Genomic DNA, 144179 nt, shown 5'->3' on the forward strand with positions numbered 1-144179 from the left:
GGGCTGTTTAATATTCTCAGAATGAAATCCCTGAAGCCATAAACAAATGATAAAACAGTAGGACTGACTAGGTAAAAACTGAATATGTCTGTATAGCAAAATTGTTTAAAAACAAAGTCAAAGGGCAACAGACAAACTAGGAAAATAATTTGTAATGTATTTTGAGGACAAAAGGCTCATATTCTGAAAAGACAGCAAAAGAGACACTGATGTATAGATCAGTCTTATGGACTCTGTGGGAGAGGGACAGGGTGGGGAGATTTGGGAGAATGGCATTGAAACATGTATAATATCACGTATGAAACGAGTCGCCAGTCCAGGTTCGATGCACGATACTGATACTGGATGCTTGGGGCTGGTGCACTGGGACGACCCAGAGGGAGGGTATGGGGAGGGAGGAGGGAGGGTATGGGGAGGGAGGAGGGAGGAGGGTTCAGGATGGGGAGCATGGGTATACCTGTGGCAGATTCAATTCAATATTTGGCAAAACTAATACAATATTGTAAAGTTTAAAAATAAAATTAAATTTTAAAAAAAGAAATACCTTTCATTATTTAACACATAGCTTCCTTGCCAACATCAGTTTCTAACACACTTGCCCTTACTCGCTCCTTTTCAGTCACACTGCTCCTATTTTCCTTAAATATTCCAAACACTGTCCCTATCTCAAGGCATTTGATATACAGTCATGCAAATGAGTTGGCATCTTATATCTCCAGAGAAACAGTTCCAGGACTCCCCCTCAGATACCAAAATCTACAGTGATGTTCAAGTCCCTACATAAAATGGCAGAGTACAAAGGATACAGTTGCCCCTCCCTAACCACAGATGCCCAACCTGTGCACTGGGGGGTCAACTATACTGCTGCCTCCAACTAGAATGCTCTTCTTTCAGATATCCACATAGCACATACTCTCACACCTTTTAGTTTGTGTCTGTATATCCTCTTCCCAGATGCTTTCCTGAGTAGTATAGCCATATGATCACCTTTGCCACTCTTAATTTCTGTTATTTCTTTTCCAGCATCATTAATTCTTGACATGATTTTATGTATGTATGTTCTCAAATTTCTTGCAAATAGAAACATCATGTTGGAAAAAATTAAAATTCTGGTGACACAGAATTTTAGAAGATATGAAAAAACACAGCATCTTTGGGAATGATTTAAAACACTCTATCAAGATGCATTCTTTTACATTTCACTAAGAAATTACAGATCTAAGAATACAAACAACTAATAGAAGCATATATATGTGAGTGTATAAATAAATATATATATATATATATATATATATTGAACTTATTAGTAGTAGTAGGGCAATGGCACCCCACTCCAGTACTCTTGCCTGGAAAATCCCATGGATGGAGGAGCCTGGAAGGCTGCAGTCCATGGGGTCGCTGAGGGTCGGACACGACTGAGCGACTTCACTTTCCTTTCACTTTCATGCATTGGAGAAGGCAATGGCAACCCACTGCAGTACTCTTGCCTGGAGAATCCCATGGATGGAGGGGCCTGGAAGGCTGCAGTCCATGGGGTCGCACAGAGTCGGACACGACTGAGTGACTTCACTTTCACTTTTCACTTTCATGCATTGGAGAAGGAAATGGCAAGCCACTCCAGTGTTCTTGCCTGGAGAATCCCAGGGATGGGGGAGCCTGGTGGGCTGCCATCTATGGGGTCGCACAGAGTCGGACACGACTGAAGTGACTTAGCAGTAGCAGCAGTAACAATAAAAATAGAAACAATCAAAATCCCCTTTTGGGGCCAAGTGAATGAATGAATAAGCGTCAAAAATGTTGTCACATAGCATTTACAAAGAACAAAGCAGATTCACATTTATGTTACAAAAAAACAACAGGTGAAGCAAGGAAAGTAATACAAAATACAGTGTGTAGAATTTGGTTCCATTTATGTAAGAAACAAACAAATGAACTTGATAATTACGATATTGCAGGGAGTAGAACAAGGTCCTGAGGTAGGAGCAAAAGACAATTTTGTATTATTTAACATTTTATGCATCACTGAAACAACAACAGCCACAATAAGAGAGACGGAAAGATGAGGGCTGGGGGCAAGTGGAATTTGTGCAGTGACCAGGCTGGTGAAGAGGCAGAAGTCTGACAGTTAAAAACCTTAGAGATCATAATAAGATGTCTATGTGGAGGGATGGGAAACCATGAAGGGACTGATTTGACACAAACTGCCTAACCAAATTTGGCAGAGCCTGGATTTGAAACAGGCTTTGTCTAACTCTTCTCTACACTCCCAAATAAGATTATTTAAAGGAGTTGAACAATATGATTTGAAAACTTTGTAAATAAGTTTAAGTTACCTAACTTTACATGGGCATGCTATGTTGGATTTACCTGGTAGTATCATATGTACATCAGAGAACAGATTTTCTGACAAGTAAACAAATCCTTTACATGGAAATGTATAAAACACAGATGAGGCATCTAAGTTACAGATACCTTTCAAAGAGAGATACACTATGTAACTCTTTTCTCAGATGGGGAATTATATTTGCAACCTCTCCTACACAAACACCTAGAAGGTATATATTTATATAATGTATTCATATTTATTTTGAAGTTTGACATGTTTGGAATCATCAACATTAAAATGAAGCACTAATATCAACATTATACCATTATACCAACATTAAGATCAACATTATCACTGAAAGATGAACTCCCCAGGTCAGGAGGTACTCAATATGCTACTGGAGAAGAGTGGAGAAATAGTTCCAAAAAGAAAGAAGAGGCTGAACCAAAGTGAAAATAATGCTCAGTTGTAGATGAGACTGGTGATGGAAGTACAGTCTGATAATGCAAAGAACAATATTGCATAGGAACCTGGAATGCTAGGTCCATGAATTTAGGTAAAATGGAAGTGGTTGAACAGGAGATGGCAAGAGTTTTAGGAATCAGTGAACTAAAATGGACTAGAATGGGTGAATTTAATTCAGATGACCATTATATCTACTACTGTGGGCAAGAATCTCTTAGGAAAAATGGAGTAGCCCTCATAGTCAACAAAAGAGTCCAAAATGCAGCGCTTGGGTGCAGTTCCAAAAACAACAGAGTGATCTCTGTCCTTTTCCAAGGCAAACCATTCAGTATCACAGTAATCCAAGTCTATGCCCCAACCACTAATGACGAAGAAGCTGAACAGTTCTATGAAGACCAATAATACCTCCTAGAACTAACACCAAAAAAAGATGTCCTTTTCATCATACAGGACTCAAATGCAAAAATAGGAAGTCAAGAGATACCTGGAGTAATAGGCAAGTTTGGCTGTAGAGTACAAAATGAAGCAGGGCAAAGGCTAAAAGAGTTTTGCCAAAAGGATGCACTGATCATAGCAAACACACCCTTCCAACAACACAAGAGACAACTCTACACATGGACATCACCAGATAGTCAATATCGAAATGATTGATTCTATTTTTTGCAGCTGAAGATGGAGACACTCTATACAGTCTATAAAAACAAGACCGGGAACTGAGTGTGGCTCAGATCATGAATTCCTTACTGCAAAATTCAGACTTGAATTGAAGAAAGTAGGGAAAACCACTAGACCTTCAGGTATGACTTAAATCGCTTATGGTTATACAATGGAAGTGACAAATAGATTCAAAGGATTAGATCTGATGGAGTGCTTGAAGAACTGTGGACAGAGGTTTGTAACACTGTACAGGAAACTGTGATCAAAACCATCCCCAAGAAGAAGAAATGAAAAAAGCAAGACAGTTGTCTGAAGAGACTTTACAAATAGCTAAGAAAAGAAGAGAAGTGAACAGCAAGAAGGAAATGGAAAGATATATCCATCTGAATGCAGAGGTCCAAGAATAGCAAGGAGAGACATAAGAAAACCTTCCTCAGTGATCAATGAAAAGAAATAGAGAAAAAACAATAGAATGGGAAATACTAGAGATCTCTTCAAGAATATTAGCGATACCAAGGGGACATTTCATGCAAAGATAGACAAAATAAAGGACATAAATGGTAAGGACCAACAGAAGCAGAAGATATTAAGAAGAGGTGGCAAGAATACACAGAAGAATATACAAAAAACATCTTCATGACCCAGATAAACATGACGGTGTGATCATTCACCTAGAGCCAGACATCCTGGAGTACAAAGTCAAGTGGGCCTTAGGAAGCATCATTGCAAACAAAGTGGAGGTGATGGAAATTCAGGTAAGCTATTTTAAATCCTAAAAGATGATGCTGTGAAAGTGCTGCACTCAATATGCCAGCAAATTTGGAAAACTCAGCAATGGCCACAGGACTGATAAAGGTCAATTTTTATTCCAATCCCAAAGAAAGGCAATGCCAAATAATGTTCAAACTACCACACAATTGCACTCATCTCACACTCTAGCAAAGTAATGCTCAAAATTCTCCACACCAGGCTTCAACAGTATATGAACCATGAATTTCCAGATGTTCAAGTTGGATTTGGAAAAGGCAGAGGAACCAGATATTAAATTGTGAACATCTGATGGATCATAGAAAAAGCAAGAAAATTCTAGAAACATACCTACTTCTGCTTCACTGACTATGCTAAAGCCTTTGACTGTGTGGATTACAACAAACTGTGGAAAATTCTTAAAGAGATGGGAGTACCTTACCTGCCTCCTGAGGAATCTGTATGCAGGTCAAGAAGCAATAGATAGAACTGGACAAGAAACAACAGACTGGTTCCAAATTGGGAAAAGAGTTCATCAAGGTTGTATATAGTTACCCTGCTTATTTAACTTCTATGCAGAGTACATCATGAAACATGCCGGACTGGATGAAGCACAAGCTGAAATCAAGATTGCTAGGAGAAATATCAATGACCTCAGATATGCAGATGACACCACCCTTATGGCAGAAAGCAAAGAGGAACTAAAAAGCCTCTTGATGAAAGTGAAAGAGGAGAGTTAAAAAGCTGGCTTGAAACTCAACCATTCAAAAAACTCAGATCATGGCATCCAGTCCCATCACTTCATGATGAATAGATGGGGAAACAATGGAAACAGTGACAGATTTTATTTTGGGAGGCTCCAAAATCACTGAAGATGGTGACTGCAGCCATGAATTTAAAAGACACTTGTTCCTTGGAAGAAAAGCGATGACCAACCTAGTTCAGTTCAGTTCAGTCACTCAGTTGTGTCCAACTCTTTGCGACCCCATGAACCGCAGCATGCCAGGCCTCCCTGTCCATCACCAACTTCCGGAGTCCACCCAAACCCATGTCCATTGTGTTGGTGATGCCATCCAACCATCTCATCCTCTGTCATCCCCTTCTCCTCCTGCCCTCAATCTTTCCTAGCATCAGGGTCTTTTCAAATGAGTCAGCTCTCCACATCAGGTGGCCAAAGTATTGGAGTTTCAGCCTCAACATCAGTCCCTCCAATGAACACCCAGGACTGATTTCCTTTAGGATGGACTGGTTGGATTTCCTTGCAGTCCAAGGGAATCTTAGACAGCATATTAAAAAGCAGAGACATTACTTTGCTGACAAAGGTTCATCTAGTCAGAGCTATGGTTTTTCCAGTAGTCAGGTATGGATGTGAGAGTTGGACTTTAAAGAAGGTTGAGCATCGAAGAACTTATGATTTTGAACTGTAATACTGGAGAAGACTCTTTGAGAGTGTCTTGGACTGCAAGGAGATCCAACCAGTCCATCCTAAAGGAAATCAGTCCTGCATATTCATTGGAAGGACTGATGCTAAAGCTGAAGCTTCAATACTTTGGCCATCTGATGCAAAGAACTGATTCATTTGAAAAGACCCTGATGCTGGAAAGATTGAAGGCAGGAGGAGAAAGGGATGACAGCAGATAAGATGATTGGATGGCATCACTGACTCAATGGACATGAGTTTGAGTAGGGGAGTTGGTGATGGATAGGGAAGCCTGGTATGCTGCAGTCCATGGGGTCGCAAAGAGTCTGATGTGAATGAGCAACTGAAGTGATCTGAACTGATTTTTGGTATTTTTTTTTAAGTGAATTGTAACAGGGAATGCTTAAACTAACGTCCAGGCTCTAATTTTTCTCTGTACTCTGATAATATATGAACATAAATGAAAAAATGTAAGTTATCAGAATAAAATTTAAAGATGAATGAATGATTATATAAATAAATAGTTCTGTTATAGCTGCTATGTGCAATTTTAACATTTGTTTTGGGAAACTCTAATTGTTTCCTTTATAAAAATTAAGAAAGTAGTAGATAAAGCTCCAAAGAAAACCATTAACTCTGTCTTTTTCGAAGTAACTTTATTCTATAACTACATATCATTATGCTATACCTTTACTGACTATTAAGTAAATAAGATGTTAGAAGATATTTTTTTCCAAAATTATTTCTCCAAAAGATAGTTTGAAATTCTCTTGATGTTCATATCCTTTTCATTTCTATTTGTCATCTTTTTAAGGTTATACTTATATTATTAAAACAGCTTTCTAATGGGGAGCCTTGCTTTTAGTCCATTCCACTCATTCAAGTCTGCTAAACTTCTGTTTTATTTCTGTGCTAAAGCATGAAATGATGCCTTACTGTTCAAAGGGTAGAGTTTCAAATCATTTGTTTGACAGAGAAAACCTTTAGGACTGAGTATGAATATAACTGGATTTCCATATATACAGATAATTAGAGGAAAACGGTCTTAATTTGTGGGATCTGAGTTCTGGAATTAGAATCTGCATTGGGAACGGAGCAAAAGCTGAAGGAATTGAACTACAAGCAGACATGTAAGAAATTTAGACTAAAAGGCCAAACTTGTTATTCCTTCTCCTCCTAATAAATCAACAGACACCACGTCAAAGTGGAAACATGGAGGGAAATGACTAGGGATAGTTAATTAATATACACTGTTTGTTCTGAAGTGGCAGTAGGGACTGAGGCAACTTTCAATATATTGAGAGTGTTCCAATAGGTTAGTGGAGAATTCCAACGGGAAATCCATAAATCTTAGCAGATGGTCAGAAACAAAACCATTTTTAGAAATAAATATTATATTTGAGTAGCACTTCAAGATCTGTTATTTTATTTATCTTTCTTTATTTATATGTAATAAAATAGTAAGTATTTATTTAAAAGAAAAAAAAAACTCATTGGAAAAGACCCTGATACTGGGAAATATTAAAGGCAAAAGGAGTAGGGGATGGCAGGGGATGAGATGGTTAGATAGCATCATTGACTCAATGGACATGAGTTTAAGCAAACTCCAGGAGATAGTAGAGGACAGAGGAGGCTGGCATGCTACAGTCCATAGGATCACAAAGAGTTGGATGCAGTTAAGTGACTGGATAACAATGTGTAAAATTAGTAAAAATACATAAGATGCTTTCCATGCTTTTATTTAACTTATCCTCAAAATAATCAATCGTTTGTTGCTGCTGCTCTAAGTTGCTTCAGTTGTGCCTGATTCTTTGCAACCCCATGGCTCCTCTGTCCATGGAATTCTCCAGGCAAGAACACTGGACTGGGTTGCCATTTCCGTCTCCAAGGGATTGTCCCAACCCAAGGATGGAATCCACATCTCTCTTGTCACCTGCATTGGCAGGCAGGTTCTTTACCACTAGGACCATCTGGGAATCTCAGTGCTATGAGGTAAGAACTATTATTATTATAACATGGATTACAGAACAGAAAAAGTGAATGACATATTGAAGATAACATTGTTAGTAAGTGACACTGTTGGGATTGGAAGCCAAGTTTTGCGGACACCAGAGTGTATGCTGTGAGCTCCTACACTGCTTCTCCCACCAATAACTGTTGCACATTCCCGATGCTATACAGCTACAAGTATGTTGACAAAAGAAGAGAAACCTGAAAGCCAATATTTATATTTATTATCTATAGAGCTGTATAGGAATAGGAACTGAGACCAGATATGTATTCTTCAGAAAATGACCCACTCTCTTTAAGGAAATGTTTGTTTCATGAACTCTCCTTTATTCTCAGTTCAGTTGGTGCCCTAAGCTAGACACTTTCCTTTGGGGTATGCTATTTGACTGGCTAGATCACACCCACCTAGGTCATTTCTTTGTGACTGGTCTACTTAACACCTGCTAATGTTTTAACAAATGATTAATTTTTGTCATTTGAGACATTTTAGCTATCTTACAGAGCAAACCATTTTAGGTAATGAACAATATAGATGCTTACAAAGTAACTTTTTCTCTGGCTCTTAACCAAAGGAATCTGAGACAGTAATTTTTCTTTGTTTGTGATGGCAAAACATTTAGAAAAAAAAGGGAAGTTTAGTAATACTCATTTAATTTGCTCTTATTTAATACTCTAATAAGAAAGGAACTATTCTTTCCCCTATAGTGTTTCGGTCTCTATACTTTAAAATTGTTTTCATTTCTTTCCTTATATAGGGGGGAATATTTTAGCTATAATTTATACTGCTTACAATTAGAATCTATTAAGACCTCAGCCTAATCATTTCATTGTACTGGATTATTTGGTTTTAGTCTACTAAGCATTAATGCAGCTTTTAATGTCATTGGTTTTTATATGCTTATAAAGAGCTCATTTGTTTTACTATACAAAATTATCTTTTTATTGATGTGCTGAGGTAGATACCTACAATAGAAGATCATCAAAATAAAATGTGATTTTTGTGATTCAACTCTCATGTTTTGATTTCTTCAGTGATTTTGTTATCTTACTCTCTGGCTGCAGGTGTTTTTATAGATAAACAATTGGATTAATTCAGAAGCCTTAGAGCTGCTCACCCATTACATATTCACAAGTCAATAATATCAACAAGGTATATTGTAAGGACTCATTCTCTTACAGGTAGAAAAGTCTAATGTAACAATAAACTAAATTAACCAAGAGATTCTGTTTCACAGATCAAAAAGACAATCAAATGAGAAAAGATATGTGAGTGGGGAAATATATTAGGGACTAAGAGCTGTGTAGAATTAATTCCTCAAATGAAAAGTTTGAAATTGGTCTAATGGGCTTTGAGATGCTTTGGAGAAGAAATGGAGATTTTTGAGAGAGGAAAAAAGAGATAACTTGAGTGACAGCACACTGTTTTACATATTACCAAATCGTCTCCCAAAAACAAAACCAAAAATGGACTGTTAGCATAAATGCTGATGCGCTCCCTCTATCCTGTCGCCATATTCAGCCAAACATATGCAGACATGGAGGCCAGCCAGGGTCACTGTCAGGCTCATTCTTCAAACCAAAAGTTTTGTTTCTAATCAGTTTACCGCAGACTTTCTGTGTCCTTTTTCTACCTGCTTTTGGGACAGAAGACACTGAGATTTAGAACACACAAAAGGGAATTAACAAAAAGATGAGTTTACAGTTTGTTTGTAGAATGAAGCAACATAGATGATATGTAGGTGGTGGAATAGACTAAGAAGAGTGGCAAAAAACGGGAAAATCTAAGACAAAGTGATTAGAGGAAGAAGGAATAAAGCTAAGATAAACAGATTTTCTTGCTGACCTGAGGACTCATTGAAGTCTGTAATTATATCTATATGGTGACAATAAAATTTAGGTTTTACTGGTTTTCCATAGCAGTGATCTGGAATGGGGAGGCAGAAAATGTAGATTAACAAAGAGATATAAGAATGAATATTGTTGGATATAATCTGGCTGAATGATGAAACATAATTTTAGGATGAAATGGAGGTACAGAGGGAGTAAAATGGGGAGTGTAGGTGAGGAAGAGAAGAAAGACAATGAAATACTAAGGGAAAATGTGTGGTCAAAACGAGACCTCTAAAAATCCTTTATTCCGTAAAAGCAAGGAGAAACCTGGCCAAAAAGCCAGAATCAACCATTTCAGAACTTTACAAATTAACCAAAGGCTTGTAGCAACCAAGGGAATATTATACAAAAAAAATCGCTCTATAAGAGTGCCAGCTTTGTGGCCTTTTAGCTTCCCCTATTCCCATCTTCTGCTCTCCTAACATTTGCTATGGAAAATCAACAGGGCAATGACTGGAGGAAGCAGAAGAGGGCTAGATCTCTGTCAATGTCTCATTCTAAAAGAACTGTCACTATTTGATTTGCCTGGTGGTTTCCCAGAAGTTCTCACTTGCAAAACTACTTACACTGATATGACTTATATAGCATTATAAGCTATATATAGCTTTTATAGCATTGAACAACTGTTCTTCTGGGAGAATATTGGGAGAGGGTATTTGTCATAAGAAATTACAGGTAATTGTTTAACTTCGTGGTCCCTTGGGGCACCAGGGGCAACCAACAGTAAAAATAAAAAAATTTAAAGGGAAAAACTCGAAATGAGAGGGCTTTGAAAATCTCTGAAGTATTATTGGGAATCTAGAAGACCATATGCATGCATAGAGCCCAAGTCCCAGGCAGCGTTCTCAGGAGAGTCATATGAAGGCCCTAAGTTCTCATCCTGCCTGAGTGTTTGGCTCTGTACAAGCAGGTAGTGAAAGTAGAGTTGATAAATACCTGTCTGAGTGTTGAAGGTATGCCACTTGGCAAATACTTAGTGCATTTTGCCAAAAATGAGTTATTCACATACAGTGGGGACCTACTTCTGAACTCTGCCATTTTCCATTGATCTGTGAATAAAGAACAAACATCATTGCTCACCACCCTGTCTTATAAGAGTTTAATCTTAACTTACCATGGTCTCTGACCAGAAGTGCACCCTGATTGGAAATTAAAACAATAACTAAATAAGGCATTCTGTGCTTTGGACAAGCAGGTCCCTTAAATAGTCAGATGCATACTTCAGGAAGAATTTTAATGAACCCAGATTCTTACATCTTCCCGTACAAAGAAAAGTAGTGAAACCATTGACTTCAGATAACCATTCTTTGTGATTAGCAGTAATATTTTACCAAGATGTATGCTTGTCTGCACGTATTCCCTAGTTTAAAAAAAAAATCTTATATAACTGGTTTCTATCCACCTCTTTGGACCATTTTTCTCAAAGCCAGCTAGGTGTCTGGCTTCTGGCCTACAGTCATCAGCAAAACCCTGAATAAAAGTTAAACTCACAACTCTTATGTCAACAGATCAATACGTCTATCTTTTCAGTGAAACAACACTATTCTGATTACTATAGATTTATAAATTTTTCTTCTTTCTCAATTTGTTTTTCTGGTATTATATTTGGGTATCTTTCATTTTCATATTAATTTAGAATCAGCTTTATTCTATAATGCAATACTTTTCTTTTTTAAAGGAATTGCATTGAAAATAGTTCTATAGATAGTTTTATCTGTAAAAAATTGGTGTCTTCAACACTTAAGTGTTGAAGATTCCAATCAATGAACAAGGGATATGTCTTCACTTATTTAGGTTTTAAAATTTTTCTTAGACATGTTTTGCATTTTCAGTATGTAAATAATTCACACATTTTATCAGATTTATCTTTAATATTTTAAATTTTATGCTAATTTAAATGGTCTATTAAAATTTTAAACTCAAATTGTTTGAAAATACAATTGATTTGTACAAAGTGGTTTTTCTGCTTTGCACCCTGCATGCATGCATTCTAAATTCATATATTGGTTCTAGTAATTTTTTGTACATTCCATTGGATTTTCTATCTAGATGATCATGCCATTAGTGAATCAAACCAGTTTTAATTCTGCCTTTCCAATCTGGATTTCTTTTAATTCTTTATTTTCCTTCCCTGTTTGCATAGCAAGAATATCCACAATGTTTAATAGCAGTAGTAAGGTTGAATATCCTTGGCTTTTACTGTATTAGGGAAAAAACTTTCAATCTTCCCCCAATATGAATCATGTTAGCTTTTATAAAACATTTTTTTTTATTTTAGATTGAGGATGTACCCCTCTAATTTTAGTTGGCTGTGGGTTTTTTTGTTTTGTTTTGTTGCTTATTTATTTAATCTGGGATGACTATTGATTTCATCAAATATTTTTCAGTGTCTATTGATAACGTACACATTTTTATTTTTTAGCCTTTAATATGGTAAATTGATATTGATTGATTTTTGAATACTGAAACAACCTTGAATTCTTGGGATAAACATCACTTTGTCACAAGATATTATCTTTTTTTAATTTTTTATTTTTTTTATCTTTTAACTTTACAATATTGTATTGGTTTTGCCATATATCAAAATGAATCCGCCACAGGTATACATGTGTTCCCCATCCTGAACCCTCCTCCCTCTTCCCTCCCCGTACCATACCTCTGGGTCGTCCCAGTGCACCAGCCCCAAGCATTCAGTATCGTGCATCGAACCTGGACTGGTGACTCGTTTCATATATGATATTATACATGTTTCAATCTTTTTATGTATATCTGGATTTGATTTACTAACATTTAGATGAGGATTTTATTGTTTATGTCCAAGGGATAATGGTCTGTGTATACATAATTTTTCTTGTAATCTCTTGCTGGTTTTGGTACTGTGTAATGCTGACTTTAAAAAACAAGTTGGGAAGTATTCTAATATTTTCAGATTCTGGATGAGTGTATAGAAGCAGTATAATTTCTTCCCTAAATATTTACTGATAGTGGTGTACTCATTAAGTTGTGCCTAACTCTTGGAACCTCATGAATTGTAGCTGTGTAAAGTCACTTGGACCTGAAGTATTCCTTTTAGGAAGATTTTTACTTACAAATACCATATATTTCATTGACATAACTCTCAATTCAGTTCAGTTCAGTCATTCAAGCGTGTCTGACTCTTTGCAACCCCATGGACTACAGCATGCCAGGCTTCTCTGTCCATCATCAACACCCACAGTTTATTCAAACTCCCATCCATCAAGTCAGTGATGCCATCCAACCATTTCATCCTCTGTCATCCCCTTCCCTCCTGCCTTCAATCTTTCCCACCATCAGGGTCTTTTCCAATGAGTCAGTTCTTTGCATCAGGTGGCCAAAGTATTGGAGTTTCCACTTCAGCATCAGTCCTTCCAATGAATATTCAGGACTAACTTCTTTTAGAATTGACTTGGATCTCCTTGCTATCCAATGGATTCTCAGGAGTCTTCAACACCACAGTTCAAAAGCATCAATTCTTCAGTGCTCACATCCATACATGACTACTGGAAAAATGACAGCTTTGACTAGACAGACATTTGTTAGCAAAGTAATGTCTCTGCTGTTTAATATGCTGTCAAGGTTGGTCATAACTTTTCTTCCAAGTAGCAAAGTGTCTTTTAATTTCATGGCTACAGTCACCATCTGCAGTGATTTTGGAGCCCCCAAAAATAAAGTCTGTGACTGTTTCCATTGTTTCCGATCTATTTGCCATGAAGTGATGAGACCGGATGCTATGATCTTCCTTTTTTTTGAATGTTGAGCTTTAAGCCAACTTTTTCACTCTCCTCTTTCACTTTCCTCAAGAGGCTCTTTAGTTCTTCTTTGCTTTCTGCCATAAGGGTTGTGTCATCTGCATATCTGAGGTTATTGATATTTCTCCCAGCAATCTTGATTCCAGTTTGTGCTTTATCTATCCCAGCATTTCTCATGATGTACTCTACATATTAGTTAAATAAGCAGGGTTTCAATATACAGCCTTGATGTACTCCTTTCCTGATGTGGAAGCAGACTGTTGTTCCATGTCCAGTTCTAACTACTGCTTCTTGACCTGCACACAGATTTTTCAGGAGGCAGGTCAGGTGGTCTGGTATTCCCATTTCTTTGAGGCAGGAGGGTTCAGGATGGGGAACACATGTATACCTGTGGTGGATTCATTTTGATATTTGGCAAAACTAATACAATTATGTAAAGTTTAAAAATTAAATAAAATAAAATAAAAAAAAGAATTTTCCACAGTTTGTTGTGATCCACAGAGTCAAAGGCTATGGTGTAGTCAATAAAGCAGAAGTAGATGTTTTTCTGGAACTCTCTTGCTTTTTCAATGATCCAATGGATATTTGCAATGTGATCTCTGGTTCCTCTGCCTTTTCTAATCTAGCTTGAACATCTGGAACTTCACAGTAAATATACTGTTGAAGCCTGGCTTGGAGAATTTCTAGCATTACTTAGCTAGCGTGTGAGATGAGTGCAATTGTGAGGTAGTTTGAACATTCTTTGGCATTGCCTTCCTTTGGGATTGGAATGAAAACTGACCTTTTCCAATCCTGTGGTGACTGCTGAGTTTTCCAAATTTGCTGGCATATTGAGTGCAGCACTTTCACAGTATCATCTTTTAGGATTTGAAATAGGTCAACTGGAATTCCATCACCTCCACTAGCTTTATTCATAGTGATGCTTCCTACAGCCCACTTGACTTTGCATTCCAGGATGTCTGGATCTAGGTGAGTGATCACACCATTGTGGTTATCTGGGTCATGAAGATGTTTTTTGTATAGTTCTGTGTATTCTTGCCACCTCTTCATAATATCTTCTGCTTCTGTTAGGTCCACACTATTTCTGTCCTTTATTGTGCCCATCTTCACATGAAATGTTCCTTTGGTGTCTTTTTCTTGAAGAGATCTCTAGTCTTTCTCATTTTATTGCTTCCCTCTATTTCTTTGCATTGATCACTGAGAAAGGCTTTCTTATCTCTCCTTGTTATTCTTTGGAACTCTGCATCCAAAGGGGTATATTTTTCTTTTATTCCTTTGCCTTTCACATCTTTTCTTTTCTCAGCTATTTTTAAGGCCTCTTCAGACAACCACTTTCCCTTTTTACACTTGTTTTTCTTGGGGGTGGTCTTGATCACTGCCTCCTGTACAATGTCACAAACCTCCATCCATATTTCTTCAGGCACTCTGTCTATTAGATCTAATCCCTTGAATCTATTTGTCACTTCCTTGTATAACTGTAATGGATAGAATGATTTCTGTTCATTTCCAGGGCAAACCATTAAGTATCACAGTAATCCAAGTATATGTCCCAACCAGTAATACTGAAGAAGCTGGAGTTGAACAAGTTCTTCTATGAAGACCTACAAGACCTTCTGGAACTAACACCTAAAACATATGTCCTTTTCATTATTGGGAATTGGAATGCAAAAGTAGGAAGTCAAGAGATACCTGGAGTAACATGCAAGTTTGGCCTTGGATTTCAAAATGAAGCAGGTCAAAGGCTAACAGAGTTTTGCCAAGAGAAAGCACTGGTCATAACAAACACCCTCTTTCAACAACATATGAGAAGACTCTACACATGGACATCACCAGATGGTCAATACAGAAATCAGATTGATTATTATTTGTAGCCAAAGATGGAGAAGCTCTATACAGTCAGCAAAAATAAGACTGGGAGCTGACTGTGGCTCAGATCATGAACTCCTTATTGCCAAATTCAGACATAACTTTAGTCTTGTTATTTATTTGTCTTGAGTAAGCCTTGGTAGTTCAGATATTTTAAGGAGTTTGTCTGCTTCATCTAGGTTGTTAAATTTATTTCTATAATTTTTTTAATAATATTCAATTATCATCCTTTTAACATCTGTAGAACAATGCTCCTCAACTTTAATTATTATCTTAAGATTTAAAGGAAAAAGAAATGAAGAAAAGAGCAAGATTTAAAGGAGCCCTTTTAGATTTTTAGTTAATTGGCTCTCTCATAAAATTTTAATCCACAGATATACCATATGTCTTTTTATATACTGTAGTTAATATGTGCTTTGTACATAAAAAGAGTAAAATTTTTTTGCTTAGTCAGATCGATTTTATCACCCCCATTGAAAATACATACTACAGAATCTGCAGTGATTTCAACTCTCATATTTGATGTTAATTCTTTGCATCTCTTTCTCTATCTCTCTTTCCTGATTAGTCTCTCTAGAGATTTAATATAATTTCTCTTTGCCATTGGCAGATAATTTTTCTTAAGTTTGAAACTTGGGGAAATTTCTGCTGCTGCTGCTGCTGCTAAGTCGCTTCAGTTGTGTCCGACTCTGTGCAACCCCATAGATGGCAGCCCACCAGGATCCCCCATCCCTGGGATTCTCCAGGCAAGAACACTGGAGTGGGTTGCCATTTCCTCCTCCAATGCATGAAAGTGAAAAGTGAAAGTCAAGTTGCTCATTTGTGTCCGACTCTTCACTACTCCATGGACTACAGCCTACCAGGCTCCTCCAGCCATGGGATTTTCCAGGCAAGAGTACTGGAGTGGGGTGCCATTGCCTTCTCCATGGGGAAATTTCTAGTCACAAGCAAATTATTTTGGTTTATCAAGAATAACAATAGTAATGTAAATTTGCTCTCTTTATTAGCTTTACATTTAATTTTTCATTTTTTCTCAGATCTTAATTTTACTTTACATATTATCTTATTTACAGAATTACCTATGTTGCTTCTATAGTTTTTCTCATGTTTACTGTTTTTAATTGCTTCAGATTCTTATCACTCATTAAATATTGCTGAAAAACCACCCTCATTTATATTCAGCTAAGAAACAAACTGTTTAAATGTCTTATTGAATGGAATATATATTAAAGAGTAAATAGTTTCTATAAGATATAAAGGTATTTTTATACAAGGAACAGTAGTAGTCTCTTTCCTCCAAGAACCCTATTATCACCCTATTTTCATTAATAATAGTTTACAAAAACATGATGCCCATCAGGGATCATAGAAAATAATACAATAATTAAAAATAGTAACAACCATTACTTTCACACTGTGCTTTAGAACGTATACAGTTGTTAATAACTTCTCCTTTAATTGTCACTAGGCATTCTAGGTTAGTGTGATAATATCATTCTGCCAAAATACACACAAGGACTCACAAGTTTGACCGTGTATGTCTCTAAAGCCTTTTTTGGTAAGCTTAGCACACACATGAATATAAATACACAAAGCTTAGCACCTGTAATCCGAAATGCCTAGGTTTGCATATAGACTTTCTTTGTAACTAAGGATTGGTTTTTGTGCTTAGCCTAAAAGATATTTGTAGCTATTTCAGCAAAAGATAAATACTGAATATTTCTACTCTTAAAAGTTTTACAAGCATTGCTATAAAGGAGGAAATAATACAAAACTCTCCCTGCTGTCTAAAGTCCAACTAAAAGCTGATATTATCATGTCCTTCCTCTTGGTTAGAAATTGAAGAAGACTTGCATAACGTATCAGATTAAATGGTGAAAAAGTGGCTGAAGCTTGTTTTGACAGGTAGCTCTAAATTTTGCAGAAAATATAAATCTGATCTAAATAAAGACTCTATTGGAATTTTAGGCCTCCCGGACTAAAGATCTTTATGTCATATCACCATCACAGCACTCCTAAATTTTGAATTTCTTTTTCTTGGTAGCATGTCAAATATGGAAGCCAGATCCCTGGAATTATACAGTATAAAAAATAAAAAGTAGAGTATAAGAGGAGGCTCTGAAAATCAGTAGTCACTGAAATGAGTATCATTTGTTAAAAATTTTCATGTACTTATGTGAGAAGATATTGGTGTCATTACAGGATATGATTTTGGTAAGGGAGGGACAGTGAATAGTCACAGTAGGAAATTTGCTGGTTGGGAAACTCTGGGCAAGTTATGTAGCCTCTGTACCCAAATTTCACCACCTGCAAAATATAAGGATTAGATAAATTAAAACTAATAATTTGCTAAGAACAGTACCTGGCATATAGTGTTTAAGTAAATCAATCAATCAATAGTTCTTAAAGCTTAGCATTCTCCTAATTTATATATAACCTAGAAACCAAGGATTAAGTATTTATTTTAAACAATTTACAAAAATCATAAGCCAGCAGGGGAATAATATTTATTTGTATTTCTCTCTCTGAGAAATAGTTTTGATGAAGATTTCCCCAAACATATTAAATAGGCTATAATGCCAAACAACTTTCAAATATTGGTGCTAGAAACCTCAAAGACTGATTTCTGAGTTACATTTCATCTCTAGGTTACTAAAAAGAATCTGCCTATCATAATCACTTAGGGACCTCGTCTGAAGAAGCAGGTATCATTTTAAATGATGCTGGTTGCTGTGCTAGAGGTAAAGAAAGCTCTGGAAAGTTTTAAATTGTCACATCATTCAAATCAACTTATTGGCTAAAATTAGAGAATCTGGGAGTTCAGTCATCTATGCTCCCCAAGTCAATGAGAACCCAATATCTGTAAACAGCATTAGTAAATCACAGATGCCTGGTGTTTGGACTGTGGAGCATGAGTGAGAATAAAGGAAGGAAGCAGCCGATATGATTAAGTGGAATGATTGCTTTAGTTCTGGATTTGTACAGCCTTCCTTTTCCCAGTCCTATACTCCCTCTGCCCCCTGCCAGCACACACACTCATGTATACTTGATGCAAGGCAAGCATTCTCATTCAATTATCTGTGTTTCTCAGAGAGACGGAAAAAAAGAAAGGCACCAATTTTCAGCATGTATTCGTGCCCCTTTATAAGCCAAAGTTTGTAGAATCTGTGGACTGGAATTATTGTCACAGCAGTTTACCATACGGTATCATCAGTTATTCCTCGATTTATCTAACTAAATCTATAGTATGCTTATTTGTCTTATGGGCCAAGGTGTGACTACTAGAGTGTCAAATTGCCTTAGCATTAAAAAAGACAAAAGCAAAACAAAACAAAAACTAAGATAAAAGTGGAAAATAAGTAGCTTCATTGAACTGACCTTTTTAAAAAAGGAAGGTTCTATGCATCTGTCAGGCTCATCTCCCATTATGTGTCTTCTCATGAGACCTCATACCTCGTCAGGACCCCTGTCTCTGATTGGGATGTGTGTGGCCCTCTGCTGAAGTTGTGCGTGTTTCAGACAATTCAGGTATTTTATTTTGTTTCAGTTGTATAAAATCTTCATGGAAGAAAGAAGGAATTTCTCACCTGTCTAGAATCCTACATTCACATAGGGCCAGGACCCAATTACGAACACACTTTGGGGACATATAACAATGGATTGGTCACTATCACATAAGCACAGATGTGCTGCTTTATCTGAAACGTTGCCCTTAGTAACAAAGACATTTTTTTCCCAAGCATCTTTCATGAAAACAACTATTGGAGGCAGAATTGGTCCTATTTAATTAACTTTTTACTTCCAACCCTCAGGCACAGAAGAAAATAATGAAAAATCACCATGAAACAGTTGGTGACCACCTACTGATTTTTTTTTTTTCGCAATATTTCTAAATGTTTTGTTTCCATGTAAGAGCATTTTCTCTCGTTAGCATTTTAGCTATCAGAGAAATTCAATTCTATTAAAATAAAGGAAGAAGTAGAAAAAACATACACTGTTTACTTTTTTATTGAAGTGTCTACTTATATTTATTTTTATGCTTCCCATTCACTTTATTTCTGTTTGATTCAGTGTCTATGTTTCCTATTTTTTATAACATTCTGAATTCTGCTCTACCTCATTTAGTTTTCATGAATTTATCTTTCCTCTCTAAATAGTCATAGCGTATCATTAACAAAAGGCAGCAGAATGAAGAAAGTTGGTATTTTTACCTCTTAATATCAGAAAGCTACTTATATTGTTTATTTATATTTGTCCCTTTTTCATATTTATCCAATGGAATTTGAGCAGAAGACTAGTATTTAATGAGACTCAATATTTAATCATGAAAACTGATTTTGAAAATGTTTATATTGGAATAATACATAGTGCTATGGTTTCATGACAATATCGGTATGGCAAAATATAATATCATTATTGTTGTTTTTGTTTGTTGACCACTCTGATAAACTGATAATTGCACAATGACCCTGACAAAATCTGTCTTTTCATCTTCCCTTTCTCTCTTTGCTGCAGAAATTGTGATGAATAACAAGAGATGTGGATCAACACTTTAAATAATTGTAAGCAGTAACCTTCTGTTGGTACTAGTTATTATTTTGAATTTGTAGTTTTTGTAAAATAGAAACATTTCACAATAAATATTTCACAGAAACCTAAAATACTTGAATTTTTTCCCCCACAAATTCTTCTAACTGTTGGTACTTCATGTTGGTATCTAAAAATAATAAACAAACTATACCTTCATGGGTTATATAAAGTCTAAAGACAAAAGTGATATCAAAGTAAACCAACCTTTCAAAGCATGAGAACTGTCATGTATGTGCTATATATGGGGACAGATAGCCACAGTTTTTCATAATGGAAGCTAATTTACTATTTCCTTGTTTTGCAAAACTTGGAGTAAGAAGCAGATCATTTAAGATAATTGTACATGAAGTTCCCCATGAAGTGATATAAAATGAGGGAAGGCTGAGGGAAGGAGAAAGGGAAAAAAATTAAGGTGGCCACACAGAAACCTATCAAAAGAGTCAGTAAAGGTTAATATAGTTAATTTCAAAATATAAATATGATACTGAGAATTAAGGTACCAAGAGGCAGTATCAATAGTTTTGTGAAAAATTCTGTATATGAAAATAATACTATCAACTGTAGATACAGAATACAGTTGTAAGCATGATATTAAAGAAAATTTGTTTTTATTATAGCGACCAAAATTGATTGTGCTGATTCATTAATCTATGGCTTTTTATAATTTATCCCACTGGCTAGATTCTCTACCCTGATTTATGCACAAAAAGAACTTACGTTCAACAGGAACTTGCATTCACCTTCAAAATCAGTTCAAATATGAATCCTTCTTTGGAACTTCCCTGAGCCCAGGTTAGAATTGATTTCTCCCTAAGTTATACTCTCGCTGAATTACACTTACTTGTTTACATTTCTTGCTTGTCAAGCAGTGAACTCGTACTTGAGAGCAAGGACTTTTTCCATTTTCTTTGAATATATATTGCTGGTCCTGGTAATTACTAGTTATGATGTACATGTGCTCTAAATAAATAATTTACATTATTTTAGTCATTATAATTCATTATAACTTCTTTCTAGTAGGAAATAGCAATCAAGACCAATTGTTTCCTTTTAATTCTTCTGATTTTAAGAAGCTAAAAGCAATGTTTTGCATACTATGCTGCCAGGAGGACACACATCCAAGTCATTTAAGACATTGACAGGACATGGAATAAGAGGATTGGTGGTGAACAGATCACATAAAGTTAATGAAAAAAGAAAATGAGGATGAAAACAATAGCACAAGCCTCTACCCAATTGTAGATGTTTAGTTCTATGTGGAAGAAGATAATTAGAATAAGTAAAGGAAATGGCAGACTTGGTTAAAGTTTTGCACAACAAAGAAAAATCTATTGTTTTTGAAAGACAAGAAAGAAATATTATTTGGATTCCTACTCAATCTGCTTCCTACTATAAGTGTGATTGTTGAGAAAACTGGGAAAGTCTGTCTCAGTGACTTTTTCTTGGTGAGCTTTTTATTTTTTTTTTTTTTGGTGAGCTTTTTAGACACTGCTTTTTACCAACTAACCCACTATCATCACTGCTCTATAATTATTTCTCCCAATAGTCTGTGAGTTACTTAAAGTCAGCACCTTGATTTTATCTTTACTTTTGCTTTTCAGGAAATCACAATTTATTTAAATAAGTACATAGACTGTTGATCATTTTTAGATAAATATTATTTTTTTGTATCAGCTAAATGGGGCCTGGCTCTATTTACATGAAAATCTATGTAGAGAATTATAATGCTAAAAAATTCTATTGGTTTCAGTATAAGAGTGTCCAGGGGTAATGCAATAATGAGAAAAACAGAAAACCTACTTGTTAGATACTGGGAAAATTCTGGAAATATTTTTAAAAACTGTTGCAATCTTCTAAGAACTCATCTTCAGGAAATAAGTCAAAATAAGAAATACAGGGAAAAGGCTATGTTCTCAAAGATGTTCATTGAAAAAATTTTAGTAGAAGTTGTAAACAAACTAATTTTCAAAAAGAATGATCAATTATTCCACACTAATGCAATGAGATATTTATACAGTCATTAAAATGATACTTATAAAGATTTCACAGACACATAGGAGTTACCATATAATTTAAAAGAAAAAAAGTAAATTGATAATTGCAAATGCTATCTGATTGCAATTATTATAAATATATATGCACTAAATGGAAAAATGAAATGTTACAGTAATGTTGTTAGGATGGTAGGATTATGATTGTTTTTACTTTAAAAAAAAATCTTTAATGTTATAGTATTAAAAATAAAGTCAAGAGAGAAAAATTGAGGATTTTTTTCCCTTCTTGGGACTTTGATTGATTCGAGATGACTTTAAAGGACAAAAAGAAGTTCTTATAAAAACTCATGAGAGGCTTCCCTGGTGGTTCAGTGGTGAAGAATTCACCTACCGATGCAGAAGAGATGTGGGTTCGATCCCTGAGCCAGGAGGATCCCACATGCCTCGGAGCAACTAAGCCTCTGCACCACAACTATTGAGTCTGAGCTCTAGAGTCCAGAAGCCACAGTTACTGAAGCCCACGTGCTGCAACTCCTGAAGCCCACATGCCCTAGAGTCCATGCTCCATGCGAGAAGTCATGGCAACGAGAAGCCCGTGCACTGCAACTAGAGAGTAGCCCCCACTCGCAGCAACTAGAGGAAAAGCTCAGCCAGCAACAAAGATTCAGCACAGCCAAAACTAAATAAATACATAAAGTTATACTAAAGATAAACTCATGATGTAACTCATGTATTTAACATTTCTTAAATATTTGCTAGAAACTACTGTGTCCCTTGAACATTTCTATTTTTTTGTACAAGTGATGTCCAAATATAACATACATCTAACAGTTTTGTAGGTCAGAAGTTCAATACCTCAATATCTCAATACTTCAGCTCAGCATTATCAGGGCTTCAGAAAAATCAATGATATATGAATATTGTCAATGACCAATTGAAATATGTTGTGGTGGCAGTGACCATAACAGGCAGCTGCTGTCATCATCAATGACATTTTTAATAGAGTTGCCAAGGACTGAAACAGCTTGGAAGATTTAAGTTCATTGGTCTCTGAAAAAAGTGCTTCACAATGAAGGCTTATGGCAAGGTCAGGGTTAAGTAGCAAGTGCTTGGCAGTTATAAATTGTAAATACTGAGGCAGCTCCTAATGGACTGGATTGTAACATTAAAAACCCAATGAAAATGGCAATTTGGGAATTTGGTAGAGCAGAGGCTCTGGCGAACGCAGTTAAAGGACACTCACTCATCTAAAAGCAGCTCTCTGGTGTCAAAGACATGTTTCACCTTCAAGGTCATTCCAACACTAGTAGTTTCCCCTGAAAATACTTTCTATAAATGTTGAGGAATGTGCCATTTCTGTAAGCCAGTCAAAACTCCAAGCAGAAACCAAATTGTTTTCATCTATAAATGATTTTTCATACTCACACAAAAAAATAAATGTTTGGAAAATTCTACAAGGCAAGATGAAAAAATAAACTAAATGTGAAAGATGAGGTTACACTATCTCTAAACTGGACTCCAAAGTATAGGGAATGAATAATTTATTAGTCTCTGTTTTATAAATTTCCTCCACTTAGGCAGAAACAGGGCATGTGGGATGTTCAGTGGTGGTGACTGTGGGTGTCTACATGTGTCTGTTTATACCTGCACATCTCGGCTTTAACAGGCAGCATCTATCTAGACAAAAGAGGGGCCAACATTACTCTTTTTGCGTTTAAAACATCCAGATTCTTTTTCCTAGCTGCCAGGATCACACTGCCTTACATTGACAGCAAATGTTCAACCCTTCACCCCTCATCAAAACAACCCCTCCCTTTGCTTTTCACGTCACCTGCTGTAGTGATTGCTGGCACAGTCATGCTATCATTTATTAGGGAGAAACCTGGAGTTGTGCCCATGGAAAGGAAATTTTAGGTGTGATAAAAGGGAACGATTAGAATCCTCTAAGTATCCTGGAAGGTAAGGCATTTGGAGAAACATTGTACCCAAATCATTGTGGGCATCAACCTAATTATAAAGACATGGAGGGCCTGGGGCAGCAGCAAGCTGCCTTCTGAAGAGCAGCAGGAGCCTTTTGCTGTGAGCAGCCCTGTGTGGTCTCACAGTTCAACAAGGAGGATGAAAAAAATAAACATGGGAATCTGTGGAAAGAGTAAGGTTTGGTACTTTGAACACTAAGAGTAAGGATAAGAACTCACATGGCAACCAAATGCATTTTCTCTGCTTAACTACCTCTTTTCATCCTGACTGGTGCCTACTGTCTTAATTAGGTACCTCACTCCATACAGGAAAGATGGCACAGCAGTGCTGCTTCATGTTTATATATTCTGCTCAGTCCCCTTTGGGTAGTAAGAGCTGTTTTCGATACTAAAACTGATTTGTATCTTTTTTTCCTTAACCTTGGCTTTACAGTCTGCGAGATATCTGCAGTGGTACTCACCTCAGCAGAGGGGCCATACCTCACTAGCCAGACAAGTCTTTACATATGCCGTACCAGGAATAAAAACAATTGGGATTTAGCTCTCTCATAGTAACCCTATAAAACTTGACAGCCAGATGGCCAAGTACAGTCAAATGACTGCAGCGAAACACAACAGGACAAAATGTGTGTGTGTGTGTGAGAGAGAGAGAGAGAGAGAGAGAGACAGAGAGAGAGAGGGAGACTGTTTCATTTAAATTTTAAAATGCAGCTGGAAAACCCCCTGGAAACCTGTGAAAACACTGCATGGCAAAATCTTCCCAACTTGTAATAAGATCAACATTCGCAGACAGTTCTTAGGTAAGAAAAAGAAGGAAATGAACATGTTTTTTGATGCACATTTGTTCTGGCCTGAAATATCTTGAAATACACTTAACAGCTCTGGCTATCTTTGGCTTCGGGTCACTCTTATCTTAATCCCTCATGCCATTCAATGTTTTGCAAGGGAAAACATTCATAATCTCAGGTTGCATTAGAGAATGCCAGGTCTCTAACATGTGTACAATACAACATTTCCCCCTTGACTTTTGCAGATTGCATCACCTTTTAGAGTTGACAGTAATTTGCAGGAAACAGGAGATAGATTGGGCTTAATGCTCATAAGGAATGAATGTGTGCCAATTTAAAGTTATCCAAATACTTTCAAAGTGAGCCACTCTCTTTCTTGACAGTTATAAGACACATTATCATGAGAAAGCTAGAAGGGCTACAAACATCAGTTAAGCCTCAACTAATCATTTTTATAAGAGCTAAAGTGTAATGACAGAAAACAAAAGAGGGGCTAACTGTAACGGCAGACAATATTATGCTGTATCTCTGTGTGTTTCAGAATTTTATTCATCCAAAGTAATTCACGGGTTCCCAAGCTTTTAGTACAATCCACTTTAGGCATTGATAGACAAGGATAAAGCCATCTTTCACAATAAACTTAATAGATGTTTTAAATTAATGCTTTTAAATGTCTTGAATGTTTTAAAGTGCTGCCTAGTGATTAGATGTTGTGTTTATGTGTTTTGAAGGCTATATTTATACATTTTAATCTGGTAGTAGGAGCTAGAAGCAAAAATAAATTGGCCCTGGTGGGAAGGAATAATAAGAGAAAGTTAACTTTCAGTTCTTGTAGGAGAGAGGATACAGAATAGCAAATTGGTCCAATGGGAGTGTCCATGAATGACTTGGTTGGTTATAGTAGAACCTCCTATTACCCTTGGCAAAGACTATCTTAGAATCCCTGTTTTCTCTTTGAATGAATTTGAAGAAAGTTTTCCTTTCATTTGGGTACTTATTTACAATGTATCTGAACAAATTTTTTAAAAACTAGGAGAAGGCAAAATTCTCTGGTTTTGATGGTGGTGACTCACTTATTGTTAAGTCATCCTAGAGCTGCATGGATCTGCCATGGTGTCATGATGGTCAACATTTTATCTACACTCGTGTCACTAGCATGGCTCATATATGTTGACTTCATGAACGCTTACTGTACAAAAAAGATCTTCATGACCAAGATAATCACGATGGTGTGATCACTCACCTAGAGCTAGACATCCTGGAATGGGAAGTCAAGTGGGCCTTAGAAAACATCACTACGAACAAAGCTAGTGGAGGTGATGGAATTCCAGTTGAGCTATTTCAAATCCTGAAAGATGATACTGTGAAAGTGCTGCACTCAATATGCCAACAAATTTGGAAAACTCAGCAGTGGCCACAGGACAGGAAAAAGTCAGTTTTCATTCTAATCCCAAAGAAAGGCAATGCCAAAGAAGGCTCAAACTACTGCACAATTGCACTCATCTCATACGCCAGTAAAGTAATGCTCAAAATTCTCCAAGCTAGGCTTCAGCAATACGTGAACCGTGAACTTCCATATGTTCAAGCTGACTTTAGAAAAGGGAGAGGAACCAGACATCACATTGCCAACATCCACTGGATCATCGAAAAAGCAAGAGAGTTCCAGAAAAACGTCTATTTCTGCTTTATTGACTATGTCAAAGCTTTTGACTGTGTAGATCACAATAAATTGTGGAAAATTCTGAAAGAGATGGGAATACCAAACCACCTGACCTGCCTCTTGAGAAATTTGTATGCAGGTCAGGAAGCAACAGTTAGAACTGGACATGGAACAACAGACTGGTTCCAAATAGGAAAAGGAGTCTGTCAAGGCTGTATGTTGTCACCTTGCTTATTTAATTTATATGCAGAGTACATCATGAGACACACTGGGCTGGAAGAAGCACAAGCTGGAATCAAGATTGCTGGGAGAAATCTCAGTAACCCCAGATGTGCAGATGACACCACCCTTATGGCAGAAAGTGAAGAGGAACTCAAAAGTCTCTTGATGAAAGTGAAAGAGGAGAGTGAAAACGTTGGCTTAAAACTCAACATTCCAAAACTGAAGATCATGGATCTGGTCTCATCATGTGAAATAGATGGGGAAACAGTGGAAACAGTGTCAGACTTTATTTTTCTGGGCTCCAAAATCACTGCAGATGGTGATTGCAGCCATGAAAATAAAAGACGCTTACTCCTTGGAAGGAAAGTTATGACCAACCTAGATAGCATATTGAAAAGCAGAGACATCACTTTGCCAACAAAGGTCCATCTAGACAAGGCTATGGTTTTTCCAGTGGTCGTGTATGGATGTGAGAGTTGAACTGTGAAGAAAGCTGGGCACCGAAGAAGTGATGCTTTTGAACTGTAGTGTTGGAGAAGACTCTTGAGAGTCCCTGGGACTGCAGGAAGATCCAGTCAGTCCATTCTAAAGGAGATCAGTCCTGGATGGTCATTGGAAGGACTGACGCTGAAGCTGAAACTCCAGTACGTTGGCCACCTCATGCGAAGAGTTGACTCATTGGAAGACTCTGATGCTGGGAGGGATTGAGGGCAGGAGGAGAAAGGGATGACAGAGGATGAGATGGCTGGAAGGCATCGTCAATTTGATGGACATGAGTTTGAGTGAACTCCGGGAGTTGGTGATGGACAGGGAGGCCTGGGCTTTTGCAATTCATGGGGTTGGAAAGAGTCGGACAGGACTGAGCAGCTGAACTGAACTGAACTGAACTGAAGGGCAGTAGAGTATAGAGACTATGAGTGCAAATTTAGGGCCAGATTTTTCTGGTTCCATTTCTAACAATTCTGCTAATTACTAGCTGTGTGACCTTGAGACAATTATTTAATCTGTTTGTCTCATGCTTCTTGTCTTAAAAGAACTATGTTAATTGTATCTACTTTAGGATTGTGAGGATTATATTGTAATTTATAAAAACCAGCACCTAATAATAACTATATATCTGTCACTTTTCATTCCTCTTCAAATGGCCTGGTAGATTTTACATACAAATTGCTGGTAGATTTTATTTATTTACAAATAGCATCTATGAAAAAAGCAAAATCTTTAGACAATGATAAAGGAAAGAAGGAAAAATCTGAAGTGGAGCCTGACTCCCTAGGCTCAAGAGTTAATTCCTTTCAGCTTTGTACTGTGCCAATCTCCTCTGCAATACTGTTTAATTTGCCAGATCACAAAAAATATTAATTACTGTTTTTAAAAATGTAGATCCATTTAGGGATTGCTTTTTTCTTAGGAAAAAAGAAGTGAAAATTTTACATAAAAGTTGTATTTCAATTTTAAATACAGTATTACTATGCACACATGTACATCAGAGTTCAGTGAGGTGTTATTTTGCAACTAAACTGGAATTTGACATTGGTGCTAATCTTTGTCCAAAAATGTTACAGGAACCTGGATGAGTATAGATAAGCAGCAAGTATAGTAATATTTGTTTACACCAGAAATCTATTTTTTTTTTGCAGAAAATAACTCAAGATTTTGAAAATATCTCTCAAGTTACACTTATTTCAGAATTCCTTTTAAAATTCAATGTTAGAAGTACATGACCTAGAACCATAACAAATTAGTTTTTCAACCAAAGGAGCATGAGTAGAAATACAGGATCTTTAGAGAAAATAACATGGAATAATTGTAAGGAATAAGATAACCAGTCAAAGCAACTGACCATTTGCTGTTGTATCTGCTAATGCTTATGGTGGAAACTGACTTAAAAATATACAGAGATAGAATAACTAAGATGGTTAGAAGTAGGTTTCTGGGACATGGAAAAGAAAACATAAGGAAATAAAAGAAAAAATGAATAACTAAGACACTCATAATAATCCATGATCACTGCTAATACTTTAATTAGTAGGGGAATAATTCAAGCTTATTAGATATCCCAAGGTGCTGCTGTTATTGATGTTTAGTTGCTCAGTTGTGTCCAACTCTTTGTAACTCAATGGCCTATAGCCTGCCAGGCTCCTTTGTCAATGGAATTTCCCAGAAAGCATATTGGAGTGGGTTTCCATTTCCTTTTTGTCTGAGCCCCCAGGGCCATTTCCTTCTTCATGAGATCTTCCTGATCCAGGGATCAAACTCAAGTCTCCTGTATCTCCTGCATTGCCGGTGGGTCTTTACCACTGAGCCACCAGGGAAGCCAGCAGTGGTAAGGGATCCGCCTACCAATGCAGAGAGGCAAAAGACTCCTGTTCAGTCCTCAGGTGCACACGCACACACATACACACACACACACACTAAAAGGTGTGCAAGCAAAATAAAACATTAAGCTTGTTCATCACTACCTTGCCAGTTAAGGCTCATAAAATGGTGAGATATTGAATAATTGCAAGAAGATCTTGAATTATCCTTAGGAATCATTAACTTTTTCCTGTTTCCCTTTCTCTTTCTTTCCTTTCCTTCCTTCTCTCCCTTCCTTTCTTATCTTCTCCCTTCTTCCCTTCCTCCCTCCATCCCTTCCTCCTTCCTTCCTTACTCCTTTCCTTCATCCCTTACCCTCCCCTTTGCTTTTCCCAAAGAGTAAAGGGAAACATCTTGAGATAATAGGACGTTACTGACTTCACTTTTTTCACTTTCATGCATTGGAGAAGGAAATGGCAACCCACTCCAGTGTTCTTGCCTGGAGAATCCCATTGATGGAGGAGCCTGGTAGGCTGCAGTCCATGGGGTCTCGAGGAGTCGGACACAACTGAGCGACTTCACTTTCACTTTTCACTTTCATGCACTGGAGAAGGAAATGGCAACCCACTCCAGTGTTCTTGCCTGGAGAATCCCAGGGACGGGGGAGCCTGGTGGGCTGCTGTCTCTGGGGTCGCACAGAGTTGGACACGTTAGCAGCAGCAGCAGTAGCAAATACACTATAGATTTCCAGAACCTACAATCATTGAAAGTTTCACAACTTTTGTAGATACTGTCTGCTAAAGACATTTTATCCATGTAAAAGTTGTTAGGAATCTGATGAGACTAGAAAGTTTTTATTTGGAATCATACAGAAAGAAGTGGTCTTTTTTAAACACTGAAAAATAAATATGAAAAAGTGGGAGGAAATCTCAAGGGGGTTTTCTGATTTATAAAGAGGGATGTTGAATTTCAAATGCTTAAAATAATATACAATTCTGCAAGTGTCTCTTAAGTCATTTAAAATTTTTGTTTTAGATATTTTGTACTGTAATTCTCTTCAATCTCAGGCCTTCATAAGGCTGCTTATTCATTTCATTCACATTTAAATCAAATATCATTTCTTCCCATAATCTTTTCTGGCCTTACAACCTCAGGGTGTATAACCCATCTATTTCAAACTCAAAAATAGAGAAATTCTGATTTGCCCTTGATTTTTCTTGTTACTATAACCTCTCAAATAATAGAACTACAAATTTTAAATCAAATTAAAATTAGATTGAACAGGATAATCTGTGTGTTATCTTTCCATATGTTTAAAAAGTGGGCCAATTTTATTTTTTAACTGGTATAAATATTTCAGAAAGAAAAAGGTAAGAGAAAATGAAATAATACTATTAATTTCACATATCCCTAGCTTAAAAATGAGAAATATTCCAATGGGTTTAACCCCATAATATACTGAAAAGCTGCCCCTTCCTAATTTCACATCAATTGAATATAAAAATGAAAGCAGAAACAATGACACTTTTTAAACTTGGGAAGATAACACAATGTCACTTAATTTGGGGTTGGTAGCTGAAATTATTTGTTTTACATTGCATAATAAATGAGAAAAATCACAATAATCCTTATACACGTATGTTTTATAAACATATATATATATATATAGATTCTATTCATCTTACACAAGCAATTCTGTTTTAGTTGTAAAAAGTCTGTTATGTGATTTGAAGATATCGGAGATAATGGTCAGCTTGGAATATAAATTTTGTTATGCTTCTATGCCAAGAGAAAAGAAATGAGGTTTTTAGTTGAGGTTACAATATACTGAAGTCATTTTTTAGTTAAGTGCCAGGAAGCAGTAGAGTTTCCTCTTATGTTTTGAATGTTTTCTTTAACAGGCTGTCCATAATATTAAATCCTGGGTTTGAGGGACCACAATGTTAAGTGCCTAGAATATGCTCAATGATGGAATGAGTTTCCTGCGTGGAATAAATAATGTTTGATTAAATCCATTTTTTTGCTTACAGAATAAAATATTGTGTCTGACAAAATTAAATTTCCTCCATAGCCCATGCATTAGCATAATGTGGATTTTCCAAGCTGCCTTTATACATGATATAATGTAAGCTGTAATGAATGAAAGTAAGTTCAGCTTATTTCAATAGCAATTCTCCAGTGATTTCCAGAAGTTTTGATGGCAGATCAATTCTATGCAGCTGAAAAAAAAATGTTGATGATGACCAAGTTGACTGTTATGATATATTCTATAAGATGAAAAAGTGGCCACAGAAAACTGAAAGATATTCAGAAGATTTTTACTTTACTCCAATTTATCATATCTGTAAGGACACTAAGATATTACGTTAGGTTATTTCCTCTAAGATAGGACCCATGGAGAAAGATGTTATTAATGCAAATCAATCAAGGTCTACATTTTTAGTAAAAAAAAAAAAAAAAAAAGGACAGGTGGATGGATCTCTAGGTAATGTGGGAAATAATCTCATCACAAATTTAGTTTCATAGTAAATTGTAAAGTCAGTGTCACAGAAAACAAAGTGAAATGTCTATGTTTTCACCATATTTTAATCACACTCACTAGTGTATCTATTTCTTGAGAATTTATATTTTAAAATTAGGTTTATTGAAGTTTAATACATAGGGAGTAAAATTCATTGTTGTGTGTTAATTTTGACAAACGATCACAGTAGTGTTATGACTACAGCATTAAAGATGAAGAACATTCTTATCATTCCCAAAATATCGCTTTGAAGTCAATGCCTTCCAGAATGCCACAGAAACATAATTACAGAGTGTTCAGCTTTCTGAGTTTAGCTTCTTACACTTATTACAATGCAGTTGATAGACATCATGTAGTTGCCTGTATCAGTAGTTCATAGCCTTTGGTGCTGAGGTGAGTGGTAGTCCATTGTATGGATACACCACAATTTGTTAATCCATTCACCAGTCAGTAGACAACCATAGTGCTTCAAATTGGGGACAATTATGAAGCTGCTTTGCATGGAGGACTTTTTTTTGACACAATTTTATTTCTCTTGCATAAATACCTAGATATTGAGCTTTGGGGTTGCATAGTGAAAGTGAAAGTCACTCAGTTGTGTTCAACTCTTTGTGACCTCATGGACTATAGCCTGCCAGGCTCCTCTGTCCATGGAATTCTCCAGGCAAGACTACTGGGGTGGGTTGCCGTTCCCTTCTCCAGGAGATCTTCCAGACCCAGGGATCAAATGTGAGTTTCCCACATTGAGGCAAACTGCTTATCATCTGAGCCACCAGCGTTGTATAGTAAGCATATCTTTTACTTTTTAAAATCCATCAAACTATTTTCCAAATTGGCTATATATACCATTTTGTACTCCTACTAACAATACATATGAATTCCAGTTGCTGTATTTTCTCATCACTGATATTTGCAGATTTTATTATTATTATATTAGCCATTCAATAATATCTCATTGTGATTTTAGTTTTCACTTTCCTAATGACAAGTATCTTTTTATATGTTTAGTTATTTTTGTTTATGTTTATTTGAAGCATCTGTTAACATTTTTAAATCTGTTTCTGTTTTGTCGTATGTCTTCTTGTTGAGATGTAGCAATTCTTTATGGAGAGGAAACAGCAATTCACTTCAGTTTTCTTGCCTAGAGAATCATGTGGACAGAGGAGCCTGGTGGGCTGTTGTCCATAGGGTCTCACAGAGTCGGACATGACTGAAGCGACTTAGCATGCATGCATTGGAGAAGGAAATGGCAACCCACTCCAGTATTCTTGCCTGAAGAATCCCAGGGACAGTGGAGCCTAGTGGGCTGCCGTTTCTGGGGTCACACAGAGTTGGACAGGACTGCAGTGACTTAGCAGCAGCAGCAATTCTTTATGCATTGTTGGATATCAATTACATGTTTTGCAAACATTTTTTTTTTCCTGGTCTGGGATTTGTCTCTTCATTTTTTAGCAGTTATCTTTCAAAGATCATAACTATTTATTTTGATGAAGTCCAATTTATCACTCTTTTTTCATAATGTTTCCTGCTTTTTTTCTTACACCTAAGCAATTTTTGTCTAAATGCAGGTGACAAAGATTTTCTATGCTTTCTTCTAGAACTTTTACAGCCTAGTTTTACACTTAGGTCTATAATTCATCTAATTTTTTGCATATGGTACAAGGTATAGATTATGATTCATATGGCCGTAAGTGTTCCAAGATTCTGCCCAGGGATTGTCAATGCCTCAACAAATGAAGAAATCAAAGTATTTTTAAAAGGTGCAAAAATGTTACATGATGTATAAAATTCTCATCAAATGGCTACAAAATGACAAAATTCAGATAGTTGTATAAATGATGCATGAGGAATTAGACATATTCTGTTAACTTAATACTTTATGTTTCTTTTTTTGTTAATTTTATTTTGATTCCTAGTTATATTCACTTGGCAGAAATACTTCAGGTCAAAATTTCAGAACTGAATGTCAAGGAACTGAGTTCACAATTTGCACTGTTATTGACACAAACTGCCAGAGTGGCGATAGAAACTTCAAATCATGGTTCTGCCTGTTGGATTTTCAGTCAAGACATCTCTGAAACACCAAGTGGGCCTAGTATGAAATTTACCTCACTGGATTGTTTGGCTGCTTCAATGAGAGCATGTAAATGAAAGTGCTTGTAAGTTCTTTTAAGGACAATATACATGCTACTTATTTTATATAATTTCTTATATTGTTTTCCTAATTTCAAAGGTAATTCATGTTAATTTTAGAATTAAAAAAAGAAGTACCTTAATGTTTCTTACCCAGAGGTAATTTGTATTTACTTTTTATGTATATGCTTGCAGTATTTTCCTAAGTATTTACATGAATATTCATTTGTTTATGTATGTTCTACAAGTATTTACCAGTGTCTGCATCTGGACCATACATAGGGATGTGTTTAGTGCTAGAAATTCAGAAATAAGTAAAACCCAGGCCAAGACTTCAAGTCTCACAATGTAGTTTGGGATACAATGAGTGCAGCGATAAAAATAAGACAGCTATTATGGTAGCTGCAAGGTGTGAATCTCCATTCATTTGTTCTAAATATCAGACTTCCTAGTTCTAATAGAAAATTACACATATGCATTTGTGTCTATTCTTATAATATGCATGTGTCATTATTACCTATAGCAGAATACTTATTCCTTTAACTATCATATGTTTTTGAATTTTGAGAACGCAAAATTCCAGCTATTTCATTCAATTTGCTTGTAGTTAGACAGAGCCATTCAGGGACAAGGACTCAAGATGGCAAGATTTCACTGGAAAGCCAGTGAAAGAAGGCTTAATAAAAGGTCTTAAATCCAGATTGTATTTAGTAGAAATCATATTATTCTCAATATGGCTTTAACATTAAAGAAAGGAGAAGGTTGTGGTTTTTTATTACCATAATGGTCATGACATTGAAAAAATTAGGAAGAAGTATGAAAGTATAATTTTAACCCTAAAACTATTTCACTTTACCTTTCACCCACTCTTCACACAAACATAATTACCCAAATTGTTCTAAATGTATGAAAAAGTATGAGAGAAAAATACCATTCAGAAATTAATAAATTTAAAATTGAGGTATAGCATAATTTGAGCAAATGTTATTTATGGGGAAAACAATTATGGGAATTCAGAGATATCCAGGGAACAAAAGGAGAAAAAAAGAAGCCTTGGTCAGCCCAGTCCTTAGAGGACGTTTAGTGCAATAAACATATATTTAGTACCTACTCTGAATCTGTCATTTCTTTTTTTTAGATATGAGAGACATAAACATATGTATATAAATCTAGAAACCATAAGGAGATGTCAAAGGAACAGAGAAAATGAGAAGACAGGTATATATATTTGTGAAAAAGTAAAAGGGATAGATGAGATTAAGGATCATAGATCAAGGGAATGGAAAGGGAAATTTATAATTAGTATATAATAATTTAGACAAGGACTAGATAATTTTGCAAAGTTTTATACAGCTTGTTAAGAATAATAGCTATACTGCTTCTAAAATGACACATCAACTATAAAGACTTTGTGAAAGTGAAAGTCACTCAGTTGTGTCTGAATCTTTGTGATCCCATGGACTATACAGTCCATAGAGTTCTCTAGGCCAGAATACTGGAGTGGTTAGCCTTTCCCTTCTCCAGAGGATCTTCCCGACCCAGGGATCAAACCCAGGTCTCCCACATTACAGGCGGATTCTTTACCAGCTGAGCCACAAGGGAAGCCATAAAGGCTTTAAGTAATACTAAAATAAATTTCCAAAATCCCACAACCAATCAAATGTAATATTTAATAATAATCTTCCCAGAAAATTGAGTATTTGTGTGGAAAAATAGTTACAGTTTTAGAAAATAAAATTACACTATTACTGACATTTTTCAAATAAAAATAGATTTCTTTTTTTAGTATTTCAACAAGGAAAAGGAAAAAGTTTACTGGAAAAAATACTGTACTGTGGATTTATTTTCATGAATATAAATACTAAGTACTACCAAATTAGAGAAATTTAAAAGAAAATAGTTTCTTCTCTAAAATGAAGAAAATAATATTTTAAAAATTAATAAATTTCCTCTAAAATTTAAGTATATCTTTCCATACTAGATAGTTTCTATTTTCTGTTCTACATGATTAGGGCATTAGTACACTTAGTTTCTAAATTCCACTTTTTCTAGAATTTCAACATTTATGTTACTGATTTTATAATGCCTGAAATCCCAACATTTGTATTCATGTCTTTTGCCATAATTTGTCTAGTTTTTTTCCTTGTTTTATATTTAAAGAAACCAATACTCACCACAACATTGCTTGTTCATTCTTGAGTTTTTCATTTTTATTAATTATTAACTTGGTTTTTAAGAGTCAGACATGACTGAGAGACTTCACTTTCATGTGTACTTTATATGGTGAATCATTACATGTTTAAGAACATTATCTACCATCTTTGAATATCTTCAATAGGTATAAAATCACAGGATCACTAGCTACATCAAAACACTGCATATTATTTTCTACTAACATTTACTAATGAATGCTATTGCAAAGAAATTTAGAACAATTTTTCTTCTTTTTTATAATTAACATTTTTTTAAATCTGCTTTTTCCCCATTAATGAAGTTTATTTATTATATTAAGATACACTTTATCATAAGCTTTAGTGTTTATTTTCCTTTCTTTATGCCTAGAAGACTTTCTTTCTAAGGGATAATTTACCATTATTTTTTTAAATTCTGTTTCATATTTTCTATTCAGGCACAATTATGTAAATATTGGATTTCCTCTTTTTTGTTTCCCATATTTATCATCTCCTCTATAATATATTACTTTCATTTACTTTTCTATTTGTTTTGCATAATTTTCTTCAACATATTCATCTTTATCTTGGTTTGCATGTGTGTGTATATGTGTCTGTGCTTGTTTATGTGTGGTATTTGGGAAAAATAGTAATGGGTAGAGTGTATTTGAAATACTTGGCTATAAAAGAGGATATTTTAAATTCTTACCCTAAGGATACATCTTTCCTCAGTTGGGATATATTACCAAAAAAAAAAAATCGACAAATTTTTTATATTACGACCTTGTCAACACTTCGCATTATCTGTCTTTCACCCTCTTCACCTCTACATTTCTTCTGGCTGAGAGGTTGGGACAGAAACAATAGAAATGACTTAGTGGCATGACTATTTCCTTACCTTCTTCTTTGCCATTCTGCTGTTAATCTGCCTCTAAAGTCAATCTTTACCTCTCTCAAGGTAAACCTTATCACCTCAACTCACCTCCATTTTTTCCCTCAATTCAAAGCAATCTGACTTTTCTCACCCTTCCATTGAAAGCTTTTTCAGTGAATTATAATTCTAATTCAAAATCTAGTGGGCAGTTTTTAATCTGACACTTATTTGACCTGGTGTACCTCTAAATAAAATAAAAACAGAAGGAAAAAAAATCTCTATCCTATATTTATGATCTTTTTTTGGAGTGGGAGAGGGCAAGGAATAATGATTTTATTCAGAAAACTAGCGAACTGAAAGATGGTGGGCTCAAGCTCCAAAGGACCATCGTGCCTGACTTAGAATTCAGACTCCTTTTCTACTAAAAGTGTAAAGTCAAACACTTCCTGGTCCCCATCAGCCTTTGGAGGGAAATGTGTCAATTTCTTCCTCCCTGCAGTCATTCAGAGGTAGACCAAGTCAGTATGTCACTTTTGTTAGCTCATAGGAATTTTAGCTTAAAATTTTAACTTAAAATTCTGGAAAGAAAAGTTCCCAGAGATGGGCCATTATGTATAATTTAAGTTTACAGGCAGCATCCCTTTAGTGATTAACTTGTAATAGAATACAAAAGCTTCTTCCCTACTGTAGTTCCCCACTTTCAATGTCCATTCCACATTCTTGTGGAAAAAGGAATGAAGACCATTCTGCGGAATCAGTTCAGTTCAGTTCAGTCGTTCAGTCATGTCCGACTCTTTGCGACCCCATGAACCGCAGCACGCCAGGCCTCCCTGTTCATCACCAACTCCCAGAGTTTACCCAAACTCATGTCCATTGAGTCAGTGATGCCATCCAACTATCTCATCCTCTGTCATCCCCTTCTCCTCCCACCCTCAATCTTTCCCAGCATCAGGGTCTTTTCAAATGAGTCAGCTCTTCGCATGAGGTGGCCAAAGTATTGGAGTTTCAGCTTCAACATCAGTCCTTCCAATGAACACCCAGGACTGATCTCCTTCAGGATGGACTGGTTGGATCTCCTTGCAGTCCAAGGGACTCTCAAGAGTCTGCTGAATAGAGGTGATGAATATTTCTTAGACACTTTAGTCAGTCTTTTTATGTACAACTATTTGAACCTAATGAAATATCTTAGCACTCTGTTGTTTAATTTATAATTGACCTTGGGGTTTTGGTTCCAGTTATCAATAGGTATACTGAATTCTTGTGTTATATATTTGGACAAAATTAAACAAATTGGTTGCCCTTTCTCCAGCTACAATGGAATCATCTACTTCAGTTGGACTTCCCTGGTGGCTCAGATGGTAAAGCGCCTGCCTACAGCGCGGGAGACCTGGGTTCAATCCCTGGGTCGGGAAGATGCCCTGGAGAAAGAAATGATAGCCCACTCCAGTACTCTTGCCTGGAAAATCCCATGGACGGAGGAGCCTGGTAGGCTACAGTCCATGGGGTCGCAAAGAGTTGGACACAACTGAGCGACTTCACTTTCTCCAGCTACAATGGAATCATCTACTTCAGTTGGATAGCAGACCTGTTGGCAAACTCATGAATGGTATAGTGCCCAAAGTTTTAATATAATTGGCAACTGCTAGGTCTTTTAGCATTTATAGATTTTCCTACCTGGGCAGATACCTGGAATGGCCTACAATACAGTAATTTAAAGCTACTTAATTTAAACCTGCTTCTGGAAGCCACTGATCCATGGCAGGGCAACTGGCAAAGCCTTGGGATATTTAATTTATCCCAAATTAAATATCTCAACATATTTCAACTGGCATTCCTTTTTAATGTATGGTTCATTTTCTTGGTTTTTCCTGCTGGTTATGGCCTCCAGGACAAAAGTTGCTTTAATGCCTTAATTCAAAATCTGGGGATAATTTCTCTAAAGAAGGCTTTAACCACTTCAGAGATATTCTGTGTTTGGGATATGCTTCCACCCATCCTAAAAAAGTGTCCACACAAACGAGAGCATGTTATCTGATTTTTTTGTAGTTCGAGGCATTTGAGTAAAGTATGTATCAGTCCGCAGTGGGCAGATTCCTCTGTGTTGAGTCCCCATCTGGGGAGGTCTGAGAGCAGTCTGAGTTGCTTTTTAAGACCTTGGGGGAAAGACCTCTGACTCCTTTTCTGGGATTTTCAGGAGCTCTATCAGTAGGACTGAAGCACTCAGGTGGGCTGTTAAACTATTCTGGTGAAAAACTTCAGGGTAAAATCTATCAGAAAATTAATCTGCTCATTCCCTACTGTCAATTTTACCTGGGGCTCCTGTGGGGAATTAGGTGGCACAATCCAAGGACGCCTCTGGGCCTCTTCCTTTAGAGTGTTCCTTTCTGTCTACCACAGGAGAGGCTCTCAGCTTTTATTGTTTTTCTGATTTAGCGTAGGGCAATTGCTTTCCACTGTTCTCCTCCTTACAGTAGCACATTGTTCCTTCCCCAGCAGGGGCTTTTCTCTTCTGGAAATCAAATGCCCCTCCAACAAAAAGTGGAGTTTTGTTTTGCATCTGCATTCTTCTATTGTTTTACTTTGCTGAATACTTTAAAGGCAACATCTACCAACTGAGGAGGGTCCATTCCAAATGTAGGAGGCTTTCCAGGTAGTACTAGTGGTAAATAACCCACCTGCCAATGCAGTAAACAGAGAAACATGGGTTCCATCCCTGGATTGGGAAGATCCCCTGGAGGAGGGCATGACAGCCCACTCCAGTATTCTTGCTGGAGGATCCCATGGGCAGAGAAACCTAGTGGCTACTGTCCAGTTCTGCAAAGAGTAGGACATGACTGAATGACTTTTTACACATGCACACATTCCAAATATACCACCTAATTTTTGCAACTTTCTCTTGATATCTGAGGCACTTTGCCCTAAAACATAAAATTTACCATTCTAATATTTTCACGGGTCTTGGGATCTACATTCATGTGACACAGGTAGGTCTGAAATTCTTTACAAAAATTCAGAAAGGTCTTTGTTTTGCTGAGTTTCTTGAATATTTTTCAAACTCCTTTGCTTTGGTTTCCCTTTTCAAAGCCTGCCAAGAGGCTCTACTGTAGTAAGTAGTGCTCTAATAAAGGCCTTCTTCTCTTACTGGGGTACCAGTTCATCTGGGGGTACTGCCAAGTAGGCTTCAGGTGTAGAGGATCCTCCACATAGGAGGGTTGTAATTTTATAAGAGTTGTCATCTTGCCAGTTAAACAAGTCTGAAAAACTTGTTTCTGTTTGTCTGCATTTAGGGCCCCTACAAGATAATAGCATAAGGGAACTTGCCCTGCTCTGGCAGTGGCTCCTAGCCCAAATTGGGCACCCTGTCAGGTCTCAGATGGTGATGCCAGGCTAAGTACCTGTGTCCCAGAATTAACACAGGGTTTTCTAATTGATCCCTATAAGGAAGGAAGTCATGATCCTCAGTGGCAGGAATCAGGGCTGGATAGGAATGGGAGGTAGTGGAAGGGGTGGGATATATTGACATAATCGCTGAAATGGCTGGGACAGCTGGCTCAGCCAGAGGTGTTAAGGTTTGAAGCAACATATCCTCACTCTCATTCCCTTACTTTCCTTTTTTATTTTCCCTGATAATAGTACAAATGCTTGCACATGAAGGATTTCATCATTCTTCCCTGCTTTTTCACAAAAATAGCTATAGAGTCATTCAAAAATCACTGTGAAACCATAGATAGTAATTGACCATCTAACCGTAAAAAGGATGCCTTTTTGCTTTGGCATCAACCAACTGGGATTAAAATGCTATTGAAGAAAAACTTGATGACTGTTGTGACAAACAACTGAAGATAGTTACTAGAATAATGACTGATATCATTTGCCTGAAACTCAGGAGACCCAGGTTCGATCCCTGGGTTGGGAAGATCCCCTGGAGAAGAGAACAGATACCCACTCCAGTATTCTTGCCTGGAGAATTCCATGGACAGAGGAGCCTGGTCAGCTATAGTCCATGGGGTCACAAAGAGTTGAACAGCACTGAGCGACTAACACCACAACACCAGAATTTTAGGAGTTCAATGTAATTTCTAGAATGTGTATATTAATAATGTTTACCCCTGTGATACAATCTTATACAATCAATAAAGTCTTGTCATCACTCATTTGACAATGCCTCCCATGCAATTCAACACACCAAATAAGCCCAATATATTCCTCTCACTGAGATGGAAAGAAAACAAATAATTTGAGATGTTCTAGGGACCTCTGAAAAACCCTAAAGTTAGCCAGAGGTCAAATGAACTCCACTTACCACTTGATCTTTTGGAAGTTTGCCAAAAATATTTTAAAAATTTGCCACTGTCTTTTATTGTCATATTTGCCATTATGATCTTTTATTGTCACTGTGACATCACAATGGCAAATACAGATCACTTAAAGAGACAATTACCAAAAGCAGTTCAATATTTTAAGAAAACTTTGTACTCTTAGAGTACTGAATTCAAGTTTTGCACCACTTTACCTTTAAGATTTATTTTCTTAATTAAGTTCGACCTTATCTTAGAACTTAGTTCTAAGATGAAAACCTGGAGAAACTATTCTAGATAGACATTCCCAAAACGTTATTCCCAAAATGTTTACCCCCAAAACTCTTTACTTCATTTACCTCTATTTTATATACTTAAAAGTTTTTGTCACATTGCTATTTTTCTTGCAGACAAACTTTGAAACAGGAATAAAAGATATTATTTGATTTCTAGTAAACCTACTTACAATAAAAGTATTATACTTGATGCTGATGCCTCTAAAGATATATCTGTGTCAAAATAAGCTTAAGCTAACTTCAGCATCAGATATTAATTCAATACTGAGTATTTCCTAAATCATGTGAATCTGAAACTCATTCTCTCGTTTCCTTTGTATTTGAGTCTGCTGCTGCTGCTGCTAAGTCACTTCAGTCATGTCCGACTCTGTGTGACCCCATAGACGGCAGCCCACCGGGCTCCCCCGACCCTGGGATTCTCCAGGCAAGAACACTGGACTGGGTTGCCATTTCCTTCTCCAATGCATGAAAGTGAAAAGTGAAAGCGAAGCCACTCAGTCTATAAGAATTTAATTTCCCTTTAAGCCAATTAAATAGAGCTATTTCACAAATTAATTGTGTCAGTGCCACACATGTATAACACATGCACAAACACACAAACACAAGGACCTTAGAGTTCCCATTCCAAAATTTTAGCCATAAATCAGCTATTACAATGTAAAACCCATCAATTATAGAAGAGATTGGATTCAAATTTGGCTTCTGGCACATGAGACAAATCAAAGTCACCTGTCTACAAAGCTAAGCCCTTTTTACTAATATTTATGGAAATGACACTTCTATTTGTAGCTTCTGGTGATTTTAGGAACCAAGAGAGCTATTCTTCCTTGAAATGTCCCACTCTTGGACAAACATAGATTTTTTTTTCCCTGTTCATTTCCCCCATTTGATAGCAGTAAGCATTTTAAATATTACAGAATTGATTTGGCTGTAAATGGAGAAATTGATTTTGGCCACACAAAATGAAACAAAAATCTAAATAACAAACAGGAAATCCTAAATAAGACTGTCAAATTCAGTCTTGGGGTTTTATATATACCAATGATACAGGAGACCATAAACACTTAACACAGCAGGAGTTGAAGTACATGGTGCACAGGGTCCCAAGGTAACCCTTCCTAAACTCCCTAACATGTACTGTTGGCCTCACACTGTTACAGTATCATTTTCCTCTCACACATGGGTTCATAGCTGTAATCAGATCCCTTATCCAAAACGCGCCTCCGAGGACTTTCTTTAGGGATAGTTGAAACATTCCTCCCTTTTCAAGATACCCAAAATACAAACAAATGCTAGCATCCAAAAAAACCAACAAACGTGTGTAAAAATCAGGTAGAAGTCCAACAACTCTTTCCTCTCTCCAACAGGGTATTCCACAAAACAAATTGGCTTATTCCAGAGAGAAAAAAAAAAAACGAAATGGAAAGGAAATAAACTTCCTGGCTGACCACACCAGAGAGACTTACCCTACCATGTAGAGTGTTGAGGGCTCCCAGTTGTCAAATTCCTTGCTCCAACTGCCAAGTGTTGGGCAGCTGATGGTGCTTTGGGAAATTTTGGAGGGCAGATCCTCAGGACAAATGGCTACCCTAATATTCCCCAATCAGGGCCAGCTGGATCCCAAGGATCCCAAACAGCAAGGATCCTGGCTGGAGTCACCAAAATTTGTTACCTAGACTAAACCAATACTGCTCGCCCCATGACAGGCCAATAATCGAGAGGTGAGCTGTTAGGGCAAGGAAAACAATTTTATTCAGAAAGGCAACAAACCAAGAAGATGGAGGGCTAATGCTCCAAAGAATCACCTTATATTTATTATCTTAATAGCACAAATATCCTCTAATCACTTAAAACTTTAACCTAAAATTTATTTTTGATTCCTAGCTTTCCATTAGATCTTCACAATCCAAACCTGTTTTCCCAACTCTGACAATTCTAAATATTTCCTGCTACTTCTTGTCCAATAGGCAGACTATCTTTAAAGCAATGGTTAAAAGCAAATGTATATAAATGTCAAGCATGCATGCTTATATGTGTGAGTATCCGTGAACATACACACACAGAGAGTAAAGTTCATGGTTGACCAATGTGCCCAAAACTTCACAACTAGAAAACCTAGAAAGTTAAAATTCAGCATAAAACTAAGTATTGTATTTTATAACTGAGAACAGGTGGCTTTGTTTTTATGTGTATGGAGAAGGCTGGTGCATCATAATCTTTTCAGTGTCTGGGAAGGTGTAAATGTAACCTGCTTCTCTCAACCTTCTTGAAGGATGTCTTAGATCCTCTACATTTTTCACTTGGAAAGTTCCAGCAGAATTTAATCTATTTCAGTCATTGTCCAGATGGCTTCCAGAGTCCATGATTACAGCACTATGATCCTGTTGTGCTGATGTTTAAAATATTTCAATTCCATCCATTTCTTGATAAAATAAAAGAAAAATGTGTAACACATTATTTACATCTTTCTTAAATTGACCTATGTATACTTTTCCCACCTTATTTGCATGCATACCATGCTACTGCTAATTAAATTATTTCCAATTCTCCAAAAAGAGCCTGGCTTGCTCTCACCATGCTTTCGACTCTATAGATGGCAGCCCACCAAGTTCCTCTGTCCATGGGGATTCTCCAGGCAAGAGTACTGGAGTGGATTGCCATGCCCTCCTCAAGGGGACCGTCTTAACCCAGGGATTGAACCCAGGTCTTGCATTGTGGGTGGATTCTTTACCATCTGAGCCACCGGGGAAGCCCAAGAATACTGGAGTGGTTAGCCTATCTCTTGTCCATGGGAATTTCCTGACCCAGGAATTGAACGGGGGCCTCCTGCATTGCTGGCAGATTCATTACCAGTGGAGCTACCAAGGAAGCCCCTCAGACTGACCTGGGACCCTTCTGATAGGCAGTATTCTTGGGAGTTCCCCATTGGTTTGGCTGAGACTTTGCCAGATCTGAATTGCAGGGTGAGGCTCTTCTTCGCTCAACTTTTGTTTTTCTTCTCTTTCCTTCCACAGGTGTCTAATCTTCATAATCTGAGGAGTTTTCCTGCTCAATCCTGTTTTACCACACTTTATTTTTCACAGGGATTATCTTTGCCCCATCTTTTCTCCCCCAGCCCCCAAAGTCTCACATGCACTTAACTTTGTCTCAGTGTTTGTTTCCTGAAGGATGCAGACTGACATGGTTTCCTACCTGAAATATCCCATTCTATTTTCTACTCTAGCTAATCAAGAACAATCTTAATTTCTGAAGGCTGTGGGATGCTGGGCCTGCTTTGTGTGTGAAATGTACAGTTGGATAGGACCCTGTACTCTGAAGTGCCATGACTGGCTTAATACTTTTTTATTGTGATCTTGAAATTCTGAATATTTCTGAACATGGGATTCCAAATTTCCATTTTGTTTTGGTACCCCAAATGTATGTAGCCAGTCCTGCATCACTTTCTGCATTAAAAACTTATTTTTTAAATAAGATTAAAACCTAGTATATACTATTTTCTCATGAATACCTCAGTTCTTTTGAGTCATTTGCTTCACACTGGTTTCTGATGTTGATGCCTCTTTTGTATTAAAGTTATATCATTCTTTCCTTTTATACTTTACTTTGGTTGGGAAAATGTGTGTTTGTCTTTTTCTCTAACTAGAATGCAACTTCTGAGGTCACATTTGAGTTCACTTGATATTTTGCATAGAATTGTCAAGTAAACATACAGAAATGTCTGTAAATATTTTCTAAATAAATGACACAAAATCCCCTTTATGTGAAAGGAGTGAACATAGATTTAAACAGTGACAAGCTTAGTGTGTGTAATCACACTATAGCCCACCAGGCTCCTCTGTTCATGGGATTATCCCAGGAAGAACACCAAGGTGAATTGCCATTTCCTACTCCAGAGGATCTTCCTGACCCAGGGACTGAACCCTCATCTCTGGCATCTCCTACCTAGGCAGGCAGATTCTTTACCACTGAGCCACCACTCCCACGATTGAGGGAGTAACACACACACATAACTCATTTATTCTTCTCAGCATGGAGTAGTATGAAAACCTAATGAAAACTTGTACAACTAACTAAAACTGTTTCCTTTAATTTAAACACTCATTTCAGTTTAAAATAACTAATTTGAGATAAATTCTCAATCATTGAAAGTTCTGTTTAATCTTTAATGTCTCTGTCTCTCTGGGAGAATTCATTTTGTCCTTCTGGAAGTAAGATAACAGCCCTGATAAACCTAAATAACAACAACAATACAAATTTCTATGGATCAGGTACATCATTTTAGAGTTATAATCTCATTTATTCTTCATAAAATTTCTATGAAGGTGTTACTATTGCTAAGTCTCTCAAGGGAATGAATTACAATTCAGAGTTTAAACAATTAGCAAAAAGAATTAGGAAACTGCAAACCAGGTCTGATCACCCCAAGTCTGCAGTCTAAACTCACATAGTTTTATCGCAGAGATAAATATTTACCTGACACTTGTCTAGCAAAAGGTACCAGTTTCTCCACAGATGTGTTTCTTTTCAAACACAAGTGGGAAAAACATTTTGAATTGCCCATTGGAGTCCACATGTGTGAGAACATGAGACAAATCTCAAATAGGAAATTTAAAAGAAAAGCATTAATTAATTGGGCAAGAGATATTTTGTACTCTCAGACCAACACAAGCACTACATTTTCCCCTTATACTTCAGATTACCTGAGAGACTTATCTACTGAAGACAGCTCTAATCTAAACAAATGGCCATAGCCTTGAGAGCTTCCAGAGTTGATATGCAAAGATGGCTGGGATTCAAGGCAATGCAAAATGTGCTACAGGAAGCTTTCAAAGCACAAATTAACCCATTTATTATGTCTGTGGTAAAGTAGCATGTTTTGCCTTGTATAACATTTCTCATGTTTCCATAAACCATAGTTTAATATCCTTTTGGAAGATTAAAACTAGAAGTCATTCCTAGTGCTAACAAATACTTTGATTGAGAGGTATAACTGTTCTATTGGGCCTCACAACTTGGCAGCTGGTTTCTTCAATTACACTTTTTAAGTAGAACAAAACTCTGAAAGCAAGCAAACCCTTGACCCTGAGTCCTGCAGTGGGATTGGACATGCTGTGCTATCTCCCCAAGGCACATTTCCTTAAGCAAAAGTGTGTCTTTGTAGATGGTTACCAGGTTACTTACAACATCATAAATAATTACATTCTCTTTTCTGGTTCCTATAGGCCAGCTATCTAAAATTAAGTTAAAATATACACATTTTTGTAAAGAAAACAGACTTGATTTAAATAGATCACGACAAGTAATCATTCTTTCTGAAAAACATGCTGCAGTCGGCATAGTTTCAGTGAAACCTCAGCAAGGGTGTTTCAAGTGTCACGATTTTAGTTTTACTGAATTTGAATTGAATTTATATATATATATATAATAGGGGCAAATAGCATCTTACCTCTTCTTGGATTATATATCTTCTCTTCTATTTCAAGCAGGTGTTGGCTGTTTTTTCTCTGCCCTCCCACCCTCTCCAAGCTAGAATCAAAGATACTTTCTATGTGCAGGCTTAACTCTATCTCATATGTGGAAAATGGACCTGACTATTGTGCAGGTCAAAATCTGTCAAGTATTGGCAATGTCACATGGTACAACCTACTGGTATTCAAGACATTCCTAAACAATGCAGGCTGCAGCCAAGTATACTCTTGAATTAGTCGACATGTCAAAGATGCAAATCTGATGTTTCTGGGATGAACTATGTACAGATGTATATCCAACAAGTCAGTTTTAGACACCTTGATGTCATGTTCTTGAGGGATTTTGAATTTCAGTCTTTCCCAAATTCTTTATTTATGCCTTTTAGTTCATTTCTTGGTTATAGCTCTTAAATTTTAAATTATACTTAATACCAGATCTCATGCATTTGCTAGTGATCCAGAGGTGTCCTAGAACATTTTTTTTTTTTTTTTACCAAAATTTCCCTGGTGACTCAGACAGTAAAGAATCTGCCTGCAATGCGGGAGACCTGGGTTCTATCTGGGGGTTGAGAAGATCCTCTGGAGAAGGGAATGGCAACCCAGTCCAGTATTCTGGCCTGGAGAATTCCATAGACAGAGACTGGCAGGTTACAGTCCATGGTGTTGCAAAGAGTCGGACAACTGAGAGACTAACACACAATGAATACGAGTATTTTTATAAAGTGGGTGGCCATTTTTATGGCAATCCCTGAAACTACAAATTGGATCCAAAATGTAGCTTGATATTTTTCACTGATTTATAAAGTTCTAATAAAAACTTAAAAAAAATAAAAACTTAAAAATATATATATATATATTTTTTAAAACTTAAAAATATTTTTAAAAGTTCAATTAAGAAGCAACATTTAGGTTGAAACACGCACTGTATCAATACCTTTGAAAGAATCAATTGATTCTATTTTTCTATAATGTCACACATTTTTTTTTCATATGCATACTTTCATATATTATTGTAAGTATGAGTCCCTGAGCAAGAAATCCACTCTTTAAACTTTCATCAAATTATCAAAACTTCTTAACAATGAGAAATAACGGGAAAATGAGTCTTACATACACTTGTCCCTATTCTTACAACTTCCACAGTCAGACAGTTTTAAAGACTAAAAGAATTATAATCTTCTGAAAAAGAAATCAAAAGAAAAGTAACTTTTTTGCCCCAGCTTCAACTGTTTTGTTCATTTACTTATTTTCTCTTTTTTATTCTTTCATGCATGGTGCATGCTTGGTGGTATCTGACTCTTTGCGACTCCATGGACTGTAGCCTGTCAGGTCCCTCTGTTCATGGAATTTTCCAGGCAAGAATACTGGAGTGGGTTGCCATTTCCTACTACAGGGGATCTTGCTGACCTAGGGACTGAACCTGCTTCTCTTGCATCTCCTGCATTAGCAGGCAGATTCTTAACTCCTGCGCCGTCTGGGAAACACCTATTTTTCTTTACATTTCATCTAATTATTATTATTTTTTTTTCCTTTTCATTCTTACTCTATTCTCTCTACCTCTTCTTCCTGCTGGATGTGCTTCCTTTTAAGTGTCAAACAAAATGACGTAAATGCTGTGAAGTGCTGAGAAACTAAGTCCAAAGAATTTCTGGGTTAGAAGCATACTGACAATTTATAAAATGTTTTAACAAATACATTTTTCTCTTTGAATTTCATTTTGTTTTATTGTTGCTTATGATGTAAAATGAGAAATATCCAACTCCACTAAAAATTGTTTTAGGAAAAAATAGTCAATCCAACTTTAACGGACAAAATTTTGAAAAAATAGTCAATCCAACTTTAATGGGCAAAATTTTGTTTCAGTTTCTTCTTGAAAGCTTTTCCCAAAGTTAGGTTCAACACCATGGTCTTTTCCTAAGTCTGCCCTAGAACTGTGATAGGTTGTAAAAAGAGCATAAATCTTCTCCCTTCCTAGTTAATTAACTTTAGCAAATGATCTTGTCTAGATAAATGGTATAGACCCAGCAACATTCTTATGAGCATCAAGTGATATAACACAAATACACTTCCACAAATCTAGATGCTAAATACATGTTCATTTCCCTCCCCGTTATTTAGTCAACATGTTTGTTTATTACTGATAAGATGACAACAATTAAGGAGGGAAAGAAGGCTTTTTTTTTTTTAATTTACTTACTTATTATCTGAGTTATATAACTGATTTCATGGTTGCAGATACAAAATCCATTATTTGGGTATTGCTTCAAAATTCACAAAATCATTTTACATATCATCTTTCTCATTTTATTTAAATAGAATTATGAGGTTAATTAGGTAAATTGTATTATGTATAAATGAAAAAAGTGGGTCAGAGTGGTTACATTGGCATAGTTAGTAGTTCACAAACTGAATCCAAAAGCTAGAATTTTTTAAATTATTTTTTATTGGACTATAGTTGCCTTACAATTTTGTGTTAGTTTCTGCTGTATAGCAAATGAATCAACTATGTGTGTGTGTGTGTGTGTGTGTGTGTGTATATATATATATATATATATATATATATAGAGAGAGAGAGAGAGAGAGAGAGAGATCTCCCCTCTTTTTTGGATTTCCTTCCCATTTAGGTCACCACAGAGCACTGGGTAGAGTTCCTTGTCCTATTCAGTAGGTTCTTATTAGTTATCCATTTTATACATAGTAGTGCATATATGTCACTCCCGATCTCCCAAGTCATCTGACCCCCTCTTTTCCCCTGGTATCCATATATCCATTCTCTACATTTGTCTCTATTTCTGAAAAAGCTAGGTCTCAACATCTATTCAAACCCTATTTCTAATATAAAGTGTATTATTAAAGTTAAAAGCAATGTTTATCATAATATTTGGTAGATAGCACTGTTTCATGGTTGCTCACATAACATAGTAATTAAGTGCATGGATGCTGGATCCACATTTTGAGCGTGCAAGTCACACCTCTGCCAATTAACTCATTTTTTTTTTTTTGCTCCTGGTTTTCTCATTTGCAAAGTGGGTATAGTAATACTTCTTGATTGGGTTGTTATGAAGGTTAAGTGACTTAATGTATGTAAATTGATTAGCATAGGACTTGGCACATAATAATTGCTTTATGTGTTTGCTGTTATCATCATTGCATAAGCTAGAAAGAATTATAAGAGCACATCTGATGGAGAATAATAGAAATCCATCAGATATGAGATATAAACAGATATTTCATTCTTATTTATATCTCTCAATGAAAGAGGCATATTAACTAAATTTTACAGTTGAGTAAATTTATGGTCATAAAAGAGGTGACACAATGGTAAAGAATCTGCTGCCACTGCAGGAGATGTAGGAGATGCTGGTTCAATCCCTGGGTTGGGAAGATCCCCTGGAATAGGAAAGAGCAACCCACTCTTTGATACTTGCCTTGGAGCATCCCATAGACAGAGGAGCCTGATGGGGTATAGTCCATAGGGTCACAAAGAGTTAGACATGACTGAGCAGCTGAGCAGGCATGCAAAAATGTTCAGAAAAGTAAAATGATCATTCAAATTCATGCAACCAATATTACATGTAAGACACATGTAAAAAAGGGGTTTGAATCCAAATCTCTGTTTAAAGCCCATGTGCCTTCCACTATAACACACAATGTCTCTTAATCTAGTATTTTACTTTTCACATGAGTACAGGAGGGTCAAGAGAGAAAAAATATCTATGAGTCCTAGGAATGATGTCTAGTTAATAACTAGCCTAAGCTAGGACCCAGAACTCCTAAATCAGAGTTCAGTGCCTACATGAAACCAGGCTATGAGCTAAATAGCTGTTTTGTTTTGTTTTAATTGTCCATGATCTCATGTTACTGTCACTGTTTTATATGTTAAAAACTTATTGTAGAGAATAAGGAAAGAGAAGCATTTTTTAAAATTAATGAGACACTTGTTCTCTTTATCTACAAATCCTAATAAAACGACAGGCAGACTGATACATAATTCATAGAAGCTAACAAATTACAGTGCATTTGCAAAAATGACCTGTTCTTTTCTACTTATTTTCTGTGTGGTACATTAATGTCAAAAATAACATACTGATAAATATAGACAGCATAGAACAACAGACAATATTGGAATAAAGTATTGATATAACCCATGCCAGAAATGGTAGCAGAGCAATTAGAGGGCTCACACAGTTTGAAAATGAAGTCAAAAAGTCAACCAAGTTTTTATTTTAGCAAATATTATTTTATGCTTTATATTCTTTTTACAGCAAGGATTCAATTTATTACCAGAAAGAATAATCAAATATTAAATTATTTTCTTAAATCCTAGCAAATGGACATTGTTCAGGCTTTCAAGAATCACATGAAGACATTAAATAGATACACTTATACCACTATGCTATGCCTCTGTAAGAAATGCAAATTATTGTAACCCCAAGTATAACATTCAAAATGGCAGCTTTCCAGATCTGCCCCTGGAAAAGACTGTGTTAGGTGAGAGGGAAAGGATTGTAGGTAAGAAGAAAAGCTTTCTTTTCTGAAGGTTAAAGGGTATAGTTTGACCTTCATCATTGCTTTTCAGTTCTGGGATGAGAACCCACTAATGACGTGGTTAACTAGACAGATTATGGATATCTCAGACAAAATTAGACTCTGAGACATTGAGGGAAAAAACCAAAACAGAAACAAAAAGAATCACATAATAAAAATTAAATAAGATAGTTGGGGTCCTTGGAAGCATATATTAATAAACCTTGTAATAAAGAGAAAATGGGGAAATTTTTATATTTTTCACATAATAATATCCTGTATAACATGTGGTTGTAGAAATCCCAATGGATATTGTAACTGTAAGCTAGGATTCTTCCCTGTGTGTGGTACTAGCATGTATGGATATTCATTTCAGGTTATTCCTCTCCCTAAGTGGTCCTTATCTGACAAGTGTGCTTCCTATTTAACATACTATTCCCCATGCAAATAAAAACTAAGAGCCTCTTGGCATTACAAAGACAGAATGGCCATAGATTAAATCACAATTCAAATATTAAAAAGAGCAGATATCATATATGCATGCATTAAATGCATTAAAAATTTTAGACATATTTTAAAGAATGTTTTAAAAATAACAAAGATATAGATTTCTAAATTCCAGGGTTTGTCCATATCCATGTTCATAAACACACATTGTCTGGGAGTATATGAATATCCTTTTGGTAAAATCACACAAATAGAATAAGTTGATCAATCAATCAACATTAATTAGTGTTTTTGATAATCAAGAGAAAGTGCTACATGGTGTGAGTAAATAATGACAGAAATTTTCTTCCCTCCTCTTGAGGACATCTACCAGTCCTTTGGAAAGATAGAGCATATGCATTAAAAGTGGGGTCTAGTGAAATCAGGATCAGCAACCAAAAATCCTACTGCTAGGTCCTCTATGGTAAAGAGAATACTGCTTTGGAAGTTAGTGTTAGCCAGGCTACAGTCCATGAGGTCACAAAGAGTCGGACATGACTGAGAGACTGAGCAACACTAGAATGTTCAGCTTGGCAGAGCAATTAGAGGGCTCACACAGTTTGAAAATGTTGGGGACATTTCTTTGGGTGAGACAGTGTATTTAATTTCATATTTTGCTATAAAAATTATCACATATTTAGCAGCTTAAAAACAATATAAGTTAATTTTCTTACAGTTTTAAAGATTCTAGAAGACCCAGGGATCGAGCCTGGGTCTCCCACATTGTAGGCAGATGTCTGCTTTACCATCTGAGCCACCAGGGAAGTCATTTTAAAGATCAGATGTTCAAAATGGGTTGTACAGGCTAAAAATTGGTATTTGCACACCTAGTTCCTTCTCAAGGCTTTAGGGGAAAATCCATTCCATCTCTTTTTCCAGTTTCTAAAAGTTGCCTGCCTTCCTTACGCCACAGCCACTTCCTCCAACTCTAAGACACCTCCACTACAGCCTCCGCTTTGTCATCACAGCTCCTCTCTGATTTTGATCCTTTTGCCTCCATGGTGTAAGAACCTTTATGATTATATTGTTTTCACCTGAGAAATGTGGGATACTCTTTCCATCCCAAGATCCTTAAACTTAATCCTATCTGCAAAGTTCCTTTTGCCATGTAAGGTAATATATTTACAGGTTCCAGGGATTCTAATGTAGACACATTTAGGGAACCATTTTTCTGTCTACCACAGATGAAGATGCATCCCAAGTGGTATAAAATTAAGTGCCCAAGTCCTATACTATGATACTACTCAAAAACTCTAGAAGTCATGCTTTCTGAAGGAGTGTCATTTTAGGAAGTTGTGTAAATCCAGCTCCTGTTTTTAAAGAAATGAGTATAGTGTGGGTTTCTAAAACTTTTGACAATGATCCATTGTTAAAAATAAATTCTTTACAATACAGTTCATGTGTATGTGGGTGTGATGTGACAGTTTCATGAAACAATTCACAGTCGAATAAGAATCTAATATTTTCTATACTTATCTCTTTTATTTATAACAATGTGTTGATCATCAGCCTTTATTGTGCTTTTATCAATAAAAGATATAGGTAATTAAAAGTATAAAGTATCTACTGATTTTACAGGTAAAACAGGTACATGTATCAGAGTATAATAAAAGATTCAAATACATTATTTAAGGGGAACCTTAAAATGTTAGTGTACACTGGCACTCAGCAATGGGTAGAGTAGTCCAAGCAAAGGAGGCAAAACCTAAAACTATTACCCAAGGTGGAATAGTCAGGAAACTTCAGTCCTAAGAGTTCAAGATGGGGCTGAAAAATAGAGTATAGTTGGAAGCTATTAAAGAGAAGAGGCAAACAAAGAAGTCAGAAAGATGCACTAATAATCATGGTCTGTTTGAAGGCTTTCTTTTATTCAGGATGTACCAGCTATGAGGTCCAGTTAGATAACATTGGGAATCATTAATGAATGAAAAGACAATGAATTTGCTCTCATGAAGGTCATAACCCAGTAATTGACTTATCCTTTAAACAATGATAAGAAATTTAAACTTTATCATATAGGTAAAGGTTATGTCACTAGAAATTATTATACAGAAAAAAAATAACACACAATGAGTTTTGTGTTTTAAAGAAACCTATAATTCAATATGGATTTAGTGTATACAGGTGAAAACTTTTGTTTAGCAAGAAATAGAACTAAGGCTATATGATGAGGGGTGGCAGAGGATGAGGTGGTTAGATAGCATCACCAACTCAATGGACATGAATTTGAGGAACCTCCAGGAGACAGGGGAGGACAGAGGAGCCTGGTGGCATGCTATAGACCATGGGGTCACAAACAGTTGGACGTGACTTAGTGACTGAACAACAACAACTGTATTAGAGGGGATAGACTTTTAAAATATTAATAAGATACAAGTCATATGATTTGGAGGTTAGATATGAAAGTTATGAGAAAGGAGAAATGGATGTTTATTTCTATATACTTAATGTTAGTAACTGGGTGTAAGGAATCACCAATGAAGAAGGACGCACATATTAAAAGCAATTTTAGGATAATGGATACTAAGTCACTAATTAAAAAAATCAAATGATTACATACAGAAAATGGAAGAATATATAGATCTGGGCTACAGGAAAGAATTGGGACACTGATTATGCATTGTTAATCTGTCAGTGACATTTTAACCAATGAAATTAGGATAATTCACCCAGGAAACTATGCAGAAAAAGGAGAGAAGAAAGGAGATTCATAGATAGCAGCATTTAAAGGATGATCAGAATGGGATATTACACAGAATCTTGTAATGGGAGTAGAGTTTTAGTAAATAACATAGTTGTGTGATTAAAAAAAAAAAGTTTTGAGATTATATGGAGTGGTTGAAAGTGGATCCAATAGGTCCTAGAAGATAAGAAGTGAAGAATGTCAACTCACCTTGGTTATCAGGATATCTCTGGTAGCATTAGTTGAAGTGAAGGCTCAGAATGATGAAGGCAGTGGACAGATTTTAGTGGACTGAGGAACAACAGGGTAAAGGGTGTGAAGATAGTCACTGCAACCTACAGTTTCCATAAGCCTGTTCATGAAGGAAAGAAAAGAGGGCATTGCTCCAAGAAAGCACAGTATAGAAGGTTTTGGGTTTTAAAAGGAGAGCACTTAGAAACATTTTTTATTTTAGGAAGAAAAATGTGAGAGTCAGATTAGAGGTTGTTAATGAAGTGGATAAATGGTACAATGAGAGCAAGAAGGAAAGAATGTATATCGTGGGTAAAATGGCCCCTTGCCCTTCCTATTATAGTGTATTCTATTTGTATAGTAAAAACAAAATATCTTAAATGACCTAACATTTTAAAAACCTGAGTCCAATTGATTGCTCATAGTAGAACTGGAGAGCTTTCCACATTAATTTTTGATTCTCTTCTCCTCACTTGTAAAAACACCAAGGGCAATTAACATAAACAGGCCTGTGATACTCCTGACTTTGCAAGGTAATTAACACAGCAGGAAATGCATTCTGGGGCAGACAGTTCCTAGAAGAGTGGGTGGAATCCTAATGGGAGACTGAGGAAGAGTAAGCAAGTTAATAATTTCAGTCTGTATATAGCTCTCACATCATTAAACTCTCAAAGTTATTTTTAAAAGGCCAACAACCTGAAGAGAAATTTTTACCTTTCCTTCAGTTTCTTCAGGGGCCTGGGCTTTCATTATTACTGTTGTTTTTGTCTGATAGTGGTGTTTATACAGATTTTCTAAAATAGTCTAAAAGCCAACCTAATTACTAGCTTTGCATAACTTACCTAGTTACTATTTAAGCAATAATGACCTTCAGACTGGATATTTTCTTGGCATTAATGACCAATGGAAAGCTTTGGTGGTCTCAGGTAAAGCTAGGGGCCATTAATAGAGACTGTCATTAATAGTGTGAAAATGGCTAACTGAAAGGTCATTAGTGTGATTATAAATCATAACTAAAGAAAAAGGCAAAGAATTCAAAAGTTACAAGTTGAACATCAAGTTGCCATGGATACTGTATTTTCCTAGATACAGAAACCCAGAATACTAACCAAAGGAAGACAATTCTCAATTCTCATTTTCCATTTAGGGCTATACTTGCTGTTTGAATACACATGTTGGTCCATAGAAACTGAAATAACTAACACTCCTGCTGCATGAAGGTAAGAATCGTTGCACTGAAAGGGACATAGGGAGGTTATTCATTCCAGTTTCTACTATTATAATTATGACAAGCTGAACTACCTTAACATCATCTTACTTTACAGGTATCCAAAGAAGGAAAGTATAGACATCTTAAGTAGGGGTGGATCCAGTTTTTGTGGAGCCTAAGGCTCATAGAATATGAAGATTACTTTTAAAACAGAAGAAATCTAAATTACTAATATAAAATATCCATTTTGCCATGTTTCTGACACAAGAAAAAAATGTGACAGAGGCAAGCATTCTACTGATTGCAATTAAAAGGTCTTACTCTTGCAAAATTTTTAAAATCATATGACCGTATAGTATGTTGCAATGTAGAAGATGAAGGGCTTCTTCAGTATAAAATGATTTCCTGTCAAGAAGCCAGAAGTTTAGACAAAGAAAAAAGCCAATAGATCATCCAGTGTGACACGTGCGCTGTAGATGAGCAAACTCAAAAATGTTCGAGTGAGGCAACTTAAGCTAACCAAGTTCTCTAACTCATATTTTTCTGCCTCCAAGCACTTTAGGTCTAACTGGCTTTTACAGGAGGGAGACTAGCTAGAACCCAAGAGATATTCTTTGGGAATTTCTGATGAACTAGTGAGGCAAATTAAAGTTAGTGTATTTGCATGAAGCTTCTTGAGGCAATAAAACATTCTGGAAAAAGAAAGCTAATTGTTAATTTAAAAAAACAGATTGTGTGATGGAACCACTACCTGTTAAACTAAATTTCTTCTGCCTTTCTTTTATCGCAAATGAGTTGTGGCTAGAACTCTCCCAAGTAGACCTGTAGGTCTTAGTCCCTCTTGCAGCCAGATTTTGCTCTGATTGCTGAGGGTCAATGGCAAAGAGAAAATGTGGAGCTTCTCTTTTAATTTCAATGCATTGTGACATATCAATGTAACTACTTGGTGTGAAGAGGAGAATCTGCATACTTCTTATCAGTTCAATTCAGTTCAGTTCAGTCGCTCACTCGTGTCCGACTCTTTGCGACCCCATGAATTGCAGCACGCCAGGCCTCCCTATCCATCACCAACTCCCGGAGTCCACTCAGACTCACGTCTATCGAGTCAGCGATGCCATCCAGCCATCTCATCCTCTGTCGTCCCCTTCTCCTCCTACCCCCCATCCCTCCCAGCATCAGAGTCTTTTCCAATGAGTCAACTCTTCACATGAGGTGGCCAAAGTACTAGAGTTTCAGCTTTAGAGACTATATATTTCTTATTTAAAACTGTTAATAAATAGATGTTTCCCTTGGCCATTTCAAAACATACTAGTAAATGATTGAAATCTTTGAGTATGTGAATAATGTCTTGTGCATTCCAGTCGTGTCTGACTGTTGCAACCTTGTGGACTGTAGCCCACCAGGCTGCTCTGTCCATGGGATTTTCCAGGCAAGATTACTGGAGTGCGTTGCCATTTCCTCCTCCAGAGTATCTTCCTAACCCAGGGATCAAACCCACGTCTCCTGTGAATCCTAATTGGTAGGTGAATTCTTTACCACTGAGCCACCTGGGAAGCCCAATAAAAATGTCTCAGAGAAGATCAATTGTGAAGGCATGAGTGTTCAATAAAAACCAGCCTGTGACACTGCAAATAGGTGTTAAACCTTATTAATTTTTAAAATACCTTGGTTTCAATTTTTAGATTAATGCTTGGCCCTGCTATAATTTATTAATAAAAGGAGTAAATGAATTGGAAATATTTCCAAATAGCATTATCAAAATCATCTATCTTTCCAGTCAGGTATAAAAGATAAATACATTTTTATAATCATTCATTTCACTATGAACCCCAGAATTATTTTATCATGTAAACTGATATTGGTGTATATATATATATATATATATATATATATATATATATATATATATGAGAGAGAGAGAGAGAGACAGAGAGAGACTGATTTTCACTTCTTGATCAAAATTCAATTTGTTTGAACAGCATTTCTTGTTTAAATAACTTTTGATAGTGACCTTGATAGAAGAAAGTCAATGCATAATATACTTCTAACCATAGCAATATTTAGACTTCTATCTGTCAGCTACACATCATCAGACTAGCATGGATGCCCATGAGATTGGCAGTTTTGCAGGGCTTTTATAAAGGGAAAAGGGTTATATAGACTTTTAAAAAATTGTGGGAGAAAATGAGAATTAAAAAGGTAAGGGCTGATTCTCAGATGCCTGACTAGATTTCTTAATGACTAAAGAAACTACTGTGATTTCCAAAAGAAGAATTTCCACAAATGTCAAATTTCTACTTCCTCTCTTCTACAGTCTAGTTCTTGTAGTTTTGAAACTGGATCATTTCTAAATGTGACTTTTTCTGCAATCAGACTTTTAGAGAAATTATTACTCTGTACCTACTCAGTTTTACATTCCAATCTAATTTACTATCTATTCCACTAACTCTTTTCTAGATAGAAGGTAACAACCACTGAACTTGGATCAAAAAGAATATTTTTCACCCAGAAATTCATCAGACTTAAAAGTCAAGTCTTGTACAAAATAGTTCCTTGGAACATGATGTTCTTTACTTATTTGGGATTAGTGTAAAAAGTAGAACTGGCTCCTGGTTTATATGAGGTAGTGATTTTGACACTGTTGCTAAAATTGCAATGATATTTTCCTAAAGTTCTAACTCCAAGGACACTAACCTGAGACTGCTGGGTTCTGTCTGAAAAAGTGCAATATAGGACATCAATAGAAGTAAGCATACAGGGGCCAGTTAATGCAGAAAGCAACACAGTGGTCTTGACACTCTAAGGATCTATATTGAGAACCAGCTGAGCTCATTGCTTCAAGGAGGTTAAAGTCAGTCCCTGTCTGTTTTCTACACATTGAAAACCATGCCACCTTTCAGCATAATTGACAACTTACTTCTCCAAGGGACTATTCACTAAAATAGAATTTTCTCTGCATTAAAAAAATTCATATATATCCAAATACCCACACAATTCTGATCGTTTTGGTTGCTGACTATATTATAAGATCTCTGAATTTTATTTCAAGCTTGACTTGGCTTTTTAAACTTCTATACAGCATTCAAAACAATTAAAATACTTGGCATGTTTCTGGTATTGCATCTGGTGATCTGAATACTCTTAGACGCTTGAACACTGTCTTTTAGAACCCTAAAACATCATGGTAGTACAAATTACTTTTTGGTTTGTGGGATCATTTACTAGAACTTGTTAAGAAATATGTGTATGATATTTGTATGACACTAAGAGAAAACAGATACTGAAAATAATATTATATATATATATATATATCCAAACCAGTAGATCACAAGACTGGAAAAATATAGATGTTTAATTCTGGAATACAATGCTCAACCAGGCCAGCTTTGTGTAGCAATGATTGTTAAAATTTTATTTTTTCTAAATATAATCTCTATATTAGTCTTTTGGGTAAAGTTACCATATACCTGTGGACATTAGAATCAATGCTTAATTTCTTTTGGGTAGATTGTCTTTAATGACAATATTTTATTGATAATATTTCATATTTGCCTCATATCCTTATGAAAATTTTTATCATTATTTTCACTAACCCTTTCTTTAAAGCCCTCCCCTACTGTCCACCTACCATTTTATTTCTCATGTTCATTACAATTTGTCCTTATGCTCAAACAGTAAAATGCATAGTATGCTCTTAATAAATAACAGCCATAAACAGGGCTTCTAGTGATTTTAGAAACATGACATCTCATTCTTCTCCTAAGTAGTTCTGGATAGCATTTCTCAAGGTTAGCATTACAGATCTTCTTTGACTTAGGATTTTGTCTTAGGGTTTTGACTTCTTTGACTTGGGGTTTTGTCTCAATAAACTCATTATAAGTTGAAAATATTGTAAGTCAAAAATGTATTTAAAACACATAACCTACCGAAAGTCATGTGTTAGATGACTTTGTGCAAGTGTAGGTTAATGAAAATGTTCTGAGCGTGGTAAACTATCTTACCCTAAAATCCTCAGAACGTTTACAATAGTCTACACTTGTGCAAAGTCATCTAACACAAAGCCTATTTTGTAATAACAAAGTGTTGGACATCTCATGTAATTTGTGAATACTGTACAAAATAGTAAAACAGAATAACTCTATGAGTACAGAATGGTTTTAAGTGTATCCAGTCATTTAAAATGATTGTGTACCCTCCTGATCTCATGGCTGACTGGGAGCTGTGGCTTGCTGCCCTGCTCAGTCATGAGACACTAGCACCACATATTGCTAGCCTGGGAAAGATCAAAATTCAAAATCCGAAGTACAATTTCTATTGAATGCATATCACTTTTGCACCTTCATAAAGTTGAAAATTGTAAGTCGAACCATAATAAATTGGGGATCGTCTATATCGACATTCTAAGCTACTAATACTTTGCTATAGGGGGCTATTCTGTACATTGTAGGAATTCCTTGGTCTCAACTCCCTAGATTTCAGTAGCATTCCTCCTCCCATTGTGATAGTCAGAAATGTTTGCAGATATTGGTAAATGTTCCTGGTCGTAAAATTGCACTCAGCTGAAAACCTCTGGCTTAGCAAATGATATTCTTTGTGTTAGGAATGATGTTTCCTTGACCTTTTTCGGGTGCACGTTACTGTCCATGCATTGTGGAATCATCCTGAAGTGTCATCTCCTTCTGGATGCCTTAGTTGAATTACCTCAGAGAAGGTAAAGTCTTCTTTCTTTTTCTGTTCTCATTAGAATGGCTTCCTATTTCTTCATATTTCAAAATTCTTAACACAATACACTTATACTTACAAATTCATTTGTATTAGTGTCTTCCTCCCTCATTTCTTATGCAATTAAAAAAATTATAGGTAAGTATGTCACGTTTTACATAATACATTCCCACATTCTGCCATAATTTCTGGTATTTATTAGGCATTCACTAAATGTTTATGGAGAAATGACAAGGTAATTTAATAAATCAGCATGGGAAGTTTATAATCAGACAACTCATGAGTATATTTTGACCTTTGTGTAAAATAGTGGGCAGAAATGAAATATTTCTTAATGCTTTTTTCCCAAAAGACATACCCCCTTCTATCTAAGGGGTATTTGAGGTAATAAAGTAAATTTATTAGGTAGAGTTGGATGTACAGGTAGAAAAAATCCTTAAAGATTTTGTAAATGAAAATGGATCCTATACACAAAAACTTTTAAGTATTATTTGATGGGATTATCACTTACACAAAGACATTGGTAGGCCACGTGAGTCTATAGTTAGTTTCATTATTTTCCAAGGATGAGGTGCTAATTAGTATTTGTTAGTGATAATGAAATGCAGATTCTTGAACAGAAATATTTTCTTGCTATTTTCACATAGACATTGATCAATTGCTTTGGAGAAAATTTTTCTCTTCCATATGAAAACCACAATCATTTTGTAGCTAATATGATCTGATATATCATGGAAATCTAAATATTGTGCTCCCCCGAAGTCCACATCCTAATGCCTGAAATCTATGAATATTTTACTTTATATGGCAAAAAGGACTTTGTGGTTGTGATTAAAGGTCTTGAGATGAGACAATTATCCTGGATTATCAAGGTCAGTTCAGTTCAGTCTCTCAATCGTGTCCGACTCTTTGAGACCCCATGAATCGCATCACTCTAGGCCCTCCTGCATCACCAACTCCCGGAGTTCACCCAAACTCATGTGCATCAAGTTGGTGATGCCATCCAGCCATCTCATCCTCTGCCGTCCCCTTCTCCTCCTGCCTCCAATACCTCCCAGCATCAGGGTCTTTTCCAATGAGTCAACACTTTGCATGAGGTGGCCAAAGTATTGGAGTTTCAGCTTTAGCATCAATCCTTCCAATGAACACCCAGGACTGGTCTCCTTTTAGAATGGACTGGTTGGATCTCCTTGCAGTCCAAGGGACTCTCAAGAGTCTTCTCCAACACCACAGTTCAAAAGCATTGATGCTTCGGCACTCAGCTTTTTTCACAGTCCAACTTTCACATCCATACGTGACCACAGGAAAAACCATAGCCTTGACTAGACAGACCTTTGTTGGAAAGGTAATAGCTCTGCTTCTTAATATGCTGTTTAGGTTGGTCATAACTTTCCTTCCAAGGAGTAAGCGTCTTTTAATTTCACGGCTGCAATCACCATGCGTCGTGATTTTGGAGCCCAGAAAAATAAAGTCTGACACTGTTTCTGCTGTTTCCCCATCTATTTCCCATGAAGTGATGGGACCAGATGCCATGATCTTCATTTTCTGAATGTTGAGCTTTAAGCCAACATTTTCACTCTCCTCTTTCACTTTCATCAAGAGGCTTTTTAGTTCCTCTTCACTTTCTGCCATAAGGGTGGTGTCATCTGCATATCTGAGGTTATTGAGACTTCTCCTAGCAATCTTGATTCCAGCTTGTGCTTCTTCCAGCCCAGCGTTTCTCATAATGTACTCTGCATATAAGTTAAATAAGCAGGGTGACAAAATACAGCCTTGATGTACTCCTTTTCCTTTTGGAACCAGTCTGTTGTTCCATGTCCAGTTCTAACTGTTGCTTCCTGATCTGCATACAGGTTTCTCAAGGGGCAGCTCAGGTGGTCTGGTATTCCCATCTCTTTCAAAATTTTCCACAGTTTACTGTGATCCACAGAGTCATAGGCTTTGGCATAGTCAATAAAGCAGAAAAAGATGTTTTTCTGGAACTCTCTTGCTTTTTTGATGATCCAGTGGATGTTGGCAATGTGATCTCTGGTTCCTCTGCCTTTTCTAAAACCAGCTGGAACATCTGGAAGTTCACAGTTCAAGTATTGCTGAAGCCTGGCTTGGAGTTCATGGTTCACGTATTGCTAAAGCCAAGCATTACTTTACTAGCGTGTGAGATGAGTGCAATTGTACGGTAGTTTGAGCATTCTTTGGCATTGCCTTTCTTTGGGATTGGAATGAAAACTGACCTTTGCCAGTCCTGTGGCCACTGCTAAGTTTTCCAAATATGCTGACATATTGAGTGCAGCACTTTCACAGCATCATCTTTCAGGATTTGAAATATTCAGGTAGGGCCAATGTAATCCTAAAGAGCCTTATAAGAGGTAGGCAGGAGATCAGAGGGACAGAAGGTAACATGACACAGAAGCAGAGAGAGATTTGAAGACTTTATGCTGCTAATGTTGAAGATGGAGGAAGGGGCCATGACCCAAGCATCCTCGTGACCTCTAGAAAAGGCAAGGAACATAGGCAAGCTGACACCTTGATTTTAATCCAATGAAACTGATTTAAGACATCTGACCTCAGAGATTATAGGATAACAAATCTTCACTGTTTGAAGTCACTTAGCTTGAGGTAATTTGAGAAATACTGACAACAGAGAACCAATTAATACAATCATGATGAAAATTTTAACATACTTTTGTTAAGAATTTTATCCTGAATATGTTACTTATATGTTTGTATATCATTCTTCCATTTTCTAGCAGTAAACTTTATCCAGTGTTACAAACAATTTTATGAATATGTTAAAAGTATTCATTCATCCATTCCACAGGTAAAGTTTATCTGGCTTCTTTTTAGGGTACAGTTTTTCCAGCAATAGTTCTGTGAATATTCTTATATGTTGATCTAGATACACATGAGCAAGGGTATCCATCTGTGCCAGAACTATACTGTCACAATCTTCCTGAAGTTTGAAAGATATTTATGCATATATACATGGAAAGAGAGAGACAGAGTATGAGGAACTGGCTCTTAAAATTAGAGAAGCTGAGGAAGCCTATATTCTGCCATCTACAAACTGGAGACTTCAGGAAAGCCAGTAGTGTAATTTAGTCCAGGGAACCTAAGACCAGAGAACCAAGTAACTCAATGTCTATATTGATATAAGTCAAGTCCAAGAACAGGAGAAGACAAGATGAACTGTCCTAACTCAAACAGTAAAGCAAGCGAAAAAGAGAAGAATATCTCCACCTTCTTTTCTACTCAGACTCCAAAGGGGTTGATGATGTTTACCCACATTGGTTAGGGCAATCTATTTTGATGAGTCCATTAAGTGGAATGCTCATCTCATCTGAAAACATTCTTACAGATATACCCAGAAATAAGGCTTAACTTGGGCACTCCATGGCCAGGCAAGCTGACACGTAAGATTAACTATCACGTGGTGCATTAATGCATCTATATGGAAATGAACTGAAATATACCTTTATGATATTAAGTATCCTCCTTACTGGACCTAATAAGCTTTCATAATTTTCCATAAAGAACTTACATATCTTTTGTTAGATTTATTCTTAGGGTTTTTAATTTTTTTTATATAAACAGTATATAAATATTTCTAACTTTGCTCCTAGCATATAAACTATAATTGAGTTTGAAACCAGCAAACTAGATAAACTTTCTTATAAATTTTAATAATTTATTGGCAGCTTATTTAGGAGTTTCTATATATATAATAATTCAATTTGTTGATGTTCCTCTTATTTCTCATTTGTGCCTTAATAAGCTGGCTAAAAATGAACATGGTGAAAACAAAAAACCTTATCTTGTTCCTGAGGGAAAGCTTTGAACACTTCAGTATACATATGATGGTACTGAAATAGCTTTTGTTTTATTGTGGAATAATTGGAAAGTAGAACAAACACGATTTTATAACAGATCTGCTATAGCAGTGGATTAAAAACTATAACAAGACATGATTCTTTAGCTTGGTGGAATGTAGTTACTAGCCCAGGAAGATTAGAGGAAGGTATAAAGTCAAGAACTCCGTTTAGGTCATGTTTGCTTTGAGACGTATATTAGATAGGCAAGTGGACATGCAGAGTAATCAGTTGAATATATAAGCCTTTGTTAGAGAGGAAAGGAACACAAAAGAGAGAGAAAAAGGTGAATCATCAACTTTCAAAGGCTATTAAAGCCATAAGATAGCTAAAAATTCCAAGACATAAATAGTAGATCAATAAAAGTTTGAAAGAAGCTTGGCATGATGCTTTCCACCATTAAGTCTGAGGTGAGGAAGAGAAGCAAAAAGTCTGTACACAGTGGTTAGAGAGATAGCAGGAAAACCAAAAGAATGAACAAAGTATATTTGAAACCAAGAGTAGAAAGTATTACAATAAGAAGGAAATTGGCTTAATTGCCAATCCTTACTATTCAAATAATGTTTCAGTAAACGTCCTTACATTTATATCATAGCTCATCCATAACAGCTTTTTTTGGTAGACAAAAATCCTTAAATAGAAATTAGAGGAAAGAGCTATAAAACATTCGTAGTTATTATGCAATTGCTGTCAAAAAAAGGCATCGTGCAAATAAATATTTCTGTCCTCAGTATAAGAAAATACACACAGGGAAATTACACACCTTGCCTCAGATGTGTTTCAGTAAAAGAGAAACTTTGGGTGGTAAACAAAGAAGGGACTGAAGTGATTTGCCAATTTACAATCCCTGCTTAGGTTAGATATCTCTGCTTTCAAATGAGCCAGAGAAATGCACCATTAAACAGTCAACTCCAAAATTCAACTTATGACCAGGTACACAGTTGGCTTTCAGTGAAACAGACATTTTACAATAAGCAAGAGAATTATTTTGGAAGCAAGCTGGGATAGGGTTATTATGATTATCTAAGAGATCCGACATGTTGCCTCAGATAAATCACATCCACTTCCAAAACTGTATGTTTCTAATCTTCAAACGTCTAATTATCACTTTTACTATCTTTATTTTATCCACACATGTCCCATATTTCTCGTAGTGTAATACGCTTAAAGTCAATTCACTTTCTATTTTGCTTATATCTGTGTTGGAAGGAAAGTGTATATTACTTTTGTGAATGGAGAAAAAGTATCACTTGGCATTAAATGTAACTGCAAGAATAAATATAATCAATACAAACAATGTTGTTAAGTTTCAGGTTGATGGTATTGTTGGACAAAGATTTTGAACCTATAAAAAGGAAATTACCAAAGATTAGAGAAGAGTTAAAGGTTTATTTATTTCTATATGATATACTTTTAAAATTGTAAAGGTATAAATTGAAAAGTTAAAGTCTGAAATGTAACTTGCCACAAATTGCACAATTTATTCAAGGCAGTATCAGATCAGATCAGATCAGTCGCTCAGTCGTGTCTGACTCTTTGCGACCCCATGAATTGCAGCACGCCAGGCCTCCCTGTCCATCACCAACTCCCGGAGTTCACTCAAACTCACGTCCATCGAGTCAGTGATGCCATCCAGCCATCTCATCCTCTGTCGTCCCCTTCTCCTCCTGCCCCCAATCCCTCCCAGCATCAGAGTCTTTTCCAATGAGTCAACTCTTCGCATGAGGTGGCCAAAGTACTGGAGTTTCGGTTTTAGCATCATTCCTTCCAAAGAAATCCCAGGGCTGATCTCCTTCAGAATGGACTGGTTGGATCTCCTTGCAGTCCAAAGGACTCTCAAGAGTCTTTTCCAACACCACAGTTCAAAAGCATCAATTCTTCGGTGCTCAGCCTTCTTCACAGTCCAACTCTCACATCCATACATGACCACAGGAAAAACCATAGCCTTGACTAGATGAACCTTTGTTGGCAAAGTAATGTCTCTGCTTTTGAATATGCTATCCAGGTTGGTCATAACTTTCCTTCCAAGGAGTAAGTGTCTTTTAATTTCATGGCTGCAGTCACCATCTGTAGTGATTTTGGAGCCCCCCAAAATAAAGTCTGACACTGTTTCCACTGTTTCCCCATCTATTTCCCATGAAGTGATGGGACCGGATGCCATGATCTTCATTTTCTGAATGTTGAGCTTTAAGCCATTTTTTTCACTCTCTACTTTCACTTTCATCAAGAGGCTTTTGAGTTCCTCTTCACTTTCTGCCATAAGGGTGGTGTCATCTGCATATCTGAGGTTATTGATATTTCTCCCGGCAATCTTGATTCCAGCTTGTGTTTCTTCCAGTCCAGCGTTTCTCATGATGTAATCTGCATATGTTAAATAAATAGGGTGACAATATACAGCCTTGACGTACTCCTTTTCCTACTTGGAACCAGTCTGTTGCATGTCCAGTTCTAACTGTTGCTTCCTGACTTTGCATACAACATACTAGTCCATTAACAAAAGGAAAGCTAAGTCTTAATTCTTATTTTTCCATTAGAATTGTAATTACTGCTAGATATGAATGTTAGTCCAGAGAACTTGAAGGAAACTTATTAGTGTTTATCTCATGAAACTTTAATAACAAAGTTTTGGTCTATAATTAGCCCTAGGAGTCAGATAATTTTAACTCTTTTCCTATTTTTCTAGGAAGCATTATACTTAAACCACATTATTGTCAAAGGCCTCCAGAGAAGGACTTTTAAAATTCATTTTATACAAGTAATTTCAGAATAATTTTATAGCTGAAAAGGGAATCCAGAAAGCATCCCGTGCTTCACTTCTCAGGTGAAGACACCAAATCAGTGGATATGCTGGTGGATGTGTGAGAGTAGAAGAGGGACACGCAGTGTACTCAGACTGCAAGTCTGTTCAGAGCCAGCATCTCTTGGACATAGAACTGTACCCTTTAACATTCCTTTTGTCTGTTTTTTTTTTCATTTATCTCAAAATCTTAAAAATATCTATTTTGATTTAATTGCTTTAAAGGGAATAGGTGGAAGATTATGTCAATCACTGTCATGTTTGACTCTTCTGTGACCCCATGAGCAGTAGCCTGCTAGGCTCCTCTGTCCGTGGGGTTTCCCAGGCAAGAATACTGGAGTGGGTTGCCATTTCCTCCTTCAGGGTATCTTCCTGACCAGGGATTGAACCTGCATCTCCTGTATTGAGAGGTAGATTCTTTACCACTGTGCCACATAGGAAGCCCACAGACAATTATATCCTTGTTATTAATTATGGAGATATTTGCCCTAGTAAGGAAATTTAAAAGATAAGGAGTTATAGTCATGTCAGAACACAGAGAGCAGATGGAGTGACATGGAGCCTAGGAAGAGCTTCATGAAGATGCAAATACTTCCCATTATGAGTTTACACACCTAGATGTTCCTTGTCACACTCAAATACACTGGCTAATTGCTTCATAAACAGATTTTGTGTGTGTGTTTGTATGTGTTAACAGCACAGACAAGCTATGAAGGAAAAGACAATATTCTTAATAACATGAACTATTCATTGTTTAAATAGCAAATATGAATAGAGTGCTTATGTTCTACATATTCTTTTAAGTGTTGGGCAGACTGCATAGTGTGTTAGTTGCTCAGTCGTGTCCAACTCTTTGCGACCCCATGGACTGTAGCCCACAAGCCTCCTCTGTCCATGGGCTTCTCCGGGCAAGAATACCGGACTGGGTAGCTGTTCCTCCTCCAGGTGATGTTCCCTACCTAGGGATCAAACCTGGGTCTCTCACACTGCAGACAGATTCTTCACCATCTGAGCCACCATTGATCACATCAGAAAGATCAACAGTAAATCAAGGTTGTCTATTCATTTCACTTTTGGTGAGTTAAGAAGGAATTGTGTAAACCATTATAATCATTTATAAAGTCAAATGAATTAGTACAGGCTTGATTTGCCAATAATGCTTAGAGCACAAGGACTGAACAGACATAGTAAAGTATAAAAGAACTTTGTTCAAAGTCTCATAACACTCATATACTACATATTACATTTTTGTTTGTATTTTTACCTTAACCTTATGCCCAATTGAGAAACAGCTTTTTCTAGGATGGAGTTGCATTAGCCATTATGACTTCTGCATCTAGCTAGTCCCATAAACTTTTCAAATTTCTCACCTAGTAAAATGCAGCTAAAACCAAGTCAACAAAACAATCGCCATGAGAATTGTTTGTTTTGTAACTCTAAGTATAAAAATGTCTCTTTTGGAGCCTGACCTATTTTTACAAGGGTAAGAATACATAGTCTTCACATTCAATACTGCAAACAAATCTCCACATTCCCTGCTGGAGAGAATCAGCATTTTAACATTAATGAAGTTTTGTGCTGAGATGCAATCTCCATCTGATAAGTGCTCTGTCTGATACTACTTGTCTTTTATTTACAGTTGCACTATCTAATCAAAGTAGTTTTGCTTCAGAACACAAATGTAATAAAAAGAAAACAATCCTAAAATTTTTCTTATATCTTTATTGTTCTTCAGTTTTCAATTAAGTTTATTTGTAGATAGTTCTTATTTTTAATTCATTCCTGAGGAAAACAGCATAGAACCTCTCATTGAAGTTATAAGTAGTATAGAAAACCAACTTACTAAAAACATTATGATTGACACCTCCAAATGGTCAACACTGAAATAAGATTGATTATATTCTTTGTAGCCAAAGATGGAGAAGCTCTATACAGTCAGCAAAAACAAGACCAGGAGCTGACTGTGGCTCAGATCATGAACTCCTTATTGCCAAATTCAGACTTAAATTGAAGAAAGTAGGGAAAACCACTAGACCACACAGGTATGACCTAAATCAAATCCCTTATGATTATACAGTGGAAATGAGAAATAGATTTAAGGGACTAGATCTGATAGAGTGCCTGATGAACTATGGACAGAGGTTTGTGGCATTGTACAGGAGAAAGGGATCAAGACCATCCCCATGGAAAAGAAATGCAAGAAAGCAAAATGGCTGTCTGGGGAGGACTTACAAATAGCTGTGAAAAGAAGAGAAGTGAAAAGCAAAGGCGAAAAACAAAGATATAAGCATCTGAATGCAGAGTTCCAAAGAATAGCAAGAAGAGGTAAGAAAGCCTTCCTCAGGGATCAATGCAAAGAAATGGAGGAAAACAACAAAATGGGAAAGACTAGAGATCTCTTCAAGAAAATTAGAGATATCACGAGAACATTTCATGCAAAGATGGGCTTGATAAAGGACAGAAATGGTATGAACCTAACAGAAGCAGAAGATATTAAGAAGAGGTGGCAAGAATACACAGAAGAACTGTACAAAAAAGATCTTCACGACCCAGATAATCACAATGGTGTGATCACTCACCTAGAGCCAGACATCCTGGAATGGGAAGTCAAGTGGACCTTAGAAAGCATCACTATGAACAAAGCTAGTGGAGGTGAAGGAATTCCAGTTGAGCTCTTTCAAATCCTGAAAGATGAGGCTGTGAAAGTGCTGCACTCAGTATGCCAGCAAATTTGGAAAACTCAGCAGTGGCCACAGGACTGGAAAAGGTCAGTTTTCATTCCAATCCCAAAGAAAAGCAATGCCAAAGAATGTTCAATCTACCACACAATTGCACTCATCTCACACGCTAGTAAAGTAATGCTCAAAATTCTCCAAGCCAGGCTTCAGCAATATGTGAATCGTCAACTTCCTGATGTTCCAGCTGGTTTTAAAAAAGGCAGAGGAACCAGAGATCAATTGCCAACATCTGCTGGATCATCGAAAAAGCAAGAGAGTTCCAGAAAAACATCTATTTCTGCTTTATTGACTATGCCAAAGCCTTTGATTGTGTGAATCACAATAAACTGTGGAAAATTCTGAAAGAGATGGGAATACCAGACCACCTGACCTGCCTCTTGAGAAATTTGTATGCAGGTCAGGAAGCAACACTTAGAACTGGACATGGAACAACAGACTGGTTCCAAATAGGAAAAGGAGTCTGTCAAGGCTGTATATTGTCACCCTGCTTATTTAACTTCTCTGCAGAGTACATCATGAGAAACGCTGGACTGGAAGAAGCACAAGCTGGAATCAAGATTGCCGGGAGAAATATCAATAACCTCAGATATGCAGATGACACCACCCTTATGGCAGAAAGTGAAGAGGAACTCAAAAGCCTCTTGATGAAAGTGAAAGAGGAGAGTGAAACAGTTGGCTTAAAGCTCAACATTCAGAAAACGAAGATTGTGGCATCTGGTCCCATCACTTCATGGGAAATATATGGGGAAACAGTTTAAACAGTGTCAGACTTTATTTTTCTGGGCTCCAAAATCACGACGCATGGTGATTGCAGCCGTGAAATTAAAAGACGCTTACTCCTTGGAAGGAAAGTTATGACCAACCTAGATAGCATATTGAAAAGCAGAGACATTACTTTGCCAACAAAGGTCCATCTAGTCAAGGCTATGGTTTTTCCAGTGGTCATGTATGGATGTGAGAGTTGGACTGTGAAGAAGGCTGAGCGTCAAAGAATTGATGCTTTTGAACTGTGGTGTTGGAGAAGACTCTTGAGAGTCCTGTGGACTGCAAGGAGATCCAACCAGTCCATTCTGAAGGACATCAGCCCTGGGATTTCTTTGGAAGGAATGATGCTAAAGCTGAAACTCCAGTACTTTGGCCACCTCATGTGAAGAGTTGACTCCTTGGAAAAGACCCTGATGCTGGGAGGGATTGGGGGCGGGAGAAGGGGATGACAGAGGATGAGATGGCTGGATGGCATCACTAACTCGATGGACATGAGTTTGAGTGAACTCCGGGAATTTGTGATGGACAGGGAGGCTTGGAGTGCTGCAATTCATGGGGTCGCAAAGAGTCAGACACGACTGAGCGACTGAACTGAACTGAACTGATGTTCCCTCTGTGCCTACTTTCTGGAGATATCATAAAATGAATTTTGTCAACAGCTTTTTTTGTATATATGGAGATGATCATACAGTTTTTATCCTTCAATTTGTTAATGTGGTATATCGCACATAGTGATTTTCAGATACTGCAAAGTATTTGCATCCCTGCATTAAATCCCACTTGAATATCGTGTATGATCCTTTTAATGTATTGTTCGATTCAGATTGGTAGTATTTTGTTGAGGATTTTTGCATCAGTGTTCATTAGTGATATTGGCCCATAGAAAGGGAGAAAATATTTGCAAATGATGAGACCAACAAGTGGTTAGTCTCCAAAATTTACAAACACCTAAGACAGCTCAATTAAAAAATACCTAATCTACTAATGGACAGAAAACTAAAGTGACAATTCTCAAAAGAAAACATACAAATGGCCAAGAGACATGTTTAAAGATGCTCAGTATCACAAATTAGTAGAGAAATTCAAATCAAAGCTACAATGAGGTATCACCTCACACTGGTCAGAATGGCCATTTCAAAAAATTGACAAACAATAAATGCTAGAGAGGGTGTGGAGAAAAAGGAACCCTCCTACACTGCTGATAGTGTAAACTGGTGCAGCCACTATGGAGAATAGTATGGAGCTTTGTTAAAAAAGAAAAACAGAGCTACCATATGATCTAGAAATCCTACTCTTTGGTATATATATGGAGAAAAACATGATTATAATTTGAAAGGATACTTGCACCCCACCCAGTGTTCATTGCAGCACAGTTTACAACAGCCGGGACATGGAAACATCCTAAATGTCCATCAAAAGAGGAATGGATAAAGAAGAAGTAATAAATACATACAATGGAATATTCCTCAGCCATTAAAAAGAATGAAATAATGTCATTTGCAGCCACAGGAATGGACCTGGAGATTATCATACTAAGTGAAGTAAGTCAAAGAAAGAAAAATATCATATGATATCACTTAAATGTAGAATCTAAAAAAATGATACAAATGAACTTATTTACAAAACAGAAACAGACTTACTTCACTTAGTATAATAATCTCCAGGTCCATTCCTATGGCTGCAAATGACATTATTTCATTTTTTTTAATTGCTGAGCAATATTCCATTGTATATATGTGTTACTACTTCTTTATCCATTCCTCTTTTGATGGAACTCAGACTTAGAATGAAATTATAGTTATAGTTACCAGGGTAGAAGTGTTGGGGGTGGGAAAGATTCATAGTTTGGGATTGACATCTATACACTGTTATATTTAAAATAAAATTCTTTTCCATGAAAAAAAAATGAGTTACTGAATAAAAAAATAAAATCTGTTATTTCTTCTCCAACTCTGGTAAACCTCCTTTCACCTAATTGCTCAATATATAATCACATTAATTATCCATTGTTATCATTGTTTTTTTCATCATTAACTTATGCCCAACTCTTTTGTAACTCCATGGCCCTCCAGACTACTCTGTCCCTGGAATTTCCCAGGCAAGAATACTGCAGTGTGTTGCCATTCACTTCTCTAAGCAATCTTCCTAACCCTTGGATCTAACCTGAGTCTCCTTCATTGGCAGGTGGATTCTTTACCATTGAGTCACCAGGAAAGCCCATTATTTATTCTTGAAAGTGAAAGTGTTAGTTCCTTAGTCGTGTCTGATTCTTTGGGACCCCGTACACTGTATCCCACCAGACTCCTCATCCATGGAATTCTCCAGGCAAGAATATTGGGGTGGGTTGCCATTCCCTTCTCCACGGGATTTTTTGGACCCAGGAGTCAAACCCAGATTTCCCACATTGTGGGCAGATTCTTACTGTCTGAGCCACCAAGGAAGCACCCACTGCCTTATACTCACTTTTAAATTAAGGTACATTTGTTTAGGTCTCCCATTCAACAAAAAGGATATATGTTAAAAAAAAAAAAAGACTAAAACATTTTTCTGGGTTATTAAAGAAAGTTTCATAAAAATGACTCCAAAGATGAATAAAATATTTGTGAGAGTGATCAGATTTGAGGAATAGAAGTAAACCATACTAACCCCAAATTCCTAATAGTGACTGATATGAGTGAAGAAAAAAGGAGGAGAGAAGGCCTGAAAGAAATACATTTGTGGAATAAATTTGCATTCACTCTATTCAGTTTTCTGGGGCCAAAAGCTTACATAATTATGAGACCATCTTTTAGAGAAAGAATATTAGCTTACAATATAAAATTATATATAAACCAAATATTCATTAGAATGAGAAAATTATACCACTTACAAATAACATTAATGTTGGAAAATTTAGAAAATAACAGCATTTTTCAATACTTTTTATTCATAAGATATAATTTATATAAATTAAGATATGCAAATAGAATTTGGTGAGCTTTGACAAATGTTTATACTTAAGTAATCATCCATCCAGTCAAGATATAGAACATTTCTATTAGCTCTGAGTTTCCTTATGCCCCTTTCTAGTCCATTCCCATTCACAATGTAATCGCTGTTCTAATTTCTGTGATGATAAATTACTTTTTCCTGATTTTGAACTTCACGAAAGAAATCATTCAGTATAAACTTTTAATGTAAATGCATAATCTATTTTTCTCAAGATTCATCCAATATTTTTGCATGTGTCAATACATTTTTAAAACTGTGTTGTATTCCATTGTAATAACATGCCATAGATTCATTACCTATTTTGCCATTAATAAGAAACATTTACATTCTTTTCATTTGAAAGTGTTATGAATTAGATATTATAAACATTTCCACACTTAAATACAATCCTTTGTGTAACACAAGTTTTCATTTAACATGAGTGAAAACTAATGGCCTTTAATTAAATTGAAAATAATGAGTCACAAAGCCAGTTTATGTTTAATTATACAAAAATCTATCAAACTGGTTTTCAAAGTAGCCAAATTATTTTACATTCTCAACAGAAATCCAGGAATTCCAGTTTTTCTAAATCTTTCTTCTTATAAATATGAAGTACTACTTAATTTTGTTTCTAATTTACATTTCCATGATATTTATTGATGCAGACAATTTGTGGATAAAAAGATCATGCTCAGCATTGGTAGTATCATGGAAATGTAGAACATTTTAATTTTGGTAAAATCTAGTTGATAATTTTCTTTCGTTAGTGCTTTTTTGCACTGTTAAAGAAATCTTTCCCTACACCAAGATTGGTTATTCATTCTCCAATTGATGGGATATTTAGGTTTTTCTACATTTGGGATATTATAAATAGAATTGCTGTGAACATTATGCATGGTTGTAAAGACTTTCATACATTTGTATATTTATATACAAGTCTTTGAAAGGATATAATTATTCATTTATCCTGAGCAAATTCCTAGGAAGCAAACTACGCTGTACCAACTACTTTATTCTGAGGAATATTTATTGATGTCCTTTTTAAAACTGGGTTATTTATCATTAATTTCTATATATTCTTAATGTAACATGGAATCAACTCCTTTTTGAGACATATGTATTGAGAATATGTTCCCTAAGTCTGTGTCTTGCTTTTTTATTTTCTGATCAGTTTTTTTTTTTTTTTTTTTTTATGAGAAAAGCATTTACTTGTGTGAAAATCAATTTATCTATTTTATCTTTTCTATTTGGCAACTTTTTGTCATATAAAAGAAACTTTCCCTATAACAAGATTAAGAAAATATTTTTCAATGTTTTCTCAAGAAGGCATGAACATTTAGATTTTACGTTTATGACTATGATCCATAGCAGATATTTTGTATGTTACAAAGTAGGGGTCTAGATAATTTTTTCCCTTTATGAATATACAGTGGTTCAAGCAGAATTTGTTGAAAATTTTCCATTCCAAATGGAATATCTTAGAGCATTTGACAAAAATCAATCTTCTATATAGGTGAAAGTGTAGTTAAAGTGTTAGTCACTCAGTGGTGTTGGACTCTTTGCGACCCCATGGACAGTAGCCTGCCAGGCTCATTTGTCTATGGGATTTCACAGGCAAGAATACTGGAGGGGGTTGCCATGTCCTCCTCCAGGGGATCTTTCTGACCTAGAGTAAGATAGATCTTATGGATCTATTAACCTATTAGACAATATCACATTGACTTAGGTACAGCAGGAAGTAAGTTTCTTTTCTAACAAACAACTTTAAATTTACTCAACAAAATATGCAATATTAGAAAAGATTTTTTAGGAAACTCTATGGCAAAAATCTATATGGCAAAAACACTACCTTTATTACAGAAAATAGAGCCAAGAAACTGATTAAAATATATGAATATGTACAATGTGTTTATGATCAATCTTTCTCAGATAATTAACATAAAATTTTTGACCATTTTCTTTAATTTATACAGATACAGAATTATGTTATTTTATTTTTTATTTTCTTAAAATAAATGGAATCATTCTCTATTGAGAAATTGCCAAACTGTGATTCAGAGTATCTATACCATTTTTTGGAGAAGGCAATGGCACCCCACTCCAGTACTCTTGCCTGGAAAATCCCATGGACTGAGGAGCCTGGTAGGCTGCAGTCCATGGGGTCGCTAAGAGTCAGACATGACTGAGCGACTTGACTTTCACTTTTCACTTTCCTGCATTGGAGAAGGAAATGGCAACCCACTCCAGTTCTTGCCTGGAGAATCCCAGGGATGGGGGAGCCTGGTGGGCTGCAGTCTATGCGGTCGCACAGAGTCGGACACAACTGAAGTGACTTAGCAGCAGCAGCAGCATACCATTTTTATATCCACAGCAATATGAGTGGCCCAGTTTTTCAATAACTGTACCAGCATTTGCTATTGTCACCATTTCCTTTTAGCCATTATAAGTATATAATGATATATAACTGTGGCCTTAACTGTAATGTATATGTCCTTTTTAGTGAAATGGTGTTTGTATCTTTTGCTTATTCTCTAATTGATTTGTTTTAATAATGAGTTTTTAGAACTCTGTCGTCTAATACTTGTGCTTTGTCAAATATGTGGTTTGCAAATATTTCATCTTGTTCTGTAGCTTGCTTTTTTTTTCCCTTTAAAGAGTTTTTTTCAGAGCAAAATTTAGTTTTGATGAGGTCAAATTTATAATTTCTCCCTTTTACAAATAGTACTTTGGTGTCAAGTTTAAGAATTTTGTCTAATCCTACATTATGAATATTTTCTCTATCTTTTCTAAAAGAATTATACTTTTACACTTTTTTATTTTATATTTTAGTTCATCATCAATTTTGGTCAAAGTCTAAGGTTTATATTGAGGTTTATTAAAATTATTTTGAATATGAATTTCCTATTGCTCTATTTGTTAAAATGGCTATCCTTCCCCCAATGATTTGCTTTTTCTCTATTGTTAATATCTGTTGGGAATATTTGAGTGGGCTCTCTGCTGGGTCCCACTAACACCTATAAATGGGGAAATATAGTGTATTAGTGACTAGTCATGTCTCACACTAACAAATTAAGTCTCATTTCTAACTTGTGGAGGTAGACAGTTAGCTCATCTTGTACCCTAGTGACACACTACCCTGATCAGTTCAGTTCAGTTGTTCAGTCATGTCCAACTCTTTGCGACCCCATGGACTGCAGCATGCCAGGCCTCCCTGTCCATCGCCAACCCCCAGAGTTTACTCAAACTCATGTCCATTGAGTTGGTGATGCCATCCAACCATCTCATCCTCTGTCATCCCCTTCTCCTTCTGCCTTCAATCTTTGCCAGCATCAGGTCTTTTCAAATGAGTCAGCTCTTCGCATCAGGTGGCCAAAGTAATGGAGTTTCAGCTTCAGCATCAGTCCTTCTGTGAATATTCAGGACTGATTTCCTTTAGGATGAACTGGTTAGACCTCCTTGCAGTTCAAGGGACTCTCAAGAGTCTTCTCCAACACCACAGTTCAAAAGCATCAATTCTTTGGCACTCAACTTTTCTTTATAGTCCAACTCTCACATCCATACATGACTACTGGAAAAACAATAGCTTTGACCAGACGGACTTTTGTCAGCAAAGTGATGTCTCCGCTTTTTAATATGCTGTCTAGGTTGGTCATAACTTTTCTTCCAAGGAGTAGGAATCTTATAATTTCATGGCTGCAGTCACGATCTGCACTGATTTTTTATCACTACCCTGGTAGGGGGAGCAAAACACTATTTCTTCTGCTACAGAGGGTACAAAAGTTCAACTTCCTGCATTTTCTGTCAAAACCAACCAACAGGGAAAATCAGAGTGATACTCTTGCTTCCCTGGAGGGATGAAATATCTGCTTCTGATGCCCCCACTGAAGTCATAAGTGGAGGCAGTTTTTTGTCTATATTTAGGTAAGATAGCATAAGGACCTAACCAAAGCATAAGAGGTTAAGAAGAAGTGGCAAGAATACACAGAAGAATTGTACAAAAAAGGTCTTAATGACCCAGATAACCACAATGGTGTGGTCACTCACCTAGACCAAGACATCCAGGAGTGTGAAGTCAAGTTGGCCTCAGGAAGCATTACTATGAACAAAGCTAGTGGAGACGATGGGATTCCAGCTTAGCTATTTAAAATTTTAAAAGATGATGCTGTTAAAGTGCTGTACTCAATACATCAGCAAATTTGGAAAATTCAGCAATGGCCACAGGACTGGAAAAGATCCATTTTAATTCCAATCCCAAAGAAGGGCAATGCCAAAGATTATTCAAATTACTGCAAAATTGTGCTCATCTCACATTCTAGTAAGGTTATGCTCAAAGTCCTTCAAGCTAGGCTTTAATAGTACCTGAACTGAGAAATTCCAGATGTACAAGCTGGATTTAGAAAAGGCAGAGGAACCAGAGATCAAATGGCTAACATCAGTTGGACCACAGAAAAAGCAAGAGAATTCCAGAAAAAAACATCTACTTCTGCTTCACTGACTATGCTAAAGCCTTTGACTCTGATCATCACAACAAACTATGGAAAATTCTTGAAGAGATGGGATTACCAGACCACCTTTGCTCTCCTGAGAAACCTGTATGGAGGTCAGGAAGCAACAGTTAGAACCAGATATGGAACAACAGACTAGTTCAAAATTGGGAAAGGAGTACAACAAGGCTATCTATTGTCACCCTGTTTAACTTATGTGCAGAGTACATCATGCAAAATGAAAAATGCTGGTCTGGATGAATCACAAGCTAGAATCAACCTCAGACATGCAGATGACATGACTCTCATGGCAGCAGAAGAACTAAAGAGCCACTTGATGAAGGTGAAAGATAAGTGAAAAAGTTGGCTTAAAACTCAACATTCAAAAAACAAAGATCATGGCATCTGGTCCCATCACTTCATGGAAAATAGGGAAAAAGTGGAAGCTGTGGCAGGTTTTATTTTCTTGAGCTCCATAATCATGATGGACAGTGATTGCAGTCATGAAATTAAAAAATGCTTGCTCCTTGGAAGGAAGGGTATGACAACCTAAACAGTATATTAAAAAGCAGAGACGTCACTTTGCCCCTAAAGGTCCTTATAGTCAAAGCTATGGTTTTTCCAGTGGTCCTGTATGGATGTGAGAGTTGGACCATAAAGAAGGCTGAGTGCCAAGTAATTGATTCTTCTGAATTGTGGTGCTGGAGAAGACTCTTGAGAGTCCCTTGGGTAGCAAGGAGATCAAACCAGTCAGTTCCAAAGGAAATCAACCCTGAATATTCATTGGAAGGACTGATGCTGAAGCTGAAGCTCCCATACTTTGGCCACCTGACATGAAGAGCTGACTCATTAGAAACTGATGCTGGGAAAGATGGAAGGTAAAAGGAGCAGGGGTGAGAGAGTCAATTCCTAGGCGGGTTGATAAGAAGTCCAGGGTACCGGAGGAGGAGAAAGGGGTCTGTGGCTCTCAAAGCAGAGATAGTGGTCTGAAATTCTGAAGGAGAAGGAAAGGACAAACATCTTTTTTCTTTTTCTCTACATTCCTTAGTCTTCAGATCAGATCAGATCAGATCAATCGCTCAGTCATGTCTGACTCTTTGCCACCCCATGAATCGCAGCAGGCCAGGCTTCCCTGTCCATCACCAACTCCCGGAGTTCACTCAGACTCACGTCTCTTTAAGCCAGGAACTGATGATTACACAACAAACAATTCAGTTTAAACTCTGACTAAGGATTATATAACAACAGTGTATGCTGATTGAGGACAATTTCTCCTTCCTAAAACCTTTTGGCTAACCCTATTATCTTAAAACTAAATTATGGGAGTGAGTCTAGTAAGATCTTTACAAACTTGAGACATTCTTTTGATTTATAACTAATTTAAAAAGTATGTAACCTCCTTGCATAGACTAGCGAGGGGGGCATTCTCTGCCCCCTTGTGATATCTATGTCAGAAGCTTTCTCTGTCCCTTTTTATACTTTAAAAAAACTCTGCTATACAAAAGCTCTTGAGTGATCAAGCCTGGTCCCTGGTACTGAATTAAATCTTCTCCAGATATCATGAATTGGACACCATTCACCATAAGCTATCAGGGGGCAGCAGAGAATTACATGGTTAGACAGCATCACCAACTCAATGGACATGAATTTGAGCAAACTCTGGGAGACAGTGTAGGACAGGGAAGCTTCGTGTGCTGCAGTCCATGAGGTAACAAAGAGTTGGACAGAACTCAGAGACTGAACAACAACAAAGACAGGGTAGTTTTTGCCCAAATGCTTAGGCAAAAGTACTGGAGTGGGCTGCCACTGCCCTCTCCATTCTGTTAGAGTACCCTTTGCCTATTCCATTGATTAGAAAGAAAAGGCTTTTCTTAGAGCTTTTCCTCTCCGTGCCTGTTGGTGGTTATGCTGGAGTCTTCTGGGATAGAAGGAAGGCAATAAGGTAACCCAGGGAACTCACTGCCTAGAAGCCGGTCAACTCCTGAAATCCCTAGGAAGTCTGCCTTCTTTTTTACTGTTAAGAGTCTTACTTTGCTTATTTGTGCTGTTATGTCCAGGATTTTTAGGCATATGAGGGAGGACATGGGAAGAATGGTGCTACTCCATCATAGAACTAAAGTCCTCCAAATATTTGTTTGAATATTAGAAAACATTTATATTCTCAATATGAAAGTGAAAATGTTAGTGCTCAGTCGTGTCCAACTCTTTATTACCTCATGAACTGTAAATGCTTGGCTCCTCTGTCCATGGAATTCTCCAAGTGATAATACTGGACTGAGTAGCCATTTCCTTATCCAGGGACTCCTACCAACCCAGGGATCCAACCCAGGTCTCCTGCACTGCAGGCAGATCCTTTGCCATCGGAGTCACCAGGGAAGACCATATTGTCAACATATAATATGGCAATGTGTATTCAATATTTGGGCTTCCCTGCTAACTCAGATGGTAAAGAATCCACCTGCAATGCAAGAGACCCCAGTTCAATTATTGTGTTAGGAATATCCCCTGGAGAAGGGATAGGCTACCCACTCCACTATTCTAGGGCTTCCTGGGTGGCTCAGATGGTAAAGAACTCACTTGCAATGCAGGAGACCTGGCTTTGATCACTGGGTTGGGAAAATCCCCTGGAGGACGGCATGGCAACCCACTACAGTATTCTTGTCTGGAGAAACCCCATGGACAGAAGAGCCAGACAGGTTACAGTCCATTGAGTCACAAAGATTCTGAAGTGACTAAGCACAGTATATTCAATATTTGTTAAGTGTAAAAAGTTTATAATTGTATTTATCTTTAGAGAAAAACATATATATTTGAAAGGGACATTGACTCAATCTTTTTTGTTAAATTATTAAGTTCAGAAAGCTTCATAATTTTATCATTTCTATATTAAATGCTTTTCACATGTGATAAAGTTTATATTTTATTATAGAACTCCAAATATTGAGTCTATGAAGGCATTGATTCTACATGCACTTCATATATATATATATATATATATATATATATATGTATATATCTCCTCTAAAACATGCAAATATTTCTGGCAATCTTAAATTTATATTACCTGAATGTTTCATAGCATATGGTAAACCCACATATCTATAAGTCATAGTAGATTCCATCTGAACAAATATTTTAAATTATCCTCTGTTCCTTTGTTATTGTTGAAATGCTTTGGGAAACAACCTTATGCATACAAATAGGAGAAATAGATTCAATTTTTCCATGTTAGTGTTTTAAAAATGTAGATTTCATTTTAAACTTTACATTTATAACATATTAATGTTTTGAAAATTGTGTAATCTTTTTAATGAACTTTAACTGTGATATTTTTCATCCTGTAGGATTGAGGATACGCATCTGTTATATAATTGTTTTTTTCACTAGCTGTGGTTCTATTTATAGTACATTGCAAAAAAAATGGCAATTCTTAAAATAATCTTTAACATTTGCAATCTCAGTGATACATTTGCAGCGATGCTATTATATAAAACTATAAAAATACCTAGTTAAGTAAATTGTAAATGATTATAAAACCTCTATGGACCTCTTATGATTTAAATAATCTCCTAGGTCACATTCTGGATCCTAGACTGGCTTCTTATTCATCCCTTATTTTCTAATTGCAGATTACAGATCTTTAAATGTATTTATCTTCTACAGAACTAGCTTGTTCATCCTTGAGGCTATTGAAAATAAGGTTTTTTCCATATAAAAAATATCATCACTAACCACCAATGGAAAACAGGGAATAACAAAAAGCTCAATATGAGACAAGTTTCCAGAATCTACAGTCACCTCTACTTCCTCTGCTGCTCTTACTGTTTCTTCCTTGTTTTCCTCTTTGAAAAGGCATAAGAATTGTTTGTTTTCTTCATTCTATTAGTGTGGGAAAAATCAACCTCTCCGCTTCCTCTCCAGAGTCCCTCAATGCTTAAATTTTCCTTTCCTCTAACACAATCCAAAGTTACTGAAGAAATCTACTATTATGGTTATTTGTTTAGACCGTACTAGAATTACAAAAGTGTTTTCAGCAATCTCAGCATACTCTTTATTTATTAAAAAAATACATCATCCTATACAATGAGTTTTTAAAAATCCTATTAATATGTGTAATATCTGGAAAACAGAGGTGGTGGCATTGGTGGTTAGAGAATTATTGTAATGCATCATCCACTCTACCTCATAATAACAATTCTACCCCAAATTTCCCAAATGGAATACCACACAAGGAATCTTAAATTATAAAGCTAAGAGAAAAACTAGAAGATGCTGATGAAAGAAATCAAAGATGATGCAGATGGAGACATATATCATGTTATTGGATTGGAAGAGTCAACAGTCAAAATTATAGTATCCAAAGTAATCTATAGATTCAATGCAATGTCTATCAAATTATCAATAGCACTTTTTTCACAGAATTAGAAAAAAATATCTTACAATTTCCATAGAAACACAAAAGACCCCAAAGAGCCAGGGAAACCTGAGAAAGAAAAACAAATCTGGAGGAATTAGGCTCCTTGACTTCAGATTATACTACAAATCTACAGTAATCAAAACCATATAATACTGGCACAAAACAGAAACAAACAGCAATGGAGCTGGATAGAAAGTCTAGAAATAAACCCACATATATATGGTTAGCTAATGTGTGACAATGGTGGCAAAAATGTACAATGGGAAAAGACAGTCTCTTCAGTAACTGGTGCTGGGGAAACTGGACAGTTACAAAATAATGAAATTAGAACCTCCTCTAACACCATACACAAAAGTAAACTCAAAATATATTAAAGATCCAAATGTAAGACCAGATACTATCAAAGCATTAAGAGGGATACACAGAACACTCTCTGACATAAATCGCAGCAAGATCTTTTTGATCTAACTTCAAGAGTAACGAAAATAAAAACACAAATAAACAAATACTACCTAATTAAACTTGGAAGCTTTTGTACATCAAGGGAAACCATCAGCAAAACGAAAAGAAAACCCACAGAATGGGAGAAAATATTTGCAAACGAAGCAACCAATAAGGGATTAGTCTTCAAAATATATAAACATCTCATGCAGCTCAATATCAAAAAGTAAACAAACCAATCAAAAAATGAGTGAAAAAAAAAGTGAAGTCGCTCCGTCGTGTCCGACTCTTTGCGACCCCATGGACTGTAGCCTACCATGCTCCTCCGTCTGTGGGATTCTCCAGGCAAGAATACTGGAGTGGGTTGCCATTTCCTTCTCCAGGATATTTTCCCAACCCAGGGATCAAACCTGGGTCTCCCGCATTGCAGGCAGATGCTTTACCATCTGAGCCACCAGGGAAGCTCCAGTGGAAGATCTAAACAGACATTTCTCTAAAGAAGACACACAGATGGCCAAGAAGTACATGAAAAGATGTTCAACATCAGTAATTATTGGAGAACTGCAAATCAAAACTATAATGACGTATTACCTCACACCAGTCAGAATATTATCAAAAAAATCTACAAACAATAAATGCTAGAGAGGGTGTGGAGAAAAGGGAACCTTCCAACACTATTGATGGGAGTGTAGAGTGGTACAGTGATTATGGAGAACAACATGGAGATTCCTTAAAAAATTAAAACCAGAACTACCATATGATCCAGCAATCTCCCTCTTGGGCATATATCCAGAGAAAACCATAATTTGTCAGGATACTTGCACTCCAATATTCATTGCAGTACTCTTTACAGTAGCCAGGACTTGGAAGTAATCTAAATGTCCATTGACGATGTTAGGTAGGTAGAATAAGGAAAAGGGGTCCAAAATGGCGGTGGCTAAAAGATAAGGAAGGTCAAAGGAAGGTCCGAGGACCAGAGTGAAGACTTCAGGCAGAACAAACAGCACTCCTGGCTAAGCCCAATTTGCATAGGGCAGGCCCAGGTGGAGGAAAAAACATATAAAAGGAGGAGCCAAAGCACTTTCTCATGGACTCTCTCTCTCTCCCACATGCGTGCACTTTCTCTCTCTCTCACTCTCTCTCTCTCTCTCCTGCTATCTTCTAAATAAAATAGAGCTGTAACATTGATTTGCCTAAGAGCTATAACACGGTTTGTCCAAAACCTGAGAGCTGTGATGCGCCGAAGGCTTTAATGTCCATCGCTCCAAATCTTTGTTGTGATAAGACAAAGAACCGTGGAACATACACTCGCATGACAATGAGGAATGGCTAAAGAAGTAGTAGTACATATATACAATGGACTATTAATCAGCCATAAAAAGAACAAAATAATGCCATTTGGAGTAACACTGATGGCTTTAAAGATTGTCATACTGTGTGAAGTATCATATAGAGAAAGACAAATACCACATTTTATCACTTATAAGTGGAATTTAAAGGAATGGTACAAATGAACCTATTTACAAAACAGAAGTTGAGTCACAGACATAGAAACAAACTTATCCCCTGGGGGCAGGGGAGGGATAAATTGGAAAGTCAGGATTGACAGATACACACTACTATATAAATGGCACCCCACTCCAGTACTCTTGCCTGGAAAATCCCATGGACAGAGGAGCCTGGGAGGCTGCAGTCCGTGGGGTCACAAAGAGTTGGACACGATTGAGCGACTTCACTTTCACTTTTCATATATATAATAGATAATAAGAACCTACTGAATAGCACAGGGAACTCTATTCAGTGCTCTCTAATGACTTTGTATAAGCCATTTTTACTTCAAGAAAAAAAATTAATAGTTAACAGAATTACATTTACTATACAGTTGAATATATTTTCAAACACTTCATCTACTAATGTGTATATCTCTTTTCCGAGCTTTGAAGATATAACAAACTATGTTCTCACACTGTTCAGTATTTCTAAGACTTATAAAAACAAAGTACCTGAATAAAGTTCCATTTAGACAGCTCTTTCCAAAAGAAAACATTAAAAAATATAACATCATATCAATATAAAAATCATTTGATGCAGAAAAATCTTTGCTAAAAATGCAATACCCATTCATGATAAAAACTCTCAGTCAACTAGAAATAGAGAGAAATTATTTCAACTTAGCAAAGATCACATGCAAAAAGACTAGAGATAACATCCAACTTAATGATGAAAGACTGGGTACTCTTCTAAAAGACTGAGAAAAGGCAAGAATGTTCACTCTAGCCATTGTTATTTCACATATTACTGGAAGTTTCAGTCACTGAAACAAATCAAGAATAACAAATAAAAGGCACAAAGATTGGAATGGAGGAAATAAATCTGTCTGTATTTGCATGTGACATATTTGTCTACATAGAAAGTCTCAAGGAATATTAAAAGACTACTCCCTAGAAATAATAAATGAATTCATATAGATTGTAGGATACACAGTCACACAATATACTGTATATATACTAACAATTGGCACATGGGAACACTTATAAAAGCATATCACTAAAATAACCTCAAAAATGATGTATATAGGTATATAAGATATATTTAAAATATACACACTTAACACAATTTTTACAGAGTTTGTATAGTAAAAATTATAAAATTCTGATGAAAGAAATCAAGGAAAGCCTAAATAAATGACTAGGCATAATGTGGTCATCGATGGGAAATAAAATAAAGATTCCAATTTTCCTCAAATTAATCAGTATGTTTAAAGTAATGTCTATATAAACCTGAGCAACGCTTTTTGCAGACATATAAAAGGTGATCAAAATTTTATATATAAAGATCCAGGACCCTGAATAGCTAAAACACATTTGAAAAAATAAAATAAGAGGAATCATTCCACCTAACATTAAAGCCTATTAGATAGCTACACAAATAAAGACAGTATGATATTTGGAGAGAAATACACACAAAGATCAAGGAAATAGAATAAAGAAATCAGAAATAAATCCACTCAAACATTTCCAACTTATTTTTGACAACTGAGCAAAAGCAATTCAATGCAAAGAGGAGACACATTTTAACAAATGAAGCAATTAGAAATCCAGAGTCAGAAAAAGAAAATGTGAACCTCAATCTAAACCTCAGATCTTCACTCAAAATTGATCCAGATATAGCGTAAAACTATAAAACTTTCAGAAAATCTTTGGAAGCAAGGCAGGTCTAGACAAAGTTATTAAGCTTGACACCAAAAGCAAGATCCATAAAAGGAGACAAAATGATGCCTGACCTGATTGAAAAGTTTTTTAGACTTGCTTCATAACCCCTTGTGAAGAGAATGAACAGATACAGACTCGGGGGAAATGTTTGTGAACCACATATCTGACAAAGGACCAATATCTAGAATAAATAAAGGATTCTCAAAACTCTAAAGTAAATACAAACAATCCCATTAGAACACAGACAAAGACATGTCACACATTGGTGGTGGAATTATAAAATGGGGAAGCTACTCTGGGAAAACTGAATGTTTGTATATGATCCAGCAATGGCATACTCAGGAATTTATCCCAAAGGAATCAAAAGTTACGTTCATGTAAATACCTCTACACAAATGTTTATATAAGCTTTATTTGTAATAGAGAAATACTGGAGACAACTCAGATGTCATTCAGTGGATGAATGGTTAAACAAACTGTGGTATATTCATACCATGGGATACTACTCAGAAATAAAACAAAACTGTTTATATACTCAGCAATTTGCATGAGTCTCAAGGGAATTATACTGAGTGACATAAACTCAGTATCAGCAGGTGACATCTGTATGATTCTTTATAGATCATTCTTGAAATCACAAAATTATTCAAATTGAGACAAATTAGTGGTTGCCATGGAGGCAAAAAAAATAGGAGGTTGCCTGTTAAAGTATAGCATGAGTTAAGTTCAGTCGCTCAGTCATGTCTGACTCTTTGTGATTCCATGGGCTGCAGCACGCCAGGATTCCCTGACCATGATAAGGGATTATATATATATAAACATATGTATATATAATTATTACAATTGTTTTGTATCTTAACTGTTAATTGAACAGAACTAAGGCACAGATACACATACAAGTGCATGAAAAATGGTGAAATCTAAACAGCATGGGTTCAGTTCAGTTCAGTTCAATTGCTCAGTCATGTCTGACTCTTTGTGACCCCATGAATCACAGCATGCCAGGACTTCCTGTCCATCATCAACTCCCGGAGTTTACCCAAACTCATGTCTATCGAGTCGGTGATGTCATCCAGCCATCTCATCCTCTGTCGTCCCCTTCTCCTCCTGCCCCCAATCCCTCCCAGAATCAGGGTCTTTTCCAATGAGTCAATTCTTCACATGAGGTGACCAAAGTATTGGAGTTTCAGCTTTAGCATCAGTCCTTCCAAAGAACACCCAGGACTGATCCCTTTAGGATGGACTGGTTGGATCTCCTTGCAGTCCAAGGGACTCTCAAGAGTCTTCTCCAACACCACAGTTCAAAAGCATCAATTCTTCAGTTCTCAGCTTTCTTCACAGTCCATCTCTCACATCCATACTAGACCACTGGAAAAACCATAGCCTTGACTAGACAGACCTTTGTTGGCAAAGTAATCTCTCTGCTTTGAATACACTATCTAGGTTGGTCGTAACTTTCCTTCCAAGGAGTAAGTGTCTTAATTTCATGGCTGCAGTCACCATCTGCAGTGATTTGGGAGCCCCAAAAAATAAAGTCTGACACTGTTCCACTCTTTCCCCATCTATTTCCCATGAAGTGATGGGACCAGATGCCATGATCTTCCTTTTCTGAATGTTGAGCTTTAAGCCAACTTTTTCACTTTCCTCTTTCATCAAGAGGCTTTTGAGTTCCTCTTCACTTTCTGCCATAAGGGTGGTGTCATCTGCATATCTGAGGTTATTGAGATTTCTCCCGGCAATCTTGATTCCAGCTTGTGCTTCTTCCAGCCCAGCGTTTCTCATGATGTACTCTGCACATAAGTTAAATAAGCAGGGTGACAATATACAGCCTTGACGTACTCCTTTTCCTATTTGGAATCAGTCTGTTGTTCCATGTCCAGTTCTAACTGCTGCTTCCTGACCTGCATATAGGTTTCTCAAGAGGCAGGTGGGGTGATCTGGTATTCCCATCTCCTTCAGAATTTTCCATAGTTTATTGTGATCCACACAGTCAAAGGCTTTGGCATAATCAATAAAGCAGAAATAGATATTTTTCTGGAACTCTCTTGCTTTTTTGATGATCCAGCGGATGTTGGCAATTTGATCTCTGGTTCCTCTGCCTTTTCTAAAATAAGCTTGAACATCTGGAAGTTCACAGTTCACTTATTGCTGAAGCCTGGGTAGCTTCAGCATGGGTAGAGTGTATCAATGTCAGCTTCCTTATTGTGACATTGCCCTCTACTTATGCAAGATGTTACCTTAAAGAGAAATTGAGCATAAGGTATACAGAATCTCTCCATTTCATTTCAAATAACTGCATGTGAATCTCCATTACCAAAAGTTTTTTAAAAACTAAGTAATCAAATAATGTATAAGATCAGGTGCCATTTTGGATGGGTGCAGGTGTTAGTTTAAAAAGTTATTGTAGGTCTTCAAAGAACCATTCAACTTCAGTCTCTTCAGGATTACTGGTTGGGGCATTGACTTGAATTACTGTAATATTGAATGGTTTGCCTTGGAAACAAACAGAGATCATTCTGTCATTTTTGAGACTGTACCTAAGAACTGCATTTCAGACTGTTTTATTGACTATGAGGGCTACTCCATTTCTTCCAAGGGATTCTTGCCCACAGTAGTAGACACAGTGGTCATCTGAGTTAAGCTCGCCCTTTCCAGTCCATTTTAGTTCACTGATTCCTAAAATGTCGATGTTCACCCTTGCCATCTCTTGTTTGACCACTTTCAATTTGCCTTGATTCATGGACCTAACATTCCAGGTCCTATGCAATATTGTTCTTTACAGCATCAGACTTTACTTCCATCACCCATCACATCTACAACTGTGATGTAACAGTTGTTTTTGGCATTGTTGTGGCGTTTGACATTTGTGCTGTTGTTTTTGCTTTGGCTCTCTCTTTATTCTTTCTGGAGTATTTTCCCCACTCTTCTTCAGTAGCTTATTGCGCATCTATTGAAAAGCAGAGACATTACTTTGCCAACAAAGGTCCATCTAGTCAAGGCTATGGTTTTTCCAGTGGTCATGTATGGATATGAGAGTTGGATTGTGAAGAAAGCTGAGCACCAGAGAATTGATGCTTTTGAACCGTGGTGTTGGAGAAGACTCTTGAGAGTCCCTTGGACTGCAAGGAGATCCAACCAGTCATTCTGAAGGAGATCAGTCCTGGTATTCTTTGGAAGGAATGATGCTAAAGCTGAAACTCCAGTACTTTTGCTACCTCATGCGAAGAATTGACTCATTGGAAAAGACTCTGATGCTGGGAGGGATTGGGGGCAGGAGGAGAAGGGGATGACAGAGGATGAGATGGCTGGATGGCATCACTGACTCGATGGACGTGAGTTTGAGTGAACTCTGGGAGTTTGTGATGGACAGGGAGGCATGGCGTGCTGCGATTCATGGGGTTGCAGAGTCGGACACGACTGAGCAATTGAACTGAACTGAACTGACCTGGGGAGTTCGTCTTTCAGTGTCCTATTTTTTTTTTTTTTTTTGCCTTTTCATATTGTTCATGGGGTTCTCAAGCTAAGAATACTAATAGGTTTGCCATTTCCTTCTCCAGTGGACCACATTTTGTCAGAACTCTCCACCATGACCCATCCATCTTGGATGGCCCTACATGGCAAGATTCATAGTTTCATTGAGTTAGACAAGGCTGTGGTCCATGTGATCAGTTTGATCAGTTTTCTGTGATTGTGGTTTTCATTCTGTCTGCCCTCTGAGTGAAAAGGATAAGAAGCTTATGGAGTCTTCCTGATGGGAGAGATTGACTGTGGGGGAAACTGGGTCTTGTTCTGATAAGAAAAGTGGGTAAAAAGTGGATAATGAGTGGGTTAAAAACAAACAACCTTAATGGTTGGATTCACTTTATATTTATGATCAAAAACTGACATGGGCATGCACTGCTGCCTATTTCCATTGTTTATTCACTCCTGATCTTCTAGTTAAAATTTTTGTATCTTTGCTTCTCTTCTCAAAAGTCTAGAGCCTCTTCTCTGCTCCTAATTAGATAATCTTTTTTTATTTTGCTCAGAAAATGAAAGCAAAAGAAGGGAAATTCCACATATTCTCAAAACTGTTGACATGCCTTCATTTGTTTCTATTTATTCTTGTGATGGGATATATGATCATGTTTCTGAGTCCAAAATTCCATCTGAGCATAGTCTGCATTCTCTCTTGAGCATTTAGTCTCCAGGTCAAAATTTCACATCTACTGTGTGATACAAAAGTATCACCCTATTTTCCATAAACAAAACACCCCTCTTGACTTTTATATTCTTCTATGATTACTGACCTATTTCTTTACTGTCATTTGGAGAAACAGTTCCCAAAAACTCATTTCATCTTCTCCAGTTGTTTTCATTTAGACTTATCTAAATAGATATTCTTACCCATCACACATACAAAACTGCTCTTATTAATATTATCAATGTCCTCCAAATTTTCCAATGTAAGTGAAAGTGTTAGTCACTCAGTGTCCAACTCCTTATTTTGAACTATCAGCAGCATTTGGAACTATTTAATATTAACACCATTAATTTAAAAAATATGTATTCATATAGAAAATAATCTCTATTGGTTTTCTTTCTATAGCATAAACCACTTCTTACATTTGCTGCTTCTTCTTCCTCTATCCTTAATAGAAAATGTTGGAGTTTCCCAGGGCTCAGTGCTGGGATCTCTTATACTTCTCTATATTCACTTCTAAGTGACCTGTTCTTGGCCTTTATATGAGTTCCACATGCCATGCGTATGACTCCAATTTATATCTTCAGTCTTGATTTTTCCCTTAATTTCAGACATAAATAAGATTTCCTCCCCTACATCTTCATTTGGATATTTATTAAATGTCTCAAACTTAACAAATACACTAGTGAATTCTTGATTTCCTCCCAAAATTCTGTTTCTTTTTATGCTTCCTATATAAGTATTTGACATCTCAATTCATTCTTTTTCAGACCAAAATTTTGGAGGCACCATTAATTCCTTTCTTTCTCTTACACTCCACATAAAATCCATAATCAAATTCTACACTTTCTACCATTAAAATGTATTGAGAATCTGAACTCAATTTACCAATTCTTTTTCTAAAATTCTCTTCCAGGCTACCATCATCTTTTATCTGCTTATGAGTAATGTCCAAACTTATTTCCCTGTTCTTTTCTAGCATAACTATTCTCCACAAAACAGATAGAATGATACTTTTAAAGTGTCCATCAAATTATCTATATTTTCAGGATAAGAGTGGACCAAAATCCACGCAGACCTTCATCCTAGCTTCATATTATATTATTGAGGTTTTAAGGTTATCTCATCCACCAGCATTACTTAGCCTAAGTAGAATAAATGGCAAGTTTCTCTATATTTAATTAAATAGGTAGACACAAATTTAACTAAGACTATAGATACACAAGGGCTTCCCTGGTGGTGGTAGTAGTAAAGAACACATAGGCATAATGCAGGAGACATAATAAACATGGGTTCAACCCATGGGTCAGAAAGATCCCCTGGAGGAGGGCACAGCAACCTACTCCAGTATTCTTGCCTGGAGAATCCCATGGACAGAGGAGCTGGCCTGGCTTCAGTCCATAGGGTCGCAAAGAGTTAGACACGACTGAAGCGAGTTAGCACACATGTATGCATATGTTGCTGCTATTGCTGCTGCTAAGTCACTTCAGTCGTGTCCGACTCTGTGCAACCCCATAGATGGCAGCCCACCAGGCTCTGCCATCCCTGGAATTCTCCAGGCAAGAGTACTGGAGTGGTGTGCCATTGCAAAAAAGGAGTCCAGAATGGTGGTGGCTAAAAGACAAGGAAGGGAAAAGTCTGTGAAAATAGAACAAAGGAAGGTCTGAGAACTGGAGTGAGGACCTCAGGTAGAACAAACAGCACTCCTGGCTAGCCCAATTTACATAGGGCAGGTCCAGGGGAGGAAAAAGTAAATAAAAAGAGGAGCCAAAGGGCCGGGGGTCTCTCTCTCTCTCTCTCCCGTGTTCTCATTCTCTCTCTTTCTCTCTCTCTCTCCTCTTCACGTCTTTTGGGTTGGCATGCCTTCACACCTCCACCTCAAGAATGTATTTTCCTTTATTTTCTAAATAAGACTGATCTGTCTGAGAACTATAACACGGACTATTTGAGAGCTGTGACACGCCGAGGGCTTTAATGTCTGTCACTTCAAATTTTGTTGTAACGAGACAGAACCGAGGAAATTAACCCACTCCCCTAACATCTATGGTACCGTGACTCCAATTTAACCTGGCTGAAACAACCTCAGCGTGGCTCCCCACAAGGAGGAGGCCAAACACAGCAGGAGCCCAACTCGAAGAAAGATCCCGTGGTGGAAGTGAAATGCAAAGAAAACCAAGAGCAGGGGAAGTGACAAGAAGCCCAGCATGGTGGAAACCGGGACAGTGAAAAATGAACTCAGCAGAAAGCTCACGCAGCTCAGTCTCAGATTCTAGAAGACCTCAGGTTAAGGTAGGAGGTCCTTGCTCCTATGGCTGGAAGGACATATGCCTAACAAAACTTAATTCTTTTACAGTCTCTTGCTTATTTCCTCAAACCCCCTGCCCCCCCCCCCCCCCCCACCAAACAGGCAAGTGGCAATGGGTGCAACTGAGGGACTCTGGAGAGGCTACTCCTTGGTATGTCCCAAAGGGACTATCTACTGAGCCCCAGTAGCTGTTACCCAAGCTGGTGGGGGTTCTTCTGTCCTTAATTTTCTTTGTGCCAAGGATCAGGCCAATGAACACTATGAGCACAGATCAGGTATTTAGCAGATTTTTCTGGCAGGCTATGAAGGGGATTCCTTGGCACTTTTTTCCCACTGCTTTTTCCTCCCATCATTCAGCTCTTCTCTCCCAGGACTGAAGCCTGACTAAAACCCATGATGCCTGGCTTCAGGACCTAATGAAGCTCAGGCTCTGAAGTCTCATTGCAAAAACTCAGTGAGTGATAAAGCAATAGGTAAGATGTGGATTTGTTGGGATTCGGAGAGAAGGGCACTCTGCAGGGTGTAGGCTATTGCAGAGGGCAAGGGTTTAGGCCACGGAATTCAGTCTGGCTAGCTTTTGCTAGCTGGGTGAATTCATATGCTAATGAGTGGGAGGGCAGACACACTGAAACCATAATCACTGAAAACTAGTCAATCTAATCACACTAGGACCACAGCCTTGTCTAACTCAATGAAACTAAGCCATGCCCTGTGGGGCCACCCAAGACGGGCAGGTCATGGTGGAGAGTACTGACAGAATTTGGTCCACTGGAGAAGGGAATGGCAAACCACTTCAGTATTCTTGCCTTGAGAACCTCATGAACAGTATGAAAAGGCAAAATGATAGGATACTGAAAGAGGAACTCCCCAGTACAGTAGGTGCCAAATATGCTACTGGAGATCAGTGCAGAAATAACTCCAGAAAGAATGAAGGGATGGAGCCAAAGAAAAAATAATACCCAGTTGTGGATGTGACTAGTGATAGAAGCAAGGTCCGATGCTGTAACGAGAAATATTGCATAGGAACCTGGAATGTCAGGTCCATGAATCAAGGCAAATTGGAAGTGGTTAAACAGGAGATGGCAAGAGTGAACGTCGACATTCTAGGAATCAGCGAACTAAAATGGGCTGGAATGGGTGAATTTAACTCAGATGACCATTATATCTAATACTGCGGGCAGGAATCCCTTAGAAGAAATGGAGTAGCAATCATAGTCACAAAAGAGTCCAAAATGCAGTACTTGGATGCAATCTCAAAAATGACAGAATGATCTCTCTTCGTTTCCAAGGCAAACCATTCAATATCACAGTAATCCAAGTCTGTGCCCCAACCAGTAATGCTGAAGAAGCTGAAATTGAACGGTTCTATGAAGACCTACAAGACCTTTTAGAACTAACACCCAAAAAAGATGTCCTTTTCATTATAGGGGACTTGAATGCAAAAGTAGGAAGTCAAGAAACACCTGGAGTAACAGGTAAATTTGGCCTTGGAATACAGAATGAAGCAGGGCAAAGACTGATAGAGTTTTGCCAAGAAAATGCACTGGTCATAGCAAACACCCTCTTCCAACAACACAAGAGAAGACTCTACACAAGGACATCACCAGATGGTCAACACTGAAAGCAGACTGATTATATTCTTTGCAGCCAAAGATGGAGAAGCTCTATACAGTCAGCAAAAACAAGACCAGGAGCTGACTGTGGCTCAGGTCATGAACTCCTTATTGCCAAATTCAGACTTAAATTGAAGAAAGTAGGGAAAACCACTAGACCATTCAGGTATGACCTAAATCAAATTCCTTATGATTATACAGTGGAAGTGAGAAATAGATTTAAGGGCCTAGATCTGATAGATAGAGTGCCAGATGAACTATGGAATGAGGTTCGTGACATTGTACAGGAGACAGGGATCAAGACCATTCCCATGGAAAAGAAATGCAAAAAAGCAAAATGGCTGTCTGAGGAGGCTTTACAAATAGCTGTGAAAAGAAGAGAAGTGAAAAGCAAAGGAGAAAAGGAAAGATATAAGCATCTGAATGCAGAGTTCCAAAGAATAGCAAGAAGAGATAAGAAAGCCTTCCTCAGCGATCAATGCAAAGAAATAGAGGGAAACAACAGAATGGGAAAGACTAGAGATCTCTTCAAGAAAATCAGAGACACCAAGGGAACATTTCATGCAAAGATAGGCTTGATAAAGGACAGAAATGGTATGGACTTAACAGAAGCAGAAGATATTCAGAAGAGCTGGCAGGAATACACAGAACTGTACAAAAAAGATCTTCATGACCAAGATAATCACAATGGTGTGATCACTCACCTAGAATCAGACATCCTGGAATGGGAAGTCAGGTGGGCCATAGAAAGCTACACTATGAACAAAGCCAGTAGAGGTGATGGAATTCCAGTTGAGCTATTGAAAATCCTGAAAGATGATGCTGTGAAAGTGCTGCACTCAATATGCCAGCAAATTTGGAAAACTCAGCAGTGGTCACAGGACTGGAAAAGGTCAGTTTTCATTCCAATCCCAAAGAAAGGCAATGCCAAACATGTTCAAACTACTGCACAATTGCACTCATCTCACATGCTAGTAAAGTAATGCTCAAAATTCTCCAAGCCAGGCTTCAGCAATATGTGAACCATGAACTTCCTGATGTTCAAGCTGGTTTTAGAATAGGCAGAGGAACCAGAGACCAAATTGCCAACATCTGCTGGATCATCGAAAAAGCAAGAGAGTTCCAGAAAAACATCTATTTCTGCTTTATTGACCATGCCAAAGCCTGTGACAGTGTGGATCACAATAAACTGTGGAATATTCTGAAAGAGATGGGAGACCACCTGACCTGCCTCTTGAGAAACCTATATGCAGGACAGGAAGCAACAGTTAGAACTGGACATGGATCAACAGACTGGTTCGAAATAGTAAAAGGAGTACGTCAAGGCTGTATCTTGTTACCCTGCTTATTTACCTTATATGCAGAGTACATCATGAGAAACGCTGGGCTAGAAGAAGCACAAGCTGGAATCAAGATTGCTGGGAGAAATATCAGTAACCTCAGATATGCAGATGACACCACCCTTCTGGCAGAAAGTGAAGACGAACTCAAAAGCCTCTTGATGATAGTGAAAGAGGAGAGTGAAAAAGTTGGCTTAAAGCTCAACATTCAGAAAAGGAAGATCATGGCATCTGGTCCCATCACTTCATGGGAAATATATGGGGAAACAGTGGAAACAGTGTCAGACTTCATTTTTTGGGGCTCCAAAGTCACGGCGGATGGTGATTGCAGCCATGAAATTAAAGGACGCTTACTCCTTGGAAGGAAAGTTATGACCAACCTAGATAGCATATTGAAATGCTTAGATATTACTTTGCCAACAAAGGTCCGTCTAGTCAAGGCTATGGTTTTTCCAGTGGTCATGTATGGATGTGAGAGTTGGACTATGAAGAAAGCTAAGCACCAAAGAATTGATGCTTTTGAACCATGGCGTTGGAGAAGACCCTTGAGAGTCCCTTGGACTGAAAGGAGATACAACCAATTCATCCTAAAGGAGATCAGTCCTGGGTGTTCATTGGAAGGACCAATGCTGAAGCTGAAACTCCAATACTTTGGCCACCTCATGGGAAGAGTTGACACATTGGAAAAGACTCTGATGCTGGGAGGGATTGGGGGCAGGAGGAGAAGGGGATGACAGAGGATGAGATGGCTGGATGTTATCACTGACTCGATGGACATGAGTTTGGGTAAGCTCCTGGAGTTGGTGATGGACAGGGAGGCCTGGTGTGCTGTGATTCATGGGGTTGCAACGAGTCGGACACGACTGAGCGACTGAACTGAACTTAACTGAACTGATGCTCATTAAACTGGGGACCACCCTTGTGATGGGAAGCCTTTCAGCCCCTAGAGCCCTACAGCTTCTGGTTACTACTGAAGAACCCATTACATCCTCTCCAATAGAGAGGGGCCAAAAACTATGTACAAAGTTAACCCCTAGGTGTGGGACCAAGGAACTCCTGGATGAGACCACCAAGCTGAACTGGTCATCATTGTCCTCTGAGATCCCAGTTTCCTAACCAGAAACAATATCCCCTCAGAAGAGAGGCTCTAGAAAGACTACAGCCTTTAACACACAAAATCCTTGCTTGTGGGCTTTGGTCCCCACCAATTCACCATGTAACACTCCAATCCTCTTAGTAAAGGAAAAGGACGGAACCTGGCAAATGGTTCAAGATCTGTGGATCATAAATGAAGCTATAATCCCCTTCCATCCCACAGTACCAAGTCCCTATGTAATCTTAGGAGAAATCCCACCCAGTGCCAAGTGGTTTACAGTCTTGGATCTCAAAGATGCATTTTTTTGCATGCCACTGGCTAAAAATCCCAATATCTTTTTGCCTTCGAGTGCGAGGCCCCAGGAGAAAAACACCAACAGATGACTTGGACAGTATTACCTCAGGGGTTCAGAGATAGCCTCCAACTGTTTGGACACGCCCTTAGACAGGATCTCCTAGATTTGGTTCAGTTCAGTTCAGTTCAGTTCAGTCACTCAGTCGTGTCTGACTCTTTGTGACCCCATGAATTGCAGCACTCCAGGCCTCCCTGTCCATCACCAACTCCCGGAGTTCACTCAGACTCACAACCATCGAGTCGGTGATGCCATCCAGCCATCTCATCCTCTGTCGTCCCCTTCTCCTCCTGCCCCCAATCCCTCCCAGAATCAGTCTTTTCCAATGAGTCAACTCTTCGCATGAGGTGGCCAAAGTACTGGAGTTTCAGCTTTAGCATCATTCCTTCCAAAGAAATCCCAGGGCTGATCTCCTTCAGAATGGACTGGTTGGATCTCCTTGCAGTCCAAGGGACTCTCAAGAGTTTTCTCCAACACCAGAGTTCAAAAACATCAATTCTTTGGTGCTCAGCTTTCTTCATAGTCCAACTCTCACATCCATACATGACCACTGGAAAAACCATAGCCTTTACTAAACAGACCTTTGTTGGCAAAGTGATGTCTCTGCTTTTCAATATGCTATCTAGGTTGGTCATAACTTTTCTTCCAAGGAGTAAGCATCTTTTTAGAAAATACTAAAACATTTTAAAGTTAAGAAATATATTTCTAGTACATCCTTGGTCAAAGCGGAAATTATAAAAATAATTAGGAAATATTTTGAGTTAAGTTATAATGAAAATATATATGAAAACTGGGTAGGAGTGACATCACTGAAAATGAAGGAGTAGATAACCCCAAGGCTAAGAGCTTCACACAACAAAAGACTAATAATACAGGAAAAACTATCAGAATCAACCTTTTTTGGAATTCTGGAATTAGGCAAAAATTTACAACAATCATGAGAAAGCTGAAGGAAGAATGAAGCTGCTTTATTGTGGTATGAGACCATAGTGGCATTTTAAATTCCCTTCCCACCCTCTCCCACTTGTGAGATTAGTGGCAGCCAGTAGATAGCAGTCCACACATACTGGGGCAGATTGCTAGTGCCAGAGGAGCAATATGGGAATCTACTCTCAAGGAACTGAGGTTGTGTGTTTTGAGCTATCTGGTGATACCCCTCCATGGATTGGCAAAATGGCTTGTCTTTGTTTAATCTGACTTGAAGTGTTCCTAGGACTGAGGTGGCTTCCCTGGTGGTTTTTGCCAGAAGCATGTGAAGGCAAAAACTCTGGCTACAGCAGCCCAGGGGAAGAAATACCAGGACAAGAAATAGATTTCCAGACAAAAGCCTGAAAAGGAAGACGTTGGGAAAAGAGATTCGTGAAAGAATAAGGACTTTTGAAAGCTCACTCATATACTAGGGAATGGAGAAGGAGAAGTTCATGTGCCTAAACAAGGCTGAATGTATGTTCAGAAAAAGTTTTTACCACTGACTGGCCTTAGGTTCCACACAAATAGGAATTAAGTCTAAGACAGAGTTTTGAAAAGTCTGGCTTTAGTGTTGAAGAAAATAATCAAGATTGAGCCAATCTGTAGAGACAGGGAAAGTTTTTCTTTCTCTCTCTGTTTTTTTGTTTTTTCTTCTTGGCTCCATGTCTTTAAGGAAATTGAAGAAAATAAACTGATCGCTACGCTAATAGCACACAGATATCAGTGGCCACATAAGACTGCAGGGTTTGCAATTCATTGTTTAGAAAAAACACGAAACAACAAAATCAACACTTCCCACATACCATGTACAAAAGCATTCCCAGTTGTATTATAAACCTAAATGTGAAAGGCAAAATTGAAAAATATTTAGAAGTTAATGCAGAAAACTTTTTTGTTACCTTGGAGTAACAAAGGATTTTTATTAGATAAGATACAAATACTAACAGAAAACACCAATAAAGTAAATCATCTAAAATTAAGAACTCTTGCTCACCAAAACACACTATAAAAGAATGAAATTGAAAGCCACAGAATGAGAGAAGATATGTGTAACACATATAACTAAAACATACTTATATCCAGACTAAAATTTTTAAAAATAATCAACAACAAACTCCTATAAATGAATAAAACCGAAAGAAAAAAATGGGTAACAGGCTGACCCAGCTCTTTTTGAAAGAGGACTCTAAATGAACAATAAATATAAGAAGAGGTAGTCAACAGAATTAATAATAGAAATTGTAACCATGATATAGTGTATCTGCACACCCACCACTTTAGCATTGTTTACCAACTTGTGTCAAAGATACAGATCATACTAACAGTGTGGCTTTAGTTACAAATCTGAAAACAGCTTGCCACTATGCACTGAGATTATATGAGCATATCATATGACCCAAGCATTTCTATGTGCTCCAGGGTCCTTGTACACAATTTTCACAGCATAAGTAGTGATAGCTTAATGTTGGGAATAACCCACATGTTCATCAAGAGTCCAAGAGCTAAATAAACAGTTACTTTCAACCCAGAACTACTTTTCAACAGTGAAAATGAGCTATATCCAAAAATAGTAGCTAAAACTTACCAATATAAAATTGAATAACAAACCAGGACCTAAAATGACTATACTAATGATCTTAGTTTTATAAAGGTCAAAAAGAGACAAACCTAAATTAAATTACATAAGATTGCATACAAATGTTAAAACTATACAGAGGAGTAAAGAAATGACTACAAATAATGACAAACAGCATGTGGTGATTATTAGGATGCTCACTATCATACTCTAAGTATATGTTTTTACATATATATATATATGTAGTATATTTATAGTCATTATCAAAATCCTAGAATGGTTCTTTATGTTAAGAATGCAACATTCTGCTCTTGCAGGTATACTGTGCAGGCATTAACATGCAAGTGAACGGGACATTATGTGGCACATACCTTGTGCAGCTGCTCTGGCACTGCTTGACCAGGTAGGTATATATGGAACACCTGGAAACTAAGAGGAGTATGAGCCTTTGAGAAAAAGTTGTGTTTCCTAAGCATGCCCAAGTGCAAAAGTTTATTATTATCTTGGAAGTAAACCATACCCCAGGCTTCCATGGCCTGGTAATATACCAAACATAGTAACATTAGTCAAATAAGCACAAGACTTGCTGTTTTATATTCAGTATTTATCCAATCCATCTCTCTATCCATAATTGCTGGAAAAAAGTAATTTTTGGAAACTACTCAAGATATTATTTTTAATTTTATTAACACATTGTATTGTGTATAGAAAATAACATGTCAGGAAAGAAAATTAGGAAAATAGAAAAAAGCACAAAGAAACCTAAATTACAAGGTGATCCCAGCATCTAGATCATTAGTCAAGTAGTATGTAATACACAAACCACACATATATAGTTATATATTATAACTGTTCTTGTTATTATTATTTTAAAAGTCTTTGTATATTAAAAAGATTAACTCCTTGGAACTGATGAGCCTTTCAATTGCATAAGGTTTTTCAATGCAATTTTTCAATTTAATATTTTAATCTAACTGACGGGAGAGTGTGTAATTTCCTTAGTTCTGTCTCATCACAACAAAAATTTGAAGTGATGGACCAGTGTTACAGCTCTGTGTTACAGCTCAGTTTTATTTAGAAAGTAAAGGAAAACACATCCTCAAGGCATGAGGGCATGCGGATCCAAAAGACATGAAAAGAGAGAGATCCCTGGCCATTTGGCTCCTCTTTTTATGTTTTTACTCCTCCCCTGGGGCCTGCCCAATGTAAATAGGCTAGCCAGGGGTGCTGTTTGTTTTAATTGAGGTCCTCACTCAGATCCTTGGATCTTCCTTTGTTCTATTTTCGTGGGCTTTTCCCTTCCTTGTCTTTTAGCCACCAGCATTCTGGACTCCTTTTTCCTATTCTAACTACCTAACATAACCACTTCTATTGGAATTTTTAATTATAGTCTTTATTTTTGGTTTCATGTTTTGAGAGTCTTTACTATCTCTAATTTACAAAGCTATCCATAGTTTCATTTGGGATGTTTATAGGTTACATTGTTATGTTTATACCAAATATACCTAGAATTTATTTTTATTTATTTTTTAATACGAGTATTAGATTTTATTTTTAACTAAAAATAGTAACCAATGATCCTAACATCATTATTTGAGTAACCTGTCCATTTCCTATTCATTTCAAATTCTATCTTTATTACAATATAAATGCTGATATTTGCCTTTGCTTTGTGTGAGACTTGCACATTTTTTTATTAATAAAACTCTATTGTTGCATGAATACAATACAGCTTTAATTATTAGAAGGCAATAGTACTTTTAAAAATGTGATATGTCATTTTATTACAACTTTCAGTTCTTTCTTGACTATTCTCATTTAATTTGTTTAATAGATGTATTTTACAATCATATTATTAAGTTCCCCCAAACTTCCTTTGTGATTACCTTTGCAGTTACATTTACATTTATGACTGTTTTAAAAGAGGATCACTTTCTTTTTCACTTTTGTAATTTTTCCTTGATTATGGTATATCTCTCATTTTATTCAAAAACTTTATTAAATATCTTGGCTTATACTCTTTTTTAGTATTAGCCACAAATATTTCTTGATGAGCTTATTGGTATTATTTTACAACTTTTCTTGTTTTTAGATATTGTTATCTCTTACCCTTTTAATTTTTCCACTTTATATTCTAGCAAATTATTGCTTTGAAATTATTTCTTAGGAACACTACTTTTAGAATGTTTACTATAACATTCAAATTATTTAGATTTTATTTAGTCAGACTATATCTGGATAAACATATCTTTCCATTAAATTTACAGTTTCTAGGTAGATATCTTCAAGAAAAAAAATTCAGCACCCTCCTCAATTTAAACTATTTTCTATTCTATGTATATATCACATATATTACCCAATATTTTTTATTATATTTGCAGTATTCCTTTTCTGTTATCAGAAATCTGTATTGTGGCCTTTATTGCCTCTTCTCCACATTTATCATTTTCTGAGTTTTGTCTTCATCTCTTAATTTTTCCCAAAGAATTTTTATGGAAAAAAAAACCCATCAACAATTACATAATCCACTTATTTACCTTGTTATCTCTCTTAATTCATGATAGTCTGACTTCCCCCTGCTGCATTATACCAAGATTGTTCTCTTAAAATTGTCAGTGAGCTTCTTGCAACTCAATTTTATAGAAAGTTTTTTGCATATCTTACTGTTCCTCTCAGCACCATTTGAATTTTAACATTCTCATCCTTATTGAGCACCAATATTATTATTTTTATGACTCTACATTCCTAATTTTCTTCCTTTCTGAGAACTCCAAATGAGTCTACTTTAGCTTTTTTATTTATAACTTAAATGTTAGTTTGAGTTTTCTCCAGAAAACAGACATTGGGCTTGCATGCAGATAGTTCAATTTGGGACAGAATCTTGGGGAACAGGAATAAGAAGCTGGGATGAGCTAAACAGGGAGGGGACAAAAGCCAATATGATGATACAGTATTTACCTGTTCAGATGTTTGAGCACATTAGCAGGATTCATAACATCTTTTGAGGTACTCAAGCAAAAGATATCTCAAAATTGTTACAGTAAGATGATAGAAGGGACAGTCTATCCATGAGTCAAGGGACAGTCTCTTCTTAGTCAAGGACTGCCCCATGAAGTACAACTTGGTTGAATTTTCAGTTCGTTCCTCTAACAGCTGAGCATTCCCACAGGCAGTCCATTCTCCCTACTCAGAGAAGTCTTAGGACAGAAAGGAAGAGAGGAGTATGTGTAGCTGAGCTGAGCTGAGATGCTGTCAGGTGATACTTTCCGGAGCTAGTTGTGGCAGCAGTAGAAAGAGCTTATATAAAAGGTGAATGGAACACATTTGAAATGGGGACTAAGACATACACAATATTCTAGTGCCTCTTCTATTCCTGTTCCACAAAATCTCCTTTAAAAACTCTGTTAGCCCTTTACTGTTAATACTTCTTTCTCTATCTGCCTTTTCATAACTGCAGAACTTATACCACTTCTTATTATACAACTGTTCATGGATATTTTACAGACACATGAACTAATATTCAAAATTGAACTCACCATCAATTAGTTGAGTACTAAGTGCCAGAGTTAATAAAACAGACACAGTCTTTGCTTGTGAAAATGCATATTTTACTAAAGATATTCAACTAAAACAATAATTAAAGTATGGGAATGCAAATTGTTAGGAAGGATAACCAGGAGAAAGGGTTAAATGGGATAAACTAGAAAATTTTAAAAAGCAGAGACATCACTTTGCCAACAAAATTACGTATAGTCAAAGCTATGGTTTTCCCAGTAGTCACGTATAGACGTTGAACCATAAAGAAGACTGAGTGTCAAAGAATTGATGTTTTCAAACTGTGGTGCTAGAGATGACTTTTGAGAGTCCCTTGGACTGCAAGGAGATCAAGCCAGTCAATCCTAAAGGAAATAAATCCTGAATATTTATCAGAAGAACTATGCTAAAGCTGAAGCTCCAATACTTTGGCCATTAATGCGAAGAGCCAACTCATTGGAAAAGACCCTGATGCTGCAAAAGATTGAAGACATGAGGAGAAAGGGATGACAGAAGACAAGATGGTTGTATGGTATCCCCAATTCAATGCACATGAGTTTAAGCAAACTCTGGGAGATGGTGAAGGACAGGGAAGCCTGGCCTGCTACAGTCCATGGGATCACAAAGAGTTGGAAATGATTTAGTAGCTGAACAACAACAACAAAAATATTTTATACAGAAAAAAATTGAATATGTGAAGAGCCAATGTCAACAAAACTATTGCAATTGTTTCATAGGTGAATAGTGGCATGGGCAAGTGGGTGTGGGTAAAAGAGAATAGACCTGATCATTATTAGGAGATCATTTAATAAGATGAATAAAGTGCAAAAAGAAAGCTTCTAAATGATCTTAATGTATTAATTAAGGATATTATCATATGCAAATAATATTTCTAACTTGCACTTTTTCCCCATTATCTTCAGAGTGAAGTATAGACATATAAAATCTGTGAAGTCCTAGATGATTTGGTCATTGCTTATTCCTTTTTAACTTTTGTCTGTCCTGGTATCATCTATACATCCATTTAGATAGAGCTATCTTCATACCCCTGAATGAAAAATACTTCATTTAATCTTCAGGGATTTTTGTACATTTTTTATTCTGTCTTTATAATAACTTCATTGATACAACTCTCTGCCCTTAATACATCACTTGATCTTATATAATTGCCCTTTAGATCTCAAAAAAATTATGTCATCACTTCCTAAATATGGATTGGAGACCCATTCTCTTTTTCTCATCACATCCAGTGTCTTTTCCATCTCAATACTCATCAAATTCCATTGTTTCTTATCTGGCTATTCTCCATTTTGTATATATACTATGTGATCAGAGAGCATAACATTTGCATTAATTTTTGGCAAAATCTAGAACAGTGCATGATAGTAGGTTTAAAATAGTTGTTACGTGTTCTTGAAGAACAAGCTTGTCAGTGTCATTCTTCACACTACTCGTTAATTTTCTGTAATACTGATTTAGCAACTCAGGCTTTAGAATGCACCTGGAAATTGTTAGGGCATGCTTATTTTATTATGTTCTTCCTTTTTATCATTAATGCCATTAGGGTATTTTTGTCCTCTCAGCAAAGCTCTGTTTTCATATCAATATTTCTTATATTTTATTTTTGGTTCTCAATATAAAAATCTTACATTATTTTTTTAATGTAGTCAAAAACTCACTATAATTCATGTAAAAAAAATGACAAACTCAGACAATATATTTAAAACTCAATCAAGTTTTCTGAAAATCAATGAGAAAATAGCTAAGAAACCAGTTAAAAATAGGCAGAGAATATGAAAGTTTGATATAGAGAAAAGTATAGGTAATTTTCAAATGTATGATAAAATACCTTATATGATTCATAATGGGAAGGCAAATTAAGATTATAAACAGTAACACTTTTCATTTATCAGATTTTCAAAAATATTTGTTATTTGTGGGGAAAAAAATGTATTTGTTAAGGTTTATTTTGTGAAGTGAAGAGTGAGTCAGTTGTGTCTGACTATTTGCGACCCCATGGACTGTAGCCCACAGGCTTCTCTGTCCATGAGGTTCTCCAGGCAATACAGGAATGAGTAGCCATGCCCTCCTCCAGGGGAACTTCCTGATCCAGTGATCAAATCCACGTCTCTTATGTCTCCTGCATTGGCAGGTGGGTTCTTTACCACTAGCACCACCTGGGAAGCCTATCTGTATGTGTGTGTGTGTGTGTGTGTGTACATATATATATATTTCTTCACCCATTTATCTGCTAATGGATACATCTTGGTTTCTTCCATATCTTGGTAATTGTAAATTATGATTCAATGAATATTGGGATGTATGTATCTTTTTGAAGTAGTGGTTTTGGCTTGTGTGTGTGTGTGTGTGTGTGTGTGTGTGTGTGTGTGTGTGTGATATATACCCAGGAGTGGAACTGTAATTCTATTTTTATTTTTTTAAATTTTATTTTATTTTTAAACTTTACAATATTGTATTGGTTTTGCCAAATATCAAAATGAATCCGCCACAGGTATACATGTGTTCCCCATCCTGAACCCTCCTCCCTCCTCCCTCCCCATACCATCCCTCTGGGTTGTCCCAGGGCACCAGCCCCAAGCATCCAGTATCGTGCATCGAACCTGGACTGGCGACTCGTTTCATATATGATATTATATGTATTTCAATGCCATTCTCCCATATCATCCCACGCTCTCCCTCTCCCACAGAGTCCAAAAGACTGTTCTATACATCAGTGTCTCTTTTGCTGTCTCTTACACAGGGTTATTGTTACCATCTTTCTAAATTCCATATATATGCGTTAGTATACTGTATTGGTGTTTTTCTTTCTGGCTTACTTCACTCTATATAATAGGCTCCAGTTTCATCCACCTCATTAGTACTGGTTCAAATGTATTCTTTTTAATGGCTGAGTAATACTCCATTGTGTATATGTACCACTGCTTTCTTATCCATTCATCTGCTGATGGGCATCTAGGTTGCTTCCATGTCCTGGCTATTATAAACAGTGCTGTGATGAACATTGGGGTACATGTGAATCTTTAAATTCTGGTTTCCTCAGAGTGTATGCCCAGCAGTGGGATTGCTGGATCATAAGGCAGTTCTATTTCCAGTTTTTTAAGGAATCTCCACACTGTTCTCCATAGTGGCTGTACTAGTTTGCATTCCCACCAACAGTGTAAGAGGGTTCCCTTTTCTCCACACCCTCTCCAGCATTTATTGCTTATAGACTTTTGGATCGCAGCCATTCTGACTGGTGTGAAATGGTACCTCATAGTGGTCTTGATTTGCATTTCTCTGATAATGAGTGATGTTGAGCATCTTTTCATGTGTTTGTTAGCCATGTGTATGTCTTCTTTGGAGAAATGTCTATTTAGTTCTTTGGCCCATTTTTTGATTGGGTCATTTATTTTTCTGGAGTTGAGCTGTAGGAGTTGCTTGTATATTTTTGAGATTAGTTGTTTGTCAGTTGCTTCATTTGCTATTATTTTCTCCCATTCTGAAGGCTGTCTTTCCACCTTGCTAATAGTTTCCTTTGATGTGCAGAAGCTTTTAAGGTTAATTAGGTCCCATTTGTTTATTTTTGCTTTTATTTCCAATATTCTGGGAGGTGGGTCATAGAGGATCCTGCTGTGATGTATGTCAGAGAGTGTTTTGCCTATGTTCTCCTCTAGGAGTTTTATAGTTTCTGGTCTTACGTTTAGATCTTTAATCCATTTTGAGTTTATTTTTGTGTATGGTGTTAGAAAGTGGTCTAGTTTCATTCTTTTACACGTGGTTGACCAGATTTCCCAGCACCACTTGTTAAAGAGATTGTCTTTTCTCCATTGTATATTCTTGCCTCCTTTGTCAAAGATAAGGTGTCCATATGTGCATGGATTTATCTCTGGGCTTTCTATTTTGTTTCATTGATCTATATTTCTATCTTTGTGCCAGTACCATACTGTCTTGATGACTGTGGCTTTGTAGTAGAGCCTGAAGTCAGGTAGGTTGATTCCTCCAGTTCCATTCTTCTTTCTCAAGATAGCTTTGGATATTCAAGGTTTTTTGTATTTCCATACAAATTGTGAAATTATTTGTTCTAGCTCTGTGAAGAATACCATTGGTAGCTTGATAGGGATTGCATTGAATCTATAAATTGCTTTGGGTAATATACTCATTTTCACTATATTGATTCTTCCAATCCATGAACATGGTATATTTCTCCATCTATTAGTGTCCTCTTTGATTTCTTTCACCAGTGTTTTATAGTTTTCTATATATAGGTCTTTAGTTTCTTTAGGTAGATATATTCCTAAGTATTTTATTCTTTCTGTTGCAATGGTGAATGGAATTGTTTCCTTAATTTCTCTTTCTGTTTCCTCACTATTAGTGTATAGGAATTCAAGGGATTTCTGTGTATTGATTTTATATCCTGCAACCTTACTATAATCATTGATTAGTTCTAGTAATTTTCTGGTGGAGTCTTCAGAGTTTTCTATGTAGGGGATCATGTCACCTGCAAACAGTGAGTGTTTTACTTCTTCTTTTCCAATTTGGATTCTTTTATTTCTTTTTCTGCTCTGATTGCTATGGCCAAAACTTCCAAAACTATGTTGAATAGTAGTGGTGAGAGTGGGCACCCTTGTCTTGTTCCTGACTTTAGAGGAAATGCTTTCAATTTTTCACCATTGAGGATAATGTTTGCTGTGGGTTTGTCATATATAGCTTTTATTATGTTGAGGTATGTTCCTTCTATTCCTGCTTTCTGGAGAGTTTTTATCATAAATGGATGTTGAATTTTGTCATAGGCTTTCTCTGCATCTATTGAGATAATCATATGGTTTTTATTTTTCAATTTGTTAATGTGATGTATTACATTGATTGATTTGTGGATATTGAAGAATCCTTGCATCCCTGGGATAAAGCCCACTTGGTCATGGTGTATGATCTTTTTAATGTATTGTTGGATTCTGATTGCTAGAATTTTGGTAAGGATTTTTGCATCTATGTTCATCAGTGATATTGGCCTGTAGTTTTCTTTTTTTGTGGGACCTTTGTCAGGTTTTGGTATTAGGGTGATGGTGACCTCATAGAATGAGTTTGGAAATTTACCTTCCTTTGCAATTTTCTGGAAGAGTTTGAGTAGGATAGGTGTTAGCTCTTCTCTAAATTTTTGGTAGAATTCAGCTGTGAAGCCATCTGGACCTGGGCTTTTGTTTGCTGGGAGATTTTTGATTACAGTTTCAATTTCCGTGCTTGTGATGGGTCTGTTAAGATTTTCTATCTCTTCCTGGTCAGACAACACAGAAATACAAAGGATCGTAAGAGACTACTATCAACAATTATATGCCAATAAAATGGACAACTTGGAAGAAATGGACAAATTCTTAGAAATGTAATTCTATTTTTAATTTTTGAGAATGGCCATTCTGTTTTCCACAGTGACTACAACAATTTACATTCCCACCAACAGTGTACCATGGTTCCCTTTCTTTATATCCTTGAAATTATTTCTTATTTGTGTTCTTTTTGATGACAGCCATTCTGACAGGTGTGAGATAATATCTCATTGTGGCTTTGATATGCATTTCCCTGATGATTAGTGATATTGAGCATCTTTTCATATGACTGTTGTTTACATTTTCTCTTTGGAAAAATATCTATCCAGATTTTCTCCTCATTTTTTAATTGGTTTCTTGTTTTCTTGATGTTGAGTTGTATGGGCTGTTTATATATGTTGGATATAAATCCCTTATCAGTCATATCATTTGGAAATATTTTCTCCCATTCAGTAGGTTATCTTCTCATTTTGCTGATGGTTTCCTTTGCTGTGCAAAAGGTGTTTAACTTGAATTAGGTTTTGTTTGTTTATTTTTGCTTTTATTTCCTTCACTTCAGGGGACAGATTCAAAAAATATATTTTTATGACTTATGTAAAATAGCATTCTTCCTATGTTTTCCGCTATGACTTTTATGGTATCCCAGCTTACATTTACCTCTTTAAACTACTTCAAGTTTTTTCTTCCTTTTTTTTTACATGGTGTCAAAGAATGTTCTAATTTTTCCTGCTTCCTTACCCTGCTCTAATTTCCTTGATGAGAGGAATATATCTTAGCTATAATTTTATCTTCTTTATTGAGGCAGATCAAATGTTTGTTGAATAAATAAATTATTTGAAATGAAAAACAGGTATTATAGCCATTTTACTATTTTTGTCATTTTATAGATTTATTAATATATAAGTGAAATATATTAAACTTCATATATTTAATGCATTTGATGAGTTTTGTCATACGTATAAACTCTTGAAACACAACACAATCAAGACAATCTACTTGTTCACCCTAAAATTTTCCTCACACCTGTAATTCTTTCCCACTCTATCCTCTCATCATCCCCAGGAAACTACTGGCCTGCATTCTGTTTCTAGATTAGTTTCCAGTTTCTAGAATTTTATCTAAGTGGAATCATATGTATATGTACTCTTTGTTGTTTGGCTTCTTTCTCTCATATTTTTAAGTTAGCTCCATTATGCTGCATACATCAATAACTAGATTCTTTTGTTTCTTTGTATTTTATTGTATTGACGCTTACTCCTTGGAAGGAAAGTTATGACCAACCTAGATAGCATATTCAAAAGCAGAGACATTACTTTGCCAACAAAGGTTCGTCTAGTCAAGGCTATGGTTTTTCCTGTGGTCATGTATGGATGTGAGAGTTGGACTGTGAAGAAGGCTGAGCACTGAAGAATTGATGCTTTTGAACTGTGATGTTGGAGAAGACTCTTAAGAGTCCCTTGGACTGCAAGGAGATCCAACCAGTCCATTCTGAAGGAGATCAGCCCTGGGATTTCTTTGGAAGGAATGATGCTAAAGCTGAAACTCCAGTACTTTGGCCACCTCATTGGAAGAGTTGACTCATTGGAAAAGACTCTGATGCTGGGAAGGATTGGGGGCAAGAGAAGAAGGGGACGTCCGAGGATGAGATGGCTGGATGGCATCACTGACTCAATGGACGTGAGTCTGAGTGAACTCCGGGAGTTGGTGATGGACAGGGAGGCCTGGCGTGCTGCGATTCATGGGGTCGCAAAGAGTCGGACTCGACTAAGCGACTGATCTGATCTGATTGATAAACAAAATTTGTTTATCCATTCACCTACTGAAGGACATTTGAGTTGTTTCTAGTTTTTATACAGTATTTGACAAATGAATAAATGTATGTCAAACACAATAGGCAATTTGCATAAAGTCAAAGGGTTAGAAAATAATAGGGTAAGGACTCAAGCCCAAGTCTTGTAACGTTAGAAATTCTAGCATGCATTAAAATGTATCATCACAGGAAATTTCAAGTACAATTTTAACGTTACTTTGACTTTCATTCATGTTTAGACTATTGTTCCTTTTTAAAAATAATTCATTGTGTTAAGCATTCCTTCTGTTAAAAACAACAGCATGTAAATTTTAAACAGCACATAAATTCAGTATGTATCATTGGAGACATAAGTAGAGTCAATCTTTATAAAATAGGAATCTTTTTAGGGAAATACCAGTTACCTTTTGTGTAACATACTATGCCCAAATTCATGTATCTCATATCATACATATTGATTTTCTAAAACCCATCATTTTATTTGTTCCTGAGCGCACTGACTGGCTGGACAGTGCTCAGCAAGGACGGCTTAATTCTATATGTTGTGTCAACTGAGCTCATTCACTCATGTGGCTATAATTTGAGCTGAAGGATTCAAGATGGCCTCATTCATGTGTCTAAAACCCCTTAATTGGCCTGATTCCCATGCTATATAACCTTATGTTCTTTCATTCTGCAGGGCCTCATTTTTAGAGTGCCTTTCAATCTCCAACCTTTTACTATATGGATTCCAGCAGTCTCCAATCATATAATAGAGGTTTCATGTATCTTAAAGGCCCAAGCCCAGAACCAGAAAATTTTAGTCCAACTGCATGTATTGTTCAAAGTAAGTTATAAATCCATACACAGATTCAAAAGAAGGGGTGCAGATTCAACCTCCTGATGGAAGAAATGTCATCTATTACTTTGATGGTAATCTTTGCACATAATCTATGATAGGAGCATTGAAAGAGTTCTACTAGCAAGGAAATGGATGCATGGATTATGTTATACTAACAAACATAGATGAATAAGTATAACTAAATCAGAACTGCTCCTTTTAAGGTATTCAATTCAAATGCCTTACTTTACATTTTAGTATCATGTCAATTTTCAAAATTTTGAGAATTAAAAAGTGCTGTTTCCTTATTAGGACTCTTCACTGTGTGATTAAACCAAAGCAAGCAACTGAAGAATAAGACCCTCCAAAATAAATAATATGAAGAAGAATATACTTTAGAGAAAGACACAAGAGAAATGTAACAGTATCTTCCTTTTTAAAATTAATTAATTATTTTTGCTAGATGGAGTAAAGGTCAGATTGGGACATTTTTATTGAAAGCCTCTTAGCAACAGGTATAGTCTTACCTGACTTAATCTTGTCCAATGAGGAAAAAAATAACTGTACATTTCCTCTTACACTGTTGCTTGTCCAAGAATGTAGTTTCTGCTTTTATCTGTGGTTCAAACACAAATCAAAGAGTTAGCACATACATGAAGACAATCCAAAAAAAAAAAAAAAAAGAGTCAAAAGAGATGGAAGTAAAGAACATAACCAGATACAGTCAGAAATGTATAGGAAAACTAGAACATGCTGTCAGAGGGCAGTGACTTTTCATATCAGATATGAAAAAATACAAATACTGCCATTTTCTTCTGAACATGAAGGAGAACTTTTCACATATTTGGAACAGATAGCATAAAGTATTTCAGTTTCTATAGTTTCTCTGCTGAACTAACATTCACTGCTATTTTCTTTTTTTCCTGGAGACCTGAAAGGTTCTAGCAAGGAATAGCACTGATTCATGATCATCCCTTATGGCAATCATTCTTTGCCATCCTATACAATGGAAAAATGTTGGCAAAGGCAATCTCTAAAGAAGAGCCCTAGGACCTATGGACCTGAGAAAATTTATTCAAGTAAATACCTAAAATGTGGAATTGAAGAAATATATTTTAAACTAAATTTAATTCAAGACATCTAAAATTTGAACTGTTGAAAATTTACTATAATGTTTTCTTGTTGGAAACTTATTATGTATGATTTTTTATTTGTTTTTTTAACTTCAAGAAGGATTCTATGATTCTGAAAGAAGTAAAGACTCTCAGTTCTAAGGGTAATGATTTTAAGTATCCTCTTCAAAGGTCTTCCCTGGTTGGCTCAGATGGTAAAGAATGTGCCTGAAATGAGAGAGAAGTGGGTTCAATCCCTGGGTCAGTAAGATCCCCTAGAGAAGCTAACAGATACTCATTCCAGTATTCTTGCCTGGAGAATTCCATGGACAGAGGAGCCTCGTGGGCTACAATTGATGGGGTCATAAAGAGTTGGACACAGCTGAGAGACTGATACTTACTTACTATCCTCTTCAAAATATAGAAAGAGCCCTAAACTGACACTCCTACTAGTTTAGGTCAAAATAGTGCATTAAAAAGGAGATTCATAAAATTCATCTATTCTTACAGTGAGCTTTTGAAACAAAATCAAATTTAAAACTCTTGGAAATATGCCCATCCATACAAAAAAGCAGAAATATTGGCATATAGAACATACAAATTTTCAAGATGGCACAATGCCTAGAGAAAAACATTAGAAAATCTGGGCTCATCTCCAACTTCATTGATGTCTTTCTGCATAACCTTGAAGTTTCTCATTTAACTCTTTCAAATCCTTGTTTTTCCCAACTCTATAATGTGATACTTAAATAAATTCATTTTATTCATACATAACTGAACATACACAGAAAGTCTTGTAAGGGTGCAAAAAAACCTGGCGATACTTGCTTCTTCTGGGGAGGCCTCATTGGTTGCTGAGTAACAGGGATGTAAAGGAAACATTTCTCACTAGACGTATTTTTTGCACCTTTTGCATTTGTACCATGTGCATGTATTATTGAGAAAGGGAGAGTAGGGAGAAAGAAGGAGAGGGGATGAGAGGGAAGAGAAGGGAAGACAGAAAAGGGAGAGGGTGAAGAAGAGGAGAGGAGAGGGTGAAAGAGGAAGGGAAAGAAGTTCAGTTCAGTTGCTCAGTCGTGTCCCACTCTTTGCAACCCCATGAATCGCAGCACGCCAGGCCTCCCTGTCCATCACCTACTCCCAGAGTTCACGCAAACTCACGTCCATCGAGTCGGTGGTGCCATCCAGCCATCTCATACTCTGTCATCCCCTTCTCCTCCTGCCCCCAATCCCTCCCAGCATCAGAGTCTTTTCCAATGAGTCAACTCTTCACATGAGGTGGCCAAAGTATTGGAGTTTCAGCTTCAGCATCAGTCCTTCCATGCAGTAGTTTGAGCATTCTTTGGCATTACCTTTCTTTGGGACTGGAATGAAAACTGACCTTTTCCAGTCCTGTGGCCACTGCTGAGTTTTCCAAATTAGCTGTCATTTTGAGTGCAGCCTCATCTTTCACAGCCTCATCTTTCAGGATTTGAAAGAGCTCAACTGGAATTCCATAACTTCCACTAGCTTTGTTCATAGTGATGCCTTCTAAGCGCCACTTGACTTCACATTCCAGGATGTCTGGCTCTAGGTGAGTGATCACACAGTCATGATTATCTGGGTCATGAAGTTCTTTTTTGTACAGTTCTCCTGTGTATTCTTGACACCTCTTCTTAATATCTTCCACTTCTATTAGGTCCATACCATTTCTGTCCTTTATCGAGCCCATCTTTGCATGAAATGTTCCCTTGGTATCTCCAATTTTCTTGAAGAGATCTCTAGTCTTTTCCATTCTGTTGTTTTCCTCTGTTTCTTTGCATTGATCGCTGAGGAAGTCTTATATCTCCTTGTTATTCTTTGGAACTCTGCATTCAGATGTTTATATCTTTGCTTTTCTCCTTTGCTTTTCACTTCTCGTCTTTTCACAGCTATTTGTACGGCCTCCTCAGACAGCCATTTTGCTTTTTTGCATTTCTTTTCTAGCCTTTAAACTAAAGAGGAAAGGAGAGGGTGAGGAGAGGAGGGGGTAAAGGAGGGAAGGAAGGAAGAAGAAAGGAAAGAAGGGAAGAATGAAGGAAAGAAGGAAGGAAATTTTGTATCCATTTACATTCATAGATAATCCCAAGGCCTTGGCTAACTGATATTCATTTCACTCATAAAATATTCATCTTATTTTGAAAAATATGATGTCTATTGTATGCTTTCTCCTTAATATCGTTAGGTATGACTTTTTCATCTTACATTTTAAGTACTGCCTTGCTTGTTTTATAATGTGCTTTTTTCCAGTCCTTATCATCCACCCTTAACCCACGAAACTGGGTAAGCAGGTGCTCAGTAGTAGTCTATGAAGTGATCACTTTGAATGAGGAGGAATGATGCCAGATTATAACCTATTAGTACAGAAGCATCCCTTCTCTATTAATGCAATGTGTAGGGACACCTTGGAATCTTGCACAAGCTTGAGTAGGGAATTAGACCTGCATCACTTCTTAGCTCTTATCTTCCTGGTCATGTTATTCTACTTTCAAGAATAAACTGACTCGTATCCACACATTTGGGGGTAAATAGGAAGGATAGACAGACACACGGTATATTTCAAAGGAGAATTTAACAATATGGAAAACAGAAAGAGGTAAAGCAACATATGTTGCCTGTTTTATGTTTGGATGCCAAAGGGAAATAACAGTGGTACCTCTTGCAATGAGGAAAAGTGGGAAACATTTTGTCAAGGTGACTGACTCACCCTGTGGCCTTTCAATTCAACTAGGTTTGAGAGATGTAGAGTTTCTTGGAAGGAAAGATCGTCAGGAAAGAAATTTATTAGGGACAAGAATTTTAATGTGGACAAGCCACTACAGTTCAAAAACAAGCACCAAATTCAAAATGTTGCTGCACTGAGGTTCTCAAGTGTCTCTAAGATACAAATTCAGCCATCCTCAAGCCTTTGAAGAGGAAGCAACAGGAGGTAAATCAAGAAACACATCAAAAGTGCCTGCCCTGAATTGCTGGGGAAAGGGGAACCTGCAAGTGGCTCTGTTAACAGTGCTCTGGGCGCCAAGGCCACAGGCATGGACTGCTTTGAACAAAAGGGCTCTTCTCATTAACTTTCTGCTTCTCTTTTTGAAATCTCCCAGTGGGCAGCAGAGTTCTGTCAGTGAGCTCGTGCCCCTTATCCCTTAACTGAGAATCACTAGCTGTGCAGTGACTGAAACTTCATGTGTTGATGCCTTACTAGGAGGAAACATATTGTTGATACTTTTTCAGGAACTTCTTCAATAAATTTTCAAGATGTTTTAGACAATGCCTATATCCCATGTCCTGAGAAAGGCTCCAAACCCTTCCTTGAACTATCACTCATGATCGTCCCAATGGTTCCTGTATTCTTGTTATTTCTAGGCTCTGTCCGTGCGGTGCACATTTAGAAGTGCACTGAAAGGCAATATCCAGCAATGTGACCTTCTTTGAAGACCTGGACTACTAATCATTCAGTAAAACTTCATGAGAAATGATGAGTGTCCTTAAGGACCATAATAAATGTTGTGGTTTTGATTTGCAGCTTATTTGTTTATTATTATGTACTCATTATCCATTTACTAAAAACCCACTGTGTGACTCACACTATCCAAATCTGTTGATATATTAATAGAAGTGAATAAAATTAACATAGTCTGCCTAAAAGAATATGCCAAGGTTCTGATAAGTTAGTGACAGCATCCATACTGACAAGAAGGTTGCTTGTTTTTTTAATATTCCAAAGTGTTCAGCATCACTTACCTAATCTCTTTATCTCTAGTTTCTTCCTCTCTAAATTCATCTACCTCACCACTCCCCTCACATCAGATTTCTTAAACATTTGTAATCATGTTATGCCTCAAACTGGAAAAAAAAAAAATCAGTACATTCTCAATGGTTATAAGAAAAAATGCAAATGTAGTCTTGCCTACAGACTAATGGCATCATGGCTTGTAAATCCAAGCTTCTCGCTGTATGCTCTAAGGCAACAAAATATTTTGTTTTCTTCTCTTTTATCTTATTAGTACTTTTTATTACTGACCTTCCTGTGTGTACTTATGTGTTCTTGTGACACAACCCTGAGTCATCTGCCCAGGCTCAATTTAATCATGCTCTCCTCTTTACTGCTTTCCAAACACTTCTCCATTCCCCACCTGAGAGTATTTGCTCTCGTACCTGTATTCTCATTTATTTTAAAATACAAGCCTACATCAATGTTCTATAGTCATTTTTCCTGCCAGTCTTCACCACTGCCTACCTAGCATCTTGTGGTCACAGTTGTGATAGCTTACTCCTGTTTACAATATTAAGAAATATTAGATTAACTAAATTTACTTTTGTCATATTGACTATAAATATGTTTTCAAAAGTCAGTCTGGAATATTATCAGTTATCTCACAAATCTGTAAGCTTTACTTATCAGTAAAAACTACAGATAGTAAAATAGAATAAACCAATATATTTAAGAAGCTATTGTACAAAAAGTATTTCTCAAAAAAGTCTATTTCTGAAATATTTTAAACATTTTTCCTCAATTTCAGAGCAGAAATATTTTGTTGCTCTCTGGATATTATTTCTTTTGGAAATAAACTTTAAAATATTCCTTTCTCAAATTTAGCAATTAAAATTCAACATAAAACTGGTTACGTTATTCCTGTAATTTGGAGCAGGAACATACATTCAATACTTCCTAGATCACTTCTTTCCTTGTTCTGCTGAATTTTTAGATTTCCCTGAGGTGTTTCCTAGGTTCTACTTCAGTTGAAAGCTAATTCTACAAGACTGTACTACAGTTTCAATTGAGGAACTATTAGAATAGGAATAGAGAAGCTTCCATGTTCTTAGGTGTGAAATTTCTCTATTCCACAGTTCTCAGAGTATATAATGTATACATGGTTACTTTAAAAGACAAAATCTGATAAAAATGCAAAAATCCATACTTAATTGTCAGTCACCTACACTGATAGAGGGGAGTCAACAACTTTTAAAATATAATTGGTTTTGACACCCAACCTATATATTAAATAATATTCTAATTCTATATAAAACACAGTATATACTTGGATAGGCTGCCTTACTTTCCACAATAGATAGTTTATAAATATTTGTTAAACTGACACAAAATGTGTATTATTTTGATATTAAAGCATTTCTTTAATGTTATCAACATTAAATTTAGTAATTTTTAAATTGGTCTGTAGCTAAACTTAGGAAAGTATTCACTGTCAATAAACTTAGTTGTTGATTATTTAGATTTAATAGTCACTTTTTAAAATTTAATAGACAATGGTAACTTTTCTATAATTTTTTATTATTACCTAGGTACAAAGGCATATTAAAAAGCAGAGACATTACTTTGCCAACAGAGGTCCATCTAGTCAAGGCTGTGGTTTATCCAGTAGTCATGTGTGGATGTAACAGTAGAACTATAAAGAAGGCTGAGTACTGAAGAATTGATGCTTTTGAACTGTGGTGTTGGAGAAGACTCTTGAGAGTCCCTTGGACTGCAAGGAGATCCAACCAGTCCATCTTCCATCATTGGAAGGACTGATGTTGAAGCTGAAACTCCAATACTTTGGCCACCTCATGCAAAGAGTTGATTCATGGGAAAAGACCCTGATGCTGGGAAAGATTGAAGGTGGGCGGAGAAGGGGACGACAGAGGATGAGATGGTTGGATGGCTTCACTGACTCAATGGACATGAGTTTGAGTAAACTCTGGGAGTTGGCGATGGACAGGGAGGCCTGGCGTGCTGCGGTTCATGGGGGTACAAAGAGTCGGACATGACTGAGTGACTGAACTGAACTGAGGAACAAAAGGAATGGCAACGTTTAATGAACCTCTACAATTTGAAGCTTGTAGTACATTGCCATGACTAAAAATGCCATAATGTATTTAAATATATCTTTGTGACAGGAATGCAGAGGATCTGTATTATAGGTCTCAGCACTTCCTTTTCATGTCTTCTTATTAGATTTTTTGCATTTTATTTCCATCTGTGCCATATCAGTTTTGAAGAATGTCAGTGACATGATAAGTTGTTTTCCAGTCAATCATGTGGATTTCTGAGGGAGGTGTTAACAAAAATGCCAACCCACATGTTTTAAATGTATATATATTCTTTGTAGATTGAGTCACCTATTTGTCATGGTATTTTCATGGTAACCATGACTACACTGTGTGATTTTGACTGCCTTATATCTGTTCATCTTATCTTATTCTCTTCTTATTCACCTCAATGAGATGCATAAAGCCATTTTGATGTAACAGTGATATAACAAAATGCTATAGTCAAAGGTATTATAAAACTAAAGGGCCCTCTTCAATGTTCTGTATCCCAGGGATTGTATGAGGAATAATAAAAAGTTTTGAATTTCAAAAATGATATAAAGTATTACCATAAGAAAAAGAAAGCAATAAGACAGTACCTAAACCAAATGATGAATAAGTTGACACATTCAAGGTATGGACCAAAAATAAAAGCAATGGATAATAAAACAAAGCAAAATGAAACTAATATCATTTTCAACAGATGAGAGCCCTTCTAGAGCCTATCAACACAGGCAAAGGAAACAACTCTTTTTTTAAAAGCCTATAGTCAATGAAAAATAACCAAAAAAGCAATTTTCAAATAAAGCATTATACAACAGTCTCCATTTCACAGAAAGAATTCCTCAAGGAATGATAAAATTCTAAAGCCAGGTATCTTGAATATCTCACAGCTTAAACACTGAAAGTGAAGACAAAATAGCATCAGACTTAATAACTATTCATATAATGGCAAACCATTTCACATTCTAAACCATTTCGTACCTGCTTTTACAGCCCTGTAAATACCACAAAGAATTTAGTGTCTTAAAATATTATTCACTAATCCACTAAGTTCATATTCTGTATCTTTTAGTGTTTCTGTGACTGTGGGTACATGATGCTAACTATTTTGTCTCAGCTATATTTCTTTATGTGTTATACACGTTTGTGATTATAAAATTAAAGTATGAATATTTTCAGGAGAGCACAAGTATCTTATATTTGATTCATATTACCTGCTTCAAACATTTAGAAAAGAAAAAGGTTGATTCAAAAAGAAAGAAACATATATTTAGACCTACACCAGAGACAGTAAGTAAAACTATAGGATATCAAATCACATTTTAATTTCCTACAAACAACTAATTTTTAGATATAAGTATGTCCTGAATATTACACGAGGTATCCCTATTTAGTAACCCTACTTAGGCCAGAAATGGAGCAAGAATAAAAAGCAAATAAATTGGATGACGCCATGAGTTTGATGACCACTATTGTCTGAAAGTAGATGGTATTATATTTCCATTATCCAGGGCATTATCCAGTACCCACTGGATAAAGGTGAATAAATGTTTGAGGTAAAAGCAAGGTCAAATACATTTATCATAAAGACGTAAAACCAGAGTTCAAAAATAATAAGCCAAAATGATCCAAATCACAATTAGCTTCCAATTGCAATGTAAGTCAAGAAATCTAACACTGAGATGAAAAGACCACAGATAAATAGCTGATATATAAAATCCATCAGAAAAAAAAAAAAGAAAACTTACTTTAACAGCCCAAAATATTCTATTTTAGAATAACTGTTTTTAAAAATATACACATACACATGAACACATATGTGTGTATATGTTATTCACTCAATCATATCCACTCTTTCTGATCCCATGGACTATAGCCCGCCAGGCTCCTCTGTCAATGGGATTCTACAGGCAAGAATACTAGAGTGGATTGCCATTTCTTTCTTCAGGGGGTCTTCCCAACCCAGGAACTGAACCTTAATTTCCTGTAATGCTAGCAGATTCTTTACTATCTGAGCCACCAGGAAAGCTTATACACATATATAAATTTTATTTAAAAGGAATATGTATTTGTGCTCAGTCGTTAAGTCATGTCTGACTCCTTGGGAACCCATGGACAATAACCTGCCAGGCCTCTCTGTCCATGAGATTTTCCAGGCAAGAATACTAGAATGGGTTTCCATTTCTACCTCCAGGGGAGCTTCCAATATTAAAAACAAACATAAAATTAAAAAATAGATATTAAAAACAATCTATTATGAACATAATAAATTATTGAATTGTATACTTTCAGTTCAGTTCAGTCACTCAGTCATGTCCGATTCTTTGTGACTCCATGAATTGCAGCATGCCAGGCCTCCCTGTCCATCACCAACTCCCGGAGTTCACTCAAACTCCTGTCCATCAAGTCAGTGATGCCATCCAGCCATCTCATCCTCTGTTGTCCCCTTCTCCTCCTGCCCTCAATCCCTCCCAGCATCAGGGTCTTTTCCAATGAGTCAACTCTTCACATGAGCTGGCCAAAATACTGAGGTCTCAGCTTCAGCATCAGTCCTTCCAATGAACACCCAGGACTGATCTCCTTTAGGCTGGACCGGTAGGATCTCCTTGCAGTCCAAGGGACTCTCAAGTCTTCTCCAACACCACATTTCAAAAGCATCAATTCTTCGGTGCTCAGCTTTCTTCATAGTCCAACTCTCACATCCATACATGACCACTGGAAAAACCATAGCCTTGACTAGATGGACCTTTGTTGGCAAGGCAATATCTGCTTTTCAATATGCTATCTAGATTGGTCATAACTTTCCTTCCAAGGAGTAAGCGTCTTTTAATTTCATGGCTGCAGTCACCATCTGTAGTGATTTTGGAGCCCAAAAAACAAAGTCTGACACTATTTCCACTGTTTCCCTATCTATTTCCCATGAAGTGATGAGACCAGATGCCATGATCTTCCTTTTCTGAATGTTGACCTTTAAGCCAACTTTTTCACTCTCGTCTTTCACTTTCATCAAGAGGCTTTTGAGTTCCTCTTCACTTTCTGCCGTAAGGGTGGTGTCATCTGCATATCTGAGGGTATTGAGATTTCTCCTGGCAATCTTGAATCCAGCTTGTGCTTCTTCTAGCCCAGCATTTCTCATGATGTACTCTGCATATAAGTTAAATAAGCAGGGTAACAAGATACAGCCTTGACGTACCCCTTTTCCTATTTAGAACCAGTCTGTTGTTCCATGTCCAGTTCTAACTGTTGCTTCCTGACCTGCATACAGGTTTTTCAAGAGGCAGGTCCAGTGGTCTGGTATTCCCATCTCTTTCAGAATTTTCCACAGTTTATTGTGATGAACACAGTCACAGGCTTTGGCATGGTCAATAAAGCAGAAATAGATGTTTTTCTGGAACTCTCTTGCTGTTTCCATGATCCAGCAATGTTGACAAGTTCATCTCTGGTTCCTCTGCCTTTTCTAAAACCAGTTTGAACATCTGGATGTTCACATTTCATGTATTGCTGAAGCCTGGCTTGGAGAATTTTGAGCATTAGTTTACTATCCTGTGAGATGAGTGCAATTGTGCGGTAGTTTGAGCATTCATTGGCATTGCCTTTCTTTGGGATTGGAATAAAAACTGACCTTTTCCAGTCCTGTGACCCCTGCTGAGTTTTCCAAATTTGATGATATATTGAGTGCAGCACTTTCACAGCATCATCTTCAGGATTTGAAATAGCTCAACGGGAATTCCATAACTTCCACTAGCTTTGTTTGTACTGATGTTTTCTAAGGCCCACTTGACCTCACATTCCAGGATGTCTGGCTCTAGGTGAGTGATCACACCATCATGATTATATGAGTCATGAATATCTTTTTTGTACAGTTCTTTGTATTCTTGCCACCTTTTCTTAATATCTTCTGCTTCTGTTATGTCCATGAAGTTTCTGTCCTTTATCGAGCCCATCTTTGCATGAAATGTTCCCTTGGTATCTCTAATTTTCTTGAAGAGATCTCTAGTCTTTCCCATTCTGTTGTTTTCCTCTATTTCTTTGCATTGATTGCTGAGGAAGGCTTTCTTATATCTCCTCGCTATTCTTTGGAACTCCGCATTGAGATGCTTATATCTTTGCTTTTTGCCTTTGCTTTTCACTTCTCTTCTTTTCATAGCTATTTGTAAGGCCTACTCAGACAGCCATTTTGCTTTTTTGCATTTCTTTTTCTTGGGGATGGTTTTGACCCCTGTCTCCTGTACAATGCCACAAACCTCCGTCCATAGTTCATTAGGCACTCTGTCTATCAGATCTAGGCCCTTAAATCTATTTCTCACTTCCACTGTATAATCATAAGGGATTTGATTTAGGTCATACCTGAACAGTCTAGTGCTTTTCCCCACTTTCTTCAATTTCAGTCTGAATTTGGCCATAAGGAGTTCATGATCTGAGCCACAGTCTGCTCCCAGTCTTGTTTTTGTTGACTGTATAAAACTTCTCCATCTTTGGCTGCAAAGAATATAATCAGTCTGATTTCAATGTTGACCTTCCATGTATAGAGTCTTCTCTTGTGTTGTTGGAAGAGGGTGTTTGCTATGATCAGTGCGTTCTCTTGGCAAAACTCTGTTAGCCTTTGCCCTGCTTCATTCCATACTCCAAGGCCAAATTTGCCTGTTACTCCAAGGCCAAATTTGCCTGTTACTCCAGGTGTTTCTTGGCTTCCTGCTTTTGCATTCCAGTCCCCTATAATGAAAAGGACATCTTTTTTGGGTGTTAGTTCTAAAAGGTCTTGTAGGTCTTCATAGAATCGTTCAACTTCAGCTTCTTCAGCGTTACTGGTTGTATACTTTAAAATACTTTAAATGATTTGTATTGTATATGAATTAATAGTTCTATAAAGCCGTTAATAAAATAAACAATTAAGATCTTCCTAAATCTACTGAAAATCATATTATATACATATACATAGTGTGTATTGTGCTCATGCGTATATATATGTATATAGATATTTACACATGCATATGTGTATACAGGGATTCCCAGGTTGCTCAGTGGTAAAGAAGCTGCATGTCAAAGCAGGAGACTGGGTTTGATCCCTGGGTCAGAAAGATACCCTGGAGAAGGAAATGGCCACCCACTACAGTATTCTTGCCTGAGAATTCCCATGGACAGAGGAGCCTGATGGGTGACAAAAGTTGGACATGACTTAGTGACTAAACAACAACAATATGTGTACACACACACACACACACACACATAAATACACACAGAGAGAGAGAGAGAAAGGAAAAGGTCATACTAGTGAACTAAAACATTCCCAATACGCATGGCAAAACATCAAAGACCGCTTAAAAGGAATTTAACTTGTCAGCTGACTTCTCAAAAGCACTGCTGGAAAAAGAAGACAAATATTTAGCATCTTCAGCATTCTGAGAAAAATAACTGTGAACCTTGGACTCTATATATTGGGCCAACCCAATACATATGTATCTATCTAGAGAAAGATGTGGCAGAGAATACTCAGATTTCACCAAACCCTTGTTCCTTCTCCTGAGTACACAATTAGACTATTTTCCCCTTTCTTTCTAGTAATAAGGTGAAACAATATCTGAGTTCTGGCTAGCAAAAGGTGGATAGGACTTATATATATCCTTCCTGTTGAAACATGTGGCTGAATAATCCTCCACTCTTCTTTTTATTCATGTCCTTTCATGAAATGAAGAACTGGACATCATAGCAAATGTTAAAGACACAAGATAAAAAATTCCCAATCACTAAAGGAAAGGCTGTGTGCTAAATGCCCAATTCTGATTACCATGAATGAGAAAAATCTTTTATGACATTAAGCCATTGGAATATAGCATTTTGCTCATCAGTTCAGTTCAGTTCAGTCGCTCAGTCGTGTCCAACTCTTTGCGACTCCATGAATCGCAGCACGCCAGGCCTCCCTGTCCATCACCAACTCCCAGAGTTCACTCAGACTTACATCCATTGAGTCAGTGATGCCATCCAGCCATCTCATCCTCTGTCGTCCCCTTCTCCTCCTGCCCCCAATCCCTCCCAGCATTAGAGTCTTTTCCAATGAGTCAACTCTTCTCATGAGGTGGCCAAACTACTGGAGTTTCAGCTTTAGCATCATTCCTTCCAAAGAAATCCCAGGGCTGATCTCCTTCAGAATGGACTGGTTGGATCTCCTTGCAGTCCAAGGGACTCTTAAGAGTCTTCTCCAACATCACAGTTCAAAAGCATCAATTCTTCAGCACTCAGCCTTCTTCACAGTCCAACTCTCACATCCATACATGACCACTGGAAAAACCATAGCCTTGACTAGACGAACCTTTGTTGGCAAAGGTTCTCTTTGTTGGCACAGGTCTCTGCTTTTGAATATGCTATCTAGGTTGGTCATAACTTTCCTTCCAAGGAGTAAGTGTCTTTTAATTTTATGGCTGCGGTCACCAGCTGCAGTGATTTTGGAGCCCCCAAAAATAAAGTCTGACACTTGTTTCCACTGTTTCCCCATCTATTTCCCATAAAGTGATGGGACCGAATGCCATGATCTTTGTTTTCTGAATGTTGAGCTTTAAGCCAACTTTTTCACTCTCCACTTTCACTTTCATCAAGAGGCTTTTTAGTTCCTCTTCACTTTCTGCCATAAGGGTGGTGTCATTTGCTCCTCATAGCAATAGATATAATTAAAACATTTTAGGGCAAACAGAAGCTGTGTTTATATTCAAAGACCCACTCTAGGAAATATCATATATATTAAAATATATTAGAATAAAAGCTTCTGAAAATCTTTGTATTACTGAAAATAAGGACAAAGACATGATTATATTTTGTTAAATACGTGTGTTAAATGTACTAAGAAAAATAATAGACATAACATCTAAAAACTCAATAGATATAAAAGGAAAAATGAGAGGAGAGTGACAAAGAAGAAAAATAGCAATTGAATAAAAAAGAAAGAAAAACAAAATTGACTCAAAAAAGTAATGAAAAGCACATACTAAAGTAGTAAAATATACCCACATGTGATTGTAAATACAAATTTAAGCCTAAAGGTTTTTAAGAAGGAATTTTAAAAAATTCACCTATATGTTTTTTATGGAATGCACATAAAACACAGACTACAAAAATAATAGATGCTTAAGTCTGTGGACAGATGTATATCAAGAAAATGCTGAAGAATATTTTTATGAGAAGTAAATTGATGGTATGGAAAAAAGCCAAACTAAAGATGAAAACGGGACAAACTTACAAGGTGGTGCTAGTGGTAAAGAACCTGCCTACCATTTCAGGAGACACTAGAGATGCAAGATTAATCCCTGGATCTGGAAGACTCCCTGGAGGAAGAAATGGCGAACTGCTCCATTTTCTGTTTTCAGGCAAATTTGCCTGGAAAATTCCATGAACAGAGAAGCCTGATGGGCTACGGTCTGGGGCCACAAGGACTCAGACATGACAGAATGACTGAGCAAAGATGAAAAGGTCACTTAATAATGAAACAATTTCAGTTCATTAGCCTGATTCCACTTAGTTCTGATTTATTCAGACCTAAATAAAGCAATTATTTAGTTTATCGTTTACAGAATGTGGTATCTTAGAATTAGAGAATGTACATATTTTCCAACACAATATTTAGAAAAAAAGCTATTTTTTTGAAAAATAATATTGAAAACTATTGCAATATAAATATAATATTTGAAAAAAATGATGGGACCATAAAGCTCACTTAACAAAACTTCAAAGGAATTTTGAAATGACACTATTAACGAATAGAACAATTAATTTAAATATATATTTAGAAATTTAAAAATATAGTCCTAACATCTCATGCCTCAAATAAATATTTGAAATTAGAAAACACATAGGCGTGAAAAGTTTGAAAAAAAAAAAGAAAGAAAAGTTTGTAGGATACCACTGAAACACAAATACAAGGAAATTAAAGATTTTACAGAAAACAAGAAAGGCTCAAATCAACCAGATAAACACTGAATATAACAGGTTATAAAAGAATAAAAATTAAAATAATTTGAAAAAATAATTGATTAGATAAGAAAAAGACTTTCAATTACATATTAAATAATTCAATTACACAGAGAAAATCAACAGGAAGAAACAGAATCTGAAGAGGTCAGTTTAAACTACTGCTCACAAAAGTAGATAAGAAAATAGAGAAGACATAAATAAATTTATATCAGGAATGGACTTTATTGAAACACAGATGCTGTAGAGATTACAATAAATATATATTAAGAGTGGTGGAGTAGGAAATGGCAACCCATTCCAGTATTCTTGCCTGGAGAATCCTGTGGATGAAGGAGCCTGGTGGACTGTAGTCCACAGGGTTGCAAAGAGTCAGACATGACTTAGCGCCCATGCATATTAAGAGTGGGTGTTATTGTCTAAAAAAATAATCTTTAAACCTGTCAGCAAACAGATTTAAAGTAAGAAAAAATTAATTGAATCAGAAAGTAAAACCTTACATCAATGAAACACTGGGATATAATGAGTTTATAAGAGAGTTTCACCAAATAGTCAAGGTTAATGAAATTTCAAAACTAAATATGCTCTTATAGAGAATATAAAGTTAGGGGTTATCTCCAAACATTCTCCTTTTTATCAGTTGCAAAAACATTTATTGTCAAACTAAAAAATCAAAGAAGATAGGAAAATGATAGGATGTTCTCATAAGTGACTGAGGTACAAGAGATAAAGAAATCCTAAAGAAAATATTATGAAATTTACTATAATAATATTTATTTTAGCCATAACATTTTGATTTAATATTGTTGTTGTTGTCCAGTTGCTGAATCATGTCCAACTCTTTGCAATCCCATGGACTGCAGCACACCATGTCCTCCCTGTCCTTCACTATCTCCCAGAGTTTGCTCAAACTCATGTCCATTAAGTTGCTGATGCCATCCGGTCATCTTATTTGCTGCCTCTCCTTTCTCCCCCAACCCTCAATCTTTTTCAGCATCAGGTGGCCAAAGTACTGAAGCTTCAGCTTCAGTGTTAGTCCTTCCAATGAATATTCAGGGTTGTTTAGGATTGACTGGTTTGATCTCCCTACTGTCCAAGGAACTCTCAAGAGTCTTCTCCAGCACAATTCAAAAGCATCAATTCTTCAGTGTTCAGCTTTCTTTGTGGTTCAGTTCACACATCCATACATGACTACTGAAAAAAATCATAGCTCTGACTAGACGGATCTTTGTCGGCAAAGTAATGTCTCTGCTTTTTAATATGCTGTCTAGGTTGGTAATAGCTTTTCTTCCAAGGGCAAGTGTCTTAATTTCATCACTGCAGTCACCGTCTGCAGTGATTTTAAAGCCCAAGAAAGTAAAATCTGCCACTTTTTTCATTTTTCCCCATCTATTTGCCATGAAGTTATGGGATAGGATGCCACGATCTTAGTTTTTTGAATGTTGAGTTTTAAACCAGCTTTTTCACTTTCCTCTTTTATCCCCATCAAGAAGCTCTTTGGTTCCTCTTCACTTTCTGCCATTAGAGTGGTATCATCTGAATATCTGAGGTTATTAATATTTCTCCTAGCAATCTTGATTCCAGCTTGTGATTCATCCAGCCAGGCATTTTGCATGATGTACTCTGCGTAGAAGTTAAATAAACAGGGTGACAATACGCAGACTTCTTGTACTCTTTCCCAGTTCTGAACCCGTCAGTTGTTCCATGTAAGGTCTAACTATTGTTTCTTGTCCTGAATTCAGGTTTCTCAGGAGGCAGGTAAAGTGATCTGGTATTCCCATCTCTTTAAGGATTTTCCACAGTTTCTTGTGGTCCACAGTCAAAGGCTTTAGCAGAGTCAATGAAGCAGAATTAGATGTTTTTAAATGCCCTTGCTTCTTCTATTTTCCAACAGATGTTCCAGTTTGATCTCTGGTTCCTCTGCTTTTTCTAAACCCAGCTTGTACATTTGAAAGTTCTCGATTCACATACTGTTAAAGCCTAGGTTGAAGGATTTTGAGCATTACCTTAGTAGCATGCAAAATGAGTGCAATTATACAATAGTTTGACATTTGAACATTCTTTGACATTGCTTTTCTTTGGGATTGGAATGAAAACATCTTTTCCAGTCCTGTTGATTTAAACTTAAAATTCAAGTTTTTAGGTAATTAATTATTATAACTCATTATTAACAGATTGAAAGAGAAAAACCATATACTCTGTTCACTAGATTCAGGAGGATATTTAATAAAACTCAAAATCACCCAATACTAATAATAATTATAAGAAAAAATTTAGTTAAATAATTACAGAAATAAAAGTACTTTAAATTGATACAGTGTGTCTACAAAAAATGCCTGCACAGTGGATACCAAGCAATGAGGCACTAAAATTATTTGTATTAAAAACAAGATGAAAAGGTCTGCCACCCCTTCTTATTCAGCATTCTACTGGAGTTGCTATTAGTTAAGAAAAATAAGAAATAAAAAAATATAAGAATGAGAAAGGTAAAAAAACTGATGCTTGAAAACTATATATATGTATATATATGGTAGGTGGTGGTTTAGTCACTACATCGTGTCCAACTCTTTTGACCCCGTGGACACAGTGGGTCCTCTGTTCTGCCAGGACAGGTCCTCTGTCCTGCTAGGCTCCTCTGTCCATGGGATTCTCCAGGCATGAATAATGGAGCGGGTTGCCATTTCCTTCTCCATATGTGTGTATGTATATATACTAATATAAAATATTATATAGCACAGTTAATGTAAATGCAGGTTGACCTAAAAGAATGTTTAACAAGGCTTCTGGATATAAACTTAATATAACAGGTCAGATAATGTTTTAAAATAGAACAATAATTAGTTTAAAATTTATTTCAGTTAAGTCGCTCAGTCATGTACGACTCTTTGTGACCCCATGGACTGCAGCATGCCAGGCTTCCCTGCCCATCACCAACTCCTGGAGCTTGCTCAAACTCATGTCCATTGAGTCAGTGAGGCCATCCAACCCTTTCATCCTCTGTCATCCCCTTCTCCTCCCACCTTCAATTTTTTCCCAGCATCAGGGTCTTCTCCAATGAGTCAGTTTTTCTCATCAGGTGGCCAAAGTATTGGAGTTTCAGCTTCAGCATCAGTCCTTCCAAAGAATATTCAGGACTGATTTCCTTTAGGATTGACTTAGATCTCCTTGAAGTCCAAGGGACTCTCAGGAGTCTTCTCCAACACCACAGGTCAAAAGCATCAATTCTTCGGTGCTCAGCTTTGTTTATAGTCCAACTCTCACATCCATATGTGCTAATGGAAAAACCATAGCTTTAACTAGACGGACCTTTGTTGGCAGAGTAATGTCTTTGCTTTTTAATATACAGTCTAGGTTGGTCATAGCTTTTCTTCCAAGGGCAAATGTCTTAACTTCATCGCTGCAGTCACCATCTGCACTGATTTTGGAGCCCAAAAAAATGAAGTCTGTCACTGTTTCCATTGTTTTCCCATCTATTTGCCATAAAGTGATGGGACAGGATACCATGATCTTTGTTTTTCGAATGTTGAGTTTTAAGCCAGTTTTTTCACTCTCTTCTTTCACTTTCATCAAGAGGCTCTTCAGTGCCTCTTCACTTTATGCCATAAGGGTAGTGTCATCTGTATATCTGAGGTTATTGATATTCTCCCTGCAAACTTGATTCCAGCTTGTACTTCATCCAGCCTGGCATTTTGCACGATGTACTCTGCACAGAAGTTAAATAAGCAGGGTGACAATATACAGCCCTGATGTACTCCTTTCCCTGTTTGGAACCTGTCTGTTGTTTCATGTCTGGTTCTAACCGTTGCTTCCTGTTGCTTCTTTATGGCTTCTTGTTGTTCTAACTGTTGCTTTTTCTTAAAATTTATTTAAATAAAAAATATACATTTTATTATATATTATATATATCCAGACAAAACTGTAATTCAAAAAGATACATGCATCCATATATTCATAGCAGCATTAATCACAATAGCTAAGATATGGAAGCAACCTAAATGTCCATCAACAGATGAATTTATAAAGAAGATGCAGTATATATATGCAGTGAAATATTGTGCTAAGTCGCTTCAGTCATGTCTGATTCTGTGCAACAATATGGACTGTAGCCTGCCAGGCTCCTCTGTCCATGGGATTCTCCATGCAAGAATACTGGAGTGGGTTGCCATTTCATTCTCAAGGAGATCTTCCCGATCCGGGGATTGAAACTCTGTCTCTTATGTTTCCTGCATTGGCAGACAGGTGCTTTACCACTAGCACCATCTGGTAAGCTCTAGTGGGAATTGGCTGGGAATACTACTCAGCCAAAAAAGAACAAAATGATGGCATTTGCAGCAACCTCATGCAACTAGAGATCATCATACTAAGTAAATTTTAAGTCAGAAAAAGAAAGACAAATACCATATGATGTCATTCATATGTGGAATCTAAAATATGACATTCATGAACCCATCTATGAAACAGAATGAGACTCATAGACATAGAGAACAGGTGTGGTTGTCAAGGGTAAGTGTGTTGGGGGAGGCTTGGAGTGGGTTGTTGAGATTAGCAGATGTAAGCTATTAAATATAGAATAGACAAGCAACACAGAGAACTATATGTAGTTCAGAGAACTATATTCATATATCTTATGATAAAGCATAATGACAAAAATTATTAAAAATGGTGTAAATATATGTATAATTGAATCACTTTGCTGTACAGCAGAAATTAACACAGCTTCATAAACTATACTTCAATTAAAAATAATTTAAATGTTGGTGAGGAGATAGAGTGATGGAGCTCTCATATAATTCTGGTGGAAATTTAAAGTGGTACAATCAACTTGGAAAACAGTTTGTCAGTTTCTTTAAAAGTTAAACATACACATACTATATCACTATATCATTCTGCTCCTATGTATTTACTCAAGACAAATGAAAACAGATGTGCATTGCAAGCTTTATTTGTACTAGCCAAAAATTGGGAGCAACCTAAGTGTCTATCAATAGATGAATGGACAAGCAGATTGTGGTATATCCACACAATGAAATACTATTTAACAAAAAAAGGAATAAACTATTGATATACAAAACAACAAATAAAAGGAAGAGTACTATGAAAGGACAATTTGGTGATTATGCACAAAGAGGTTATGAAGTTCTGGCACAGACTCATCTCTGTGGAAGCAGAACATACTCTTAGGCACTAAGTCACAAGTTGGTTATGTGTTAAAAGTACAAAGATGCACAGGTGTATAAGAAATATGTTAAACAAAGATTCAGAGTAAATGAGTAGAAAATATTCTATATTTTCATCCAAAACTGTAAATTATACAGGAATATATTAACAAAAGATGTTCAAGCTCTTTATCAAGATAATTATAATGAGTGGTTGATGAAAACCTAAATTAATAAATATGAAAAACGTTGTTAGAAAAAAAGCCTCAATATTGTAAAGCTGTCACTTCTTTTCAAATTATTTAACAGTTTCAATGTGCTTCAAAGAAAAATCCCAATATGTTTTTTAATGGTACTTGATAAAGTTGATTCTGAAATTTTTATGAAAAAGTAACAGACTCACAACAGCAACGACAAAAAACATTCTAAAGTAGGACGACTCCTACTGAAATTCACAGTAAATAACTGAGTATATTATTAGTGAAGATTCCACAGAGTCAACTGATGATATAGAATAAAGACACTATAGTCAAAATCATTAATTTAAGAAAAGTTTAATTTTGACAGAGCAGCTTTTGCAGAACAGTGGGGAAAATTATATACCATTTTACTAACTGATAGTTTAAAAAATGTGTACCCTTACCTCATAATATATTCAAAATATTTTCTATATAACAAATAAGTATGAATGGATGAAAGTATACAAATTAAGAAGACGCTGTGTGTATATTAACACACACCTACACAAACACAATGATTCATCATGTCATGATCTCATGAATAGCATGATAAAGAAGGATTTCTTAAATACCTGATACAAGAAAGGAAAACACAAAGTAAATAGTTAATGCCTTCTATTAATTTAGGTGTTCTTGAAAGTTTTTAAACTATAATTTTCTTGACAAAGAACTTGAAAAACTTTTACTGTTTTTATTTTAGTGTATTTAATGCTATTGGAAAATACAGGTTATATTTTCTTTCTGTAAGTGTATCTTCTACTGTTTGCAGTGATACAATGAAAACTAGGAAAAAGGAGTGTAACTTAAATACAAAAAAAATCATAAGAAAGGAAATTATTTTAAAAGGAACAGAAATTCAACAAACAGAAAGAAAGCATAATATGGAGATTTTAGAAATCTGAAGTTTATTCTTTGAGATGAATACTCAAATTGATAGACCTCTAGTCAGACTACACAGGATAAAAGGACAGAAAATACAGATTGCCAATATCAAGAATGATAAAAGCTTGTTATTGTTAATAAGTCTATTTTCCTTAATTGATATGTACCTTTAAATCCTTTCAAACCAAACCTAGCAGACTTAAAACAATTATATATCTATGTGCAGGCAAAAACATAATTTTAAAATATATAAGACAAATATTAGCAGAACTAAAAGGATAACTAAAGAAATTTATAATTGGAGTGTGAGTCTTTAACTTACATTCCAGGATGGTAGATAGAATAAATAGAAAAATAATCAAGACATAAAATACCAGTGATAAAATTAACCAATATTTAAAAACCTGTTAGTTCAAGAACAAAGACATTTTTTAAAAGTTTTGAAGATTTACCGTAGCATAAAAATATTCAGTACCTTGTACTAATATATCAGACTGAAATTTACAAATTTTATGAAAGATATTTAAAAGGTTTCAAATAAATTAAGAAGTAAATGGTCTTCCTGGATTGGAAGATTCAATATTGTAAAGATTTCAGTTATTCTAAAATTGGCATATAAATTCAATATGATGGCTTTGACTGCCATTTCAGAGATAACATCCATAATATTAAGGGCCAAATGGATATAAAATAAGAGGGAGAAGGATGTGCTGAGATGACTTTTAAATCAAGGTGACTAAAGGGATAGAATGATATTGCCTGATAATGCATGTCCTTCTTCAGATTTTAGGTAACAAAGTACTGGCAAATAGAATTATTTATATATTTTTATTGAGGTTTCCATACAAAAGTCAGAATTTTTCCAAGATATTTTAGAGTGAGACAAGGATTTTGATGTAAAATATCCAAAAATTGCTGTCCTGTTGGTAAGTTAGTAGAATCTGGTTACAAATCCAATCCATATTTATGGCAGGTTTTGCTTTATAAAGGCTTCCCTGATAGCTCAGTTGGTCAAGAATCTGCCTGCAATGCAGGAGACCCCAGTTCAATTCCTGGGTCAGAAAGATATCTGCTGGAGAAGGATAGGCTACCCACTCCAGTATTCTTGGGCTTCCCTTGTGGCTGGCTGGTAAAGAATCTGCCCGTAACGCAGGAGACCTAGGTTTGATCCCTGGGTAGGGAAGATCCCCTGCGAATGGAACGGCTACCCACTCCAGTATTCTGGCCTAGAGAATTTCTGGGTCACAAAGAGTCGGACACAAATGAGTTACTTTCACTTGCTTTATGAAGCATACCACCAATCCCTGTTGACTACTTCATTTTATTGCTATTAACACTTCATGAGGACTTTGCTAACAAAACATTGAATCTAACTGTATCAAGGAATTTGAAACTTTCAAGTAGTATTACATCTGTGAATAGGCAGTTTTTTTTTTTTTAATTAATGAAGAAAACTATGGTTTTCTGTCCCAAAGGCAGACAACCAACAGGCATATGAAAAGATGCTTAACATCACTAATCATCAGGGAAATGCATATCAAAAACACAATGAGATACTACCTCACACCTGTCAGAATGGCTATCGTCACAAAAAACACAAATCACAAGTGTTGGCTGGTGGCAAGGATGTGGAACACAGGGAAACCTCTATACTGCTGGTGAGAATGTAAATTAGTGCAGCCTCTGTGGAAAGTAGCATGGAAGTTTCTCAAAAAACTAAAATCTTATGACCCAGCAATTCCACTCCTGTATATGCAAAAACAAAAACCACAGACCCAGACACTAATTTGAAAAGACACATGCACCCCAATGTTCAGAGAAACATTATTTAAAATTGCCAAGATATGGAAGCAAACTCTGTCCATAAACAGATGAATGTCTAAAGATGTAGTATGTGTGTTTACACACACACACACATACAGTGAAATAGATGGAAAAAAGAATGAAATTTCCCCATTTGCAACAAATGGATGGACTTGGAGGGTATTATTCTATGTGAAATAAGTCAGAAAGAGAAAGACAAACACTGTAGGATATCACTTATATGTGGAATCTAAAAAGTACAACAAACAAATGAGTAAAACAAAAGAGAAGAGACAGATACAGAGAACAAACAAGTGGTGACTAGTGGGGAGAAGTATTTAGAGGTGGAGGGTTAAGAGGTACAAACCATAATGAACAAAAGAAGCTATAAAGATACATTACATAACACAGGGAAGAGAACCAATATTTTATAATAACTATAAATGGATTATAATCTTTTAAAATTGTGAATTATTATACTGTACACCTGTAATTTATATAATACTATAAATCAACTATACTTCAATTAAAAAAAAGGAAAACATTGGTTGCTAGAATCCAAACAACACTGGCTATATTACCAAGTTATGAGAGGACACTGAGAAAGTTGTTATAAATTGGAGTTAGGCTGACAGATTTTTGGAATGTATTTATGTATATATGATATCCATCTAGCACTGTTGTTTCTGACCTCTAAGTGTTAAGTATGCCTGAGCAACTATAGCTTTATTGCTCACAAATCCTTTCTACCATCATTCATGGGGATATATCTATATATTTATATGATATCTATATTCATATCTAATGCTTTCCTGTTTACTTAAGAATTAAAATGCTTTGTAATCACATATTACTAAATTCATAGAACTTTCTGTCATTATACATTTTCTTTGTGGATGATATCACAAGGGTTAATCCACAATAATTTTTTATACCATTATGTAAGAATTTTCATGATTGAAAGTGCTGGGAATAAAAATCCAGAATATAATTAGAATGATAATTGATCATATTAATGAGAAAATTATTTTTCAGTGGATGATAATTGTAAATTTTATATTAATATGTAATCATAATGATTAATGTACAATCTCTTAGATTTTATAGCTTACAAAATTCTTCCCCATATACTCTCTCACTGGCTTTCCAGCCTACCCAGTAAGTTTTATTATAATTTTATAAATGTTGTTATATACAAATGCAGAAAAAAGGTTACGAAAGATTAAGCAATTTGAAAAATATCGCATAGTTTTTTAAAGTCTGATTTAAAGTCAGGTTCAAAACTAGATAGTCACCCTGTGAGTTCTTTACTTTTTGTTATGTGTTTCTACGACATAATGAAGGTATTGAACAGGTCTTTAAATTTTATCTCTTGGAAAATTAGCATTCTGTTATGTCATGATATTTGGATTCTTTATATTTAATTTTAACCCCAAAATGGAGATGCAGAGGGTAAATAGATTGGTTGGCCATGGTGACAGATTCTGATCACTTTGTAATTCTAACAATCACCAGTAGCTCTGGTTCTCTCTTGGTCTTCTCTCTACACTAAAATATCTGGGGCTCTTGCAATGCTGTAAAACTTGAATGTAGAGAGAAAGTGGATTTGTGTGTGTGTTATTCACTATGCTTTGTATAAAAATATTCTTAATGAAAGAGAATCAGTGTTTTTCACATCAATACAACAAAACAAAGCATTTATGCAAATATCTCCATGTTTCCATTATTAGACTATTTTTCATTGATTCATGCAACAACAGTATCAACTTGATATCATGACTCATAAACAGCAGATTTCAAGCTTTCTTTGGGCAATAGAATTCAGTGACTTGCTTCTTTATTACAAGATACTCCTAAACCTTCTCAATATCCTACATCTGCTTCCATTCATAAAAATAAAGGTAAATTAGACCAAAGTTAGAGAAGATACAGAATATATTCTCTTGCCTCATTCAGTATGACATGCCAACAGATAAATGTATGCAATATTAGTTCTACGGTTGGCATAAGCATCAGTTCAGTTATTTTATGGTGAAATTCTCCTGTAACTCTTAGATTCATTTTAATCCATTTTTTGAGGTGTAAGACACTGTGAGCCATAAAGGCTTCATAAGATACAGAAGACAGTAAGCAAGTGACTGGAATATGGTATAGTAAATCTTATAATAGAAAATAGTACAACACACAAAGTAGAGTGATCAAAATTATTTAAGGGATGGGAATCTGTGTTTCTCAAAAGAGGATATATATAGGCTGTGTCATGAAAGGCCAGAAAGAGGAAGCAGCATACACTTGGAGGCACTGAGGTTAAAAACATAATCTAAATCAGCTGTATTCTGGGAACTGTGCATAATTCACTAAGCCTGGTGTGTATGTGTAGCAATGACAAGAGGCAAGTCCAAGAGACCAGCAGAGGTCAGATCACAGTGTTGCATGGTGTGCTTAGGAACTTAGAGAGGGCAAAGCAGATTTTGAGGACAGTCATTTTAGATTCAGTGTGGAGAATGAAACAGAGATAAGGAGAAAATGGAAACAGAATCAATTTGACTATTTCAACGGCTCAAGTAAAAGGTGTTATAGACCCGAACTAAGGCGCTAGTCATGAGCATGGGAAGCCTGGAAGGAGATAGAGATACCAGGACTTCGAATCATGAAAAAATTCAAGTGTGCATGTAAATGTCTTATGTAGATTTGAGTTTAAAATTTTTTGAATTTTCTTGTTTTCTATTTTGTGGTTGCTGTTATTGTTTGTTTGGTAGTATATTGTAGACAAAATTCTAAAGAGGGTGAAGTTTGACCTCACATCTCTTCCCAATTTCCAATTATCTAATTTTATTTTGACTTGCTGCCTACTTAGTTCCCGTCAGTTTACCCTTATATACTTACAACTGCCCCCAAGTACCTGAACTGTAACCTAAGCTTGAAACAGTCTCCCCAGTAATTAACTTAATAATTAAAAAAATAACTCCTCTGTGATACATGGAAATGATTAATAAGCTAAAAAGGAGATTACCAGATAAATTTCACATTGGAATCACCTAGGTTACAATTATAGAAAGAATAAAAATCAGAGCTAGAAAAATGAGACATATAACCAAGAGCAGGATTTACTTTTAAAAATCTTTAAATATTAATTCCCCAGCAGGTCCTTGTGTTTTTAATATAATTATCACCACAAAAATAAATGCAGAATTACAAGCTAGTTTAATACCTTGGTTGACACTATATTTTTCCCCTTGGTCTATTTCACTTTTAGTCACTTTTAATTTGTTAAGGAAATATCTCATAAACTGAGGGAAAGAGACTTATGAAGTTTAAAGTACCAGACATGGAAGCACTTTATTGTCAGACATTTTTTTCCTGTGGGTGTGTACCTGGTGTGTTGGATTCTACTGCTTCATTTGTCTTTCATTACTGTTTCCACCTGTTTTTAGAATTATGATCAGCTGCTCTGTCTTTATCACAAAGACTTCTTTTCTACAGATTATCTGGAGTGTCCATTCTTAACCTCAGTTGACTCCCATCTAGAGCCCGTTGTGTAAGAAGCTGGATACCAATAAGTGTGATATGAAATACAGAATCACAGTTTTCTTTGTTTCCAAAATAGATAATGTATAGGCTGAGGATAATTTCTCAGACAAAAGCCTAATCTGTTCCTTTATCACAACAATAAAATTCTGGTATTTTAAAACAACGTCAAAGTGCTTTCAAGAATATAGGCATATGTTACTATTATCAGTGTTTGTTCCAGCCTCCACCAGCCTATAAAAGGATCAGTTTAGTCTTCACTTATTCACTATGCATATTGTCTCAATGTAAGTTGCTGCTGCTGCTGCTGCTGCTAAGTCACTTCAGTCGTGTCCGACTCTATGCAACCCTATAGATGGCAGCCCACCAGGCTCCCCCATCCCTGGGATTCTCCAGCCAAGAACACTGGACTTAGTCACTGGTTATTACACAAAACTAAATTTAGTCTGTGTAATCAGCTCAGTTTTCAGAGTAAATACTAACAAACTTAAAGCTTTTACCTTCCATGAGAGAGAAAGAAAAGATAATATTTATGAAGGGTCTACTATGTTCCCACTATAGTCATCAAAAAAACAGGGTAATACTATTATTCTCATTTTATAAAAGGGGAAATTGGAACCTACAGGGAAAAATTATTATTCCTTAAAGTTACACAAGTAATACAGCATCGAGACATGAAATTTCTCCAATGGCAAATCCATTTCCTTTTCATCAAACATCTGTGTGGAACTCCGCTATATACACTAGCCCAGTGGCATGCCTCTTACTTGCTTTTTTTTTTTTTTTTTTTCCAGTTTCTTCCATGTCCAGACTATTCTTGGGATAATCTGGCTCATGACATCTCCATTCTGATCTTCTCAACCTACCCCTTCAACCTCCCCACCCCACAATCTGATGATCTCCTGTCTAGGGATTGCAAACTTTGCTTCATACAGTTCTGGGCCAGTGAGGGGTGGGAGGATGGGCTGAAAGTTGGTACACAAAGGGAAGGAGAAAATGCTATCTTTGTATGCCATCACTACCTGTATTCCTCCAGTATTCCCTCTGAATCCCATCTTCTGTTCAGTACCTTTTCTGCTGATAAAGCAGTGTTACCTTACAATTGGTACACCAGCTATTCACTTTCAACTATCTTGACAATTCCCAAGACAAAACAAGTATGAAGCCTTGACCACAAAAACATTTATATGGAAACCACCATCAGTGGATGAATGGATAAAGAAAATGTGGAGTATGGATAAAATGGAATTTTATTTAGTAATTTAAAAAATGAAATCTTAACATTTGTGACAAGAATGGATCTCAAGGATGATTTGCTAATTTGAGTAAGTCAGAGAGAGAGAGATACATATGATCTCACTTACATGTGGAATCTAAATAACAACAAAAATGAGCTCATAGATACAGAGTACAACTGGGTGGTGTTTGCCAGAGGTGGGGCTTGGTGGTGAGGAAAATGAATGAAGGGGATCAAGAGGTACACATTTCCAGTTTTAAAATAAATATGTCATTGGGATGTAATATACAGCATGGTGACCATAGTTAATACTATATTATGTATATGAAAGTTCCTGAGAGAGGAAATCTTAAAAGTTCCTAACACAAGAAAAAAAAATTGTACTATGTATGATGGATGTTAACTAGACTTATTGTTGTAGTCATTTCATAATACATTTAAATATCAAATCATTACGTTGTATACCTGAAACTAATATAACTTTAATGTCAAATATACCTCAATAAAAAAGCCTTTATGTAAAGTCACTAAAATAAATGGTATAGAATTCTCTGAATAACCATATTAGTAATTTTTTCCAGTTCAAGAAATATAACACATTTATTCTCTTTATACAAATGAATGTGATAATGTAGATAGCTACATAAATTAATTGTTAATTTGTCTATTTTCATGTATAAATACTTTTGTTGAAAACAATGATATGATAGGAACAGGCCCACTCAAAATTAAACAAACTATTGATTATCTTTACCCCACTGAAAATATGCATGATCTTCAGGGATTTATACATTCTCTAGGGACTCAAAAAAATCATAATAAAGGATAATTAAAGAATAAGAGGCAGAAAAGAATGACTTATCTGATTCTGAACTAAACTTATCAATTACTTGAAGTAGTTTATAATCATCTTATTAGGTTAACAGGTACTCATCTGGGCAACTTTATCTTTTATATTGCCTTTTCATTCCTCAGTTTATATATTTTAATTAATTAATTAAACAAAAATAAATGCCTGACATATAGCAAACATTTCTTTCCTATGTATCAAGAACTGTGGTAGTGGTTGGCAATAGAACAATGCATGAAACAAGCATGGTGTTCAACCTCACAGAGGCTAAAATCTGGCCAAAGAGAGAAATTAAATAAATGATGATATGAAAACTACATAATTATAATTAATAGAAGTATCATGATGAAAACAATCATGGAAGCTATCACAGGGAAAACCAAATCTACATTAAGGTTGTTGAACTGGGCTGTTTTATGTGATGTGTAATGCTCCCAAGGCCCACTTGACTTCACACTCCAGGATGCTGACTCTAGGTGAGTGACCATAATACCATCCTGGTTATCTGGGTCATGAAAACCTTTATTGTACAGTTCTTCTGCATATTCTTGCCACTTTTCTTAATCTCTTCTGCTACTGTTAGGTCTTAATGTTTCTTTCCATTATTTCCCTATCCTTGCATGAAATGTTCTCTCAATATCTCAAATTTTCTTGAAGATATCTCTAATCTTTTCCCTTCTATTTTTCCCCTCTATTTCTTTGCATTGTTCATTTAAGAAGGCCTTCCTATCTCTCCTTGCTATTCTCTGGAACTCTGCATTCAGTTGAGTATATTTTTCCCTTTGTTCTTTGCTCTTCATTTCTCTTCTTTCCTCAGCTATTTGTAAAGCCTCCTCAGACAACAACTTGCCTTCTTGGCAAAAAAAAAAAAAAAAACCATTTCTTTTTCTTTGGTCTTAATGACCCAGATAACCACAATGGTGTGGTCACTCAGCTAGAGCCAGACATCCTAGAGTGTGAAGTCAAGTGTGCCTTAGGAAGCATTACTATAAACAAAGCTAGAGGTGGTGATGGAAATTTTAGCTGAACTATTTAAAATCCTAAAAGACAATGCTGTTAAAGTGCTGCACTCAATGTGTTGGCAAATTTAGAAATCTTAGCAGTGGCCATATGACTGGAAAAGGTTAGTTTTCACTCCAAGACCAAAGAAGGGTAATGCCAAAGAGTGTTCAAACTATTGTACAATTGTGCTCATTTCACGTTAGTGGGATTATGCTCAAAATCCTTCAAGCTAGGGTTTAGAAATATGTGAACCAACAACTTCCAAATGTTCAAGCTGTGTTTCAAAGAGGAACCAGAGACCAAATTGCCAACATTCACTATATCTTGGAGAAAGGAAGGGAGTTCCAGAAAAACATCTACTTGTGTTTCATTGAGTATCTAAATGCTTTGACTGTGTGGATCACAACAAACTGGAAAACTCTTAAAGAGATGGGAATACCGGACAACTTCACCTGCCTCCTGAGAACCTGTAGGTGGTTCAAAAAGCAACAGCTAGAACCAGACAAGGAACAACAAACTGGTTCTAAATTGGAAAAGGAATACGACTAGACTGTCTATTGTCACCCTGCTTATTTAACTTATATGCAGAGTACATCATGTGAAATGCCAGGCTAGATGACTCACAGGCTGGAATAAAGATAGTCTGGATAAATATCAACAACTTCAGATATGCCAGTGATACCACTTTAATGGTAGAAAGTGAAGAGGAACTAAAAAGCTTCTTGTTCAGAGTGAAAGAGGAGAGTGAAGAAGCTAGCTTAAAGTTCAACATTCATAAAACAAAGATCATGACATCTGGCCCCATCACTTCAGGGCAAATAGAAGGGGAAAAAGTGGAAGCAGTGACAAATTTTATTTTCTTGGGCTCTAAAATTACTGTGGATGGTAACTGCGGCCATGAAATTAAAAGACATTTAATTCTTGGAAGGAAAACTATGACAAACCTAAACAGAATATTAAAAAGCAGAGATATCATTTGCTGACAAAGGTCTGTATAGTCAAAACTATGTTTCTTTCAGGTAGTCATGTACAGATGTAAGAATTGGACCATAAGAAGGCTTGAATGCCAATGAATTGAGGCTTTTGATTTGTGGTGTTGGAGAAGAGTCTTGAGAGTCTCTTGAATTGCAAGGAGATCAAATCAGTCAATCCTAAAGGAAATTAGTCCTGAATATTCATTGGAAGGACTGATATTGAGGTTCCAATACTTTGGCCACCTGATACAAAAACTCAACTCATTGGAAAGGACCCTGATGCTGGGAAAGATTGAAGGCAAAAGGAGAAGCGGGTGGCAGAGGATAAGATTGTTAGATAGTGTCTCGGACTCAGTGGACATGAATTTGAGCAGACTCCAGGAGACAGTAAAGGACAAGGAAGCCTGGCATGTTGCAATTCATGGAGTCACAAAGAGTTGGATAGGACTTAGTGACTGAACAACAACAGCAGCACTGTGATGTATGCTAAAATTTCTCAGAGATGAAAAAACTTAGCCAAGCTTTTATTATAACAGAGAATCAAATAACTAGAATACTGAATAACTGGCATTAGACTAGAGTTATATATGTGATCAGGCAGATACTCATAAAAAGAATACCTCATTGAGAATGAGAGGAAAGTATCAATTATGAGCTTTCTGAATGAAGAATAGTATTTAGTCATAGAGGGAAAACTTACCAAGAGGCACAAAGATAAGGCAAGGCACAGTAAACAGTGAACTTTGGCACAAGCACTAGTTATGAACTGACAAGTAGCACAACTAGAGTAGTAAGTAGAGTCAACAAGAGGAAGAGTATTGATGTCCTTTGTGATTGTGCATGCCAGATGTTCTTTGTCTTGCTATATAATCAGAGTTGTACCCTGGGTGTTCTAATGCATAGGTCCCAGAGGGCAACTTAAAGATAGATTTTTCACAGTCACTCTGAATGTCCTAGGATATTTATTCTTATCAGACACTCATCTTGGTATAGCAGAGATTTCAGTGCAGGGAGATACAAAGCATTTGCCAGGCCTTTCCCATAAATGTAACAGCTACTTACTGCCACCGTGTGGAAGTCTTTAAGTTTATTTAACATGAATATCTAGTGTGTTCTAACATGTAAGAGGTAAGAATAAACTCAGTGAGTTTTTCAGTAAGGATCATGTGTGTCCTCCCTGGGCCTGGGATTTAAATCTATGACATGAGATCATGTATTAGGTTATTGTTAAGTCTGCATTAGAGTGTGTTGTAAGTGAATCTGTGCTTAAGGTTGAATTTGTCATGCTATGTATTGCTTTCTTATCATTTTATATTACTTAAATTCTTCTATGTACTCTAACTTTGCACGCTTAGAAACTCTCCATGCCAATATTCTACCTCTCTTGTTTCTCAAATAAGAACTGATTTATTGAAAAACCTTTATTTAGTACTATCTGCTCTAATATAATTTAATTCTGTTTTCTTTCCTGTAAAGACTAAACTGTTTAATTATAAATTCCATTTGTCACATCCCATGTCATTTATAATCCCTGTTGGGGGAGAAACAAAGCTAGTTGAATCTAAGTTGCTCTATGACTATAGGTTTATTAGTCTTGCATGTTACCATTCTTATGATTAAAAAGTACTTAGATAAAAATAAAACAATTCAAGGCCTATTACTGTAAATATATATGGTCTATTTATTCTAGGACCTGAATTTTACAACTGCAGTTAAATTAAGTCTACTTCTGTATCAATGCTTCCCAATCAATCGGGCTTCCCTAGTGGCTCAGATGGTAAAGCGTCTGTCTGCAATGCAGGAGACCTGGGTTCAATCCCTGGGTTGCGAAGATCCCCTGGAGAAGGAATTGGCAGCCCACTCCAGTATTCTTGCCTGGAAAATCCCATGGACCACGGAGACTGGTAGGTCCATGAAGTCGCAAAGAGTCGGACACGACTGAGTGATTTCACTTTCACTTTCTTTCTGTATCAGTGCAGCCATGGTTACACATTAGAATCTCTAGGAACATTCTGGTACATGCACTGGTTATTTTTAAACATTCCCTAGGTGATTCTAATATACAGTTAGAGCTTATAACCACTGTTCCATACAGTTCTCTAATTTAAGACATTTTAAAAAAATAACAAAAGATGTGAATGAGATAATTGGCCTCAAAATATTGAATGGCACAATATATGTCTCAATAGTTAATGAAAATCTACAAATATAAGATGCAATAAAATATGAATTTCCTACTTTTCTTTCCAAGAAATTGGAAAAACCTCTTAGATAGATGTAGCTAGGGGAAATGATTCATCTTCAATATATTTCAAATCTATCTTATGACTATATTATTCAGATTCTAAAGTATTCATTGAGTTTCAGGATACTCCAGTATCACAGAAGTTACAGTTGGATAACTAGTTCAGTACATCAAGGACTTCATTTCTACTTAAAAAATTTATCTTTCTGTACTAATTCCAAGTTTTCATTTTAAAGAATAGAGGCTCATCTACCAGTGAGATTTGCTTTATCCAAAATGAATTCCAAAAATGTCAGATCTTCCTTTTCTATAACTGAGTCATCTTTGAGTATACTTTACACAAGCATTTCACATTCAGTACTGTTGGCCATAAATGGAGTAAGAGTATACGATCTTATGATAATTCTCCCTTTTGAAAATCATAACAGCCAAATTTCAGGCTGAAACTTAATTTC

General features: G+C 36.5%; 1 long non-coding RNA gene across 1 annotated transcript; it reads left to right on the top strand.

The window, feature by feature from the left end:
* Positions 1-51852: 51852 nt before the first annotated feature.
* LOC133253378 (uncharacterized) lies at positions 51853-99840 on the top strand. The gene is made up of 4 exons (XR_009738293.1): positions 51853-52043; positions 55518-55590; positions 60181-60291; positions 99747-99840. It is a non-coding gene; the product is annotated as an uncharacterized LOC133253378 (long non-coding RNA).
* The last annotated feature ends 44339 nt before the right edge of the window (positions 99841-144179 follow it).

This window comes from Bos javanicus, chromosome 8, assembly GCF_032452875.1.
Source record: "Bos javanicus breed banteng chromosome 8, ARS-OSU_banteng_1.0, whole genome shotgun sequence".
Lineage (NCBI taxonomy): Eukaryota > Metazoa > Chordata > Mammalia > Artiodactyla > Bovidae > Bos > Bos javanicus.